Source organism: Sturnira hondurensis, unplaced genomic scaffold (assembly GCF_014824575.4).
Source record: "Sturnira hondurensis isolate 20B ecotype Veracruz unplaced genomic scaffold, ASM1482457v3 Scaffold0009935, whole genome shotgun sequence".
In the NCBI taxonomy this organism is placed as follows: domain Eukaryota; kingdom Metazoa; phylum Chordata; class Mammalia; order Chiroptera; family Phyllostomidae; genus Sturnira; species Sturnira hondurensis.
The window spans coordinates 21,308-165,486 of NW_028082566.1; the positions used below are offsets into that span (position 1 = coordinate 21,308).

The 144,179-nt window shown below is 37.1% G+C and overlaps 1 protein-coding gene across 1 annotated transcript; it reads left to right on the plus strand.

The window, feature by feature from the left end:
* Positions 1–4,573: 4,573 nt before the first annotated feature.
* On the plus strand, positions 4,574–121,507 carry LOC118995193 (A disintegrin and metalloproteinase with thrombospondin motifs 20-like). The gene is made up of 37 exons (XM_037058131.1): positions 4,574–4,631; positions 5,288–5,547; positions 12,583–12,666; positions 13,192–13,316; positions 14,686–14,726; positions 17,259–17,364; positions 19,155–19,301; positions 20,217–20,358; positions 21,772–21,876; positions 27,719–27,864; positions 29,057–29,238; positions 29,344–29,480; positions 31,506–31,623; positions 34,177–34,272; positions 36,710–36,876; positions 37,033–37,162; positions 43,387–43,513; positions 45,109–45,319; positions 45,452–45,616; positions 46,116–46,280; positions 47,419–47,538; positions 48,405–48,512; positions 49,246–49,410; positions 49,747–50,037; positions 57,171–57,332; positions 58,795–58,971; positions 85,228–85,395; positions 94,338–94,511; positions 94,587–94,757; positions 100,225–100,425; positions 101,097–101,226; positions 101,435–101,529; positions 101,616–101,710; positions 102,589–102,722; positions 106,078–106,169; positions 118,208–118,312; positions 120,742–121,507. The coding sequence occupies exons 1-37, from the start codon at positions 4,574–4,576 to the stop codon at positions 120,829–120,831; spliced, it is 5,190 nt and encodes a 1,729-aa protein (XP_036914026.1). The 3' UTR covers positions 120,832–121,507.
* The last annotated feature ends 22,672 nt before the right edge of the window (positions 121,508–144,179 follow it).

Here is a 144,179-nt window from a genome sequence, read left to right on the forward strand (position 1 = left end):
ATGTTATTTATATTAATGATACTCTAATGTTGTTTCTTTTATCCCTATTTTATTAGTATTGCTGACTTTCTTTTTTTTAAAATCATACACCTCCCCTTAACATGGAAAGTTCTGTGGGTATCTATTTTTCTTTGGTATTGTGCTTATTTTTGAGTTACATATTCACACTTATAAAAACAATTTAAAAGTAAATAGTAACTGTATACCTTTTGCACTAAGCTACGTGGCCTATGTGCCCTCCTCCCCTGCTGACATTTTTCAAAGTGATGTGCTTATTCTTACTCTCACCAGTGGTACATGAGAAGTTCAGGTGTATCACGTTATTTTACCATGCCTTGTTTTTGTCAATATTTTAAATTTTAGCCATTTGAGTAGGTGTATAATCATGTTCTATTGTTTTAATTTGCATTTTTCTGGTTCTTAGTAATGTTTTGCATTATTGTAACATTTATTGCTTTTAAGTTTTATTTTTGGTGAAGTATTCAAGTCTTGCTTATTTGTCTTTTTTCTTATCCATTTGTAATTATTAATTATATCATCTGTATATGTTCTTTGCTGTTTTTACATATATTGCAAATACCTTCTTCTCCAGTAATTTTTTTTGTTGAACACAAGTTCAGTGTCTTAATTTAGACTTTGAATAGACTTTATAATTACTACTTTGAATAGACTTTATAATTACTAGTTTTTGTGTCCTACGGAATCCTTTTTTTTAAAAAAAACAAAACAAGATCATGAAGATATTCTGTTACAACATTTTCTAAAAACCTCATGAAACAAGTTTGGGGTTGTTGCTTTCTTTTCAATTCTTTTAAGAGTATTTGAAGGAGTACTGCTTTTTAAACGTTTAGTGGTATATTTGGTGAAGAACTTTGAGATTGGATTTTTTAAGGAATAATTCACTAGGATTCATTTTTCGAGAGTTATGTAGGTATTTAGACTTCATAATTCTTTATGGGTCAGTTTTGATATACTTTTTTAAACATATTCTCGGAAACATTTCCACATTTGTTTACATCAAGTTGCTTATATCGTATTAACGTCCAAAGGATCCTAATATTGGTTATTTTTTTCCTAATTTTAGTTATTGATTAATTCCTACAGAATTGAATCTTTACATTTTAAATTTATATATTCTTTTGTTCTAGAGACTTTTTTCCTGTGCTACATTGTCTTCTTCAATGTTTTCATTCCAGTTTGGAATTCTTGTTTATTTCTTTCATTTTAGCACAGAGCCACCTATGCTAGCTTACCTTCTGTCGGTCTGACTCCTCCAAGCCCCTGTGCTTCCTTAGTTGGCTTGTGTTCCTCTTTTACTTGCTTGTGTTAGCTGGCTTCTTAGCATCCAGGCAGAACAGACTATGAGAGATTTCTTGGGCAGTGAGATATTGACAGGCTTTGGTAACCAGCCACTCTGCTTTAAATTTTACTATTTTAGATACCTCATAAGTGAAATCATACAGGATTTATGTAGTGACTGGCTTATTTTACTTAGCATAATATGTAACAAAATTTCCTCCTTTTTTGAGGCTGAACAATCCATTGCATAGATATCACATTTCATTTATCCATGTATCTGTCAGGTATTTGGGTTGCTTCCACCTTTGGGCTGTTGTGAATAATTCAGTCACCATGGGTGTAGGGATAATTTCTTCAAGGTTCTGCTTTCAATTCTTTTGGATACAGACTCAGAACTAGGGTTCCTGGATCACACAGCAGTTCTAGTCGTAATCCTATGAGACTCCTCTATGTTGTTTTTCACAGCGGTCACACTGTTTTATAGTCCCACCAACATATTGCAAGGACTGATTTTCCCACATCTTCACCAGCACTCACTTCTGGGTTCTATTTTTTTTAAGGAGCCATCCTAATGGGAGTGAAGTGATATCTGATTATAGTTTTGATTTGCATTTCTCTGATTGGAGATGATAAGCATCTTTGCATATGCTTATTAGCCATTTCTGTATTATCTGGTGAAATGTCTATTCAAGTCATTTGCCCATTTTTAATAAGGTTATTTTGTCATTTTTGTCATAGATTTATTTTTTAACTATGTTCTGGGTATTAATTCTTTACCCAACGTATAATTGCAGATATTTTCTCTCATTCAGTAACTCCCCTTTTCACTCTGTGTCCTTTGTACAGACTTTTAAAAATTTGATGTAGTCCCATTATTTTCTTTTTTCTTTTATTGCTCGTGCTTTTGTGTCATAGCCAAGAAATCATTACCAAATCCAATGGCATGAAGCTTTCCTCTGTTTCTTTTAGGAGTTTGAGTTTGGGGTCTGTCTTTTAGGTCTTTTATCCATTTTGAGTTGATTTTTATGAATGATTTAAAATAGGAGTCAAATTTCATTCTTTTGTACCTGGATAGCCAATTTTTCCAACACCATTTGTTGAAGAGACTGTTCTTCCCACATTGAATTGTTTGGGCAACAATGGTGAACATCATTTAACCATACAGATGAGGGTTTACTTCCAAACTCTGTATTCTAGTCCATTGGCTTATATGCTGTAAAAGATTCTTACACAAGTCTTTTTATGGAAACCTCGTATGTTTTCCTTCTCTTAGGTGTATATGTAAGAGTAGAATTACAAGGTCATGCAACAGATACACATCTGACTTCACTTAGAAATTGCCAGGGAGCTTTGCGACGTGGTTGTAGCAATACTTGGTCTTATAGCTCTTTTAAATTTTAGCCTTTTGGATAGGTACAGTCGTTTTGTCTCTTGGTTGAATTGTTATTGAGCACTTTAAGTTACCTGAAATTTATCCTTAAATATGTGTTCACTTATTATTTTATAGTATAAGCTTTATGAGGTGCTATTTTGTGCCTCAATTTCTAAATATTTCCTAACATATAGAAGGTACAATAAATGTTTATTCTGAATGAATGAAATAAGTGTGAATAAATTAAAGCATGAATATTTACTTTTTTCCTGAAAGTGCTGAGAGTTGTTCATAAGCATAGCTGGGATCTTTTCCAGGGTCTAATAGTTGGTCATGGATATTTTAGTGGTTTGAATTACTCCAGGAGAAAAGAATGGTAGAACAAAGTATTACAACAATACACTCAGTTTGCTGTAGGTCCAGAATCTCCCACCGAGAAAAATTTTAAAACCCAAGAGCACAGTAATATTAAATGGCAGAATGTCCTGGATATATGGATCAGTTGGTTGGAGGCCTATATGCCAAAAAGTCGTGGTTTCAATTTCTGGGCTAGGTGCATACCTCGGTTGCAGGTTCCATCCCTGGGTCAGGGTACATACCAGAGGCAACCAACTGATTCTCTGTCTCTGTCTGTCTCTGTCTGTCTGTCTGTCTCTCTCTTTCTCTTTCTCTGTCTTTCTCTGTCTCTTCCACTCCTCTCTCTCTCCCTCTCCTCCCTCTCTCTCTCTCTCTCTCTCTCTCTCTCTCACACACACACACACACACACACCCTTCCTCTCTCTAAAATCAGTGAAGATATCTTGGTTGAGGATTAAAGTAATAATAATCATAATATAAAAGGAAATATGGTGTTAGCAATTAGAAAAATGTATCTGTGGAAACAGAATTTAAGAACTTTTTTTGTACAATTGGATTTTTGCTTTAAAATGAAATAAATTATTTTTGTAAAAACATACTCTTATATTTATGTCTAATTCTTATAGTACAACTAAATATTGATTGCTTCATTATTTGGCTTATTAAGTATCCAGGACATTTTATATCTTATCTGAATATTTTGGCTCATTTTTCTGTTCAAAATATTCGGTTGGCCAAAAAGTCAGTTTACTTTTTTCCATAAAATAAGACACATTTTTCATTTTCACCAATAACTTCATTGATTTGGATATTTTGAGTATATTGGCTATCTCCTGCTATTGGCTTCTAGTGGGTGGAGGCCAGGAGTGCTGATAAACATCTTTCAATGCTTAAGGACAGCCCCACAACAAAGAGTTATTTGGCCAAAGTAACAATAGTACCAAGAAACTTCACAGACAGTTTTTGACATATCTGATCAGTCAAAGCACCCTCTCCATATATTACATAAATCTTATTTTGCACTTTGGTTGTGTTTTACCTTTCTTGAAATAATAAAGCATAAGACATGGAAATATTGCTTATTTTCTTCTATCTTAAATATTAAATGGCTACACAAAAATTCGCCAATTCTGATGTTTTTTTAATACATGCACACTGATATGACATTGTTACAATACAGCCTAACAAAATTGTTTCGAATGAGATTAAAGACAACTAAGCACTATTAGAGCCATTGTACAGAAAAAACAAATGAACTTTTTGGCCGACTCAATACTTTCACCAAACAGTTGTTAGTAAATTAGAGAAAAAGAAGAGAGGAGAGGAGAGAAGAGGAACAAACTGAAGGAAAATAGGACAAGCTCCCATTCTACCTATGAATTTTTCCATTAGTGTAAATATGCAAGAATTTAATCATATGTGGAATCTAATGAGCAAACTGAACTAACAAGCAGAATGGAGACAACTCATAGATTGCAGGATGACAGCCAAGACGGGGAGGATGGGGTGGAGGGATTGAGCAAAAAGGAAAAAGGACCCATGGACATGGACAACAGTGTGGGGATTGTGGGATGGGCAGAGAAAGGTGTCAGGGGACTAATTGGTAATGGAAAAAATACCATAACAAACATAAAAAAATTAAAAATTGTTTCTGGAAATTGCATAGGACTTACAAGTGGTTGCTGTAATAATATCCAATATTCAATCATTTCAATGTATTCATATAAGTGAACATATTAAATGGTAGAGGTATTTTATATAATTCAGTATTTCAAATTTATGTTAACATTTGATTTTCTAAGTTTGAACAGCTACCTATAGTTATACGGGTTGATTTCCTGTTGTTTTTGCTGCTCATGACATATTGTATAACACAAGTATGTTCTCTTCTATCGTTTCATCCTACAAAGTGGGATTACTCTGTAGTGAGACTAAATGGCATTTGTCAATTGAGGGCTGAGTTTATCTAATGAGAAAAACATAGGAACTCTTGATTTATTTTTATTTGCTATTCAGTGGTGAATGTTTTTGAATAGTTATAGCTGTTTACATATGACTTAGCTACATTTTGTTAGTGTAACCTGTGAAAATATGAACATTGTATTTAATATGAGTAATATTGCTCACAATGCTGTATAACATAATTTAAAATAATTTTGTCCTTTTATCATACCATATTAAATATTTTTGACTATTCTATTTTGTGTCATATTTTAGTCACATAACTTAATAATTGCACACTATATTCTTTTTCCCCAGAAAGCCAAATAAAGAAAACTACATTACAATTTCATAACTACAGCAATATGAATGAAGATCCTAATATAAAAAAGGAAATACTTTTAGGACATTCCTCAAAAAACATATCACTGGAAAATGAAAGAAGTCATTTACACTCCAGGAAAAAACGTTTTTTATCATATCCAAGATACGTGGAAGTTATGGTGACAGCTGATGCTAAAATGGTTCATCACCATGGACAGAATTTGCAGCACTATGTACTAACTCTGATATCCATTGTAAGTAAATTGAAGTCCTTTATATTTCCTAAAATGTTTGGCATAATATTTTTCTCATTTAATTTTTAAAAACTTTCCCCAGATTCTAGATGTAAACAAATTATATCTAGGTTTAAGGCAAAAAGTCATTAAGTAAACATAGTTTAGTTAGATGTATAGCAAGTATCCTGTTCTGTTACTTGGATAACTTTTTAAAACATTTAAAAATCTCTGAAGCCACTTAGGGAAAATGCTTGATTTCCTTCATCACGTGAATGGCTTCTGCCCCCTAGTGACAGGGAAGATCCTAGTAGCATTGATCTTTTGCCCTTTGAGCTTTAAAAATTTTACCCTATTTTTGCAAGGAGAGGAGAGTACATTATTTTTACTACTGCTGCATTGGTCAAATCAGAAATCGGGGTGCATGATATTTGAAGTTATAAATATATTCAGGGGGATAAAACTTAGGCTATTAAGTAGAGCTGCTTTAACAAATTTGGGTTGTAAGGTCATGAGTGCCTTCTCTGATGGTAGTCTCTGTTGTGCTGTGATGGTGCCGGTGTCCCTGGAACACAATTCTAGTGGCAGTGAGGTTGGTGGCATCACTTTATGTCATATATACACACATATGAATATATACCTACATACGCACATACATACATCTACTGTTTGGTATAGTTTTAGATCCAGGGCCTGCTGATTTGGAGCAGTTACTAAAAGCATTGCCCCCCTTTCATGTTCATAAATATCCTGGTTTAGATGATGAATTCTATGGTCACATATTTATACATGTTTATAATAGGGTATTGGAACATATCTCCTGGCTGAATATGCCAACAAAATACCTTTATTCACATACAGGAAATTCAGGCCCACTTGGTTAAAAAGACTTGTCCAAGACACATCTATAAGCCATTGTAAATTTCCCTTAGAAATCCCCAATTCTTGTTGACTTCAAGATCCTAAGACCCAGTTATTTTTTTTTTTTGCATATAATGTTTTATCTTGGATTCTTATCAGTGCTAGGTAAACATGTCTATGTTGCCTAAACACAGTATCTGTAACAAAGTGGGCACTCAAATAGTTCTTGGAAGAAAAAAACATGAATGGCTAGGCAATTAAAGTAATACTAGGTAGTTAAACTAATTCCCTAGTAGACAAAAAGAGGTAATCCAAAAATTTTCCTGAGATTTGTATAATATAGACATCTACTTGTTTTGTTTAATTGAGTTTTTAAAATGACAACAGAGCTATATGTAGAAATTTATCCCGATGACACTTTATTTTTACTTCTGAATCCGAAGTGCTTATCGAGATATGTAATTACCTGGATGTGTAATTATCTAGATGTGGGTGTGGCCTGCTCATTCTGAGGGGGGGCTTCCAATGAGGACGCTGACATGGAGATGAATTGATAGGGGGAAATGGTATCAATTATACAGAACATTGTGGGATAAACTTTGCAATTTTAAATGTTTAGAGGAATTGATACTCTTTAAGAAAACTGGGGGGTGGGTAGTGATACTGAAGAAAATATTAGGTTTTGTAAGCACAACAGGTTTTGAAGCAGATTAAATGACATATGACTCTGGTATCCGTGCTTTGGACGTGCTAACTAGATGGAATCAGAGAACACAAGGGTCACCGGGGAATAGCTACATACAGGGATAGTGGTAATGCCATCTTCCAAAAAGTTGTATTATCTATATTTACATTAAGCATCAGTTAATATAATCACTGTTTAGAAGATACTATGGCATATACCTTGAGGTAACTGAAGTTGTCCATGGGAGTTTTAAAGCCAGAGCTTTATCAAGGGCAAAAGCAGACCTTGTGGCTTCACGGACAGTATTAAATCTGCTTCTGAGATTGCTCGAAGCCACAGACCAATGCACACACACATTCTCTAGAGTTTCAGTTCATTAGGAGGGGGCCAATGGCAACTGAAAACGGACTGTTTGTAGATGCAGTCAGCTGATTTGTGTTAAGCTTGCATTCCCTGGGAGATAGCTACTGCAGCAGGATGAGGCAGACGAGAACATTCCACATACAGATGGGGCAGCAAGAACAATTGAGGAGGCGAAGTCTCTCTTTCAAAGGTAGTTTGGGGTTTGCATAAGCTTTTTTCCCTCCTCTGAGGTCCAATTTCAGATGACTTCTGAATTATCTGGATTTAGTGTGTTGTTTTTTTCCTCTTTCATTGAGATAATGTTCAAAAAAGGATATAAAAAGGCAGGTTTTTGGGTTTTGTACATAGATGGTTATTTTATTAGTGAAAAACTGCTCACAGCTAATATTTGTAGACACAAACAAGTGAAAGGTGAAAGTAAACTTGGAGAAGAAGCGACATATTCTTCCCTGGGACTCTCTTGGTTTTAGTGTTAAGTCTTCTGTCCCTGAAAACCCATCATCAGTCCTGGTCTAACTGGCACAGCTGGTCGCCCAGGACAGAAAGATTGCAAACTGTAGTCCAGCTCGTTTCACCTCCACTTGTGCAGTCTTTTCCAAATTGCCGTAGAGAGTAAGAGGAATGCTGTCTCCACGTAAGCGTCCCCAGATGTTTGTAGTTGAGGAAGGGGCCAATTCAGGTTTTCCATGTTCTGCCCTAATTTATAAGAAGGCATTAACTACATTCATTCGAACACACTCAGGATATTGATAATGTTCTCAGTCATAGTCATTTAGGGGGGAAAAACGCTAAGAAAATGTTATTTAGACTCGGAATATGAATGAGAGCCATTTATGGGAAAGTTCAAAGTGATGAAAAAGAGTTTTTGTGTGCTGAACTCCAGATACAAGGAGGGAATTGCTGAATACTTTCAGCATTGAGCTATGAGATTATAATTCAGAGAGGTCATCCATCCTTACCCATCCCGCATGTAGTAAACAATTGTGCTATCTTAAACTTTTTCTTTACTTTCAGCAGTTGAACAAATGTCTGAGAGCATTGATAGAGAAGTGATGTGTGGGACTTAATTCACTTTTTAGTGTTATACTCCTGTTGTAAAAATAGCTTAGTGATCTCTAGACAGAGGGTTTTGGAATTAACATCAAAATTAGCTGGGAAGAACACAATTGTGGTGTAGAGTATATCTAATGAAATAAGTGTGTTAAATGAGCAGTGGTGTTCAATTACTCGCTGTTCCAAAACTTCTATCCTTAGAGAATTTAGGTGACATTATCACATTAAAACGGCACTTATGTATGCATTATCAAACACCAAAAGTATGTATAAATTAAGGCAATTGCTTTCTTCAACAGATTCATGTTGATAATCAATGACTTAACTGCTTAACAAACCTTGAAAATATTTGTCAGAGACCTCCATGCTCCAAGGTGCTTATGAGGGTTTGACTTCACTATTCACCATGTTATAGATTTAATAATGTAAACTTGAGTATCATGTGATACCCGGTGAATCAGCCCTGTTTATTAAACACAGTTACTGTTATCTAGTGGCACTTATCAACTAAACACCCTCAATTGCATTACATTTCATTACACTGACTTAACATCATTGCTTTCCATTGTGTTGCTTTTACTGATGTTCTCCACGACGGGGAAATTTTCAACCACACCAAAATAAAAACTAATGACTTACTTTCATACCTCATGACCATTTATGTTACCTTTTCCTTTCTTCAACTTAGTGTAGTGCTTATTCTTTATTCTTTGTATCTATTTACTTTATACATATGGAGAATGTCATCATTTTCTAACTTAACAAAATGATCTCCCTGACAAGAGTAGTGATCTTGGTAAGCAAAATTTATTTACTTATTAAATCAGTTTCTAATAGATGACTTTGAAGGTTATAAGATAAATTACTCCTGGGGATATAAGTAAGGTACAGCAGGGTGACTATAGTTAACAATACTGTACTGTACATTCAACGTTGTTAAGGGAATAGATCTGAAAGTTCTCATAAGAAAAAAATGTGTGTGATGATAGATTTTATCTAAACTTATTTTGTAATATTATGTTGAGATGTTATGTTGAGACATATATAACAACCTAAACTAATACATCTTATGTCAATTCTCTTAATTTAAAAAAGTGGCTAAAATCATAAAAAATGAAAGCAGCCTCTAAGTATGTCCTGTATGAACATTTGTTGAAACTCCATATAGAAATTATTTCAAAATGATTTGTCAGTATAGTGATAATTTTTTCATGCTATGCATAAAGTATATTGTGCCTACAATTTTCCTGAAAATATTTGAACAAGATAATTCATATCATTTCTATACCTTTCACTAAATATCTATGAACTAACGCTTAGTATTTAAAACCTGAGTAGAGATGAAATGAACACTATATGCCGGGGAAACACACACTTAAAAAATAAAAGATTAAATACATTTTAATAAGGTCAATAAAAATTCTAATACATAGAACTCCCAAATGCAGTAACTATAGTAATAAACAATATTACATACCTTTATAGCCTTGTGATGGTTCATCTGCCTGATTCACAATTAAGCTTAGTTATTCAGTAATAGCATCTTTAAGCATTCAAATATAATAAAATACATATACTGAGTATGAGCTTATAAAATAAAGGCTAATACATAAAACAATAGGAGCATACAATTAAATGAAGATATGACTTTTTTAAAGAAACAACATTCTAATATAAAGACAAAATATCAATATCGGAGGGGTTTTGGTGGGGTGCATATATACAAAATTCTTCATATTGAACCCTCTGTGTTTGCACCTTTTACCCCGAGAAGAGCAGGTTTAAGGGTAGAGATCATGCCGTGTTCACCTCTGTATCTGTGAGCAGCGCCACACACAGTGTTTGACGGGCAGTGGGTATTTAATACATCGGCAGGAAATGATGCAACTGCTGCTCTTAGATCCTTTGCTTTACGTTTGGGTGTACTCTGATAACTAATTTGAAACACATGAACTGAAACTAGCATTGTATATAACATAGGCCCTTTATTCTGAAAAAGTTTTATAAGTTGTATTAACAATAACTAGCTTGACCCCTATGACCCAGCCCTAACGTAAATGGCTTTTGTGCACCATTTCATGGAACCCTCATGGCAGCCTGATGGGTAGATATTATCCAACAGTGTTGTTGGAACTTGAACCTGAGTCTGTTTAACTTAGAGGCTGTGCTTTATAACATTATCTGTATTGCATAATAATTATTTGAATTCTTTTTCCTTAGACTTGAGGGAAATTTTGCTGTAGTGACATGTTTTAAAATATGCTATCAGGACACAGGGAATGTGTTTCCAGATTCCAGACTGGTCACTTTTCAGTAAAGGTGCAGCATCTATTTCTACCTGGAACTGTAAATATTTTCTGGTTGTACATTATATAGCTAATATTATAACATCCAGGTTGTCATTGGTGGTAATGACACTTTTGGGGCAATGAGTCGAGAAAGAAGCCATTTCGATACTGAGAGTGCCTCGGCGTTTTCCTCTGGCATACTGTGAATGTGTGATGACCTGGGACCCAGAGGTCTTCGTGACCATCTTATCTTTAGGGGGAAAACGCCTTTATGCATACCTTTGAGAGGCACTGTTTATCTTGTAATTTGACTTCGGAAAACATCTACTTTAAAACTTACAGAATCAAAGTATAACTCTGAAGTCACAGATATGGGTGTACTTTGTTTTCTACAGTAGATATATTTATAAACGTTGCATGGAAAATAAACATTTATCAATTCAGCTATAGATTTGCACAGCTCCCATTTTAAAGGGAGCAATATTGCAGTGCTAACAGACCTGCTTGAAATCACCAGTCATTTGATCGGGTCTATCTTAACTTACTCTCAAACTCACTGGCTGACCACCACTCTTGCTAAAAATTGCTACTCCCAAGGCCAAAGGCATCATTCCAGGGAGAGGTGACAAACACAAACCTGTGTTTGTGGCTGCACTGCTAAACCAATAGGGAAGGCGCGGGACTGGGTTGGTTAACCCATGCTGACCCTGCAGAGATGTGGCCCCGGTCCTGGTAGTACTCTGTGTGGTGCTGGAAGCAGCAGGAGCAGGTATGTTATTCATCGGAGTAGATTCTGAATATTTATTAGCTAACTGAAAAAAAGTAGCACTGCATGAAGTAATTGCTCTCTTTGTTTGGGCATGGGTCCAGGAGATGGTCATCCAGGTTTCTGAAGCACTTTATCGCACAGGTAGTCCAGGTCCCTAGCATTATGTCACTAAAGGATTACAAGTCAGAGGCACTGGCCATGGAAGACACTGCTACTGCAGTTGCAACATCCGTGATAACTGCAAGAGGAGGCTATGCGTTAGTGAATTGGATAGCACCTTGACTATGAGTCACAAATGGAGCCCTTGCAGAGGGCCTCCTAGATGCAGTCTCCGATTTCTGGAGACTTAAGAACCAGGTTGTGACCCATAACTTCTTCTGTGGCTTTATATGATTCTGGATGAATCGGTCCCCACGGGTTCCAGTAGTGCTGAACATAAAAAATCATAAGCACAATCACAGTTGGAAATATGCAACCATGGCAGAAGAAATCAGGTAAAACTCTACCAGAAAAGAATAGGTGAAAGTATCTATTTATCATAGTAGTATTGTGGGCACGTAAATTGTGGATTGTGACACAGAATGAAGCAAATTTCTTGCTGAATCATCCAGGACAGTATTTTCCAAGCTCTGATGCATATTCAAATCTTACTAAAATGTAGATTTTTTGACTGACGAGTCCAGAGTGAGGCCTGAGATTTTGCCTTGTTCTACATGATATGGATGCTGCTGGTCATGGACAAACCGCAGTAGCAAAGGTTAGGATACTGGTTCTCAAAGTTGGCTCCACATTGGAATCATTAGAAAAAAATTTCTGAGGAATTTTAAAAGATATTGATGACTGAGTCTCTCAACCCTCGAGATTCTAACTTAATTGGTAAAGGATGTGGCCCGAGCTTCAGGATTTGGGGAACGCTCCCTAGGGGCTCCAATCTGCAGTTAAGTTGGAGAATTGATGCTCTTGGACTGGTTTCAATTTACTTTTGAGAAGAAATACTCATTTCAGACATCTAATCCTACATTCTTTTACCCTTGCAGGTTGCAGCAATCTACAAGGACTCAAGTATCGGAAATCTTATAAACATAGTAATTGTAAAATTAATTGTAATTCATAATGAACAGGTAAAGAAAGTTCTAAAATTAGTAATCTTAGTTGTAGTAGGCTCCTAGTATGAATATATATAGAGAGAGATGTCTACTATGAAACTTATTAGAAATGAGATACTTTCAATAAAAGTTTGTTTAAAAAAACTTGATTTGGAAAGATTTTTCTGTTGTGATAGATATGAAAGTACAGCAAGGAAGTCACAAATGTTAATAAACAATTAAAGAATGTAAACTTGAAAACATCCAGAAGTTCATTGTATAAACCTTTGGTTGAAAGATTTAAAATAGGTTAATTTTTAGAAGGTAGGTTTTTGATTCTAAATACTGGATGCTCCTATTGAGAAGTCTAACTGGATGCAGTTTTGAACACAATGCTGTAAGTATTGCTAAAATGTGTTTGTGATGCAATGGAGAGTGCCACTTCGTTTGCATATTAAAATGCTACTTGATAAACTGCATGGACCCAGACAAGCTCCAAAGGAAAAGCCAGCAGGAATGTTTTGCATAATACTGAATTGCACTTTTTTCCTTTTTGCACAGGAAGGACCAGTCATCAGTTTTAATGCAGCTACCACGTTACGCAACTTTTGTTTGTGGCAACAAACTCAGAACGTTCTTGATGATGCTCACCCTTCCCACCATGATACCGCTGTTCTTATCACTAGGTACAGTTTCGGAACTATACCACTTCTAACTGTAATTTTACTTCCACTTTTTCTCCTGTGTGAGCACTGATTCTTCTTGTACTTCAATTCTTTATCAATATTAGACAGCAGTGTTCTATGAGAAGTTGTATTACAAAACATCTTATTGAATGAAAGCGTCTTTCTATCCCTTTGGACTAGTCCACTGCTGATTCCTAGGAGATTAGCAGTGTTAGGTTGTTAAGTAATGGTATGACCTAGACAAAATAATCACCTTATTACATTTGTGGCAGAATAAGAGAACCAGGAAAATATTTCGAATTTAACTTAGGAAGCTCAGAACAGGTTTTGTTCATTTCCCCACTTGATGTTTCAGTCACTGGGAAAGAAGAGCATTTAAATTTGATTGTCCAATAAACATGGTCCTTCTACTTTAAAAAAATTTATTTTTGTTGTTTTGATGCTCAGTATATGTCTTAATTACTAGGCTGCTTTTGCTAGGGTTTTTCTCAAAGTTATTTAAGTATTTGAGAAACAGCTTCTGCTATTATAAAATGATCATCTATTTTACAAGCACCACTACACATTGTTAATTCATGCCTTTGTTTTAGCAGCATTCATGCTACCAGTATATTTAGATTCTAGGTTTGTTGGGTATATTTTGTTAGTTGTTTGAGCAAAAGAAATAAATCTATCTCACCTGGGGGTCAGACGTGGCGAAATCTCAGCTCTGTAGAATCCCAAAATGAAAACTTTTAGTTCATATGTAACTGGAGACATGTGGTCCATGTGCTTTATATGTCTTTGCAAAACTAAAGCAGAATTGCCTTAGTTTTATACACAGTATTCTATTATCAACATCCATGGTTCTGCCCTGGCTTGTAGTTAGAGGCCAAGCAACAAAGACCATAGATACAGCTTAAAGATGGGAGAGAGAATGGGTGATAAAAGGAGACCATAAGGAAAGAGACAAGGGACTGTCAAGTTAAATCACTAGTGACTAAGTAAGGAAGAAGCAAAAACTTAAGCAACTTGGTAACACCTGCGAACATCATTCATTTGCAGCAGAGGATAATCAGCGAGGCTCATAATGACGTTCAGACATTAAGAGTAAGTTATATATGCTGAGAAAGTAAAGGCAAGTAGGTGGAAAATACACTCAGAGCTTTTCAATGAACTTGGTTAAGCTTCATCTATTTACAGCAATCATTTTTATATATCACCCACTGCTTACTGATATGTACAGCTCTCAGTTTAAACTCATCGAGAGCTTATTAAGAACTGGATTTTAGAAGTCAGTTTGTGGCAATAGTTAAAGCTTCTGATCCCTGTTTTGACTTGTTGCAAAAATATTTTCTGAAAATGCTTCAAAATAAAATTTTTTTTAAAGGGAAGACATTTGTGGAGCTCGAGAGAAATGTGACACATTAGGTAAGTTATTTTGTAAATTAAATATAGCCTACATAATTGTTTACTGAATTCTTTAAGATGATGTTTAGATGATTTTACCTTTTAATCACTTTGATAAGTTATCTTAATGATTATAGTTGTCACTATTATTTGATTGTGCTTCTATAAAATTTAAAGTATAATAAGAGCTAATATGTGTCAATTACTAAATATCAACTGCTGTGCAAAGCTTGACATATTTTAAAGTGTTTTAATTTATAATACAAAACAGATTCATATAAAATAATGTTTAATAACCTACATGCAAATTAAAAGCAAAATAATAGAATGAATAGCCACAAATCCACCACCAGATGAAAGAGCTTGAATTTTATCGATACCGCTGTGGGGGGCCTGTGCTCAGTCCCTTGCTCCTCCACAAGAGGGCGCTAGTTCAGTAAATTTTGTGTGCGCCAGCTCTTCTGACTGCACACAAGATCCTCTCTTTGTTTTGGATAGGATGAAGTTTTATTAAAATTATATCTTAGTATAGAGTTCTTTCTATTTATGCTGCTTAGGAGATGTTGTGCTTCCTATTATCTATTGATTAGTATCTCCAACGTTAAAAGATTGCCATCCTCATTCATTTTTTTTGTTTGTCCTTACATTCTATCTGTTCTCTCATAGCACCCCAATTATATCTGTATTAGATCTTCTCGTCTGTATTCCATGCTTTCATTTTCTTCCTCACGATTCATCCAAGCAGCTCTAACATGCAGTTTATTATTTCTCTCTTTGGCTGCATCTAATTTGATATTTCAACCATCCTCTAAATTTTTCATTTCACGATATCTTTCCATTCAATAGAACCTGGTTGGTTCTTATTCAAAATCTGTGCTCATTTTGTTTGCATTCTTTTTATATTTGCTCATATTTGTAACTGCCTTTCATGTTTACTCAAACATTTCATTTGGAGTAATTTTATATCCACCTCTGACAGTACCTTAAATAGTTGAAAGCCAAGTATGTGGTTTCTGCTTTCTCTTGTGTTGACTTGTTTGTGTATTTGGCTATCTTTGATTGTGAGCTCATATTTACTTAATATTAGTTCATGAGATTAGGAGCGAACTGCTTAAAAAGAATGTCCTTCTTTCAGAGAAGGTTTTCTGTTTTTGTTTGTTGGGTTGTTTTGCTATTATCCAGAGGGTGTTACAGACCAGGGTCCCTGATTTAAGGTGGAAAATCACCACTGGATCCTGTACCTTGCAGCTTTCTCTAGCAAGCTCTTAGCACTGGGTCATATTGCTTTAATCAGTATTTGCTTTCAGAGTGTCTTCTCTCCTTACTCTTTATTGCTTACCCCTTAGGGTTTATCTCAGGTGTAAATGCGTGGGGGTATGCATGAATGTTGGGTGAGAGGGGGGCACGGAGAGAATGTGTGTGTTGGATTTGGGGACTTGACCACTATTGTCAAACATGTGAGGTCAGTATTCATTAAAAAGTAATTTTGTTAATCTAATTTCTTTGTGTTAAGAGGACCCTTTAGAAACTACTCTGCTACAAATGTGAAAACAGACACCTGCTACTCGTATTGCAGCAGACCCCATTCTCTCCCTGAAAACTATTCTTTGGCTTTGTTAGGTCTGTTTTATCTAACAGGAATCCATTAAACATACTTCTTGCACTAACTATGCTCGGTTGTCACACCTGTATACTAAAAGTTAAGCATGAATATGTCTGCCACATCTTCCTACTTTTTAAATCGATTTAATGCTAGACATTCTGGATTGATCATATGGAATTGGGTGGTCTCCCAGTCCACGCTCATTTTTGGAGTGTTCAGCCACCCCAATGCACGTAAATCATAGTGACATTTATAAAGAGAAATTAGGAAAATGAAATTGTTTTTATTATTCTTTGTTGAATCAAGGGTAATGAGAGCTGAAATAGTTACAAAATTAAGTGCTTGTCATAATTCTTGTCATAAGCATGTAACATACACAGGGTGGGCAAAGATGGATTTACAGTTGCATGTGAAACACGATTTGTTCTTGTGTTAATATGCACTAATTGTACTTTCCATATGAGCAACTGCAAACCTACTTTTGCCCAACCCGGTATTAATTTATTTAATTATTGTGGTAACTGAGTAATGATATTCTGCCTAGAAACTTTACAATTTAAAGAAAATTCATAGATTAATGCCCCATGTTATTTTTTTATTAGTTCTGTTACCAATTTTATTCATTGCTTTTCCTATAATCTACACAAATGTGGTCTAAAAGTTTATCCTTACTGCAACAAACATTCTTTTTCTTTTTTTAAAAGAATTATTTGCTCACCCCATATTTTGGGATTATTTTCTTTAGTAAAGGAAACCAAGAAGTCATTAAAAAGACTTCAACTGCGAACAAATCATTTTTTGTCTTTACCTTATAAAACATTTATGCAACACTAATGGCCAACTTTGCATTCATTTCTAAGTAGTAATGCCAATGCTAAATGCTTTAAAACTTAGTTCTCTACGATTTGGTATTTCCCCTTTCAATGAAATACAAATGTGAAATTTTTCAGGCTTAGCAGAATTAGGTACCTTGTGTGATCCTTCACGGAGCTGCTCTATTAGTGAAGAGAACGGGCTCAGTGCCGCCTTCACCATAGCCCACGAGCTTGGGCACGTGTAAGTACTGTCTGCCGCCTCAGTGCACGTACTCAGTACTCTTCTGTGCCCAGTACTCTACTCAGTACTCTTCTATCCGTTCTATTTAGTGTGCCTAAAATTCCGCCCTCAACAAGTAATTAGCGCCTTTATGTCTTAAAAGTATTTGTAGTGTAATTTTTATCTCTGAAATGCTAACTTGGGCTCTTTTGTGATTTATGTTAGGTCAGACAGGCTGCACAGATCAACAGCCTAAGCAAAGAACTAGAACTTGGGAATTCTTTTATTTCATTTACTGTATTGGATTACATGGCAAGCACTTGTGGCCTCTATACCTTGTTATCCTATACATGACCAGGTACTGTCTACCATCTTATGGGAGGGCCTATAGGGGCTCCTGTGTATGGGCAACTCCCAACAATATTTGTAACACCAACTTATTTCTTGCTCTTATAGCTCAGAGCCCTAGCAGAGAAGGTGGCACATGGGAATTTCTTAATAATTAAAAGATTGAAAAAGTTTTTTTCTCCCAGATCCATAGTATTTTATTGTAAAAATTTGGGATTCGTATATTTGTTCCTATATTATTAAAAGTTCTACTGGGGCCCTACGCTGTAAGGATGGAGGCCCTGATTCCCAGTGGAAGGCCAGAAACCTCTGTACAGATTCATCCTCCGTGAGGTGATTCCGACGCCCTCCCACATCTCCTGGGGTTTCTTGGTTAATGGCCAACAAGGAATTGAGTCTTGATTTGCCTCTTAGTTTAACTACATTTATTTTTCCTGGTCATGCCTTGGCATAATTAGAGTATTCCGCTCGGGTAACTCCAAGTGGAGCTCATTTCTATTAAAACCACTGCCTCTTCAGGTCCCTGTTAGTGTGGTTATAGCTCCTGAGCATGGGCAAGACGCACACTCAGATTAAGTTATTTTCTTCAAGTGGGGGGTTAGGATCAGGAGCATAGTTTAGGGCCACAGACGCACTGCGGTGACATCCAAAAAGCACTGTTTGCTGGTTTACAAGACTGTTCTTGCAGAGTGCACCATCTTAGGCATTAATTTTCTTCCTGAGAAACTCTTTAGGTGTCTTTAGACTATGGGTAAGTAGTTGAACTTAAAAGACAGACTTCAGAACACACTTCAGCCTGCCAAGTTCTTCCAACGTTCCTTTTAACTGCAAGTTTGTATTCGGGTCCTCAGAAGAATGCATAGGAGCAGTTGCCCATCAGCTACTTATTCAATATTGCTCCTGTGGTGGAGATTTGGTTGCTTTTTAGGAATGTTTTTATTACTCTAATCTATTAATCATTGCTTATTGATTATAGATAGAAACTTAGGCTGTTTCATATAAAATAGGTAGACATCAGAGAATGACATGGAATTAGTGATTAAGGAAGCCCTTTTGATACTGTACCAATAATCAGCGGTCTGGAATTTAGTGTGGTATTGCCTTCACCTAATCTTTCCACACATCTAAGATATGCATGTTGAAAACTGCCAGTATTTTTATATGAATGCTCTATTCATATTGTGATGAGGTGAGTGAGAACACAAATATTTTATTGTTTAGATTCAGATACATTATTAGACTGCTAATGATCAAAATTAGCATCTAGTGTTTCTCAGAGGTTATGTGCTTCTTATCATGAAGATAACCTAGTTGAATAATGCTTTGTGAAGAGATCAAGAATACAAATTTAGATGTAACCAGACTTACCTGCATTTTATATTATAATACAAATGTAAGAGACCTGTTAGTAATGTTGTATACATCTTTTAGTATCCTTTTTAAGTGTCTGTTTTTGTGTTTAGATTTAATGTTCCCCATGATGATAGTTTTAAATGTAAGGAAACTGGAATTAAGCATCAATATCATGTGATGGCTCCAACTTTGAATTACCACACGAGTCCCTGGACCTGGTCCAAGTGCAGTCAGAAATACATCACTGAATTCCTGGAGTAAGTCTGACTTCATGTTACTTTAGTTCAAGTACTGAATGTTGATTAGATGATAAACTTTGAAATTTGTATGTTCTCTTGCAGGGGTTCAATCTCTGTTTAGTTGTTCATTGTTTACATTTGAGCTTACATTCACTGTACAAATGGATGTTTAAAGACATGGGGAGAGAATTGTTTGCATTTCACTCCTGAAATGTTTTTGACACATTGCAGTTCAGATCTAGCATTTTCCATGCCATTTACCACTTTTAAATATAATCATGTACTCTAACATCAATTTGCAAGGTAGATATTATCACTCTTAATGTACAGATGAGGAGACTTAGGTCTCAAGGCGATTAAGTGACTTGTCTGCAGGCATGCATCCTGGGAAGTGGTGGAACCAAGAACAAAGTCCCAAAGTTGCCATCTCTGACTCTGCATCATACTCCTTTCTTGAAAACCTCTTTGAGGTAGAGATGGCATAATACTACTTTTTGAAATTCCTTTGTTTCATTGTTGTTTAAAGCTATAAATGTACTTTCTCAAATGATTTGGAAACATTTTTACATTTTGACTTTTACATGTAAGGTGTTACTATTGGATAGAAAAGTAGACCAAAAGTATAGTATGGTCACCACATGCATGCCTGTTTCATAAATTGTATTCTGATGGATTTGTCATGGGTCTTTTTAAAAAATTGTACCTTCAAGGCCGTAGTGGAGCTCAAATAAGAGCAAACATATAAGCAAACAAAAGAGGTTTTTTGTAAACCATGAGGGTTTCTTAGTGACTTTAATTTGAGTTGGGTTTTAAATTATGAAAAATATCAATATTCTCTTTGGAAGTGCAGAAGTAGAGAAAAGGTGATAAAGAATCTTATACTGGTATGCATCTACATATATTCACAATATTTTATTTTTGCCACTGGTGCAGTACTGGTCATGGGGATTGCCTCCTTGACAAACCAAACGGAAGAATCTATGATCTGTCTTCTCAACTTCCTGGATTAATGTATGATGTCAACAAGCAGTGTGAACTTATGTTTGGTCCTGGATCACAAGTGTGTCCCTATCTGGTAAAAAAATTTTTGTCCTTTTGTTTGAAAACTACCATAAAGTTGCAGTTTGAATATATTTAAAATTATGTATTTTCTTGAAAAGAAAGCAAACTAAATATAACTTAAAAAGGTTTAAGTGTTAGAAAAGTTTGGTGTTTGTCAGAAAGAGGTTAAAAAATGGCAAACTCTGGAAGGTACTGTGTTAGGTATTTAAAAATCATCTTTGTTAACTCTTACAAAATCCTGTGATGTATTCCTGTTTAGAAATAAAGCCACAGAGAGATTTTAAAAATTAAAGGGATTTAAACATTTATTTTCAATTGGTGTTATTTGGGGGATGGAGGAGAAAATTAGGTGAGACATTTTTGTATTTTGGTGATGAGTTGTACTAAGAGACAGATGACTATAAGACTGCATTTTAATTTATATAGATTTGCATCAAGAGGAATCAGATTTGGCACCTGTTGTTCAGTGTGGTTTAAACCCTAAGTTACGTTCCGAATTTTTCATAGAGTAGGTAGTGGTGGGAATGGCTGGGGCAGCAATGCAACCTTATTTATTCATTTAAATAAAGATACATCCCCAGTGTCCAGTTGAAGACCTGCCACATAAGAGGTGCCATAGAGTAAATGCTTGTTGAATGAATGAATGAATGAATGAATGAATGAAAGTTACTTAACAGTGAGGGCAGGGACACACAAAGCGTACTCCACATAGTGAATATTGTTCCTAAAATCTTAAATTTATGGTCACAAATTTTAATAAGCCTTTTAACATCCGCTAGGGAGGATGTAAGGTTCACCTTACTTATTTTCTTTACATAAGATGCATTGCTTTCTTTTTCCTACCTGAATTAGACACTACATAAACTTTGAATTTAAATTCAGAAAAAGAAAGGGATTATCTTGGGGATAGCTCCAGTGAGCTTCCATGGATTTATTTCTTGTGAAAACTTCAGAACCCTTTGTTCAAAAGTTGAAAGTCTGCATTATATTCACAAAATAGGACACCAGTATACATTATACAGTATTTCTATGCACATTATTCATACATTCCACCATTGGATCAAAGAGGGCTTTTGGAAACTCCTTGTGAATAACATTTAACAACAAAAAGACCTTTAGAAAAATGCCTTGCAAAGAGAGAAAAATGTCTCACATAATTTTGAGTATTTCCACTCCAATTCATCTCCCCCATTGTTCAATGCATAACAAAAATCTAGACTTTTTTTTAAAAAACTACTGTTATTTTATGTATTTAGAGGAAAATCAATGGCTAGACCTTACTTCGTAAAGATATTTTGCTGATTATTTCCAGCTCTGACCGTGAAACCGGGAAGTCTGTAAGGTCAATTTTTGAGCTGCATTATCTTGAACTGGTGGTCGTGGCATCCCTTTTACCCTCGCTCCCCTGCTCTGTGTTACTCTGCAGAAACAGTGCAGGCGCCTCTGGTGCACAAGCGCAGAAGGAGTTCACAAGGGCTGCCGCACGCAGCACATGCCGCTGGCAGACGGCACGAACTGTGGTCCTGGGATGGTAGGTTTTCTCCAAGGGTGAGTCTTGTATCGAGATTATCCGAGGATGTGACGCGCTGCCTTTCAGCACTCTTCATCATTTGCTGTGACCTTTTGTCCTGCTAGTCGATTTAATGTTATTGCCGTGTTTTTTGTTATGTGCTATGGTGTCTAGTGAATCGAAATGGTAACTTGACCCATTTTTCAGATCTAGCAGGTGAATATTAGTTATAGTTATCATGAAATAATTACATGTTTATATAGTTATTTAAGTATATTAGTTTTTTATTAAAAATGAGCATAGACACAAAGGTCCTAATATTTTAGCTAATTTCCCAATTCAAGGATGTTATCATTTCATACATTTTTTCCCATAAAATTCAGTTAAGTATAACTGAAAGTTCAAAGTGTCTCCTTTGGCTCTTATTCGTTCTAATCATATATTGAAATACATATTATAATGAACTGCCTACTATACTATACCATTACCATTCTAACATCATTCATGAACTTATGTAAATCTGCCAACACGATATGCCGAGTGGTAGGGCTCACCGCGATAATGGTATGTGCTGTATGTGAAGATGCAGTCACATTGTATTCGGTACTCAAGCGTGAAGGCAAGTCATTTTGGCCTTGGTACCCAATATTGCCTGTACTGAATGCATTTTAGTCTGTTAGGCTCCCCTGAGCTACCCCAGTGCAAAAGGAACACTTCTCAGCAATGGGTCAGCTAGTGCTGCCTAAGTTCCCATTAGGCAAAAGTAAGAACTTAAAGTTCAGTTCCCTAGTTGAACTTACGTCTTTACCACTTTTTGTGTTATTGAAATGTGTGTGCCAGCTACTGTCCTTCCTTGCCTCACTTTTCCTTCAAAAGGTATGTTTTCCATGGGTTTCACTCACATCACAAATTAAAGTTATATCTGGAGTTTCAGCGGTTTTTGCAGTTGCTGAAATACTCAGTGAATCAAAAATCTACTGGAATTCTTCAGTTTATGGATTTAAGATGGAACTGAATTTTATTTTTAAGATTTCACTTATTTTTAGAGAAGGGAATGGAGGGAGAAGGAGAGAGAAACATGACTGTGTGGTTGCCTCTTAAGCGTCCCCTGCTGGGAAACTGGCCCACAACTCAGGCATATGCCCTGACTGAGACTCAAACTGGCAATCCTTTGGCTTACAGTCTGGTGCTCAATCCACAGAGCCACACCAGCTGGGGCTGGAACTGAATTTTAAAATTTGAACTCATCTATGGTTTCTATTTGGAGAGAAAGAATTAATTAATCATTAAAAAGAATTTTTTCTCAATTCTTGTGACTAGTACTTGTAATTATTTATTTTGCGGGGTGGGGGGAGCTGTGGCATTTGCGAGAGTGATTGATGATCTGAGGATAAGAGAGAAAAAGACCTCTCTGAATATTAGAAAGATTTGTCCCAAAGATATTCATTCACCTGATTCAAATCTAGGATTGGGCCTGAATGCCTTAGCAAATTTTAAAGTTACTTTATCCCATGGACATTCATGCTTGATTTCATGTGGCTAAAATAATAACTGATGTATTGATAAATATTAAGAGATACACTGTGTGTAACTAATTCATTGAGCAACCTGAGTCCAGTTTGGGCATAAACATTTTTAAAAAATTGAGATATCTGAGTAAAATGCACTTCTCTTAAGTATGCAACTCGACAGGTTTTACTGAGCGTAGACGCACACACAGCCAACATCCCTGTCAAGAAAGTTCAGTCTTGACTCTTTGTTGACAATTTCCCTTCTCTCCAGAGAGAGCTCCTGTCCATGTTTCCGTCTTCATAGATTAGTCTCTCTGTTCTTGATTTTAGTGTAAAGGGAACTATATAGTATGACCTTTTGGGGAAGGGAGTAGAGTAGGTCAAGCTTCTTTTGCTCAACATAATGTTTTTAGGTTTCATCCACATTACTGTATGCATCAGTGCTTCGTTCCTTTATGATGTGGTATAATTCAACTGTACAAGTGCACCGTAATTTGTTTGCTGAGTTTTTTGTTGATGGATAGTTGGATCATTTCCAGGTTTTGGCTGTTACAAACAAAGCTGCTCTGAGCATCCTTGTATGGGTCTCCTTATGGGCATATGTTTGCGTTTCTCTTGGGTAAATACCTGGAGTCGAATTTCTGGCTCATAGGGCAGGTGTATGTTTAACTTCACAAGAGAGTGCCAGACTATTTTCCAAAATATGTGTACCATTTTAGATTCCTGCCAAATATCTGAGAGTTCCAGTTGTCCTTCATTCCTAGCCAATCTTTAATATTGTGAGTGATTTAGCAAAATTTATTCTGGGGGCTGTAACATGGAATTTCATTGTGGTTTTAATCTACATTTCCCTGATTATTACCAGTCTTAAGCATCTTTTCATGTGATTATTAGCCATTTGAATATTTCCCCAATGACATTGTGGTAGGCATGGATTTGTCAGAATTTGGGGAAATGGAACAAGTGCTGAAACCTACTTTAAAACCCACGTAGGTTGAAAGCAGTGTGGTGTTTGGGGTAACTGCAGGTGGATCATAATAGATACAAATTTCCTTTTATAATCAATTGAAAGTAGTGAGCTCTTCTATTGCATTAGCAATATCCTGTATTAAATGGATCTTTTACTCAATGGTGAACAGTATTGCATTTTATCTTTTTCATGTTCTGATTTCACACACACACTCATGAGTGCATGCAGGGATTGTTGAAATATTTCTGGAATATGCCAACAAAATTTACACGTACCTAGTACATTCTATTCTAAGAATCTGTTTTTGTTCACTCCTAATGTGGCCTTCTTATGTTTAATGATTTGTTCCAAAGAAGGGCCCAGAGCATTTTTCCTTCTAATAAACTTGTCTATGGGATTCATTCATTCAGGAAAGATTTATTAAGGGCTGCTACATGATTAATTTAGATCAACTCAAGAGATTTTGAGGGGGCAGGGTAGGAATTTGATTGTGGGCTCTACATTTGAAATGTTAACTAGACATTCAAGTGAAGATGAGGAAGCAGTTGTCCATGTAATTTGTACATCAAGAGAAAGATCTGAACTGGAAGTGATTATTGATAGAGAAGAATAGAGGGCCAGGGCCTGAGCCTGGCAACATTACAATATTTATGTGATGGAGTACTACACAGCAGTAAAAAAGAAATTCTTACATTTTGTGACAGCATGAATGGATCTGGAGAATATTATGCTAAGCAGAATAAACCTGTCAATGAAAGACAAATACTACATGGTCTAATTTATATGTGGAATCTAATGAACATAGTAAACTAATAAATAAAAATGGAAGCATAAATACATAGAAAAGACAGTGTCTAGAAGGGAGTGAGGGTGGGGCACTGGGTGAAAGATAGTGAAGGGATTAACCAAATGACACTTATGCATGACCCATGGACAAGGAAAATGATATGGGGATTGACTGAGGGAGGGAAGAATGTGGGGTGGGTGGAGGTGGGGAAAAGGGAGACAAATTGGAAACAACTGTAATTGTATAAACAATAGAAAAGATAAACAAAAAATTTGGAAAGAAGGAACAACAAAAGAAACTGTAAAGTAGTAATTATTAAAGAAGAAAGAAGACCAAGAGTATGGAGCCTTGGAAACTAAGAGAAAAATGATGAATCAAGAATAACTTAGCATTATGCTAAGTGGGAAATAAGCCAGGCAGTGAAAGACAAATACCATATGACCTCACCTATAAGTGGCACCTAATCAGCAAAACAAGCAAGCAAAATATAACCAGAGACACTGAAATTAAGAACAAACTGACAGTGACCAGAGAGGGTAGAGGAGGATAATGGGGCAAAGAAGGGGAGGGGTCATCAAGGAACATGTATAAAGGACAATGGGGAGGGAACGATTGAATGAGGGAGGCGTGGGTAGTAGCGGGGAGAGTAATGGGGGGGGGAATGGGGACAACTGTAATTGCAGAACAATAGAAAATGGAAAAAGAATAATAAATAGCTCTATCATATGTTTCTAAGTCAAGGAAAACAGACTGAGAACTGGCCATTGGTAATACACTGTGGAAGGCCACTGGAAACCTACACATGAACAGATTCATGGAGGTTAGGGTATAAAAACTGGCTATGGTGGGTTTATGAAAAGTAGGCAGAAAGTTAGACAATGGACATAAACAACCCTTTCAAGGAGAAACAGGACAGCAGCTGGGGAGGAAAGTGAGATCTAAGAAAAGTTGTTGATTTCTGGTTGGAGAAACAAGAATATGCTTATATGTTGGTGAGAATATTCTAGTGGAGTATTTTTAAACTTTATCTAGTAATGGACCAGTCTCCTTCTAAAAATTTGTTTTTTGGTATAAAATGATAAAAGTGATTAACTAGCAAAGTGAAATAAAAGAAGACATCCAAAATGTAAGCCAGATTTTCTTATAGAAACAATGGCAGTTCCTCAAAAAATTAAAAATAAAATTATCATATGACCCAACAATACCATTTCTGGGTTATATATCCAAAAGAATGGAGAACAAGGTCTTCACGAGATATTTACATGCTCATGTTCATAGCAGCATTATTTACAGTGGCCAAGAGGTGAAGCAATCCAACTGTCCATCAACAGATGAATGAGTAAACAAAATATAGTACATACATGCAAAAAATGATTTAGCCTCCTTTTAAATTTGACCTATTGGTGTGACATTGGTTAATAAGATCATATAGATCTCAGGTGTACATTTCTGTGACGCATTATTTGTGTATTGTGTGCCCACCACCTAGATTGTCTTTTTAAAAGAAGGAAATTCTGGCACATGCTCTGTGTGTGAACCTTGAAGACATTATGCAGAGTGAAATAAGCTAATCATAAGGGCAGATACAGTATGAGTTCAGTTATATGAGATATATCCAGAGTAGTCCAATTCACAGAAAGAAAGTAGACTGGTGGTTGCCAGGGGCTGGGAGGAGGGGAGGATTGGGAATTATTATTTAATGGGTACACAGTTTCAGTTTGGGAAGAAGAGGTTTCAGTTTGGACAGATGGTTGCATAACGGCGTGAATCGTACACTTGAAAGTGGTTAAGGTGGTGAACTTCATGTTAACAATGAAAATTAAAATTCAATTTAGAATAAAACAAATAGAAGCTAATCTTTAAATCATTAGTAAACATAGAATCACTCCGTAAACTCTTACAAACGTTTCTGAATGCTCATTGGGACAGTGGTGCTATAGGGCAGATGGGAATTGCTGAGTGACTTTCTGAGTAATGAGAAGGGCTGTGATTAGTGCACGGATGGGTGAAGGGGTTGACTGTGGCTAGGATCCTGGATTTTTCATGTATACGAAGAGGCAGAAAGGCTGAGTACTGGGCAAAGATGCTGACAAGTGGGTAAAATGGACATTGGAGATTGCAGCAGGTTCTTTAAGTTTCCATTTTCTTGATATAAATAAGCAAATGATTATTGAGACTTTGGGTGAAATAGACTAGAAAGTTAGCTAAGAGAGTGAGAAAATAATAGATAACTGCACAAAAACAGCAAGCATGAGTATATATTGTATTAATCTAATATTTGCTTCTTTGCAAAAAAATCTTTATCTTACTAAATTTGTTTTCATGTGTATAGGTCTTCCTTCCTCTAAAGAAACTAAAGCTCAAAGGCAAGGGAAATTTTTTAATTCTTTTTGCATCCCATAGATTTTCTTAGTGAACTCAGTGAATATGCAGTAAATATTCATAGCATGGTGCTAAATGTAATCACATCTGAAATAACATTTTGCTTTAAACTGTATACATTTTGTTCTTCTATTGACATTTATGCTGCTATTGTAGTTACTGGTGTTCTAATTAGATATACATGAATCACTTTGTTGTGTGTTATTTTTGTAGCATTGCCACCATGGCCTATGTGTAAACAAAGAAATGGAAACACGTCCCGTAGATGGTGAATGGGGACCATGGGGACCTTACAGTTCTTGTTCAAGAACATGTGGAGGTGGAATCAAAAGCACATCCAGGCTCTGTAACCGCCCCGAGTATGTCTTTTTTATGTCACTGTAAATTAAGATTATCTCAAGGCACCAGAAACTAAACATCAGTTTCATTCACTTCTAAACTGGAGGTCAGTCTGTATGTTTCTGAGATTCAGAAAACTTCAGAACACTTTAAGTCATATTACTTTATATCTGGGTAGATTCAGACCTTAAACTGAACAGATGAAAATAATCTCTAGAATCTGAGTTAAGACTCAGCCATTTTTCCCTGACTTATTGCATATTTGAGAAATAGCTATAAATGATGACAGTAATGTAATGGTATTTGTACACTTAACTGTGTTTCTATTGGAAGCTACTTTTGCCTTTTAACTATGTTTTGTCTCTCCTGGTCAAATTATGTAGTTTCAATACCAGGGTGGTTTTTTTTTTTTGTAATTTGACAAGCCATATTTTCTGTCTTTGCTTTTTCTGTTATAGATCCATCCATGTGTTTAGCATGAATAAGTACTGAAGCTTATCTCCCCTCAATGTTATTTAAAAGAATTTAGAGATTTCATAAAGAGTTTTAAATGTTTCTATTGCTATATGATATATATATATATATGTAAGCAGTAATGACATTTTACTTAAAGTCTATTAACAAGAACTTTTAATGCAGATATATGACATTCTGAATAAAATCTGAGTTCATTTGAATTTTAGAATAACTAAGTTAGGCTACAAGTCTTTATATTAAACACGCTGAGGAAAGAGTTTTTATTTTCCAGCATAAATTGAAATAGAGATGGATGAATATAGGTTGATGCCATGAAACTCTTTGAACTGAGTGATAAGTAGGATAAATATGACAAAGACACATCCATATTTCCATATTTCTTTTTTTATTTCACATGGTATTATCTCTTGGTTATCACCTTTGGCTCACTATGCCCCCCCCCCCCCCCAGAAAACGAACAAACCACTTTTTGAGTTTTTAAAATAAATTCCCACCATAGTTCCCTATTAGTTAGTCCAGGGAAGGAGCAGGTGCGGTGTCCACCCTCCGGGCCACAGGGTCCACTGAGATGGGTGTTTTTAGTTGATCAGCCATAGACTTGCTTACAAACCCTGCTGCATCTGTTCCATACGCAGCGTTAGTGGGGCTCCCTGGAAAGGAATGGAACAGTTTTGGAAGTACATGGCCGAAAGAATGTTGTACTGATGTGCTTTAAAATGTAATGAATTTGACTAGGCCAAGAAACGGAGGAAAGTACTGTGTGGGCCGCAGGATGAAATTTCGGTCATGTAACACTGATTCATGTCCAAAAGGCAAGCAAGACTTTCGAGAGAAGCAGTGCTCCGATTTTGATGGTAAACACTTCAACATCAACGGGCTTCCGCCTGACGTGAGGTGGCTGCCGAAGTACAGCGGGAGTAAGTAATCGGAATACTTTTGACGTGAATCTTGCTTGGAGACATGGGAATACACAACTGTTTCATTGCTCACCCAAAATTCGACCTTTGTGTGTGTGTGTGCAGTTGCCATCAAAGATCGCTGTAAACTCTATTGTCGGGTTGCTGGGACCACTAACTTCTACCAGCTGAAGGACAGGGTTGCCGATGGCACCCCCTGTGGAACTGAAACTAATGACATCTGCGTGCAAGGCCTGTGTCGGGTAAGTAGACTTACGTTGGAAGTGACTTTCAGAAGACGATTGCTTCCGCTGTTTCACAATACTTCCTTGTGGATTCCTCTGGTGATAGTCATACTGTCTGCAGGAGTATCGTAGGAGACTGTTTACTGGGTGATTTTCTGCCATCAAGAGTAACGCCTGAAGCATTAAGATCAGTGTGCCAGTTTTCTTTTGTGTATGGCACTCAAAAGCAAGACAATGGATGGAGTCAACTTTCTGAAAAGATGTTAGGACACAGGTGTTGTAAAACCTTTTGATCCTTTGAATGGACCTTCTGTTGTGATCTTTTCACCTGCTCTGTGTTAATAGCAGTGATATTCTCCCTCCCTCTTTCCATGATCTTCTCTTACTTCTTGGGAACCTGGATCACACATTTACTGAGTACCTACTAGATGGTTAGATAAAAGGATGGAATAGAGTACGAACCTCCAAGGAGTTCACAGATTGGTGAGAGAAATAGGCAGGTAGACAATTACAATGCAGAGCTGTTGAGTCATCGGCAAGGTGGCTGGGGTTACTGGGGAAGGAGTGTCTTATTTATGGGGAGGTGGGTAAAGGCTCTGGAGACTGCTCGTGGAGCATGTGAGGACTCAGCTGATTATTGAGGATGAGGAGGTTTTAGAAAGGCGAGGAGGTAAGGGACCCGAGTTGGAAGTAGGAGCTAGCTGGTGGTTGTTTCATGCACTTTTTCTTGAAGTCCTTGGAGGTTCTTAGAAGGATTTGGATTGAGCAAGAGATGTAATTTGATTTTCATGGTGGAATATTTGGAATGTACGGGGGTAGGAGAAGACGGGAAGTAGGTGGCCATTTAACAAGATTCTTGGTGAGCCGCTGAGACCCTGGATTAAAGCACACACATTGCACCTGGTAATCTTAAAAACTGGCGATGAATTTGAAAACTAGAGCAGTGAATGCTGTCCAAAGGATACAAATGTAATTTTATGAACTCATTCTTTTGGTTCAGTGGAATTTGCCAGGGCCAATTCTCCCAATAACCAAACACCCAATACCAGTCACCCAGGTAACAAAAGGAGTTGCCCACAAAGGACTAAGAAGATGTTCAAAGGAGCATAAAGTAACTTGCACATTGGAATGCCTTAAATACTAGAAAAAGGGTACTCAGTGGCCTGAAAAACTTGTTTCCTCTACATTAATGGCAGAAAGTCATATAAAATAATGAAAATACGATTACCTGAACATACAGATGCATACTACTTTCAGAAAATACCTGGTTGAAATTTTAATTTTGGAAATATTTGCCCTGTGTATAAAAATCCATGAGGTTTATAAAATATTTAGTTTTCTGATCACTGAGTTTGGAGGAGTAGTCTAGAGAACTCAGTTATTGCAGAAGATACCGTCTGCACTTTGTGCTTCTAGACTCCTGAAACAAACCACTTATTTTCACCTTTATGTATTTATTCTTTTCACAAACTTCATTGTAGATATTAACTTTGGAGAAATAAACTTTCTTTCAATTGTACTCAGTTCATGTCCAGAGTTCTAATGTCATGAGTTAAAAAAAAGTCATGAAAGACTTCTCTGTGGAGGTATTTTAATGTGTTATTTACATAGTCATACTATTTGTCCCTTTTGAATTAATTATACTTCTTTAACGAGTGGTTTTCAAATGACGGATATAAGCATTACTGTCAGTGTTGGTTACTCTGTGTACTCCTAGGCCTTACCTCCAAGGTTTTCATTAAGAAAATCTGGGACTCTGACTTCCTAGGCACCTCCCTGTGTGACTTTGGTGCAGGAGTTGTGTAGATAGCCCTCTGAGAAATACTGCTTTTCCAACCATGGAACAGGCAGGTGACAATATTGGTGTATGATAACACTAGTAGAGATTATGAAAAAAATCCTGCTGTCTCAAATCTCCTATTAATTGAATTGAAATAAATTAGAACCTAATTTAAGTTCTTAATAAAAAGATCGTTTTTATAAAGATCCGCATTTATCATTAGTCATTTTTATAATATTAATTCTAATTTTTGTATTTTGAAGCAAGCTGGCTGTGATCATGTGTTAAACTCCAAGGCCAGGAAAGACAAATGTGGAGTGTGTGGTGGGGATAATTCATCCTGCCGGACGATGGCAGGGGTCTTCAACAGCGCTCATTACGGTAGGCTGTGGGTGTGTTTCTAGTTTTCCCTGTATTTGATATAATAATCGTGTATACCATGAAGGTATACTAGTCAGGATTGTTATTGCTTCATGTACTCTATACCCTTAGTTAAAAATGGTTGTTAAAGAAAAATTTCCTGAATATGAAAAATTAAGTCTTATACCAGATGTGTCCTTGAATTAATGAATTCACTGGCTCAAGGCAAATCCAATTTTTAAAATATATTAGGTGCCTTTATTAGAGTATATACATGGCTATATGACAGTGATGTTTGAACAGGCCCCCCCCCCCAGTTACCATTGTGCTCTTATTGCTGTTCCTGTCACCCATCATGCATATACTTATAACGTTTCCAGGAAACTTGCTTTGAGGTATTTTTTCATCATTGGGATAAATGTTTTGGTATGGCCTGTCTTATCTTGTTTCTTAATGATGATATATTGAAAATGTTGATTGAAGATACAGGATAAAACCATTAACTTAAATGTGGATAGAAGCCCTAGTTGGTGTAGCTCAATGGATTGAGAATGGGCTGCAAACCAAAGGGTTGCCAGTTTGATTCCCAGTCAGGGCACATGGCTGGGTTGCAGGCCAGGTCCCCAGTGGGGACCATGTGAGAGGCAACCACACGTTGAGCCACACTCCCTCTCTTCCCCTCTCTCTAAAAATAAGAAAATATTTTTTTAAATGTGGACAGAGAATTATTATTACATTTGTTCTTCTAAGAAGGATCTGGATTACAGAGTTCATTGATATTTGGCCATGATTTAATTCTTCTTCAAAATTGTTAGGAGAATATAGCAGGTATTTTCCATTCTAAAATTTTCTGGGACGCATTTTTTTCTTTTCATGGTAATAAAAGCAGCTCTATAAGATTTCCCTTGAAAAATAAAAATGTATGTTTTACAGTTTTAGTGTTCAGTTTTAAATTACATTCACATGTGTTTGAGCACCATTGTTTAAGTTGGTGTGAACTGCTTCAATTCAAACAGTATAATTTAAAACAAAATTTACATTTTTATTTATATTAAAAGCCTAGTACACTTTACACTATTATGATGCTTATGAATCTCAGTTACTAGATGATTTTATGTATTTTGTTAAGATTCATTATTCTACAGGAGTCACACATATTCAATTCCGTTTTTATAACTAATGGCATACCATTAATCAAAGTCGAGTCTATATTCACTGAAAAACATTTTTTTCCTTTAGAAAACCACATGTGCCAAATTAGTATTATACATTTAACCTTGCCAAATTGTACTATGGATTAAACAGTTTGCAAATGAGAAAAGACGCTAAATTCATTTGCAGCGTCTGAATAGCATTTATCACATCACTGCCCCCTGGTGGTGGCCTTCATCTTGTCACTTTTGCCATGTCTAGGAATTCTTTTCTTGAAAAACAGTAAGACAAATAGTGAAGGTCATAGGAATATTTTATAGTTAAAAAAATCATGAATTAAAGTTATTCTTAATTATTAAAATTACTGATACCTACAAGCATATCATATAATGTATACAGAATCATCAGGCCATTTATCACCTTATATTTTAATGTGATGCTTTAAATATAAATAGACCGCTCTAAAAACATGCAAGGTAATTTCATATTGGAGTTGCAAATTTGAGCTCTTTTAAACTTCCTCTTCTTAAATTCATTCTATATTTATCTAAGTTAATGTACAAGAAAAAAATTCAACTCCTTTTATTCATCTATTAAATAGAAGGGGAAAAAGGAAAAGGAAAAACTTAGAATTAATATCGCTAGAGCAACTGAGAATATATGAACAACTGTATAACATGAGTATTTTTAGCATAGTGAAAACTTCCCATTCTTTCTTCATGTATGTTTAATGTAGTTTTCCTCTTCTTTTGAGTAGTACCAGTGTTGGTGAATTTTCATAAAACAGAAATATTATTTTCATTTCTCTCAAGTAAATGCTTTACTGTTCTCTGGAGAATTTGTTAGCAGACTTAAAACTAATGTAAAATTTTGGAGGTAGCTATAGGGATTTCTGCTTACACTAGAAACTAAAAGCTTAAGAAAAATATGTTTCTCATTAACTCACATTATTTTGCTGTTTACGAAGTCTCTGTGTACACATATAGCAGTGGCCAACTATTTTGATGTCTGCTTGATTTGTGAATAGCATTTGGATTCCTGTATTTTTTTTAAAAACCTTGAAAAAATATAAAACGTAAAAGTAATAGTCAAATGTTCAAAAAGATATGGGTATTAAATATATCAGGAACTAACAGAGTAACTTTATTCTCATTCTATATTCAGAATTTTAGAAATAAGAAAAATTAGAAAATGTGCTTTAAGGATTCCAAACTGTGTACGTTTCTAGATGACAATCACTTTTTCCTCGATTCTTAGTAATTTGTATAAAGCATTGATTTAAAAATGAATAAGCACTGGCATCACTTATCAAAGAAAAATGAAATTGTTTACACTATTGAAGTGTTTCTATCACCCAGCAGTAATAGCCTCTGGGTCCTCTGTTTTGGGGGGAAAGTTAACATGTATAAAATTGTATTGCAGGTTATAATGTTGTTGTAAAGATTCCCTCAGGAGCAACAAACATTGACATTCTTCAGCACAGCTATTCTGGAAAACCAGAAGATGACAATTACCTCGGTAAACACTTCTAGTAAACAGCACCAATACGTGGTTCGTGTGTGATTTCATGGAGGTCTGCGGCTGATGTAAATTCTTGGAGGGCAAGAAGAGGCCTTTCGGCAACGTGCAACTGCAGTGCACACTGAACTCGAGTCGTCTGACTGCCAATGCGTGTTTTCTTCTGAGCTATATTCTGTCTCCTGTTTGAAAAAGATGGAACTAAATTCTGAAAAGGGAATTTGAGTTTATTCCCATGAGAGTGTTTCAGATAACCGAAGGTTATAGTTAGTTAAAGTTGCATGTGTATTTAGAACAAATCTTCTCTCTTTTACTCTAAAATTAATTAGAGACCTCTTTCAGGTTAGATGTTTTAAAAAACTTAATTTTTTTTTACCACATAGCAAAAGTAGAGTTTTTGAAAAGATTTTTCTGTTAGAGACAGAAAAAGAACTATAGGTTCATGCTTTTAGATGTTAATGAATATAGCCGTAGAATACAGGGTAGGGCAAAGGCAGGTTTACAGTTGTGAGTATGCAAAACACAGAATTGATCTTGTATTAGTATTAATTACTGTGTTTCTCATATAAATAACGGCAAACCTACTTTTGGCCCACTTTATAATATCTTTTAGCTACTTGTAGAGTTAGAATTCATTTCTTATTTATATTTAGAAATTAACTTTTAGGTTTAAGGAATGTCTTTAAGCCTGAAGATGAAGAGAATGTTTTACAAACATCCTCATTCTACCCGAATAATACTTTAATATTGACCTATGTATAATTATCCATGCTAGAATATGTGGTATAGAGCTGAAATTAAAAGTACCTGCTTCATATTAACAAAATGCAAAATATTGGCTCAAATAATCAATGCTTATAACTGAGGGTTTGAATCTTTAATGAACAGTTCATCTCAAGGATTACATTTGGTATTATAAAGTCAAATGTGAAGGGAACAGCTGTTTAATGGACGCAGGATTTTTTTTGGGGGGGAGCAATGAAAAAGTTTTAGAACTGGATGGAAAAGGTGATTAGAAAACACTGTGAGTGCACTAAATGCCATTGAATTCTTCACTCTAAAATGGTTAATTTTGTTATGTAAATTGTACCTCCATAAAAATGCAAAGAATTCAAATTCTTAGAGAAAGTCAAATGTAAATATTTTGATTATCCTTTTACATTTCGTTAATCTGTCTTAAGTTCCAAATGTAGATATTTGTATCTTCTTAGGAACAGAAAACACATTCTGCCCAAGTTTAAAAATTAGAGATGCTCACCAGAAAAATATCAAAATACTTAGTAAGAGAACCACTATTGACAATATCAAAATTAAAATGAGCAAAATAAACATGAAATCATTAGAAGGGATTTATAAAACATATTTATGAAATTTGCTTTGGTAACTAAGAGTAGTAAAAAATATACGTTTTTTCTCCGTAAGATTGCATTTAGTTCTGTTAGTTTTAATACAACTGGTACTCCCTTAAATAGGCCTATGCACTTTTGATAAAGTGTAGATTTATGTAGAGGAATTTATCCTTTGTAGGATAAATGTAGAACTTTATTGGTCCTTCACTGAATTCAGTGTAGTAGTATATAAAGGTGGTCATAATTGTCCATACAGACATCAAACTATCAAACTAATTTGGCAGTAGTTACTTCAAGGTTGCATTTTTAAGGGGTGTAGCCATAGGTAATTTGTGTGCCCTGGGTGGGGTTCCCTTGAAGACCAAACACACACTTTCCAAACAGGTTGCTGTTCCACTGAGAAGTATAATATTAGAAAAGCAAGCAAGATGTATTTGCTTGCTTACATGCTAATAAGGGGTTTTTATTAGTGTTAAATTTAAAATACTATATATCCTCTTGAAAATTAAAAAAGCACAGTGCTTTGTAATTTATCCACAGCAATAGAATGCTTCTCCATGGAAGAGATCCAGACATTTATATAGAGAGTCATGTAGTCATCACATGCCTTTGCAAACACTGACCCTAGACGTTAACATTTTTTTATGATTTTTTGACCTTAGAATTGTAAAGCTTTGCACATTCTTTTCTAAGGTAAGTACAAATGGAATATTGCCTCAGTCTAGCTGCTCTTTCTTTCCTTGCCACTGAGGAGCAGGTCTGTTGTAGCTGATGTGTCTGCTGTGTCCATGACTTCCTCCTGTTTCCCCACTTCCTCTGTGTCTCCCAACGCTGCCGTCTTGGGAGGAAGACATCCACCTCATAGAGAAAAGTGTAGGGTGAATTTATTTTAGTATCTTTGGCTGATATCCTGAAGTTTCCCTACTTATGGGTTATATACCACATTATAGCAAAATAAAGTTTATTGTCCCAATACTAATTTACATTTACATTCTTAATATCAAAAAGGGATTTGAATCTTAAAAGTTAAAAGCTGTTTCTGTGCTGGTGACTGGTTTTCTTATTTCATGAGTCCCATTCTTTTACAGCACTATCGGACACTCGAGGGAACTTTCTTTTGAATGGAAATTTTGTCGTAAGTAAGGCAAAAAAAGAAATCAATGTACAAGGAGCTATTTTTGAATACAGTGGTTCAAACAACTCTGTTGAAAGAATTAACAGTACCGATCGGCTGGAGGAAGAACTTGTTTTGCAGGTAAGTTCTCAGTAGTTCTTAATAAGACTTAGTTTTAATTGTGTTAGTAAACTGTTATGGTTACTGGCTTTGCACTTATTATTAAATATAAAATGATATCTTGTCAGGCTATATCTTTTATGAATTAATTATATGCTCCTTTGTATTTTTATTGAGGTTTTGTGTGTGGGTAATTTATACAACCCTGATGTACGTTATTCCTTCAACGTCCCTGTGGAAGAGAAGAACGACCTGTTCACTTGGGATCCACAGGGACCCTGGCAGGACTGCACCAGAATGTGTCAAGGTAGTGTGGTGTCAAAGACTCGGAAGTTTGTGCATGCGGGTATAATTGGGGGTACTTTTCAGTCTGGCTTCCACTGTCTGGCTGTGTTCTCCTCACTGTCCACGCACATGTACACCACATACACTACACAGCTTTCCTGTCCTTTTCCCCCTTCCTCCTTTTCTCCCCCCTCATTCTTTCCCTTTCTTTATACTTAACAGCCTCATTTATCTTTACCCATTTCAACATTCTGCAGTACTGCCTCTTCCCTTTCTTCTCACACTGTCTTTCTCAACAGTCACAGAAAGTGTCTCTAACTGGGATACTGTGTCCCAGTGAAATAATGAGTCCCCTCCGCACGCTTGCCTAGCCACCCGTCTGCTCCTCCTAGTGTCGAAGGACTGAACATTCTTTCATTCTTTCATTGCCCTTCTGTGGCCACAAGAGATGCATATTTGTACTGATGGCGTGAATTACTGAAAGGCATAGTGGGAAATGAAAAGTTTACAGTAGGGAAAGAAAATGAAAAGACTGAAGTCTTTAATGACCTGTAATGATGGATATTTAATTGTATAGTACTCTTCGTTCACATCAGTAAACATTGATTGAGGGACTACTTTGCTTCAGGTTATTAATAAGGCCCCCCCATTCTGAATTCAAGTTTTAAAGTCTAGAAGATGAAACAGAGTCTGAGTAGACTACCTTAATTTTTAATGACAAATGCAGTGCTATGGGCAGACACAGAGGGGACCACCAAAAAGATGGAGGGAGCCATTTGTGAGGAGATTAAATCTGAAGATACAGGGAAGTTTGTATAGAATGGAAAGGCAGTTCCCAGGGGGGTTTGGGAATTAAGGGAGCAGTGGGTCAGAGGAGAGGATGCTACCAAGGACAGTATGGAAATGAGCTGTGAGCAGGTGGGTGGCCAGAAATAGGGACCACAGAGGATGGGAATGTGAGGGACAGTCCAACCAACTGACCTCAAGGTGCCAAGAAAACTGTGGTGTCCCATTCAGAAGAGGCACAGTCTTGGTTGTGTGGTGCTGGTATCGTGGCATCCAGAGAGGTTGTGTGGGAAGCAGGTGTTCTGTTTGGGTAAGTGTCTCAAAGGAGGGCTAGTGAGGTGGATGGTTCAAGACCAACTGGGATAAATGCTAGGCGTGGGAACAAAGGCTTTGCTCACACAGGAGGAAAAGGAATGCATGTTCACAGACAGACCCGCATGCACTTTACAGGAGAGAATGCAGGTGTGGGGAGCTGGGGCCAGCTTTGGAGGACGGAGTAGGTAAGCAGGTCTGTGGCAGTGGGTATGGAACGCTGGGAACATAACCACAGGACAGGGGAATGAAGGAACATTCTGAATGTGGAGAACATGCCAAGCAAAGAACAACAGGATCCAAAACGGAGGTTGGGACAAGACATGGTGAGATGGTTGGGAGTCTGAAGCAGGAGAGGTCTCTCAAACAACCGTGTTCACGGCAGAGGGAGCTATTAATTCTGTTGCCACATGGTGATACTGTGATTGGGCCGAGGGGAGAGGGGAGAGAATCATAGGGGAAAAGGGAATGGACTCACATGAACAAGTATAAAAGACACATGGACAATAACTAAGGGTGGGAGGTGGAAAGGGGAGGGAGGCAGGGAGCATGGGGTGGGGGGCGGGCAGGGTTGGGAATATAAGACAGAAACCTGTACTTGAGCAAGAATTAAATAAAAATTATATTTTAAAAAAAATTTAAAAAAAATATTCTCTTTGTGTGTGTAAAGTTTCTCTAGAGTTAAAGTTTCTCTAAAGTTAAAATTCCTCAGTTTTATTTGGTTATTTCTTTTCCTGTATGGAAAGTTATCATTCCTCAAACTTTTGGTGAGACCTGTGAATTTTGTCTATGGTTTAATCTGTCAGCTGAAATTTTTCTTCATCTATTGCTCCCATGGCCCTCTTTCTCTTGCTCTAATTAATGTCGCTTTTTTACGCCTGTTACATGGCTGACATCTTGTGCTTTCCTTTCATTATTACCCAAGGAAGTCTTTTCAAGTTTCTTTTCTGTTGAATTTCCTGTTTCCTAAATCTCATGAATTCCTCTTTTTTAAATTTTATTCCCCCATTGGGTGGAATATATCCCCCAATATTTTCCTGGTAAAAAAAGGTAGTTTTTTTTAGACTTTTTCTATCTGGAAATGGAATTATTCTATTTTCACACCTGATTGATAGTTTGGCTAGTATAACATTCTAAGTTAGATTATTTTGCTTTACAATTCTGAAAGCCTTGTTTTCCGATTTCCTGTGACACTTTTTGTTGTGCAAGTTTTGTGGACTGTCTCTTTAAGTCCTAGTGATGTGAAACGTCAGGACGATGTGCCTTCATGTGGGTGTATGTCTTTCTTCTGGTTTCCTAGGTTATTAGGATGCTATTCTGATTTGGAAACATCATTTGACTTGAGAAAATTTATCACATCATTTCTTTGATAATTTTTTCACATTAAATTTCTCTTCCATCTTTCCAAAATTTGTATTATTTGGATATGTGATCTCCTGGATTGATCACTTATTTTCTCATTTCTGTTCCTTATTTATGTTGTTTTCTTTCTTTCTTTTTTTCTTTCTTTAGCTTAACCCTATGCTTTTAAAAAGTTATTGTATTTTTTTTGTTACCATTTATCCTGCTTATACCCCTCACTGCCCCATAGTCATCACACCGTTGTCCATCCATGAGTCCTTTTTCCTTTTTGTTTTGTCCCTCCATCCCCAAACCACCCCCAGAGCTGTCAGCCTGCTCTCTATCTGAGTCTGTCTTTGTTTTGCATGTTAGTTCAGTTTGTTCATTAGATTCCACATATGAGTGAAAACATAGGGTATTTGTCTTTCTCTAACTGACTTATTTCACTTACTATAATGTTTTCCAGGTCCATCTATGTTGTTGCGAATGGTAATATTTTTTTATGGCCAAACAGTATTCTATTGTGTAAATGTCCCATAGTTGTTTTACCCACTCATCTACTGATGGACACTCAGGCTGCTTCCATATCTTGGTGATCATAAATAACACTGTAGTGAACATAGGCGTGCTTATGTTCTTTTGAACTAGTGTTTTGGGTTTCTTTGGATATATTCCCAGAAGTGGGATTTCTGAGTCAAAAGGCGGATCAGATCCATTTTTAATTTTCTGAGGTAACTCCATCCTGCTTTCCACAGAGGCTGCACCAGCCTGCATGCCCACCAACAACGTGAAAGGGTTTCCCTTTCTCCACATCCTCGCCAGCACACAAGAATAAGTTCAAAATGGATCAAAGACGTAAATGTTAAACCTGAAACCATAAAAATCTCAGAAGGAAACATAGGCGGTAAAATATTGCACATTGCTTGTAGAAATATTTTATTTGATATTCCTTCTGGCAAGGGAAACAAAAGAAAGTAAACAAATGAGACTACATCAAACTAAAAAGTTATTGCACTGCAAAGGAAACCATCAACCAAATAAAAAACAACCCATGGAATGGGAGAACATATTTGCCTATACATCCAATAAGGAGTGAATATCCAAAATTTATAAAGAACTTATAAAACTCATGACCAAAAAACCACACACACAAAAATACACAATAAAGAAATGGGCAAAGCACCTGAATAGACACTTCTCCCAAGAGGATATACAGATGGCCAATAGACATGTCAAAGGTTGCTCAATATCACTAATTTTCAGAGTTGCAAATTAAAACCACAGGGAGATATCACCTCATACAGGTGAGAATGGCTATCATCAATAAATCAGCTTACATTGTTAATATTCTCACAAATCTTGCTTTTGTTTCATGGTTGTAATAACTATGTCTGTGAGAGTATTAATCATAGCTTGTAAGTTGTTTTCTGCTTCCTGACATACCTGTTTCACTTTAGTTCTGTTTTGTTTTTATTTTGTCCTCTTTTGTGCTAGTAGTTTTCCTAAAATATCTGCTGATCCTTTCTCACTTTTTCATATTTATGGCTAAAATGCTGAAAATCCTGTGTGGGTCATACGAGTCAACAAGGGGCCTTATTATTGAGTAATTGGGTTGCTAGGTAGCCTTTTTCATGTGTCGAGAAGCCCCAAAGGTCATTGTTAATTGTTCTTTTCTCTTGGGCTGAAGAGACTACCAAGAGGGGAATTCTCCCATCTTCTGAAGATCATTGAGAGACCCAGGGAACCATATAAGTTGGCCTGGAGCTAGAGGGAAATGAAGAGTCCAGTGGGCCTGGATCTCGTCATTCAGTACGAAGGCTTTTACTTGAACCTCCATCTTCAGTGCAGTGCTTCCTCAGCTTCTGTGTCTGTGCCCTCAAGTTCACCTTCTGGGGAGCTATGTTAGCCTCTGGGCACACGTGGCTAGTCCACTGAAATGTGCTATCTGTGAAATGTACAATGGATTTTGAAGACTTAGTATGTAAAAAGAACATAAAATATCTCATCAATAATTTCTGATGTAAATATATTATTAACAACAATATATTGTAAAATATGTCATCAATACTGATATGTTGAAGTGATCATCTTTGGACTTTTAGGGGCAAATATAAATATATGAATTCCTCCAATATCTTTTTGCTCTATTGTTGTGAGTACTAGAAAATGTGGAATTGCTTATGTGGCTCACCTGCTGTTTGTATTGGCCGGTGCTGCTTCCAGCCAGAAGGGCGGGAGTCCAACTGTCCTCTGCAGGCGTGTTCAATCAGCTCTGCATCTTTCCAGGGCTACCCCTTCACACAGTCAGCTCCTCAGAGGAACTGGTGTGTTGGACTCCTGGGCTTTTCTTGGATCCTATCGCATGAATGGTTTGTTTTTTTTCTCACTTTCCCCCTCAACACAGGTTTAAGTTTCAGCTTTCTTGGCTTTGTTAAACAGTTGTTTCCATCTGCTTTACATATTCGGAATTTCCTTTTCTTGCCTACTGTGTTTTTGTTTGTATTTGTTGCGTTCTTTTAGGTTTATGCGTCGTTAGTATTCCCATATAGTTATTTCATGTGTTTAGGAAGGACCAGAGATGAATGTGTATGTTTACATTTAGCTGTCTGGGATTTCAACCTTGAACTTTGATAATACAGAAATTTGACCAGACCACTGACTGATGGAACTCTTTCCTGTTTCCTCATTGCAGAAAGTGTCAAGTTTAATCTGCTCTAGCTTGTTATAACCACTTGTCTTAGTTTTTGCTGGGGTTATGCAGCGTACAAACCCTGCCAGATCTCAGTGGTGTAGGACAACACAGGTGTATTTCTTGCTCATGTTATGTTTTGGTTGTCTGTGACTCTTCTTTATGTGTGACTTTATTTTTTTAGAGCAGTTTTAGACTTATAGAAAAATTGAGCAGAAAGTACAGATATTTCCTATAATCTCCTTTCTTCCACTCCCCACCCTTATCCCCATTTTTAACATCTTGGACTGTTATATAGTTGTTACAATCAATGTGTTATTATTAACTAAAATCCATTGTTTACACTAGAGTTCACTGTTTGTTGTACAGTCTAGGGCTGTGGCAAGTGTATGATGACATGTACCCACTATAACAGTACCATACAGCATTCTTTCGCTGTACAAGAAACCCCTCCATCCCCCTGGAAGCTGTGACAGCCACTGATCTTCCTGCTGTTTTTTCATGCCTTTTTCATTCATGACTCTAAGCTGAAAGATCAGTGCCTCTGGGAAAGGCTGTCTTGGAGATGGGGGAAGGGAAACAGCTGGCAGAGTCAGGCCGTGGCTTTAGGAGCTTCTGCCTGGACCTGGAATAGGTCACATGCCCCTACCAGGTTGGCATGTCAATGGGCAGGGATGTATACTCCTCCCACAGGAAGTTACCGTAATGTTGCAGCAAGCGCAGATGTGCCATTCTCTTACAGGAAACAGGGAACAAATAACGGGAGAACAATAACATAGTGTACCATACAATGTCATCGCCCACCCTGGCCACTCAGTTCTCCTCTAACGACCACTCCATCCAGCTATGATAAATGTCTGTCTACTCCATCCATACCTGTCCCACTTTTCTATGTCTCTTCACCAAGCAAACCCCTCAGTATTTCAGGATTGAGCTTATTATAGTCAGTCATTCCCGATGAGAGTAACACACTAGTCTATTCTATATGGTGCACTGGACTTTTTTGCTTTCTCAGTGGAATCCGTTAGGCTATTAGCAGACTTAAATATTCGTGGAACATCTACTTATATACGTTTTTCTTTTTTTTTTTTTTAAATTTTCATTTGACTTTGGCCAAGGTGTCCACAGAAGAAAAATTGCCTGCATACGTAAGAGTGATCTTATGGTAGTGTCCGATCAAAGATGTGACCACCTGCCACTCCCGTTGTTCATGACTGAAAGGTGCAATACCGACTGTGAACTAAGGTAAAGAGAGATCGTGTAACCAGATTAAAGTCAATAATGAGATAAGATGCAAAGCCTCCAGTGCAATGCCTGCCACAGAACGGACATGTGACTAATGTCTACCCTCTGTCCCTGCTATTAAGAAATTTCAGGCTCATGAACTTATGAAACTTGGCAGTTGGTTTCAGTTTTTGTTCATAGTATTTGCTGGATACCAGTATAGGGGCCTCAGTATTTTGAGTAGGAAATAGAAACAAAATTATATGTTAAATATATGCAGGTAAACTCTAGTCTGAAAATGTGTGATTTAAAGATCTGAAACAATAAATTTTATAGCACGATTCTGTAATTCCCATTTAACTGATGAACCAGTAAGCTTTTAAAGTTTGAGGATTAGAGAATTAATAGATAGAAACATCAACTTTATCAGCATTGTGTTCATTATACATTAAGGAACATGACCTAAATGATATCAGGGAAGCTTGCACTTCTAACTCGAATTTCTTGTCATTAGGGTTTGTGTGTGTGTGATTATTCTTAAGAGTGAAGCTAAGAACAATAACCCATCTGGCAGGTGGGTTAATTGACAACAATTGACAATTGACAATTAACCCATCTGACAATTAACATTCAAAGGTGGTCAGAACCTCCTTCAACCACAAAGGATGGAAATTTTTATATACTTGTGATGATGGTTGAAGACATATAGAGAAATGCTAGTGGTAGAACTGACTGTGTAAGTTGCATCACTGCATTGTAGTTGAATGAAGCGCAGTGAAATCCTTGAGATACTTGCGGATGGAAATAAACTCCATGAATTCTGTGCTTTGTTACACCCATACACTACTATTGCCTGATTGGTTGCTGGACTGTAAGTGGATTACTTTGGCAAAAAGTAGCTGATTTTATTTGTGGAAAAGATGTTTTCCCTGCAAATGTGTCTAAAAACAGATCACACGAATAAATAAGAAAATGTGATATGCTCTATAAAACCCTGATTTACCAATTTTTAAAAGCTTTATGTATGCAGTCAGATCCTTAGTATCCCTGATCATAACTATAGAGGGAAACACTACCTGATTATGAGTCAAATATGTTCAGACTGAATTATCCAATTATTGCCACTAGAATATCAGGTAATCTTGATCTAAACCAGCTGTTTTCAAAGGTTTTTTTTGTTTGTTTTTGTTTTTGTCTTTGGAAAAGCCTAGGGTTTCTTGAACATACCTCCAAAGCCACCACCACAGGCCAGGGTCAGTAGACACAGTGCAGGCTCCCTGACTATAGCTTTCACCAGACCAGCTACATCTTTATGTATTTGGAGATCAAGTTAGATTTACTTGGGAAAAAAGTGGTATGTCTAACAAAGTGCTTGTACCATCTGAACACACAGCCCCTCTGGGCCTCATATTCTCATCTATAAAATGAAAGTTTGGGATGTATTATACCTAAGAACTTTTTATATTTCTAATTCAGTGATATATAAAATATTTTCAGATGGCTTGTTCATCAACTCCAACACAATTTTACGAATTGAGTTGTGTGCATGAGTTCCTCTGAATCTGTCTTTTAAATTGCATTAACTGGCACACCTCAAGCATAATAATTTCCTTTAGGTGGCACATTATCGGCAAGAGTGAATGTTCATCCCACTGCGGTCAAGGACACAGGTCCTTGGACGTGCACTGCATGAGGTATTCCATTCACAAAGGGCAGACTGCTCCAGTAGATGACCACCACTGCAGCGACCAACTCAAACCTCCTACCCGAGAACCCTGCCATGGTGCCTGTGTCTTAGCAAGGTGGCATTATTCCGAATGGTCCCAGGTACAAGTGAAAAGTATTACCTAAGAAAAATTACTCCTTTTCCCTCTAATTAAATATCTGTTACTCTAAAGTATGCTTGTGTTAAGTTTATTTTGCTGTTACCACTTTTTTTTTGGTTTGTTTTTCAATAAGTGTTCCAGGAGTTGTGGAGGAGGGGAAAGGTCTCGAGAATCTTACTGTATGAATAACTTCGGCCACCGTCTTGCTGACCGAGAATGCCGAGAGCGCCCCCAAGGGACCAGAGAGAATTGCAATGAATTTCCCTGTCCCAGTTGGGCTACCAGTGAGTGGAGTGAGGTAACATTGAACACACGAGGCTTAGAAATGTCAGGATAATGTGTAGGAAAGCTTTGTGGTATAATGCTTTGTGTGCTTCAAAACTATTTAAATTTTTTAAATGCTTTGTAAATAACTCTGTTATCAGGCCAATAAAAATTAGTAAGTGGTGTGTTCTTGAAATATTTATAGTATTTGGCTAACAATGACCTTAACTTGTGTTTAACCTATAATCATTTTCGTAAGCAAACCCCACTGTGCACAATAGCCTGAAATACATACTAATTCAAAGGTAATTGTTGCACTTTTGTTTCTAGGACACACAGATGTGGCACTGGGATTCGGACAGCAGGTTGGGGTGGCTGATCTTATCCAGTGAATATCTCTGGGGGAGTGAAGGGAAAATGTCTTTAGGGATGATCTTTCATCTGTACCTTCATATGAAAATTAATCATGGTATCATTTCTTAAGGTATTGTATTGATTAACATTGAAAATAATGGTCCGTTGTGTTCTTACAGTGCCTGGTTACCTGTGGAAAAGGAGCAAAGCAGCGGCAGGTGTGGTGTGAGCTGAATGAGGATCGTTTGAATGATGGCTTCTGCGATCCGAGCACCAAGCCTGAGTCTCTGAGACCTTGTGAGCTCCACGCATGTGCTTCCTGGCAAGTAGGACCGTGGGGTTCTGTGAGTATATGATAAGGGCATTTCTGATTTAATCCATCTTTGCCAAGTAACACCAACACTGTGGTGTATTCATTCTTTTCGTGGATGCAGTTAGATGCGGATTGTTTTACCGGAAAATCACCACTGAACTAGTACACCCTATCTGCAAAATTTTCTCACTAGTGCTATCAATTTGCTCTGGTAAACATTTCAGCTTTGCGTTTGGATTTCCTTTTGTTAACGAAAATGCTACAAATTTTATGCTTTCATCAGTGTGTTTATAAATATTTTCATGTTCTGTTTCTAAATTATCTTCACTGTGTTTAGAATAGGCATTGTTTAGACGTTTTGCCCAAGGGGAGGCAGGAATCTGCAGGGTGAGCAGTGGTCAGGCTGGATGAGGGTGGGCAGTTTATTACCCTGTGCAAGGTTGCCACAGTTGATGGGAAATGTTCTCTCGTTGTCGCTTTAACTTTCTCTTCGTGCCCTTCCTACTTTATCTCTGGAATTCACTGAGCTCTGATTCCTGGTGAAGACTCTACGAATGAGTGATGTCCAGACTTCCTGTCCTCAACAGTCCTGCTCAGCTCTTTAAACTCATATCCATGGTTTCTTTCATGGAGTCAGTCCATCTCAGATTTGGTCTTCTGCTCTTTCTGCTACCTTTTCTTTTTCCCAGTATTATTCTTTTCCAAAAACCCCCCTGCTGTCTCCTGATGTGCCTAGGGTAGGACAGCTTCAGTTTTGTTATTTTGCTTCTTAGTGATACTTCAGGCTTAATTTGTTCTGGGACCCACCTGTTTCTCTTTGTGGCCAACCAGGATATTCGTAGACAGAGGTACACCAGGTGGATTTTGAAAAGTATTTAGTTCCCTAAATTCCGTTTACTCTGGCTCCAAATGTCAGGTCTCTACTGATATTTTAACATGATAATGTTATAAAGATAGGATAATAACTGTTCATTTTAACTTAAATATTTTATTAGTATTTTCATATATTTGAATAAATACATACAGCAAAAATTTACTAATATTTAGTCTGGAATCTAGTGTAAGAAAGTAATAAAAAGGTAGACTGAAAGTATGTTATTAACTATGTCTTCATTAAAAATTTATGTAATTTTAAAATAATGTGTTTGATATCTGCTCACATTCTTCAGTGCACAGCCACCTGTGGACACGGGTATCAGATGCGTGCTGTTAAATGCGTCCACGAGCTACTTAATGCGGTGTTGGATGACAGAATGTGCCATCGAGCCAGTCGCCCTAGTGACAGGCAGGTAAAGGACACATCTTTGTGGATTGCAAAAGAAAGATTTGTGATATAGGAGGATTACTGATATGTTAACATTATTTCCACATGTATTTTTCCCACTATCTACCTTAAGAACATGTGTGCATGCATGCATGTCAGAGAGCTTCTTTTGTTCACGATTTTGACCACTTTGTAGCTTTGGTAATGTAGCTTTTCATTTTTTAAATCTGTCTTTGGATCCCTCCTTAAACATATATTTCCATCCTTTGAACTGCAGAAGGACAATATCTATTATGAATATTATGAACTCTTAAAGTCTCTTGCATTATTTAAGGTAGTGTCTGTTCATTTAGAACATTTCAGTTCAGTGATATTTTTTTTAAAGATTTTATTTATCCTTAGAGGGGAAGGGAAGGAGAGAAGGAGAGAAACATCAATGTATGGTTGCCTCTCATGAGCCCCTGCTGGGAACTGGCCTGCAACCCAGGCATGTGCCCTGACTGGGAATCGAACTGCGATCGTCTGGTTCGCAGGCCCATGCTCAATCCACGGAGCTACACCAGCCAGGGCTTAGTTCAGTGATATTTTTGAAGACCTATTGCTCTTTTCCTTTTCATCCATCAGACAAATGACCCAAACGTGAAGATTCAGAGACACACTGTGATCTTCAAGCCCTTGACATTACTTTGTACTTTAGCTGGGTGGCAGCAGGGGTCTGTTGGCGGTGGGGGGCGGGGGGGGAGTGGGTAGGATGGAAGGGAGATACATTTACATTGTTTGCAACTGTTCTTGAAATAGATATGTGGACGAAGAAATGAAGTATAGGCTATAAAATACATCAGAGTGATTAGTTAATTCCTATTTTATGAGATCAATTTTTCTTTTGAATAGGACTGCATAGTGACACCTTGCCCAATTATCCCTAAAATTGGGGCCACTTCCTTACCAGCTGTTCCCATGGGAAGGCTAGCACAATGGCGATATGGTTCTTGGACTCCAGTAAGTGAGTTTATTTAAGAAGCTACAGAGGTTCTATTGTTGGAGGCTTCCAGACATCAACAAAACGCTTGCTACAAATTTGTCAAATTAATGTCTGCATTCATTCTCAGGTATTTTGATGGTGTAGAAGGAGTTTGGGGTTTAGAATTAGGTGATGTTGATACCCAAATCCTGATGTGCCATTCAAGAACTCTGTCTCTGGATAAGAAACTTAAGTTTTCTCTGTCTATTTTCAAATATACAAGAAGGGGCTACTATATCACAGGTTGTTATAAGAAGCAGATGTGATATGAGGCCGATAATAGACATTTACATGTTTTTCTAAACTGAAAGCTTTGCTTTGATCATATGTCATGTATAGTTCAAGGCTTTGCATATTCTCTGAATAGATTATGCGTTCATATCTACTAGGTCCTCAAAGATATTTTAAATATCTTAACATTCTCTTACATAAAATGCTTTCTATATCTCTAGTTTTGCAAGTAAGTAATGGGTATTCTAAGAAGTTGAGTGTTTTTTCTCATTATTGTCAATATTTGAGTCGTGAAATGTATGGTCTAAACTAAGTGGGATCTTCACTGCCCTGCCATTGACTCAGAGCGGTGCCAGGTAATGCCATTTACAATTTGATTTTTCAAGAAACTTGATGTTTTAGAAAGCTGAGCAACAGCTATGTGTAAGGGAATTAGGAGAGGTACTATATAACACCTTGGTATAAATCAATTTTTTTAAGTGCTCTGCATCTTGTGGAAGAGGTAATCAAGCCCGCTATGTAAGCTGTCGCGATGTTCACGATGGAAGAGCAGATGAATCATATTGTGCACATTCGCCGAGACCTGCTGAAATCTCTGTCTGTTTTAGCCCTTGTGGAGAGTGGCAAACAGGGAATTGGTCACCTGTAAGTATTTTTATGAAAGGAAAAAATAAAGTGAAACATCTAAATATACTTAAGTACAAATTGGCAGGTACAAAAGAGTCACAGGGGGTGTAAAATACAGCATAGGAAATTCAGTCAATAATATTGTAATAATGATCCATGGCAGCAGGTAGGTACTAGGGTAGTAGGGGGGTATCCCTTCATAAGTTATACAGATGTCTGACCACTATGTTGTTCTCCTCAAATAAGACAACACTGAATATTAATCGTAATCAAAAAATTAAAAAGTAAAAATGTTTGGTATTTCATGGTGTTGTAGTTTATTACATTACAAATGTTATCTAAATTTGTGATCAGTGTTCAGCTTCCTGTGGCCCTGGAAAAACAAATCGACAAGTTCTATGCATCAGGTACCACCAGCCAATTAATGAGAACTACTGTGACCCTGAAGTCCGCCCTTCAGCCGAGCAAGAATGTGAAGTGGCAGCCTGCCCGCCTGTGTACAGCCACTTTCCAAGCCTCTCTGAGCAGCCAAACCATTTTCCAGGCAGGAATTTTCCATTAACAAACAAACCTGAAGATGATGAAAAGTGGGGGGCCCACCCATCCATCAGAGGAAACCAATGGAGAACAGGACCATGGGGATCAGTAAGCCGTCTTTATTCCCTTACAGTAATTCTGTAATTTTGTTCTATTTTAACAGATATATATGTCATGACATTAAATGCTTTCAATGCCAGATTTATCTGGACATCAATAGTTTGAATCTTACAGGGATTAAGTAAGTTTTGATATAGGTAACTAGTCCCTAGAGTTGATATTGAATTATACACTACTTTGATATTATGCTTACAGAAGAATGCCCTTAAAAACAACCAGGTTCTAGTCTATTATAATAAAAGAAAAGAAAAAACTTATTTATTTTTTTATTTTATTTAATTCTTGTTCAAGTACAGTTTTCTATCTTATATTCCCAGCCCTGCTCCCCCTAGTGCTCCCCACCTCCCTCCCATTTCCGCCCCCCACCTTAGTTATTGTCCATGTGTCCTTTATACTTGTTCATGTGAGTCCATCCCCTTTTCCCCTATTACTGTCTCCCCTCTGGACCCTGTCAACCTATTCTGTATTTGAGTGTCGTTGGTCATATTTTGCTTGCTTGTTTTGTTGTTTAGATTCCTGTTAATGGTGATAACATATGGTATTTGTCTTTCACTGCCTGGCTTATTTTGCTCAGCATAATGCTTTCCAGTTCCATCCATGAGGTTGCAAAGGGTAGGAGTTCTTTCTTCCTTTCTGCAGCATAGGATTCCATTGTGTAAATGTACCATAGTGTTTTTTTGTTGTTTTTTGTTAAATATTTTTATTTATTTATCTTTAGAGGAGAAGGGAAGGAGAGAGGGAGAGAAATATCAATGTATGGTTGCCTCTGGTGTGTCCCCTACCGGGAACTGGCCTGCAACCCAGGCATGTGTCCTGACTGGGAGTTGAACTGCGATCATCTGGTTCGCAGGCCCGCACTCAGTCCACTGAGCTACACCAGCCAAGGCTGCACCATAGTTTTTTGATCCAGTCATTTACCGATGGGCATCTAGGTTGCTTCCAACTCTTGGCTATCGTAAATTGTGCTGCTATGAACATCAGGGTGCATAGGTTCTTTTGGATTGGTGTTTCAGGGTTTTTAGGATATACTCCTAGTAGTGGAATTGCTGGGTCAAAAGGCACGTTCAGTTTTCTTAGAAAATTCCATACTGTTTTCCATAGTTGTTGTACCAGTCTGCAATCCCACCAACAGTGAACTAGGGTCCCCTTTTCCCCACAACCTCTCCAGCACTTGTTGTTTGTTTCTTTGTTTATGATAGCCATTCTGACTGGTGTAAAGTGGTATCTCATTTTGGTTTTAATTTGCATCTCTCTGATAGCTAGAGATACTGAGCATCTTTTCATGTGTCTCTGGATCCTCTGTATGTCCTCCTTGGAGAAATGTCTGTTCAAGACCTTTGCCCATTTTTTAATTGGGTTGCTTGTCTTCTTTGAGTGGAGTCAAGTGAGTTCTTTGTATATTTTGGAGATTAAACCTTTGTCTGAGGTATCATTGGCAAATATGTTTTCCCAGACAGTTGCTTCTCTTTTTATCTTGATACAGTTTTCCTTAGCCATGCAGAAGCTTTTAATTTTGATGAGATCCCACTTGTTTATTCTTTCCTTTATGTCCCTTGCTCTAGGGGACGTATCAGTAAAAATCTTACTGCTTGGAATATCTGAAATTTTCCTGCCAATGCTCTCTTCTAGGGCTTTAATGGTTTCACGGCTTATATTTAAGTCTTTTATCCACCTTGAATTAATTTTGGTGTCTTGTGTAAGTTGGTGCTCGAGTTTCATTTTTTTGTATGTAGCTGTCCATTTCTCCCAACACCATTTGTTGAAAAGGCTATCTTTACTCCATTTTATGTTATTCCCCCTTTGTTGAATATTAATTGACTGTAGAGAGTTGGGTTTATTTCTGGGCTCTCTGTTCTATTCCATTGGTCTATGTGCCTGTTTTTATGCCAGTACCAGGCTGTTTTGATTACAGTGGCCTTGTAATACAGTTTGATATCAGGTATTGTGATCCCTCCTACTTTGTTCTTCTTTCTCAACATTGCAGCTGCTATTCAGGGTCTTTTATGGTTCCATATAAATTTTTGAAGTGTTTGTTGTATGTCTGTGAAATATGCCATTGGCACTTTAATAGGTATTGCATTAAATCTGTAAATTGCTTTGGGTAGCATGGACATTTCGATGATGTTAATTCTTCCAATCCATGAACATGGTATATGTTTCCATTTGTTTGTGTCTTCCATGATTTCTTTCTTCAGTGTTGTGTAGTTCTCTGCATACACGTCTTTTACCTCCTGGTTAGGTTTATTCCCAGATATTTTATTTTTGTTTTTATTATATCAAATGGGATTTTTTTTCTTGATTTCTGCTTCTGCTGACTCATTGTTGGTTTACAAAAATGCCTTTGATTTCTGGATATTGACTTTGTATCCTGCTGTTTTGCCAAATTCATTTATTAGTTCGATCAGTTTTTTAGTAGAGTCTATAGGATTTTCCATGTTCACTATCATGTCATCTTCAAACAATGCCAATTTTGTTTCCTCCTTTCCGATTTGGATGCCTTTTATTTCCTTTTCTTGTCTGATCACTGTGGCTAGAACTTCCAATACTATATTGAATAGAAGTGATGAAAGTGGACAACCTTGTCTTGTTCCTGAGCTTAGTGGAAAAGCTTTTAGTTTTTGTCCATTGAGTATGATGTTGGCTGTAGGTCTTTCATATATGGCCTTTATTATATTGAGGAATGCTACCCCTATTCCCATTTTTCTGAGTACCTTCATCATAAATGGGTGTTGTACCTTATCAAAAGATTTTTCCTCATCTATTGATATGATCATGTGGTTTTTGTCTTTGCTTTTGTTTATGTGATGCATTACATTTACTGATTTACGAATATTGAACCATCCTTGCATCCCTGGGATGAATCCCACTTGGTCGTGGTGTATGATCTTTTTGATGTATTGTTGGATGCAATTTGCCAATATTTTATTGAGGCAATACCGTCTATGTTCATCAGCGGTATTGGCCTGTAGTTTTCTTTCTTTGTTGTGTCTCTGTCTGGCTTTGGAATTAGAATGATGCTGGCTTCATAAAAAGAGTTGGGGAGTTTTCCCTCCTTTTGGATTTTTTGGAATAGTCTGTGAAGAATAGGGGTTAGCTCTTCCTTAAAAGCTTTGTAGAATTCTCCTGTGAAGCCATCTGCTCCAGGGATTTTCTGTGCTGGGAGTTTTTTGATTACTGCTTCAGTTTCATTTGCTGTTATTGACCTGTTCAGGTTTTCTACTTCTTTTTCATTGAGTTTTGGAAGATTATATTTTTCTAGAAATTTGTCCATTTTACCTAGTTTTTCAAATTTCTTGGCATACAGTTCTGCATAGTAATTTCATACAATCCCTTCTATTTCTGTGGTATCAGTTGTAATCTCTCCTTTTCCATTTCTGAACGTGTTTATTTGGGTCCTCTCTCTTCTTTTTTTGATGAGCCTACTTAAAGGTTTGTCTATTTTGTTTATCTTTTCAAAAAACCAACTCCTGGATTCATTGATCCTTAGAATTGTGCTTTTAGTCTTTATGTCATTTAATTCTTCTCTGATCTTGCTTATTTCCTTCCTTCTACTTGCTCTGGGCTGTCTTTGTTGTTGTTCTTTGAGTTCTTGCAGGTGTCGGGTTAGGTTGTTTGTTTGAAATGTTTCTATTTTCTTTAGGTAGGCCTGTATTGCTATGAACTTCCCTCTCAGGACCGCCTTGGCTGTGTCCCATAAGTTTTGGGTTGTTGTGAGTTCATTTTCATTTGTTTCCAGAAGCTTTTTGATTTCTTCCCTAATTTCAATCTTGACCCATTTGTTGTTTAATAGTATACCATTCAGTCTCCAGGATTTTGGGTGTTTTGGGTTTTTTCCTTTGGGATTGGTTTCCAATTTCAGTCCCTTGTGATCAGAGAAAATGCTTGGTGTGATTTCTATTTTTCTGAATTTGTTGAGACTCGTTTTATGTCCTATCATGTGGTCTATCTTTGAAAATGTTCCATGTCCATTTGAAAAGAATGTGTATTTAGCTTCTTTGGGATGAAGGGCTCTATATATATCAATTAGGTCCATTTCATCTAGAGCGTTGTTTAATGCTGCAATATCTTTGTTGATATTTTGTTTGGAAGATTTCTCCATTTTGGACAGTGGGGTGTTAAAATCCCTTACTATAATTGTGTTGCTGTCAATATCTTTCTTGAGGTCCTCTAGGATTTTCTTTATATATTTGGGTGCTCCTATGTTGGGTGTATATATATTTACGATGTTAATGTCTTCTTGGTGGATTCTTCCCTTGAGTATTATGAAGTGACCTTCTGGGTCTCTCTTTATGGCCCTTTTTTTGAAGTCTCTTTTGTCTGATATGAGAATTGCTACTCCAGCTTTGTTTTTCTTGTCCATTTGCTTGGAAAATCTGTTTCCATCCTTTCACTTTTAGTCTGTGATGGTCTTTTGACCTGAGGTGGGTCTCTTGTAGGCAGCATATGTGTGGGTTGTGCTTTCTTGTCCATTCAGCTATTCTTTGTCTTTTAATTGGTGCATTTAATCCATTTACGTTTAAGGTTATTATTGAAAGGCACTTATTCATTGCCATTTATGTACCTGTGTTCCTCTCAGTCTTTCTCTTTTCCTTCCTTTCCTTAAAGCAGCCCTTTTAGTAATTCTTGTAGAGCTGGTTTGGTGGATGTGTATTCTTTTAGACTTCTTTTGTCTTGGAAGCTCTTTATTTGACCTTCTATCTTGATTGAGAGCCTTGCTGGGTAAAGTAGCCTTGGTTGTAGGCCTCTGGTTCTCATTACCTGGAATATTTCTTGCCATTCTCTTCTTGCTTGGAATGTTTCCATTGAGAAGTCAGTAGCCAACCTTATTGGGACCCCTTGTATGTTACTTCCTTTTTCTCCCTTGCTGCCTTTAGGATTCCCTCTTTGTCTTGGAGTTTTGCCATTTTAATGATGATGTGTCTTGCAGTAGGCCTCTTTGAGTTCCACCTGCTTGGGACTCTCTGTGATTCCTGGATTTGTGTGACTTTATCTCTCCTCAGCTTAGGAAAATTTTCCGTTATTACTCTTTCAAGTAGGTTTTCTATCCCTTGTTCTTCTTCTCCTGGTATTCCTATTATTCATATATTATTACATTTCATATTATCTTGCATTTCTCTTAAATTATCCTCATTTTTTCTGATTCTCTTTTCCATTACTTGGTCCATCTGGGAGATTCTTTCTACCGTGTCTTTTATCTCGCTTATGTGATCAAAGCGATCTTCTGCCTCATCAATCCTACTCTTCATACCTTCTACTGTATTCTTCAGTTCAGAAATTGTATTCTTCATTTCCTCTTGGCCTTTGCTGATGGTTTCTATTTCCTTTTTCATGTTGGTATAGTTTGCGGAGAGTTCATTGTAGCTCCCCTGTAGTTTCTGGTAGCTTGTTGTAAGCTCTTTGAATTCCCTGATAACCGGTGCTTTGAATTCAATATCTGATAGTTGACTTGCCTCTATTTCATCTAACATTTTTTCTGAGACTTCCTCCTTTTCTTTCATTTGGGGATTGTTTCTTTGTCTTCCCATCGTTTGTGTTGCTCTTCTTGTTGGCCTCAGTTTCTTAAATTGATCTGTTCTGGTTCCCTGGATTTATGGTGTGAACTTCTGTGGTAGGATGCCTGTGAGATTCAGTGGTGCAGTCTCCTGCAGATATCTTGGTGTTCTCTGCTTCCACCTACCCCTCTTGTTGGTTTCCAGCTGATCAAACCTTTTCTTCTGGTCTCACTAGCTGCAGCAGCCTGAGGGGCTATTAGTGTGGCCTTTCTCGTGTCTCAGTGAACTCGACTGGTCTTGCCAGTGCCCTCCCAAGATCCAGACTGGCACTGTTCTCCCGTGCCCCATTGAGAGCAGGTTTTTCCCCATGCTTCCCAGCCCTATCCTGGAGTGAGGGCACGCCAGTATTTCCCAGCCAGGCTTTCCTGGTCTCGCAGGCTTGGGCGAGGACTTCTCCCAGTGCTGTGGCTGAACACACAGGGCAACTCACAATTCTCCCAAGCCGGCAACCACAGCCTAACTCCCGGGTTTTTCAGTCTGCTCCCGGCTGGGTAGGGAGGGGCTGGTGACTGACTCTCTTCCAGGGGCCTTGCTAGTAACCTGAGACTTGCAGGGTCTGTGGCAGACCCGGCTCTGACACCACGCAACTGGGAAGGCATGGGTGACTCTCAGTTCTCTCAAGCCGGCAACCACAGCCTGACTCCTCGGGTTATCAGAGCTCTCTGGTTTGCTTCCCAATGCCCACTCCTCTCTCTGCCACTACAGTCAAACCGATCTCTCCTGGTGTTTTCCAATCTGCACCCTGCCAGATAGGGAGGGTGCCAGTGACTAGTTCTCATCCAGGGTTGTTGTTGCTCACCCTCGGCTCTCAGAGACCAAGGCAGCCTGGTCTGCGGCCTCCCCTGGGCCCTGGCGTGGCCCGGTGGAGGGCCTGCAGCCTCTGAGCTGTTCCCCCCTACCTTGTTGATCTGCGTTTGTTTCCTCTCCTCAACGTCTGGTCATTCAGTGTCTGCTACACTTTCTGGAGTCCTGCCTTCCTATATGCTGGGTCCCTGTTGGGTATCTGCTGCACTCCTCTGCAGATCAGCCCGGTTTTTCTCCGGTGCGGGGGAGGGAGGGAGGGAATCCTTTGTCCTACTCTGCCACCATCTTTGAGTCAATCCCCCCCAAATTTTTTAAGACTGCAAAGGTTTATGAAAAAAATCAAACCTAGAAAGTGATAGCAATGCAGCAAGCTCGTGTAAATCATGATAAGCTACAGAGAATACAATTGTATTTCATGTTGTGCATGACACCAATGACACAAAATAAAACCTCAGGCATAAAAGTTAAGTAACAGCACTATTCCTTGCTTCATATTGAGATCTTAAAACCTTCATTCCTTGTACTTAATACTTAGGACAAAGGTGAGTTTCCTATTGCAAGCTTTAAAACATCACCTTGTCATCAACAGAGTCTAACAAGCCTCTAGTAAAACTCAAGTGTTATGACATATTTTCTCGATGCAAATTATGATTGCAATGAGGGGCATTTTAATGCGGGGAGTTTGAATTTTGAGTCAGATACGAATGTTCCTCACCCTGTGACTTCACGATGTGAAACTGTGGTCTGTGTGTTTTGTGTTTTCAGTGTTCTAGCAGTTGTGCGGGAGGTGTCCAGCGTCGAGTTGTGGTCTGCCAGGACGAAGATGGACAAAATGCTCATTACTGTGATGCAGCCACCAAACCCCCAGAGGCAAAGCACTGTGACTCAGGACCTTGTCCACGGTGGGCCTATGGAAGCTGGGGAGAAGTAAGTCAGAGTATTTCTTAAACTGGTGGAGACTGGCATCCCTGAAGACTGAAAGTTGAGCACTCCCTACTGTTAACTGGTGGATAACCTTACTTCGCTTTACTATCCAGAAAGATTTGGTTTTGTCCTCCAGTGAGTAAAACTGTATTCTTTTAATAGATGTTCTCTCGTGCTAAATATCACTCACTCAGGACAGGAAATATGTACTGTAGATATTTTTTTAAGATTTTATTTATTTATCTTTAGAGGGAAAGGGAAGGAGAGAAATATCAATGTATGGTTGCCTCTCATGAGTCCCCTGCTTGGAACTGGCCTGCAACCCAGGCCTGTGCCCTGACTGGGAATCGAACCCCGATCGTGTGGTTCGCAGGCCAGCGCTCAATCCACTGAGCTACACCAGCCAGGGCTGTACTCTAGATTTTTTAACAAATCTAATAAGGCTAGCCAATATGTCTGTGAACCTAATACCTTTCTAACATTAATATATTAATGGTTTAACTTCTCAGTAAATTGGATTGATATAGAGATAGAAAATTATATTGATATACTGCCTATGTTTATATCTTACTACTGAACCATTCATTTGATGAATCCCTTAAACAGGTAGTTGATGATTATTGAGTACTTTCTTTTTATCTTGGCATAATTCTAGTTATTTTGGATATGAAGGTAATTTTTTAAATGGTTATAATGAATACTAATCTCACCTACATTATAGATGAGAAAAAAACAAGAAAGCCATACTGTTGGGTGAATAAAATAAACCATCTAACTTAATGAGTTAAATATTTGTTGCTTAATTATTTTTAGTACATATTCTTCATGAGAAATTTAGAAATATTTTTCTAAAGATACACTTCTTACCAGGTGTTAATAAATATCAGGTAACATTTTTACTTCTGAATGTAGACATACTTACTGTGAACATTCACATAATATGAGAAATTATGTAGAGATAAGAACTTTTAACATATTGAAACATTTCCTACCAGACTTATGTTCTATGTTGGTCTAGAAATAGGGTCATATACTCATGCTGCTTTCTCACCTGCTGCTTTTAGGTAATATATACTGAACATCCTTCTATGTTTATAAATTTAGATCTGCTTTATTAGCCTTCATGGTTTCAGAATAATCTATTGATAGGATACCATCCATATTGTAGTTAATACTTATTATGTAACTCAGGTTTCTTTTTGGCCTAACCCACCAGGCCCTTAACTTACCAAGACTCTATATTATAGACACCTCGATATTTTATTGAAATATCTTATGGTACTAATTATCAAAATTTTATCTATTTTTTTAAATTACCTTTTTTCTTTTACCCAGGAAGAAATGTTGACAATTACAAAGGATAAACTTCAAACTGTAGCATTACTAATTATGTGTTGACCATTGAAGGAAGCAATATAACATTTACTTTAAAGCCACCTAGTTTGAATTTTCTTCTTATTTTTAGTGTACACAAACGTGCGGAGGGGGAATGAAATCAAGATTTGTGGTGTGTCAGTTTCCCGATGGGCAGATGTCACAGGAGCAGAACTGTGACAGCTTAGAGAAGCCCCCCAGTGTGGCGCAGTGCCACCTGCACGCCTGCCCTGGTGGTGTGTCGTGGCAGCCGGGACCGTGGAAATCGGTACGATAGTGTTCCTGTTTTGGTCACTTTTGTTTTGTCCTGTTTTACTAGGTCCCTGTTACTTTAATTTCCTCTTTTTCATAAGTTGTGATGCACACACTATATCTTATTACGTTTTAAGGAGATCATTGGGTCATCTTGGCTTGGGTTGTAAAGTTATAAATTTGGAAGGACAATCTATTCAGTTTCAAGTACTGTAATATATATAATAGTTTTATATGTATTTATTTTTTGCAAATGAATTTTGGACCATGGTGCTATTCTAGTGGAAATATTTTACTCCAGGACATTTTTGGCGTGCCCTAGAATTAATCAGAAATGTTTGCTATTTACATTTGTACCTAATGTTAACATTGTGCTTGTAACAATGGTGAACTAAGGCTGTGTCTTGTTTGAGTGTATAACTGTATGTGGCTTTCTTTGTCTGTCAGTGTCCAGTAACTGGTCCAAAAGCAAATAACGTTCGTTAAAACTTTCTTTTTATCATTGTTAAACTTAGTATTTTGTTTGGAAATGTTAAAATATTATATGAAAGTAAGGATAGAGAAATTTACATACATAAAGTAAAATAATTGTTTACAGTTTGTTACATAAATCATGAAAAGTATGATTTATATAGTAATTTATATGAATATTCATTTCTTCCACTGTGTGGAGTTACTATGTTTTGGGGCTGTTTAAATTTTTTGTTTATTTTTTTGGAGCCATAGACAAAATTCATAAATATTGTTTGTGAATGGTTTATTTCTTCTAGTATTTTTCAAGTATCCGGGCTTTGAAAATTAATTTATATATATATTAAAATTAGCATGTTGGACACTTTTGATATTTTAAATCAAGAATAACCAAGTATACTTTTTTCAAGTAAAAAATGGACTGATTTGAGTCTATAATCTATTTGTAATTACATTTATAAACCGAAACAGTTCTTCATTTGGATAATAATTGTAACTCTGGTTTTATAGCCAACTCTGATCTGCACACTTGTTTTTCTTTACAAGTCAAAGCTTTACAGTGATATGTAAACCCAAATCCCCACTTAAGCTTTTTGAAAAGTAGATCAAGTTATTATTCAGGCCAAAATTCATCTGTACAGTCAAAGTATGACTGATATGAACCAACAGAACATTTTAACTTTATAGGAGGATCTTAAAGTTAAATTGCTGTGTCGGAGAACCATCATTTCGTGGGAATTAAAAAGACACATTTTGCCATAGAAAGCATCCACATGTTTACTTCGTAAAACATTTACTGACCACCTACTACGCCCCAGGCATTGTGCTACAGAAGTAGTAAAGACGCCCCACGCCTGTGGAGTGGACAGGCTAATTGAAGAGGCTTGAAATACTAGAGCAACTCACCACAAAAATTGAAGTATTTTGTTGTTGTTTCCCATCTTAGATTGGAAATTCACTTTCTCTCTACTTATCTCTCTGTTCTATTTTCTTTCATTGGTGGTTTTAGCTTGCAAACCTACATCTGAATAATGCTATGGATTGCCTTCTTGGAATTTTGCCCCAAGTAGGAGAGCAGAGTCAGAACCACCACTCATTAGGGCTTTGACTGTAAAGGCATTTTTTTCTGAGCACAAAGGTTTTACTTTCCATACTCACTCACGACTTTATTAATTCTCAAAGCATTAAATATTTACTTAGTGTCTCCTTTATTGTGCTAGGTATTGAAGTACCTAAAATTAAGTGTCTTTGAGTCGGATTTTTTATTTAAGGAACCAGCAAACTATGGCCAATATATTGAATCCGGCCCACTGCCTATTTTTGTAAGTTTCATTGGAACACAGTCATGCACATTGTCATGTATTATCTAAGGCTGCTTTTGCAATATGAAGCAGAGTTGATTAGTTGCAATAGAGACTGAATGGCCCTTAACACTGAAATATTTACTGTTTCGCCCTTTCTGGGAAAAGTTTGCTCACTTCTCTTTTATCTAACAAACTTTATAATGCTTTTTATTTATTTTTTCCCCAATTTTTTATTTAATTATTTTTCAAGTACAGTTTTCTGTCTATTACTCTCATCCCAATAATGCTTTTTAAATTTAACATAAAATGTAATTATAGAATATTAGAATTAAAAATGTTCATTTGTGGTCAGTTTTAGATTTTTAACCCTTTGTTGAATATTTTAAAACACTTTAAAGCTTATCAAAGTTCCTACATATTCACTATGGTGTTCACACAATGTTTTCCCTGCTTTACTGAGATGTTATTGGCCTACAACATCACACAAGTTTGAGGTGAATGGCATCGTACTATGTGTACAGAGTGTTGGAGTGTATCTGATACTATTTTCCAGTATATTTGTGTCATGTGAGGTTTTGTATGTGAATGATGCCTCACTAAAAAACCTTGAATGATCAGTCAGGTCATGTGCATAGATGAATTTTTCAACTTCATAACAAAATGAACAAGAAAAACAATAATAACCACAAATTACAAAATAGTAGGACAGAAGTATGTAATTCATTTACTACATGTCTGTTCCAAAAGGAGTTCATTGAATAATTCAGTCTTTGCACTAGTGAAGAACTATAATCTTTATTTTTCTGAGAAGTTGAAGGTGAATTTTAAAAATCACAAATGTTTATATCAGAATTTTTACAAACTTATTTATTTACCTTTTATATGTATAAAGTACATATATATATCATTAGAGTCCCTGGATTTCTTTTTTTATATGAAGAATTTTACTCCTTAAATAAGCCTTTTACATTAAAAGGGTTTAAGGGATCTGAAGTTTTGATAAAGCCAGATATAATCTTTTACCTCTTCCGGCGTTGCTACATATTAGCCAGACTTCAGAATACCTCTTATTAACGTATCAGGTAAATGTCTTTCACGGATCACTTTCATTTCAACAGGTGCTGTACTAACTAGATTAGAAACTTATGGATGTGCGTATATGTGTATCCATGTACATGTATATGAATGACATGAAATTTCAGAAATGCTCTTTTCATTTTAAAGCAAAATTAAAAATAAAGTGCTAAATCACTAAAATGTAACTAAGAAGAAAGTTGTTAATGTACCTTTGAATTTTCATGTTGCAGAAAATCTTGTAATTTATAAGCATGATTAAAGGAATAAATAAATCTTAACCCATGTCTGTTAATTTAATGACTATTTTTTGTTATTGGTCAATGTGAAATTATTGTATTTTAATGATTGCTTATTAATGACGTGTGTTGTGGCTCTGTGCTTTGCATAATTCATGTGTGTTGTTGTATTTTTACTCCTTGGATTAATACGTAAAATGTTTTAAGTCACCAAACAAATCTTGTATTGTAATGAATGCCTCTTTTCTTGTGGTGGTATATTTTTCTTAAATAACAGCTGTTGTTTTCTCTTATTAAACATTTAATTGTTGAGTACTACATGTTTTTATAATATTAGTATATGTATAAGCTGCTGCTATTTTTCAGATACTTCTGTTAGAAACTAACATTGGTACTAAAAATATATGATTTGTTGTTTAGCTATCAATTTTAAAGTACTAGAAATTTTATAGTTTCTTCTTAAATATTATAAACAATAAAAGTTTATATTAAAAATAAAGTTACTTAGTATGTTAAAAATAGAGGTGCTGATGAACAAGATAGTCTTTAAAAGGTAAGTAAAGTTTTATTTTTCTTTTCTTACGTAGTTATAGTAAAGGCTGTTACATGTGACATAAACGGTTCCAACACATATTCTTTAAATAAATTTGTATTAATCTTGCTCTATTTTCCCACTAAGTCTCATTTAAGTGAGTCACTTTCCTACATTGTTTGTATTCTCCACATATAACAAAATCATATTTGGTAAGAAAAATAATGTGTATTTCAGTGTCTGGGATTGATGATAATCCAACAGAAGAAATGAGAGTATTTTTTTCCAGTAAAGATTTGTTTTGCACAAAAATGAGAAAATTATTTTTAAAAAATGAAAGCTTGATACTTGAATCCTTTTGATTCTAGCACCTTCTCCCGAAATGTCTCTTTTTAAAAGAATAGACTTCTGTAGTACTTTGTAAAATGTATATCTGTATATTAAATCTCCGTACTACACAGTATATATGTATATACTAAATGTACATACAGACTGCAACAGAAGCACTTCGAGGAATGAGTGTGTCGGTGCGGCACACACCCAGTGAGCCTGCAGTTGGTTGATTTTAGCGGCTTCGTGACAGAAGAACATCAGGGGCAGAGAAGAGGGTTAGGCTGCTCCTTCCACTCAGGGTGGAATGCACTCAGGAAGAAATCTGTAGCTCCTCCATTGCTCCTCAGGCCAGCAGCAGTCAGGAGAGCCACCGAACATGTGGGGGAGACGGTTTCAAGAAACTCTCAGTTCTTTGTAAAGTGGACTGTTCAGTAACAACATGTTAAGTAATTATTTTCTTAAATTTGGAAAAGACACATAAGCATAATCATAGGTTGGACACCTGTTTTATTCCAAATTTATTACAGAAATCTTTGATGATTAGTGTTTCTTTCAAAAAATTATTAATTTTTTTAGAGAAGGGGAAAGGGGAGAGAAAAAGAGGGAGAGAAACATCAATGTCTGGTTGCCTCTTGCATGCCCCCTACTGGGGACCTGGCCTGCAGTCTAGGCATGTGCCCTGACCAGGAATCAAACTGGCAACCCATTGGTTTGCAGGCCAGTGCTCAATCCGCTGAGCCACACCAACCAGGGCTAATGATTAATAAGTATTTCCATGGGTTTACTACCCTATCCTTCTGTTACATTCATTGATGCTCCCTCACATTATGAACATCTGCATATCGGGGTTGTGCTAGTCACTAGAGAGAAACCAGGCACAACCTCTGTATAGAAGGAGTTTGCAGTTCAGCAGCAAACATCAGTAAAGACATGGTCAGAATACAGTGTGGGATTCCACTCTCATTTCAGTACCGGCCATGTGATTTATGATATTGAAGACTCATAATATTGAGGGCTTAATAGATTACAACGATCTAAGAATTAGTAGGAAGGACTGTACTTGACAACACAATAATTCTGCCAGTGAATCCTTCTAGAAACCTGAACTAGTAGGGTATAGTCTATCATAACCTGGCACGAGATGAGTGGCGTCCCAAGTCCCTGTGCTGCAAGAAGAGATTGTCCTCTGCCTGTTTGCAGCTGCTTCCTGTTTTGCACACGTGGATTTCATGCCTCACCAACAGGGAAAATATGGGTGGATTTGTAGTTTTCCGTAGACATGGTGCTCTGAAAATAAATTTGGAGACACAAGTGGTCCTCGCAGGTTTGAAATGTGTGGCCTAAGAAAAATTTAAGTAGATGATCTAATTAGTGATAGGATCACAAATGAAGAGACTTTCTGTGAGTGTGTTGTGGTGAGTAAAGTCAGAGTACAAAGTAACTCTAAAAAACATCCCGGCATGAAATGGCGGTATGCTGTATTTTTCTTTATACTTGTATTTTATAATATACACATATACAGTGTATATTATATACAGTATAAAAACTTTATACAGTATAAGAATATCAAAACATTACCACAATTTCATGGTTTTTCTATCTTCCAATACATACTGTTTCTGAATGTTTAAGAATTTCTGGAAAATATATTTAAATATTTTAGAATGTATTCTATACTATCAATGTGCTGTATGATGAGACTGTTTATATAAGATATATAGGCACTGTTAATACTAGTGCACTTGGATATCGTAAATTTTTAAATAATTTTGTGTAGTTTGAGAAAACTATATTTTAGTTCCTGTATAATTATAAGTCAAACATTAATATTTTTAAATCTATTGCATGACATTTTCTAGACAATTGACTTTAATTTTTTGATCATGTATACCTTTATCAATAAAGTTTTAAGCATGTACCCTTATACATTTTTACATTTATACATTGCAAACATACCTGATATATAAGTATATTTTGTGATTTGTAGAACATGTACAAATAGGAATTTAAAAGTATAAGATGAACATATATTAAACATAATTTTTACTTTATGAATAACACTTTTGAATAACAACTTTATGAATAACACTTATGAGTAACAATTTTACTTTATGAATACTCAACTATTGTTATCTTGCTTTTTAAGAAGTGGTAGAATGTTTCATTAGCTTTGAAAATCTTAGATCAACCCTCTGCTAGCCATTCAAAAATCTGGTTCTTTCAATTTGATATCAATAGCTTCCTTAGGTGAATAAATTATCTTGCAAAAATACATGCTTTTACCTAGCAGAGTTTATCACTGATATTCCTTTCATATACCAGTAATTGATTTTATTTTTTTAAAGGTTTTATTTATTCATCTTTAGAAGGGAAGGGAAGGAGAGAGGGAGAGAAATATCAATGTATGGTTGCCTCTCGTGAGTCCCCTGCTGGGAACTGGCCTGCAACCCAGGCATGTGCCCTGACTGGGAATCGAACTGCAGTCATGTGGTTCGCAGGCCCGTGCTCAATCCACTGAGCTACGCCAGCCAGGGCACCAGTAATTGATTTTAAATCCATTATACTGAGTATTTAAAACTGTTGTTGAAACTTGTCTCACAAATTTTTATTTTCCCTGATGTCATTCGCTTTTTGAAAAGCACTGGAAAGAGTTATATTTTTGTATTTTAACAGACGGTATTGATACTCAACAAAACTGAAAGATTTGGAAGCAAATTGAACAGATTAGGACATTTTGCTTCAAAGTTTTAAAAATATACATTTCTGAGGGTTTTTATAGTTGGCACGTTGTCACTGAAAAGAAAATCAAGTAACACTAGAAATTAGTAGGATTTTTCAAAAGCAGAGGCTTTGTCATTCGCTCTTAAATATGTTTTTTACCTTAAAGGCTAGACGATGGGTCTAGTTTTTTAACTGTCTATTAGATATCCACTTTTATCCCTATTATAGGGAAATATGAGCAATTGTAGAACAAGCTAATTTCTGCAGTAGAAAATTAAAAAGTGATGATAATGATGAGATCGGTGAAGTTTGTGTTCAGAGAGAGTGAAAGGCTGGGGCACTGAGCCAAGAGGTTAATTTGTGAGCACTCAGATTACCAACTGCAGCTTCCAGAGCCAATTTGATGGAGCGTAATCTAATTTTATATCCATCTCATGTAAGAGAAAAAACACTTGGTTTCATCAAGAGAAAAGTAAACTTTCATTTACCAAAAAGGTTGGAGATATATTATCCGTAAACCTCCTGAAATGTTCAATATGAAGTCTATCCTAAATCTTGTAGTTGAGTGAGTTGCCGGGTTAGAATGCCTAGGTTTGCTTCAGCTGCAATTATTTAACTGAATGACCTTGGACAAGTTATTTAACATTTCTTAGAGTTATTTCTATTTTTCTCAAAATAGAAATAGTAGCAACCTAAAGAGGACTTTTTTTTAGGGTTAAACAATAGATGAAGTGTTTGGCAGGGAGCCTGCTACCTAAAAGCTCAACATATTTCGCTTGTCATTATCACTTACCCTGTACCAGATAGTCCCTAGGAATTCCTCAAGGAGCTAAACATCCAAACTCAGTATAGAGAAAGCTAGTAACACATCAAAAAATCTGAAGTGAGGTCCACCAAGGCAAGTTATGTTTAGTAAGAGAGAAATCAGTTTGAACTTGAGTTTGGTTTTTTCCTTTAAACTTTTATGGAAATATGGCATCCAGCAAAATCTGAAGTCATAAAGGTACAGGTTAATGAGTTTTCCGAAGTGAACACACCTGAGTAGCTTGCACCCAAAGCAAGAACAGCAGCAGCCCCAGAAATTCCCCCATGTGTCCCCTTCAAGTCATCCAAAAGGTAACCCCTGTCCTGAGGTCAAATACTACAGGTAAGTTGCCTGCCTTTGAACTTTATCTAAATGGAATTTAGATATTTTGCTTGTGAGAGTAACAATATTAGGCTTGTGAGATTCACTGAAATGCATGAATTTAGTTTCTCTTGGCAATTCGGTATTGTATCAGTTGAATATGATTTGTATGAATATTTTCCAGTTGACAAGCAGTTGGGGTTGCTTTTAATTTGGAACTTACAAATAGCGCTGTTATGAAGGTTTCACCTACATCTTCTGGTGAACAAGCGTACACAGATCTGTGGGATATGTATCCAGCCAGGAGCTGAATTGCAGGATATTAGTGTGTGTGTATGTTCAGGTATAGTACATTCTATCAGACAGTTTTTTTTTAACGTGGCTGTATGGGAATTCCAATTGTTCCACATCCTTGTCAATACTTGTATTATCAAACTTTTAAATCTTAGTGATTCTAGTAGATGTGTATGGTATTTTTTTGTGGTTTTAATTTGCATTCTGTGATGCCCAATTGGGTGCCTTTTCATATGTTTACTACCATAAGATTTTTTTCTGAAGTACCTATTGAATGAAGTTCTTTGCCCATCTTATACTTGAATTTTCTGCTTTATCTTGCTGATTTGTAAGAGTTACATTTTTGCTCTGAGTATAACTCCCTTGAAGAATATATGTATTGAAGAGCATTTCCTCTACATTTCAGTCGTTTTGTCATTCAGTCTCAGCATTGAGAAGTTGCAATAGTACAGGAATGTTCACTTCTTACTGTTAAGTAGGTAGATCAGAGATTCAGAAGAGAATTTATATGGATAATTACGGGGAAAACAGCGTGGATAATGGTTTGTGTCTACAGTGAATATTTATTCTTAATGACCTAATAACTTTTGAGGAGCCAAACTTGCTATTTTGCTAGTTTAATTCAGAGAAGAAAGATTAGCCAATCCCTGCCCCAGTTCTTAAAAAAAAAACCCTGATTTATAATCTTCATGAATTTCTACTCTTTATTCATTCAGTAGATATTTATACAGCAGTTACTGTGCATTTGTGATATTTACTAAGTATGGAGAATAAAACTATGAATAAATCAGAATATAAACTCATATTACAGCTGATAAAAAGGGTTTTTTAAAAAAAATAATATATTAAGACAGATGACAGGGTTTTTAAAAAAAATAATACATTAAGATGACAATCACATTATTTATGAAAAGAATGTTCTGTTTAATGAGATATTAATAATAAATACTACTCTAAACTAGTTCTAAAATATAACTAAAAACATAATTGAAAATACTGTATCAAGAAGTTGGAATTCTGTGAAGGAAAGCTTAGATGTAATAATTGAAATTGTCAGAAAAGGCTTGTCCAATGTAGAACATTTCTATTTCTAGCCTGTAATATTTTGTGTGGAGGGCTATAAACATATTCAAAAAAGTTTTCTTCTAAACAGTAGATTTCACCCTTAAACAAACCCAAATATATTTGATAGGTAGAACCAGAAAGCATTTTGTGTGACTAAGGATTAGTCATTCTGTTTGGGATGTCATTCAGTAGTGTGTGAGAATTAAAATGTACAAATGTATACTGGGTAAATGATAATGTATACTCTGTGAGAATATTCCTTTTAGGAGACTGAAAGAATGAAAGGAAACTTATACTGCTACACTAATAAAAACAGGCTCTGCTCTCCCAGCAGAGAGCGTTCAGGTCCTTTCGTCTGAGGGAAACTTCGCTGTTTGTTTGTGGCCTGAGGAGGATGTTCACATCCAGGAACGGGGAAGACAGACAGGCAGGCAGGCCCTTCCTCCACTCCTGGGCACTTCTTCAGAGTCAGAAAACAAGCTCAAAATAGTAGCTCATCTGGGTCCCTGTCTCCATGCCAGCACTTCTCTGCTAAACTTGGCAAAACCTCAGTCTTACATGGAACCTGGAGAAGGCCCTTTGGACCTCTTCAAGGCACCCCACAGAATCAGAATACCAGCAAAAATCTGAGGAAAAGAGGCTTATTACAGGGAGCTTGGCTTTCTGCGTTATTTTTTTTGTAGAACTAATCATTGGACTCTACCTCATTTGGACAAAACAGATTGCATATTTTTTTTTAAAAAATAGTTGTGCGTATATTTTTTCTACATAGCATTTATTCATTTGTCCAGTGAACACTTCTAGGTATGATTCCTGCCCTTATTGAGTTTAGAATTCTCATTTATATTCACTTCACCAACGGCAGTATGTGGGAATATTTTGGTAGAAAGTCTAGCTATTTTAATGATATACAATATACATGAAAGTCATCCTAATATCCAAATTTCTCTTGTACTAATAATGTGTTCCTTTTGTTTAGATATGGTAAAGCGGGCCACTCATGACTCTGTAGCGTGGAGTGCGTTAGACACTCGTGTGTGCGTGCTAAACGAAGGAGTAAGGCATTATCCCCAAGTTTTCTTGTCAAACTAGAAAGATTTTGTAGTTACTTTTAAAATAAAAGTATGGAGAAAAACATGTTATGAATAAGATTCTGAGAAATGTTTCCTTATTTTTTAATGCTTAAGAAAACTAGAAAACTTTTAAATGGGAAATTAGTTGAAAAAATTTAGTTAAAACATATTTCTTTTTAAAAATCTATTTTATCAGAAACTAAAACTTAAAGGTCTGAGAGTAACTTTAGGAATTCATTTAGTTACTCAATGTTGCCATGAAAGAAGCATTATAAAACAGATATGTTTGATGTTTCATAACCAAAGGGTGACGTAGTCTCCTCCTAAAAGATGTCCCATACATCAGATACTCAGAAACTTGAACTTTCTCATTTGAATGAACAACACAATTTATTTTTATAAACTCAAATATATATACACACACACACACACACACACACACACATATATATATATAAAGAGGTCAATTGTGATTCTTGAAATATTTTTAAAATACTATCTTTTTTCTTTGTGTATCATTTTTAAAATTGGGAGGGAAACTTCCAATTTTCTCTTTTATCCTACACATGCAAAACATACATTATTTCAGCAAGTTTCCTCAACTCAAGTGCACACTTTTAGTTTTTATATTTTAATTGCAGTTTACATTCAATATTGTGAGTTTCGTGTGTATAGCAAGCATAGTGTACTTTACAAAGTCACCCCCATATTTCCTGTGCTCACCTGGCACCATACATAGTTTTTACAGTATTATTGACTATATTTTCTATGCTGTGCTTTACATCCCTGTGACTGTTTTGTAACTACCGATGTATATGTCTCAATTCCTTTACCCTTTTCACCCATTTCTCCACTCCCTCTCTTCTGGCAACTATCAGTCTGTTCTCTATATTCGAGTCTTTCTGTTCTGTTCATGCTTTGGATCCAACATGTAAGTAAAATCATGTTGTATTTGTCTTGCTCTGATTGGCTGATTTCACTTACCATAATGCCATCTAGGTTCATCCATGCTGTAACAAATGGTAAGATTTCACTCACTTTTAAGGCCAAGTAATATTTTATTATAGATATGTACCATAACTTTTTAACCTACTCATTCACTGATGGGCACTTGGGTTGCTTCCATACCTTGGCTATTATAAATAAGCCTACAAAGAACATAGGGATGCATATAGTATTTCAAATTACCATTTTGGGTTTCTTTGGATATATTCCCAGAAGTGGAATTGCTAGGATATAAGGCAGTTTCTTTTTTTTTTTTTAAAGATTTTATTTATTTATTTATTTTTAGAGGGGAAGGAGAGAGGGAGAGAAACATCAATGTATGGTTGCCTTTTGTGCGTCCCCTGCTGGTAGTTAGCCTGCAAGGAACCGGCCTGCAACCCAGGCATGTGCCCTGACTGGGAATCGAACCGCGATCCTCTGGTTTGCAGGTCTAGGCTCAATCCACTGAGCTACGCCAGCCAGGCCAAGGCAGTTCCATTTTTAATTTTTTGAAGACCCCTCACACTCTTCCACCGTGGCTGAACCAATCTGCATTCCCATTAATAGTTCACGAGGGTTCACAAATATTTCCACATCCTCGCCAGCACTTGTCTATTCATTTATTGATGATGGCCATTCTGACATGTATGAGGTGGTATTTCATTGTGGCTTTAATTTGCATTTCTCTGATGATTAGTGACATTGAGCATCTTTTCACATGTCTGTTGGCCATCTGTATGTTCTCTTTGGAGATGTGTCTATTTAGGTCTTTTGCCCATTTTTTAATTGGATTGTTTTTTGGTCTTGAATTGTATAAGTTCTTTATAAATTTCAGAGGTATTATTGGTGAATATGTTCTCCCATTTAGTAGGTCATCTTTTGATTTGGTTGCCGGTTTTCTTTGCTGTGCAAAGCCTTTTAGTTTTATGTAGTCCCATTTGTTTATTTTTTGTTTCCTTTGCCTGAGAAGATACATCAGAAAAATATTACTGAGAAAAATGTGTAAGATTTTCCTGCCTATGTTCTCTTCTAGGAGTTTTTTTTTTTGTTTTGAGTCTTACATTTAAGTCTCTAAACTATTTTGAGTTTATTCTTGTTTATGGTATAAGAAGGTCAGTCTAGTTTTATTTTTTGCATGTATCTGTCTAATCTGTCCAACACCATTTGTCGAATAGGCTGTCTCTACCCCATTGTGGGTTCTTGCCTCCTTTGTCAACTATTAATTGGCCATATAAGAAAACTGGGAGACTACTAAAAACTGAAATGTGATGTAACATTGATTATATTGAGCACAGTCTTCATAACAAAGGCAGAGATAGCCTTTACAGCTATGTTCTCTACAGTTAGATCCCCCTTTTTTTGCTAAGAACAAAACTCTAGATTCCAAATTTTGAGAGGGTCATAACAAAGGAGGTTGGGGTAATTAAAGAGTTGGACTAGACATAATAATTTACCAAAAAGAAAGAGGAAACAGCTGTCTTCAAATATTTGCCCTATGAAATTTGATGCATTCTTACTTCAAGGTACAGAATGAGAATTACAGATGAGTATGTCATATGTATATGCATAAGTTTCAGCTCAAAATGAAGAACAACAATCATATAGTTTTCCTAAAAGAAACAAAAATGGGAGGTACATTTTTCCACCTGTGCAAATCTGAAAATGTGTTTAGACATCCCTCATATTAATAATTTTGCTGGTTATAGGTTTCTAGCTTGAAAGTAATTTCCCTCAGAATTTTCAGGCATAACCTTATCCCCTAGCATTCTCAGCTCTCATGAAGTCTGGAGATCTGATTCCCAGTCTGTTGTATATTCCCTTGTCTCCATGCCTGTATCACCGAACCTTTTAGTACCTTCTCCTTATTCCTATTTTTCTGATACTTCATGATGAAGTGGCTCAGTGTTTTAAAATGTAGTTTGCTAGGCATTCTGTAGATCCTTTCATTAAGGAGTCTTTTGTTGAGAAATTGGTTGTAGTATTTCTTGCATAATTTCTATGCAAATGTTTTCCTCTTTCCTGAATTCTTTCTAGTTAATTATGAGGATTCTTGGAATGACTCTAATTTTCTTGTTTTTATTCTTTTATATCTCCATCATTTGTTTAGACTTGATAGGAAACTACCAATACCTAAACCACCTACTAAGTTATTCACTTTAGTTATAATATATTTACCACAAGATTTTTCTTGCATTCTGATTGTTTTGGGGTCACAGTATTCTGTTCTTGTTTTATCTATACAACTTCTACTCAGTAATCACAGTTGTATTTTTAGTTTTTTACATTCTCTCTTGATTGCCTCTTTATCCCTCATACCCTTTCTTTAGGGTGAGGCTGAAAGTTGTTTTCTCATTTTCCCACTGAAGTTTTTCTTCAAAAGTTGATGAACCTCTGCAGCTCATTCTTAAGAGTAAAGCACTAAAGAACTAATTGAAAACTGCATTTGGATAGAGTTTAGTGACTGGTGATTTTCCCTGTAATATTATTTTCAGCTCTTTTCTTGGAGATGCAGTTTCTCAGAGAAGGGCCCCTGATGCCCTGCCTGTGAGGAAGGGTGGCATCGTGGGCAGTGAGACGAGGCATCAAGAGTTCAATGTGAGGAATTCCCTTATTTCACCCCCTGCCCGGTATCCCCAATTCACAATCAAGCAGTTTAAGTTCTCCGGGAAATAGGCCCCTAACCTGGCTAAAGAGAAGTGCAGGTGCACAGCACTGCTTGTGTCCCGAGTTGAGCTTGTTAGGGGCTCTGCTGGTACAGGTCTGCCTTGCTTTGCATTGATCTCCATTCCTTCTATTCTCTTTGCATTGTCTGAAGTTATTGAAACCTATTTTATTTACTTTTACTTTGTGGATTGAAAAAATTGCAGAGAAGAAATGACATATGGTCAGTCACTCTGCTGTTTTTAATTGAAAATTGCTTGCTTTTTTTTTTTAACTAGATATCTACTCACCTTCTATTCTACTTTCTCTACCTCACCTTCACTCTGGAAATAACTTGAAGCGTGTCTGCTGTGTTTTTCTAGGTACACAGTTTCTTCCCCAGGGAAACAGGTAGGGTCATACTGAAACTCCGCTGGGGTGTTTACCTCCTTATCTCACCGATGAATGACTGCTCAGTGTATGAGTCTTGATGAGCTAGCTCCATGGTCCATTCAGGTATTTAATAGATCTATTCCACAGGTTATATTTTCATTATCTATTTTGTACTTCGTCAGTATTTGGGAAAGGAATAAAAAAGACAAGGGACAGAGGTTTAATATGCATCTGGAATGTTGAGTGAAGCACTGTTTTAGGTTCAGTCATACGTTATCTCCTTTAATCTCACACCTACACTGAGGTACAGGTATGATTGCTGACACCCTAGGATGAGAAAACTGAACACCAGCAAGGTATGAAATATGTGTAAGTTTGCTCAGCTGCTGACTGCTGAGAATCAAATGTAAATATTCGATTCCATGCCCATTTTATTCTGTCCTCTACTCCTTAGCAATAAAAACTATAACACCCAACCTTAAATTTTAACAAATAACTAATGTTTATTTTAAGATAATTTAAAAATTAACTTACATTCACTGAAATATTAAATCAGTCTCTAAAACATTCTTGCCTCAAAACTTGTGTTGCATATTATAAATAGACATAAAAATGTGTAATGGGTATTTTAATTTTAGCTCTGACTGTTCCTTTATCAAAACATTCACAGAGCACACTTCATATTTTTCTGAGAGTTCTCTGTGCATATTCCTTTTCAGACCTTTACAACCCTACTTAAAAGCAAACTTCTTGGCTTTATTTCTGTTAACTCCCACAGCTAGTACAAAAAACATTTGTAGAAACTTGAAATGGTAAATCCTGCTATTCTGCTGGCACTTGATTTTAAGAATTTTGTAAATGTTACCATAGTTAAGTAGTGCCTTAAAAGTTAAAAAAATTTACAATGCATACTTTAGTTATTTTTCTGATCTCTACCTTTTTATGGTCTGTCCACGCTGAATAGATCTGTTTTGCTCCTCACAGGCAAGCAGACGCTCATGATTCTGCTGTTGGCTCCCAGGGGATAAGACAGGAGTGGGCTTTGCAGCCTGGAATGTGCTGCTCAGTCTTACGAGTCCCGTGTGTTGCAATTTGTTTCATAAAGACATCCAGAAAAATTAAATTCACAACAATGGCCTCAAAAGCATAGTTAAAACTAGACACAATTTATATGATTCTCATATCGACAATAACATTCCTTCCTGTTACCACATAATTATAAAGATTTGTGTCAATGAGTCAATAAAAACTCCAAACAGGAATTCTTTAGATGAGTTCTACTTGCCAAACAGACTTTATAGAGGAGTTTGAAATGTGCATTATCCCTTTGTGTATAAACTATATAATATTAGACACACAGGGAAAACAATAAATTACAAGTTTTAAATTGTTAGAAGTTTTTCTGGGTATTTCTTGCTACACATAGTGCTTAACATTCTGAATTCAAATCACATTTACTGTTGCTTGTAGCAAAATCAACCTGTGTTCAATACTGTTTACAGGTTTGTAATTTTTTTATGAAATCTTACTATTAAAACCAATCCAATAATTGAGTGGGTATGCATTAACTAGGTGATTTTTCACTCTGATTTTCTAATATTCATTTCTGTGTGGAAAATAAAATACAATAAGTGAAAATTTCTACATAAAGTACTTGCATGAGTTGTTGTAACTGTCTTCTGGGTTTTATATGTAAAAGTGAAAATAATCACAAAACTTTTCAAAAGTTTTAATTTAGATCATATTAATTATAGTGAATTATCTTTAAATACTATCTCCAGTTGAATAAGCCATATTGCACTGAGTAGCTTAACACTTTTTTAAATCTATTGCTGTGTGTACATAAATACATACATATATACACTCAAAAGTAAAATTTTAGAACATAAAATAGAAATTAATGTTACAATCATTTGTAACAGGATATGAAAGTTTAGAGAATATATTATCGAACATACATTTCTTTGCTTTTAAATTGGAATTCAGTATTTTTGAAAATATTTAAGTATCTGACTTAAATTTTAGAAAAATATCTGATGGTGCAAATTTTGCATGTAATCAGATGCAGGGCAATAGGATGATTTTAAACACCAAATGCTGCCCTGTTTTATCAAAGCTGCGTAGTCAAAGGATGTCTGTAACAGGTCGAAAGGAAATTCTGGAACGCCATTAGCTATAAAACTCTAAGTATAATCTTTCAGGAAACAGTATGAATCGGGCCCCTGTTGATGGATTTAGCGGGTCACCCCTCTGCGCCCATATGCATTGAATTAAGGGAACAGTAGCAGCAGTATTTCGCAGTTGACACTCTACTCTTAATAGGCGTATTTTGTCATTTTTTTGCTTAAACAGAAGGATGCTTTATTCTGACTATTTTACTGTACTCTAACTGCTTTAATGTTTTACTTTAATAATTGAGGAGCTCAACTTAAAAGAATGGTCCACCACTGTAGAGAATGCCCTTCATCACAAAGTAGTTGTATAAAACATATCTAAGGTTTCACAACAGTAAGGCTTCTGTCTTAGATACGTAGGTATCACTAGCTTCCTAAAGATTTCAAACACCATGCTGTTCCTAGGGTGTAGAAATAGCTTCTGTTTTAATTAAAGGGTGTTACAGGCTTCTTAAAAAATAAGAAAAAATGCATGTATACAATAGTGTTTTGTTCCACAAAATATCTAATCTCTGGTCTGTTTGGACCTGACACTTTATCATTTCCCACTTTAGTATGTCATTTCATCAACAAATCTTTTGTTTCATAATAGTATTATAAAGACACTTAACATAATCACCAAAATGTCATTTTACAAAGTCTTTAGCAAATTAGCTAGAAGTAGAATTTTCCCATTAAAAAGTTAAACTTTGCAACAGAAGCATAAACTTGCTCAGTTTTGAAAGAGATCAAGTATATATAATACATGTTCCTATACTGAGAAAGTCACTGGAACTTTTCTGAAGATTCAAGGAGTTTCCTTGAGATAAAGAAAACATAACTAATCTTCTCCAGTTATTCCCAGAGAGACACTGAATACCTAATCATGTTTTAGCTATTATCTTACGTTTGTTTTTAAATCAAAACCATTCCATTTTTATATATTGTATATTGATGCTTCTTATTCAGTTGCTTTTTAAAAAAGATTTTACTAATTTATCTTTAGAGGGTAAGGGAAGGAGAGAGGGAGAGAAATATCAATGTATGGTTGCCTCTCGTGTGTCCCCTGCTGGGAACTGTCCTGCAACCCAGGCATGTGCCCTGACTGGGAATCAAACTGGTGACCCTTTGGTTCACAGACTGGCATAGAATCCACTGAGCCACACCAGCCAGGGCCAGTTGCATTTGTTTTGGAATGGAAACTATTTCTGCTTTGTAATGAGAGGGTTTAGATTTGCACTGTGTAATAATTGCATTTCTGTGACTTTTGCTCCCAAAGCAAAAATCTTGAAAATTCTTTCATCTCTTTGCAGTAGGTTTCCCGTGGTTGTCTGAAGAAATTAGCTAATATCTGTTGTACAAGGAACAATCAGATAGATGGGACATCCAGCCACATGGCTGTGAGCTTTTACATTTTCAACAGTGACTCTGGACCTGCGACACATATCATATCTAGAAAGAGAAAATTTGCGTTTCTGCCTGTTTGATGACTTATTGGGGTTATGATTTGAAAAAGCAATCAGAAAATTCCAAGTATTTTGAAGAGCAAAGTAAAGATGATTAATAGTAATCCCTTATTTTTATTTCCTTTAGCATTTTCTTATTAGTCATTTTTGGTTTAATGGCAACATTAGAAAACTAAAATTAAGTCAAATGGCTGAGAGAAAAGTTATATTTATATCTAGTTGGAGTATTTAAGACAGGTGAGAAACTAAATGCCATAAAATTTAAGCATCCATAGAATTGTCTAAGCAATATTGAATAAACTGTTTACAATAGCATTATCACATTTTGAAATATTCTGTTTAATTGTAAGTATTTTTTATCAGGAAATAAAGAGCAATGTTAAAGGAGCAGGGTTTTTTTTGTTATAACTCTTATAGTTCTGATTAATTGACCTTGAATAAGTAACTGACCTCTGCTCATTTTATTTTTAACAATTTATGTTAAAAACTTGGCATACAATATTGTATTAGTTTCAGGTGTGCAACATAGTGATTAGGCAATTTTTTTACCTTACAAAGTGATCCCTGCACCCGCAGTATGTCTAGTACCCATCTGGCACCGTACGTAGTTACTATGATACAACTGAATGCATTCTCTGTGCTGTACTTTACATACATCCCCATGACTTATTTTATGACTGAGTTTGTTCTGCTTAATCCCCTTCACCTATTTCACCCATTTTCCTACCAGCCTTCTATCTGACAATGATCAGTTTGTTCTCTGTGAGTGTCTCTTTTGTTTATTCATTTTGTTTTAGATTCCATATATAAGTGAACTCATATATTTTACTTTCTCTGACTTAATTCACTTAGTATAATACCCTCTGGGTCTACCCATGTTGTCACAACTGGCAGAATTTCTTTCTTTTTTATGGCTGAATAACATTCTGTTGTGCATACCACATTTTCTTTGTCCATTCATCTGTTGATGGGCACTTAGGTTGTTCTGATATTTTGGCTACTGTAAATGATGTTGCAGTGAACATAGGGGTGCGTACACCTTTTCTAATTAGTGTTTTGGATTTCTCCAGACAAATGCTGAACAGTGGAATTCCTGGGTCCTATGGTCGTTCTATTTTTAATTTTTGAGGCCATTTTATACTGTTTTTCATAGTGGTTGTACCAGTTTACAGTTCCAAAACAGGACACAAGGGTTCCCTCTTTCTACATCCTCACCAACACTTGTTCTTTTTAGTCATTTTATAATACCCATTCTGACAAGTGTGAGGTGATACGTCATTGTGGTTCTGATTTGCATTTCCCTGGTGTTTAGTGATGTTAAGCATCTTATGTCTTCTTTGGAGAAATATCTGTTCAGGTTGTCAGCCTATTTTTTGTGTTTTATTTTTATTTTGTTTTATCTTCTGAGGATTTTTTTTTTCATTGCTTTTAGAGGGAGGGGAAGGGAGAGAGAGGAACATCAATGTGAGAGAGAAGCATTGATTGGTCGCCTCTCATACATTTCAGAGCTGAACCAGTGCCTTGGACCAGGGATCAAACCTGAAACCTGAGTTTGTGCCCTGATCAGGAATTGAATCCACAACCATTCCATTATGGAACCAAGCTCCAGCCAACTGAGCCATCCAGCCTGGGCTGTTGGCCTATTTTTTCATTGCACTATTAGATGTTGAGTTGTGTGAGTTACATATATATATATATATATATATATATATATATATATATATATATATATAAACATACATATACATACACACATATATATACACGCATATATACATATATATACACACACATATACATACATACATATATGTGTGTGTGTGTGTGTGTAGTTGTGGACTTCTTTTATTGTTTAATTACAGTTGCCCCCCTTGCCCCATTACTTTCCCCTGCTGATGCCCCCTACCTCCCACATTCAATACTCCTCCCACCCCTACACCCATTGTCTTTGTCCATGGGTCCTTTATACATGTTTCTATTCTTCCACATTATTTCCCTCACCCCTCCCCTCTGGTCACTGTCAGTTCTTTATTTCAATGACTCTGGTAATATTTTGCTTGCTCCTTTGTTTTGTTGATTAGGTTCCACTTATAGGTGAGACCATGTGATATTTCTTTCACCACCTGGCTTATTTAACTCAGCATAATGCTTTCCAGTTCCATCTATGCTATAGCAAAGGGTAGTAGCTCCTTCTTTCCTTCTGCCACAAAGTATTCCATTGTGTAAATGTACCACAATTTTTTTTATCCACTCATTTACTAATGGGTACTTGGGCTGTCTCCAGCACCTGGCCACTATAAGTTACACTGCCAAGAACATTGGGGTGCATAGGTTCTTTTGAATTGGTATTTCCATGTCTCTTAATATACAGTTTTAATGCAAATAAGTACTAAAATAATTAATAAATAATAATAGACGAATAAACACTTTTGGATACAACTGTAAACCTAGTTTTTCCCACACCTGTATTTTGGATAATTGCTCCTTATTGTATATATCATTTGCTAATATCTTCTATCAGAAGGTTTCCTTTTTGTTTAGTAAATGGTTTTCTTTAAAGTGTGAAAGCTTTTAGTTTGATGTAGTCCTTCATTTGTTCATTTTTACTTTGTTGTATTATAGCCTAGATGCATATCCAACAAAAATATTTCTAAGACAAATGTCAATTAGTTTATAACCAATGTTTTCTTCTACTACTTTAATCATTTCATTTAAGTCTCAGATTAAAGGGTTTAATCCATTTTGAGTTTATATTTATGTATGATGTAAAAAAAGTGGGCTAGTTTCTTTTTTGTCTTTTTTGCATTATCTCTTTAGTTTTCCATCACTATTTATTGAAGACACTGCCTTTACCCAATTGCTTCTTCTTACCTCCTTTGTCATATATGAAGTGACTACATAAGCATGGACTTATTTCTGGTCGCTCTATTTCATTCCATTGATCTATGTATATACTGTTTTGATTATAATAGATTGTAGTGTAGTTTGAAATCAGGGAGTGTTATACCTCCAACTTTGTTCTTTCTCAAGATTGTTTTGTCTAAAACAAGCAAGCAAAATATAACCAAAGACACTGAAATAGAGAACAGGCTGACAGTGACCAAAGGGGAGAGGGGAGGGAATTTTAGGGAAAAAGGGGAAAGGTTTGCAGGAACAAGTATAAAGGACACATGGACAAAAACTAAGGGGGGTGGAAATTGGAGGGAGGTGGGGAGCACTGCAGGGAGGAGGGCTGGGATGGGAGTAAAAGACAGAAAACTGTACTTGAACAACAACTAAAATAAATTTTAAAAAAGATTGCTTTGTCTATTTGGGGTATTTTGTGGTTCCATATAAATGTAGGATTATTCTAATTTTGTGAAAAATGTCATTTATATTTGATACAGATTGCATTACACCTATGTATTAATTGGCCTAAATATTAATTTTTCCAATCCATGAGCATAATATATCCTTCCAGTTATTTCTATCCTCTTCAATTTCTCTCATAATGTTGCATGGTTTTCCAGAGAACAGTTCTTTCATTTCCTTAGTTAAACTTATTCCTGGGTATATTATTCTTTCTGATGCAATGTAAGTGGGATTGTTTCTTAATTTCTCTTTCTGATCATTTGTCATTAGTGTATAAAAATGCAACAGATTTCTGAATATTCATTGGTATCCTACAACTTCACTAAATTCATTAATTAGTTATATTTGTGTTTTTTGGTGGAATCTTTAGGGTTTTCTATATATAGTATTATGTCACCTGCAAATAGGGGCAGTTTTACTTCTGTCTTTGCAATTTGGGTGTCTTTTATTTTCTTATCTGATTGCTGTTTCTAGGACTTTCAATACTATGCTCAATGGAATGGGGAGAATGAACATCCTTGTCGTTTGAGTTTTCTGAGTTTGGCCATGCTGTTTTTAAAAGTCCCTTCTTATCTTTACCTAAATATTTACATGATGTAGATATTTTGCCGATATTACATATGAAAGCTGGAGGTTCAGTGAGGTTAAATAAGTTACCTGTGGGTATCAATCTGGCTTGTAAGGTCTATGAAGGCTGTTTATGCCTGACGAAGGTGTGGTATAGTAATTGCATTTTTCAGAGCCATGACATTGTTTATTAGGGTCCATGCCAATTCTCTTGGTGTGATTCCACCACTTCCACAGAGGACAGAAAGTCATATAGGCATAATAGTTTATGAAAGCCCCGCCCCCCAACACACACATACACACAATGTTTTCTGTTTTCTGGAACTGAAGATAAATAAGTTTTATTTCCTTATTTTATTTAACAGTTTAAGTTTCCAGAGTTAACCAAGGGTATCATGAATTAAGCCTATTCAGTCACTCTTATCTAGTATTCTTATATGTAAACAAAGCAGTATCCCACATTTCAAATATCAGAAGTCATCTTATTCTGTAACTATTTAAAATAAGAATAGACTTGTTCCAAAGTGACTTGTATATTATAGTGGACTCATTGATCACAACTCTCACTGTGGTATTGAATGCACCAGCCAAACTGAATAACTGGAACATCTATTACAGTTTCGGGGCTTGCAAATTCTCAATTTGTTTCAACTGCCCTGTTTTCCTTAAATAGACATTTGTCTTCACCTAGTTTCTAGGGATGGTTAATTTAGGTTACTCATACTTAATGTTGCTACTTCTGGAGTCTATATCCACTCTTCCATAGCAGTCATACAAAAAAAAAATCTTAGAAAGAATTTAAGACTGTCAGCTAAGGATGATAGAGGTAATTTTTAAGAAAAATTCTTTTCATGAGACTGCTGTTAATAAATTTTACTGTATTAGTAAAACCTCAATGGAGTAGGATGATATCAAGGAATAAAATAGAGGGAAAAAAATTGCTAGTATACCAGAGAAAAGAACTGACATGTTGGGTATTCCTATCAAATGGGCTTTGTGTAATTTTTTTTTTTTTACAAATTTTATTATTTTTTTTAGAAGGAAAGGGTGGCAGAAAGAGAGGGAGAGAAACATCAATGCATGGTTCCCTCTCATGGACCCCTACTGGAGACCTGGCCTGCTACAAAGGCATGTGCCCTGATTGGAATCAAACCAGCAACCCCTTGGTTCGCAGGCTGGCACTCAATCCACTGAGCCACACCAGCCAGGGCTTTCTGTAAAATATTTACAACTCATAATGTGTTGTGTTTTTGAGAGGAGTAGGATAGCATTTAACTATTTTTTTACTCTAATATTGCTTCATTTCAACTAATACATAATGCTTACATGTTTTTTTCTCTCACTTAAATCCCTACATGGATTTAATCAGCCATAATAAAATAACCTTATTTTTCTTCAGATCTTGATGAAAGAGAGCTCTATTTTAGAAGGGGAATGAAGGCATAACTTATATCATAATACTTTGATTTTGTATTTTTGTCCCGTTCCTAGAGACACTTGAGTTTATTAACCTATAAATACATTTCAGGAATCTACAGTGTTTTAATAAATTATTTTATAGTTTACTAAAGACAAATGAGAATTGCTTATACCAAGGATCAGCATCAATTAATCAGCTGGTATTTATTGTACTTGCAACTTTGTGGGTGATCTCAAAGGTCCTTGACCTCTAGAAGGCAGGGTAGATAAAGCACGCGACAAAAGTAGAACATGATGAAGTGCTAAAGACAGAGTGAGCCTCAGACCGAAGAGTTCAGAGAAATGAAAGACTGATAAGTGTTTACCCTAGAAATGCAGTTGGCAGAGAGTTTTAAGGGTAAGATTTAGAAAGCACCAGGGAAAAGTGGTTTGTGGAGGTAAAAGGAAGCAATATGAATAAGGCACTGTTGTTGAGTGAATGTGTCACATTAAATAGAAGTGAGTATATTATGCCTAAGCAGAGCAAAGGTCACATGTTGAAAAGTAACAGAAAGCTCGGTTGGAAAGGTATGTTGACTAAAATTAGGTGGATCAAGAAGTCAAGGAAGAGAGCCATTGTCAGTTCTTGAGGGAAAAAAAGCAGTATGTTCAAAATTACGTTTAATAGCTTAGTTACAGATTAGAATAATGAAGAGAAAGAATCAGAGGAGGCCTCTAGTTAGAATATACAGGTTTGTGAAGAATAATCTCAACTTTGATAGTGTATTACAATGTCCAAGTTTACAGTCCATTCACAGATACTTCTTATAGAAAAAAATACACTGCTATATTCTAGAGTAGAATTTTTAATGTCTCCTCTTACATTACATATATAGTTTTGTAAATGAATCAGTTATTCTTATTAAGAGTTCATGCTTGCTGAGTGATTCTTGGATTCTTGGCACCATTCAAAGAACTCATATTTTTATAAAACAGACACATGAGCAATGTCTAGAAAAGATTTATTGAAATATAAAAAAGCATCCATTTTTGCATGTCAGCAAACCTACTTCTTCAAGACTGAGTTTAAATGTCACTTTCTCCTTTACTATTTATGAAATAGCCCAGAGAGAAATGACTAGTTTTCATGAATTTGTCAATTCCATTATAATTATTTATTGTATTATTTTAATGGTCTTTAGTGTCTTATAGCATTTTTTTCTGGTCTTTATTGGGCTTAATATTTAAGATCCGCTCTGGCATTGTTTATTTAATAGATGATATGTGTCATTCAGATTACAAGAACTTTGAGGAAAAATCAAGGGCAAAAGCAAGAAGTAGTTATTAAAGAATCTGTACCTCTGAGTGTATTGTAGAAAATATTCATAATGAATGAATAATATTTCTCTGTTTTCACAAGTACTGCTGTAGTGCTACAATGAATATTCAAAATGTTTATTACTTTTTAAAATGGGTTAACAAAGAGAGCAATGAATTTTCTTTTGTTCAGACGGTCACCATTTAAAAGTTACAAAAAAAAAAAAGTACACCTTGAGAAAACATTCTTCTATGTGTGAATATGAATGTACAATCCCTGACAGTATATGTTTGATACCTGGTGATACACAATGTTTTGAGCATAAAATATGTTATACTTTTTGAAAAACAGTGAAGTAATGAAACAGGCAAGGGAGTGGCCAGCAGAGCTGAGTGTGCACTGGTGGGCGGGTCTGAACGGACAGCCGCAGGGAAGGGCGCACACCATACAGTGGACAGAGACCTATAGAGAGACGCACAAAGTCAGGTTTGTTAAGTGGACTGTAGAGGCTGTTTGTATTAATAGGAAGGAAAGAGATCATCTCAGATATATAGCAATGAGTCTTCCTAATCAAGACACCAATTTAAATCAACTGTTTACACAAATGGGATTTAGCATGGCAGATAATATAAAAAGCTAAATTATTCCCAATTTTTTAGCAAAGTAATCTAATAATCTGTATTAGCCTAACAGTCTTTGAAAATGTACATAAAATGCACAATATATTATCTAATGTTCTGAGAAGTCATCTGTTTCTAAATGAAACCATATGGGAAAGGCCGTCTCAGAGTTCTGAGAGAGCTTGTTTGGAATGCGTGTCTTCTTTGCCTGACTTTTCCCGGGTACATATATCATGCTCACAGTTGTCCACGTCCTCTCGGGGACCATATGGAGGAAAGCAATAGAAGAGGAAGCTTACACTTACTGAGGGTGCACCACGTGGGATAGATTGTTAGACATTTCAAAGTTTTTATCTGATGTAAATCTTCATAATAAACCTGTAATGTTGGTGTTACTGTCTCCGTTTTATAAATGAAACAGGCTTGGGCAGGTGATGCCGTGTGCCTACATGACCGCGGCTCGTAGGCGTAGGTGGTGAAGCCGGTGTTCAAGGCAGAGTCCCCCGCTTTCCCTGCATCGCACTGACCTCACTCAGGACGTGGCCGCTGGCTGAGAGTGAATTCAAATCACTGTTTTACCTCTGTCTTTACAGAGATTGTAATTGTTTTTTTTTTTTTTACTAAATATATTGGACCGTTAATGGTAGATACAGCTTCCAGATGGATGCAAAAATCCAACCCACGCTGAATCGCACTTTAAAAAACTTGTGCGTTCAGCTTTCTCGATCACTGTTTCCTGCACAGAGAGATCCCTACATTTTTTTCAACATCCCATACCTACTTTGCAGTGTGAAAAATAGAAAAGGGGGTGGCCATACAAAACTGAAAGCAAGTTTTGTTGGATTATGCGGGATAAGAGGAGTTAACTTCAGAGAGTCTGTAGCTTTAAAAGATCTAAAAGCATTTATGTTCCAGAAGGGTGCTTGTTCTATCATGGACAGTATCTTTCAATAGAATGAATGGATACCTCATGATATCAACAGCAATCCAGAGCAGATTGGTAACTGTTAAGTTCTCTCCAATTAGAAATATCAAAGCATATCTTAATGAAAACATCAAAGCAATGATTTTTCAATGGCTTCATTTTATACATGTAGACACATTTAAATTATGATAAACTGAGTCAAGTGCATTAATACTTGTTTTCTAGTGTTCAGCTTCTTGTGGTCAAGGTTTAAAGTATCGTGAGGTGCTTTGTATTGACCAAGTTCAAGGGAAATTAGAAGAAAAATTTTGCAGTCATCTACAGAAACCTCGAACTCACAAAGCTTGCAGATCTGTCAGATGCCCGTCATGGAAAGCCAACAGATGGAAAGAGGTATGTGACGTATTTTAGAAATATCTTAATTCATTCTCTGTGCTTTCAATAACCTTGAATATTTTACTCCACTGAAATATGCTTTATTCTATTCTGTTATACATTTTTTCACTAATCTCTGAATTAATTCTGTACAATGTTAAAATATTTGCTAACTCTGTAGTTAACCAACTAGTCATTTAATATCTTGTGGCTGTAAAGTATATTAAAAAATGTTACTTCATACTAGGGGGGCTACGGATGGTCATATTGTTCCAGGTATTCTAACAGTGAAATACACGTGACGGTGTGTTTACTAACTGCTTTGTTTCCACACCAAAGTCTTGGGTTTGAGCTAATGTTACATCTTGGTAAAGGGACTATTAAATTCCAGAAGGAATTTTCCCTGGAGACTGAATGTTAGGCGTCAGGACTAGCTGCCCAGCCCTGACTAAGGCTGGGATGCACACACACTTGGAAGAAGTCAGCCATGATGAAGTGGATCCATAAGTGAACTCCAGGCTGAGAACTCTGCTTGTAAAAGAAGGGCTATCGATGGCTGCCCCGGCAAACTCCAGGCAGTAAGCTTGAAAATCTGCATTGGGGGAGGCATGCCTTTTAACACGGTTGTCAAGCGAAGACCAGCTTGGGAAATTTGAGAGTTGAGGCCATGAATGAAGTCAGAAACAGGTGGAAGAACTTCCCGAGGCCTGATTTCAGTGGCATTGGGCTCTCCACTCAGCCTTGTGGCAGCTCTCAGCAGGACCTTAGGGTGCTTACCTGTGTCTTAAAGGGCCTCACCCAGTGAGGGGAAAAAGAAACCTATTTTCTGCTGATGGAATTTCCTTGTCTCTGCCTGCTGTTAGAATGGTGTTTACTAGAAAAATATGGGCTCACACAAGAGAAAAAGTAGGGCTCCCCTAGACTTCTAAGTCATCACCATTTCCTCTGTGGGTTCAGAGCCTAGGGGCAGGGTGCTGGCTTTGGAGTGCCATGGGGTCAGTGTGCTATTGTCATTGAATAAAAAAGGCCCCAAATTCAGTGAACATCCCAGACTCCTTTGTAAAAGAGGCAGCCTCCGTCGGTGTTGAGGAATTGAGAGGGGGGATAACATTTGGCTGAAAAGTAGGGGCAAACGTACTCTTGAGCATTTGCTTCTATATTTAACTTTAGTATAGTAACACCACTTTTCAGAGCTTAGCAGAGTTCATGACTTAAAAGATCTCCTACTAACCTGTTTTATTTAGTGAATACCACTACTACCAAGTTGTTCAAGAAAGCAATACTGAACCAGCCTGTCTCCTTTTCCCTCAACCCCACGACGAGTTTCTCAACAGCTCCTCTCAATTCTATCAGGGTGACTCTTGAATCTTCCTACAACCACCTCTGTCCAGTTCACCATCATCCGCCCCCAGGTGCACAGAGGCCTCCTTACACATATCTTTGCCATTATTTACTTGCACGAAGTGTGAGCTCCAGAGGACTTGAACATGACTGTGTCACCTGTATCATCTATGACTTACCATTGCCTTCAGGGGCAGCCATGCTTACTAACCCATGCTTACTTCTTCGGCCTTATCCTGCGCCAGCAAAACCTTAAAGACAATGGGTATCCTGCTCTCTAAGCACTTAGCTAAGTATCTAGCTTAATATTTCCTACTTTGAATATTGTGATTTAGTTTAAAAAAAGACTTGCCAGCTCAATGCATTAATTTTTTTTTCATATTACACTTTTGCTTAAAATGAGGTTTGCCAGACTTTATCTGGACCAAGATGTGGCAGAGTGACGGCTAACAGGCTTTTCCAAGAGTGCAGCGGAGCAGTCTTCAGGCACTGGGCTCAGCCTGTGGCTGACACCTCTGAATCCTGACATCGGGCAGGAGCTGCTGGGGATGGGGGTGGAAGTGAGAGACACTTTGCACCTTCGCCCCAGCATTCCTGTTCATGTCCAGCCTTCTGTTCCTGCCGTGCAGCTGCCGCGGTCGCTATTTAGGAGGGACCTTTTTGAAGCTTGACCTTCAGCCCCACAACAGGGAGTCAGTCATCAGTGCAGCAAACTGGCCTTGGCTTACCACCAAGTATGAAATGCTATAGATTCACTAAAGGAATGGAGTTCAGGAGTTTCTAAGACACAGATATGAATATTCAAAGGCTATAAAAACACAGATGCCTTTGTACGGAGTCAGCTTTCTTCTCTTTGAATTGGTTTTCCTTGTCACAGAAATTAGCTTCTTACGCCCACACAGTCCCCCAATCTCTGCCAGAGACAAATGACCACTTGTGAAGTCGTTGGCTTTTGATTTATTCTATAAAAAGCACCCACTTGAAGTTAATTAACAATTGCAAGCTGTCATTGCACTGCATATAATAATACATTCATAGAAGTGTAATTTCAGAGGCAGTTAGGAGATAATCACTGGTTGCTGTTGAATACTTTGTCCTGACTACATAAATTGTAACATTGCTTTCATACACTCACTCACTATAAAATAACTTTATTTCATTACTATTTTACATAATGGAAACGCTCATTTGGCAGACTGTGACCACAGAGGTGCTCAAATGAGTTTTGAGGTAACACTTTCCACTTGGTACTTGGTGTCATGTCTATTTTTAATGAAAGGACTTAGGAATGCATTTTAATGGCTGCTGCTAAACAGGAATAAGTGTTGTCCTCTGGGCCCACGGGTATACCTTTAGAGGCAAATTATATACTAGAATTATTTCTTTTAGAAGTATCCCTTCCTTTCTGGAGCTAAAAAGGTCATTTTTTTTCCCACTTTACTTATTTTGGAATGCCAGTTTCACCTGTGGTGGGGGGCTCCCTCTGCAGGTCCCCCCCACCACCACCACCACCACAGATGAGAATAAGTCTACTAAGACATAATCTGCTTGGGGAGGAAAGGTGGCTGATCTCTCAAAGGAGAAGGGCCAAGAGCCTTTTTCTCAATGGGCTTTTATTGGATTCATTTTGCACAGGAATACAGGCAAAGCTCATTAATCATTGTGAGGCAGTAAGGATCAAACAATAGATAACAAAGAACTCTGAGGGCCTATTCTGAGTTAGGGTCAGATAGCTAAAGAGCTATAAAACTTTGAGGAACAAACTCACTTCTTGCTTGGATCCTTATTTAATTGGGAGCTTTCTAAACAAAGCTGGTTTCCCAGGATTTTACATATTCTTTCTTGGGCCTGATTGCCCTTGGGAACCCGCCCTTTCCAGCCCAGGGCAGCACCCACCACCAGCATTGTTTCAGGTTTCAGGCATTGTTTCAGGTTTAAGTCAGGCAGGGGTAGTAAGGCAGCCAAGAGATTAGGAGACTTCTCAAAGACAGAATGATTCAGGCTATGTCAAAGCTGAGGGGCAAGTGTCCATCACCCCCTTTTGCTATAGCCCCCCAAGTCCTTCCCTGGGGCCTCCATGTGATTGTGTCTGCCTTAGGTTGTTCCTCCCTTGGGGAATCTTACCCATCATTGGCTAATGGATCAAGCACTGGGGACCAGGCAGGGTGAAGTAAAAGCAGAAGCGGTGCCCCTGCCAGGGAGATAAGCTTTGTTTCCTTAGTGGCTTAGGGTCTGAAGGTCACTCACTCAGCCTTAGCCACTGTCGGGGGTGGGGAGATGGGGGTGGGTTACAGATCCTGAAACCAGGCAGGGCAGTTCCTAACAACCTGTAAATTAGCAAACACTCTTCCCAAGTTTTAAAGGCCAGAATGTTGCTAGATTATTCATTGTCTCATGCCTCATCTACTTAGCTCAGTGCAATCCAAAGCAATCTTTATGATTAAAAAAAGAAAAAAGTCCAGAATTCTCACTTTCCCTTGATCATGGCAAACCTGTGCACAAATTATAAAGATACTAAAAATCTCCGCAATTACCCGAAGAATACCCTGCTGAATCTAGAACCCATGGCATCAGTCACTTCCTTGGCTTCCCTATTCCGAGGCCTATCATTTTCTTTCTAGTATTTTAAGATCAAAGCTGGAATCAAAGGTGGTATGAGTTCCAACATCTCACAAATCTACTAGCCAGTGCCCCCTTTCCCAAAGCCTCTAGTTTGAAAAAGAAAGAAAGAAACTATATGCTAAGTGCTAGCATGTTGAAGTGATGTTGTATTTCGGTAATTTCATATTTTCTGTATTTCCAAAAGTAGGTAAACCTATATTTTTCAAAAATTTCTGATGTGTCCATATATAGTAAGTCCCCACAAACCCTGACCATGAACCCAGAACCTTTCCATCCATCTCTACACCCAGGTGAATGGTTGTTCACACCAGTGGAGACAGGCAGCAGCCCTCAGATGGGGAGGAAGTCTGTTCGCTCTGGGGCTGGGTGAAGTATGCTGCTTCCTCTTTTCTAGTTTGTGATAGCATTTCTATGCTACCTGTTTACTCTCTTTATCATCTTTCTTATACTTCAGATGGCCTTTCTTTGAGTCCTCTGAGAGGACGAACACTTTTTGGTTTGAGGCATGTATCAAGAAACTTTGCAAGGCAGAAATAAGTATCTTTCTCTAAGAAAAATGAAAAATGGGAATAGGAATGGAGCAGGGAGGAAGAGCCACTTCCTGACACTGTGTGAGAGGCTTCTGTATTCCCCGCAGCTGTAGGCATTACTGCTCTCATTATGCAGACAAGGAAACTACCGCTTAAGAGCTCTCGTAGATGCCGAGCCAGAAGTGGTGAGGCACAGGCACTGAAACACAGGCCTATTTGAACTTTCCTTACCGTAGCTGCTGTCAGAATTATTTCCTTATCGTCACTGCACATAGCTCATTATTTCCTTAGCAACATACTGCCCCTTTCAGAAGGATATCCAAAGTCAGTAACTGCAGATTGTTATTGCACTACATACAATAACACATTGGACAGAAATGTAACTTGTATGTTGTACTGAATTTGGTGCATGCTTATTTATGTTTTAAAAAGTCTGTTGCACAAATATCACACACATAGATGGATGCTGAAGGACCTGGGGAAATGAGGGTTTAGTTGATTATACAGGAAACACGATGTGGCTGTGCACGTCACTGGCAGCGTATTAGATAGAGTACATTGACAGAGGAGTAGCACTCAGGTTTTTGGCACCAATAATCTTGGTCAGTTTTGGAGCAGTACCTATTCTGGGACCCATGTTATAAGAAAAGTCTTAACAAATTACCAAATCCCCAGAGAGGCACAGTTAAATGGAACAACTCTTCTGGATCAGTTCTATTGACATCTGTTGCACATAGAAAGCGCCCTGATTATTTGTGTCTTAACTCAAACAAATGTATTGTCTGGGCGCTGGATGACCACTGGTTTCCAGTTTGAGTCAGCAGCTCCACAGTGTCAGCGGGAGGGGTCGGCCTGTCTGGGTTCTGCTGGGCAGTTCCTAACAGTCATAAAATAGCTGTCACAGTTCCAGGTCTAACCTTCATACTTTTTCATGTGAAAGTAAATATGTATTTGTTCTAGGTTGGTAAGGAGGAAAGATTCTGGATGGTAGGTAAAAGTTTAAGGCATATTTCAGCTCAATATAAGAAAGTGTTTGCTAACTTAGAATGATCCAAAAATGGAATAACAGCTTTCATGACACCATGCACATACTGAGACTGCAGTTATACATGTATGATGGGCTTCATGGCCATATATTCACTATTAATATAAAAGGGATTTCAGAATTAAAGAGGAATTGGGATAAGGCATTCCTAAACTCTTTTTTAACTCAAAATTCTCTACTGCTATATTAATATACTGCTATATTATTGATTCATATGAAATAAACCTTTGGTTTTATCATAGTTACAAATAAGGAACTATAATAAAACCAAAACCTTACTCCACTAATAAGAAGTTATAAGTGATGAATCGAGAGGAGATATCACTATTTGCATTTTATTTTAATTGATTTTAAATAGAGAGGAAGTCAGGAGTCGGGAGAGAAGGAGACAGACAGACATTGATGTGTGAGAGAGAAACAGCTGGTCGCTTCCCATGCATACCCCAACCACGGAGGGAACCTGCAACCTAGGCAGGTGCCCTGACCGGAAATTGAACCAACAACCATTTGGTTCATGGAACAGTGCTCCAACCAACTGAGCCATGCAGTCAGGGCACTACTTATATTTGAAATAATTGTTTATTAAATAGCAGAGTAAGTAAGCTTTGATGAAACTATTTTTGTAACGCATGTTCTAATATTTGTTTCTCTCTCTTCTGCAATATAGTTACATTGACTGTAGTAACTATGGATTGGCTAAAATTAACCTTCTCCACTTCCACTGTCAAGTCCTTCAAGTGCCAGTCTTTGCAGTGTTATGGTATACTTATGTACAAATAGGACATTTAGCTGATTTTTCCTATCTGAATTGAATCATACAGTGTTGGTGAGTTAGTGCATTTCCATCAAGCATTTGTGTTATACTTGTAACTATAATCCCACACAGAATGCTTATAAATATGTAGTACTATCAAGCTGTTAAATAAGGATGCATATTTTGGAGTAAGATGTACGTTGGGAAGTTCTTTTAGCAGGTCACTGGACTAAGTGGGTGACCATCTCTTCCCAGCATGACCATGGGAGGAATGGGCTGTGCAAGGGCAATACGTTCTGCTTTGGAGATGTTGGATTTCAAACACCTTTGACATATGCATGCAGAAAACACATGAACATTCTGATAAAGACATGAAAATGTGAATGTAGAACTCAGAATTATGGTAGGGCTGGAGTGAACTGATTTAGAAATAGGTGCACAGAAGAAATTGCTCAGAGAGCTCACAGAGTGTGCAAAGAGAAGCAAGTTGTAAATGGAGCCCTGCCATAGGCTAAGGTTTCAAAGCTGAACAGAGGAAAGAGAGTCAGTTGAGAACTTGGAGGAGGTGCAATCTCAGAAAAGGGGAGAGCTCTGGAGCCAGAGGGACTTCAGTCCTGGAAACCAGAAAGGCTCTACAGGAGGTGATCAGCCTCGCTGCCTGTGTCAGTGGGATTCAGAAAAGACCTAAAAAGTTTTCACTGGCAGTTAGGGCTATCAATGAGATCAGACTAAGAAATATTTCATTAATCATAAATTATCTGTTCAAATCTAAAATTGCATCCATTCACTCTTTTATACTCTGATCTCTAAGAAACTAAAAAACAAATGTTACTTGTTTTTTCCAGGCAGTAGTCCATGTTGTTTGCTCTCAGGGAAGGGGTCCCAGTAGCATCACCCGTGGTCTCGGCTCCACACACACACTGTGATCACAGCAGCAGTAAGCCGGGGTTGGTTTATCAAATTGTAGGAAAGTATATTGTCTGATAGAATGTCTCGCTAAACTGTATTTTGTGAGGTTTTTTCCCCAGGTTTACAGGCAGGAAGTTTTCCAAATGTAATTTATATTTCTGAAATTATACCCATAAAATGTTTGCAGGACCCTTATTCTGTAGGTTAAACATCTTCACCAGAGGTTCAGATGAGCTAAATAACACAGATATTTTCTTGTACTTAATATAGTGCCCTGCACAAAACATACATGATGTTATTGTCAACATGGTAAGGAGCAGTATGTTTTATTTATTAGTTTATGTATTTATTTATGAAAACCTTCAGTGGGCTGGCACAAATCAACTGTTCAAACATAAAACAAATATAAGCTAGGCACATATGCATAATGTTCCTCATAGGTTACATGAAAGTTATCTTTGGAGTTCGTTTCTGCTTATACACACAAGAGAAAACAATTTTAATGTGCCTTTAGAATAAAAATGCTGCAACCACCCATGAAAGGAATTGGAATCTTCCAGATGAACTAAATTCTTAGCTTTTGTGGGATTTTAGTTGTCATTCAGGGTAAAACCATATTCTGCAGATAAATACTTACTGCTGTGGGAAAAGAAACAACTTACTCTGGAAGTCCCACAGAAATGGACAACTTAACAAAGAACCTGGTTTTACCCTTATTACATCACAGTTGGCAACGGTGACCAGTCTCCCAAATAGCACTCGATGGGACTTTCTATCCCTTCTGGAATAAGAAAGAGCATTAAAAAAACTCACAAATTAAATATATCACTGGATGTTCTCCACACTTTGTTAATGCTGGCACCACAACTTCGGTGTGGTCAAGCTCTGCTGTGGTACGGACCGCCATTCTAGAGCTGAGAGAGCCCTGAGGGGTTGCCAAGTCCTCCCCACCACCCCTGGGAGCAGCCCAGGCAGAGCCTGCAGTCTGGACTCAGAGAGACCGAGCTTCTACCTGCTTCCCCGCTAACTAGAGGCAGCAGCTCAGGCACGGGACTTCTCATCTCTGCGTCCTGGTCCTCAGCCCCTGCACCTCCACTGTAGAGCTGTTGCCGGGACTGGGAAGTGTTCTACGAGATTTTACAAAAACACAAAACCTACACGGTCCAGATAAGAAAAATGAGGCCTGGAGAGGTTAAGACAAGTTTGTTTAAGTTTATGTTTACACAACCAGCTTCCCAAAACGTGTCCATTGGAATGTAATCATGAACCAACAAATTAGCAAATAATTGGATCCCCAAACTATAGTAGGTACTGCAGGTATGAAGATGAACATAAGATAATCTTGGAAATTATTATTTCTTTGAAAGAGATTATGCATACAGGTTAAGGATTTAAGTGGTGTTTAAAAACAATGTACCACAGCTTTTGTGCTGTGGTTTTATAGACATTGCATACCTCTAAGTCAGAAGACAGTGTTGTTAACGGGCTGGAGTGCCTGTTATAACGCGTCATATAGCCTGCCACAGTTTCCAGAAGACTGGAACAGGTTTTTCAAAATAAAATCGATTTGCATATTTGTATAGATGCTTCACACCAGACAATCTTGAAAACAAGTATTCCATGTGCTGTCTAATGTATGACATATCAAGCTATGTCACACTTCTTGAAACCAGAAGTTATGCCGTGACGCTCCCTTGCTGTCTTTACGTAGTTGGATGTTTGTCGGCGAATTGTTCAAATCTCTTGGGCTTCTTTGTAGTGCCCCGTGACCTGTGGCCCTGGGATTCAGCAGAGAGACGTGTACTGCAGGCTGAGAGGCGCTGGCCGGGTGGCTGAGGAGATGTGCAACCCGTCCTCCAGGCCTTCTTCGCAGAGGCAGTGCTGGCGCCAGGCCTGCACACAGTACCAGTGGGTGGCAGGAGCGTGGTCGGATGTGAGTATCGAAAAGTCAACTTCCGAAGCCACTGCACAAAGGCGTGTGTTACTCATTCCGTCATTGCATTTCTAGTGTTTAACATCATGTAAGAAGAGAGAGACACAACGGCAAGTGCGGTGCACGGATGCACAAAGCGCTCAAGTGAATGAAAGTTTCTGTGACCCTTCAACCAGACCTCTTTCAATCAAAAAGTGCCAGAACCTTCCCTGCAAGTATATTGTGGTAACTGGAGAGTCATCTCAGGTAAGGCAAGGAAAGGGAGTGGAGAATTTTTGCCTCTGGAAAAAAAAAAAATACCTGCATCTAAAATTTGATGCAGTAGCAACTGAGTAAATTTGACAATGGGGGCAGATAACAGTGTGTGTATTAAGCTAAGGAATAAAACCACTGGCAGTTGCAGGGTGCACATAGAATAACAGCAACGTGGATGTCAAACTATGTGGGTCTGAAGTGTCAGTCAGTGCCAACTGTGAAATCAGCCCCTGGAAACAGGTTGGTGAACTGGCTCTGCAGAGGTGCCCACTTTTGCAAAACAGCTACATTGAGGTGTGACTGACAAACAGTAAGCTGCATAAATGTAATATGTACAGCTTGAGAAGTTTTGACATATGGGTACACTCATAAAGCCATTGCCATAAGTAAAGAGCATCTCTATCGTCCCTCTAAATTTTCTTACATTCCTTGGTATTCCTCCCTCCTCTCCCCCATCTCACAGGTAAGCTGATCTGTTTTTATTTTAGTGATCTGTTGCTGTTCATTTACGTTCTTTTTTATATAAATGGAATCACACAGTATATACTACTTTTGTCTGTCTCATAGTATTTTGAGATTTAGTCAACTTGTATGTATCAATAACTTATTAAATAACATTTCACTTTTTTATCCTTTCTTCTATATCCAGTCTATTTTTCACTTCAGGTGTGTAATCTTCAGGTTTAGAAATTTGACACTTTTTAAAAATTGTTTTACTGTTGTTCAAGTACAGTTGTCTGCATTTCCCCCCCCCCTCCATCCCAGCCAAACTCACTTCCCTCTCCTGATTTTACCCCTCCTTGGTTTTGTCCATGTGTCCTTTATAGTTGTTCCTGAAAACCCTTCCCCCCTTCTCTCCATCATGCCCTACCACCTCCCCTCTGATCACTGTCAGATTGTTCTTCATTTTAACGTCTCTGGCTATATTTTGTTAGCTTGTTTGTTTCATTGACTAGGTTCGCCTTAAAGGTGAGATCATATGCTATTTGTCTTTCCCTGCCTGGCTTATTTCACTTAGCATAATGCTCTCCAGACACTTTTTTTGCATCTTCCATGTCTCTACTTAACTTTTTTTAAAAAAGATTTTATTCATCTAGTTTTAGAGAGATGGGAGAGGAGGGAGAGAGAGGGGGAGAGAAACATCAGTGTGTGGTTGCCTCTCATGCGCCCCCTACTGGGGACTTGGCCCAAAACCTGGGCATGTGCCACGACTGGCAACAGAACTCGTGACTCTCGGGTTCACAGGCCGGCACTCAGTCCACTGAGCCACACCCATCAGAGCTTAACTTTCTCAACATACTAGAGTTACTAATAACTTTTTAATGTCCTTCTCTGCTAATGTGAACATCCATGTGTGTGCACTTACAACTTAGGGAATTTTAGTATAATCACAAGTTTGGGCAACATCACCATGATCTCATGCTAGAACATTTTATTACCCCTAAAAGAAATACCCATTAGCAGTCACTCCACACATTTTCTCCTTCCTCAACCCCAAACAACCATTTTTTTTTGTTTTCGCTTCTATGGATTTGCCTGTTCTGGACATTTAGTATAAACGGAATCATACAATATGTGACCTTTTGTACCTGCCTTTTTTCACTTACCATGATATTCTTAAGGTTCCTCCTTAGTACAGCATATATCAATAATTCACTCCTTTTTATGACTAGAGTAATCTTCCATAGTAGGTAGGGCTATGATACAGTGGCTCATTCATTCAGCGGTTGAGGGACATTTGGGTCTGTTTACTTTTTGACTACAATGACTAACGCTGTTAAGAACGTCTGTGTACAAGTTTGTGTATGGCTATGTTTTCAATTCTAGAGCTTATAGATAGTAGAATTGCTGAATATTATAATTCTATTGTTTAAGTAAATTTCAAACTGTTTTTCACAATTGCTGCATCATTTTGCATTCTCACTAGAAATGTACAAGAATTCTGCATCTCCATATCCTCACCAACACTTGCTATAGTCTGTCCTTTTGCATATACCCATCCAAGTGGTTATGAAGGGTGTCACATTGCCTGTCTGAACTTCATTTCTCTACTGATAATGTTGAGCATCATTTTATGGTCTTTAGTTGTTTGCACATCTTCTTTGGAGAAATATGTATTCAAATTATTTGCCTGTGTTTAAATTGGGTGATTCATCTTTTTATGGTCAAGCAGTAATTCTTCATAAATTTGGGGTCCCAAGTTTTATCATTTATATGATTTGCAAGTATTTTCTCCCATTCTGTGGATTGCCTTTCACTTTATACTGTTTTTAGATGCACAAACTTTCTCAATTTTGATGAAGTCAAATTTACCTACTGTTTTGGTTGCTTGTACTTTAGGTATTATATCTGAGGAACTATTGACTATCCAAGGTCACAATTCACACCTACATTTTATTCCAAGAATTTTACAATTTTAGCTCTTACATTTAGGTCTTTGACACATTTCAAATAGAATTGTTGGATATGATGTGAGGAGCTGGGATCCACCGTAATCCTTTTCATGTGGCTTCCCAGTTGTCTCAGACTGATGTGTGGAGAAGACTGCTATTTCCTCATTGAATTATCTTGCCATTCTTGTCAAAAGTTATTGGTCACAATGTATTTCTGAACTCAGTTCTATCCCAAGATCTATGTATCTTATCCTTATGTCAGGTCCACAGACTTGGTTACTATAGCTTTATAGTAAGTTTGAAATCAGGAAGTGTGATGGAACCAAGTTTTCTTTTTCTTTTTTCAAGAGTATTTGGTCATTCTGTGTCCCCTACATTTCCTTATGAATTTTAGTACCAGCTTGTCCCCTTCTGTGGAAAAGCCCACTGGGATTCTTGCGGAGATTGCACTGAATCCTGATGAGTCTGAGGAATACTGCTGTGCTGACCAGTCTTCCAACCCACGGACATGTGTTGTCTTTCCATTTATTTGGGTCTCATTAGTTTCTTTTAAATATGTTTTATAATTTGAAATGTACAAGTGAATTTCCACTTTTTTGCTAAATTTATTCCTAAATATTTTATTAAATTTTATGCTTCTGTAAGTGGAATTGCACTCTTAATTTCATTTTCTGATTGTCCGTTGCTAATGCATAGAAATAGAACTAATTTTTGTAAGTTGAACACATATGTTAGCTATAGATTTTTTTTATTGGAGATTCCCTTTACCAGTACCCTTCTATTCCTGCTTTTGCTTAGTGTTTATATCATGAAATGTGTTGTATTTTGTCAAATGCTTTTCCTTCATTTCTTGAGATTTTTATGTGGTTTTCGTCTATAAGTAGATGTGTTCCACTAATTCATTTTCATATATTTAAATGATCTTACATTCTTATGTTAAACCTCACTTGGTCATGGTATATAATCCTTTTTATATGTTATTGAACATTTTTGCTAGTATTCTGTTGAGGATTTTTGCATCTACATTTATAAGATATATTGGTCTGAGTTTTTTTGTGATGCCTGTGTCTGGTTTTGGTATGAGGAAAATACTGGCCTCATCAGATGGATTAAGAAGTGTTCCTTACTCTTCTTTCCTTTGGAAGAGTTTTAGAAAAGATGAGGCTCATCCTTCTTTAAACATCTGGTGGACTTCACCGGTGAAGCCTCTTGTCCTGGGCTTTTCAACTGTGTGAAATATTTTGATTATTAATTCAATATCTTTATTTTTTATCAGTCTATTCAGATTCTTCCTCCTTCCCAGGGTTTATTGTTGTTACTGTTTGCTTGTTGAGTAACTTTCCCAAACTCAATGCAAAGTCTGCATCCTTTGTCACATCTAGTCGCTGAAGTCACTGATTGATTAGTTTAGTTGTGAATGATTGATTGGACAGCGATTCTCTTAGACCCTGGAACCAATAATCTCCAGCTTTTGCCAGGGGCTCCTGTGTGCCTGTGTGGGCACCTTTAACACTCGGGCAGGCAGCTGACAACTCTTAACCATGAGATCCTGCTCCTACAGAGCCTTGATGGCCACCAGAGGTGGGAGTGCAGGCCCTTTTCAGATGCTTCCTGAACATGTGTGCAGCTCCGTGCAGTCCATGACCTTCTAGAGTCCTATGAATATACTGAAACTTTTCAAAGCCCATATGAACATCTCATTACCCAGCTTTTCCTTTTAAATTTCTTTTGGCACGCCTATTGTTTATGCCAACTGTGATCTCTGCACAGTTAAACAATGGCCTTTAATTCAATAATTCAACAATTGCCCCTGGAGGGAAAAGTCTTTTAGCACTGGGTAAGCTTTAGTTAAATAAAGAGAGCCTTGCAAGTAGATTCTTCTAGAAAACCACCAAACAGTTCAAACAATAAGTCTCTGCAATGGAATCTTTGAAAGACAGCCAACCCTGTCCTGACCCTTTGGTTCCACCATGTTTGCAGGGCTATTGATTTCCAAGGCTGCTGTGGAGCTGGGGAGGCGTGTATAGGGATGGGGCAAGTTAAAACAGCACAAAACTCCCCCTTCTGAGACTTATTGAATAAATGCTTCCTGAATTGCTGCAAGCCTTTGGTTCACTTCCAGAGTTCTGAAAAAGTCAATGCTGATAACTTTTGCCAGTTTTTTCATGGCTTTTATGAGAGAGGGAATTCTTGGAGACCCATCCTCAGCCATTTTTACTCACCCCTCTGGTCTGTTTCGATAGATGAATTTTTTTTGCCATGATGGGCTATGTTTTCTTGCTGCTTTGCATGCCAGTTAACTTTCTGGCCAGACATGACTTTTACCTTTTTTGGCTACTGGATATTTTTTATCCCTATTTATCTATTTTGACCTTCATTCTTGAATGTAGTTATCTGTAGGGAGACAGTTTGATACTTTCTTGTCTTACTCTTAAACTTTGTTAGCTCAGGCTACTGCGTTGTTTAGTCTAGGGTTAATCAATTCCCTTCGGAGTGTTCCATATATTGTAGAATATGGGGATATAAGGGTTGCCAGTCTGTGAGTGCCAGGGAAGGTAATCTCTGTGTCTTTTGATCGGTTCATTTCTCAGCCTCAGTGGGTGTCCTCACATGTACGTACACACTGGTCAGTCTGCTGTTCCCTAATAAATATCCTTTATTTTAGATAGTCACTTTCACATATGTTTTATTTCCCCAAAGCTGTGCCTACTTGGAACATAAATTTTTACTCAGTTAAGATAGTCTTAGTAGTGTAATGCAAAAAAAAAAAAAAGTGAAACAAAAAAACCACAGTACAAATAATTAATTTAGCCTGGATAATGCATCCTTTCCATTTATTGGTACAGCCCCGAGAAATTTGCCAAATATCTCTTAACCTTTGTTCACTCATCTATAAATGAAGCTAATGAATAGTATTATTATGGGGATAATACTGCATAATGTATGTTTATATTTATGTACATATTTATATGTACATAGATGCACATAAATGTATATATATATAAAGGTGAATATTAGGCCCTGGTTATTAAGGATATTGTTTCTCTCTTGTAAATATTTTTCAGTGTTCCGGTAACTGTGGCTTTAGTTACCCACGAAGGATTATGTATTGCATTAGAATTCGATCTAATGAGATAGATAAGCTCAATCAGCTTTGGCCTATAGACTACCCAGAATGCCCTGTGCTGCCTTCGCCTCAGGTTTACAACTGCAATTTTAGCAGCTGTTTGCACATGGCCACTTGGAAAGTTGGAAAATGGAGCAAGGTCAGTATGTGATTATGAGTTTGAAACCTTCTGAATGAGACTTTCTAAGTGTAGGATACTGGATGCCGGTGCATCTGCATGGCTAACTAGATCCCAGAATTATCTCATACTGCTGTTGTCTAAAAATCACTTTAGCAGTTAATTGTACAAATATCTTACCTCTTTTTCTATGCTTACTATAACCAACTTATAGCTATTGCTCAGAGAGCCTCACACAGTGGCTTGCATTTTGAGCAGTTACTTAAACACTTATTGGTTAAGTGAAGAAGTAAATAAATCTAATCTGTGAGTAATAAAAGTTATTTGCACTATATTCCTTTTCCAGTGTAATGGATAGAAAAACAGTAAATGCTGCTTTACAAACAGCAAATAACAATGAGAAAAATCTAAATAGTCTTAAGCACCAACATGAATTAATGTTTTAAAGTAATTAGAATGTGCTGTTGAAATAACTATACAAAAGAAATGACAAGAAGCCAGTAACTGAGAAATAAGAGATTCAGGCCCATGTGCAAGAATTCCAGTCTCCAGGCTATTCCTGCATCCGCAGTTGGTCTAGCTACCATTGATCATTAGTGTGTCCCAAAAGGACCTAACCTGGAAAAGAAAAGGATTTACTGGCTTTGTGATACATTATATACTTTACCTTCAAACTTTTACTCTGTTTGCAGTGCTCAGTGACTTGTGGAGCTGGGATAATGGAGAGAAGAGTAGAATGTATGGCTGAAAATGGTCGGTCCAGTGACTTATGTTTAAAGCCTTTGAAGCCAGATGCTCAAAAGAAATGTTATGTCAATGACTGTAAGTAATAGACTTAAAAGTCTACCTACTACCTAAGTGTTCCTAAAATTTTTTCATTAAAATTTGAAAATAAATAGTTGTAGTAGTCGTATGCTACATAAAATGAAGTGCCTATTTTTTAATCACACTATTTGTATGACTGAATTAAATTCATGCTCTCTTGGTAATTTGGTCATTGTTGGTAAATTGTCTTCACTTATCTTTGAAGGTAAAACATTTACCAGCTGCAAAGAAATCCAAGGGAAAAACAATGTTACCAAGGATGGTGACTACTACCTTAACATCAAGGGAAGAATAATAAAGGTATTAAGAAAACAGTTCCTGTTTGATTTTAACACTGACCTTTGACCCTGAAAAACCTTTTCTGGATGTTTGCATTCTCCCTTTAGGTCTACTGTGCAGGAATGCACTTGGAGAACCCCAAGGAGTATATCTCATTGGTCAAAGGAGAAGAAGACAACTTTTCTGAAGTGTATGGTTTTAGGTATGAGATGTCTTTGGGCTAAATAGTGCCTTTTTTAATGTTTCTTCAAGAAAATCAGAAGGTCCAGCATTCAGAGTGATACTTAAATAGCTTGCAAGTGGAACCATTCATTTATTTTTTCATTTAATCTTTATTGCATTTTTTCCATTTCCACTACCATTTAGTCCCCTCACCTCCCAGCAATCACCACACTGTTGTCCATGTGCATGAGTCCTTTTTTCCTTGATCCATCCACAAGCAATCAGAAGCAGGTGGACACGGGAGGACTTAAGTTAGATGTTGCCCATGCCTGTTCAATCGTAAAGACTTGTGTAATAATATGTACTCGTGGAGAAATGGACTAAGAACGATACTGTGGGTGAGCAGCAGGAGAACAGAGAAGGGGAGAATTTAAGACATATGTGTATTTTTGTAGAAATCATATTAATTCCAGTAACAAAAGCTGGGAGAACTGAGGCTGAATTATTTTTCCATTGGTCTCGAATTTCCCATTGATAATTTCATATGTTCACCTTGACTGATTTTTCTTTCTCATTTAATAACTTGTAGACATAGTTACCTATATTGAGGATGGATCTTTTACCTTCCCATTTCCAAAGTTTTTTTTAAAGAGTTTATTTATTTATTTATTTTTAGAGGGGAAGGAGAAACATTAATGTACGGTTGCCTTTCGTGCATCCCCTGCTGGCAGTTGGCCTGCAGGGAACCAGCCTGCAACCCAGGCATGTGCCCTGACTGGGAATCAAACCTCGATCCTCTGGTTCGCAGGCCCGCACTCAATCCACTGAGCTACACCAGCCAGGGCCCATTTCCAAAGTTTACCTGCATTGTAGGTTGACAGCTCACCTAATACTAAAAATACTCTAATGTTGTTACAGACTACGAAATCCATATGAATGCCCTTTTAATGGAAGCAGGAGGCAAGACTGTGAATGTACAAATGACTACCTGGCTGCTGGACACACTGTTTTCAGCAAAATACGAATTGATCTCACATCTATGCAAATTAAAAGTAAGTATTGAGCCTCTCTTTTGCTAATGTAAGTCCAACAATACACTGGTATATATAATAGCTAATAGCCAAGACTTGAACATTGGGCAATACATTTTTTTAAAGTTATTAGCTACATACTCCCTCTGCAATGACATGGACCTCAGGGACCCTTAATAAAAATGGAGTGGTAATGATAGTGATAAAAACACATAGTGCCCTTCCAAGATATGGGCTTCAAGTCCCCAATTACATTAAGAATAAAGTTAACATCTCAACACAACTGTTGAGGTTAATAAACTATTTCAGGGCTTAAGGTAATTTCAGATCACAACTTGTCAAGTATTTTCCCATACATTTTCTGCTTTGATCTTGTTAACAATTAGTTGAGGCAAATTGCATCATATTATCGTTAAGTGACGCAATTAAGACGCACTTAGGGAAGTTCAGTGACTTGCCCGAATTCATCCGGTTGGTAACTGGGATTGCGAGGAGATCAAGTCTTGTTCGCAGACCCCAGACTATGGACCCACTGCCTTTTAGGAAGCAACTTAAAATACAATATGGTCAAAACATACTTATAAAACCTAAAATGTGAGGTGTGTCCAGGAAGTACCCAGTCACAGACTATGAAAAATAGGGATATTTATTGAAGAAGATACCAGATACATTACATATAGGACAATGACACCCTGTCCCCTTCAAAGAAGGCACCTTGGGATCTCATACAGTTCTCCCAAACACCATCACCTGCTCTACTGTATTTTCCTGAATCTCACTGCTGGTCAGAAATCTCTTCCCTTTCAAAGGTGATTTTAGTTTGGGGAAAATCCAGAAATCACAGGGCACCAAATCTGGGCTGTAGTGGGGCTCGGTCACCTGGGTGATTTGATATTTCACCAAAAAATTCTGCATGAGACATGATGCAAGAGTGGGTACATTGTCGTGATGAAGCTGCCAATTACCAGTGGCCAAAAACCGTGGCTTTCTGAATCACTAGAATAGTTTCCATGGAGGAATGTTCAAGCCTAATGCAAAATTTAATGCAGATTTATTGGTCTATTCAGTCATTTTGGGTGTGATGGTCACACAGTACACATGCTCACTCAATGATGTCTGCTGCCCCCACTGACCTGTACAGTGACATCATCATTGTTCATGCATGTGCTTTCCAGTCCACTCTTCTTGGCTGCAAGGTTACATCAATTTTTTAAGATTATTCTATTGTGGTTCAATTTCAGGTATCTGCATTTATCTCCCACCACCCCCTTCCCAGCCATCTCCACCTTCCACCCTTGCTTCCAGCTCCTCTTGATTGTGTCCATGTGTCCTTTAGAGTAGTTCCTATAAACCCTCCCCCACATTATCTCCTCCCAGGTTACATCAATGTTGGGTAAGCCTTTCTCATTAACGGCGGTTGGACTTTTTCCAGACAGACCTCATTCACTGAGCAGCCTCCCATCCTGGAGGTCACATATCTATAGGAAGAGGCAAAGAAGTTAGTTTTAGAAGTACAAACTCTAAATCACTAATGAATCCCCAATGCCTAGCAGAGTGCATAAGCCATAAAAAGAAATAAGAAATCTTTTTGAGACAGTGAATGCATGAATACATAATCTGTTTTAGTCCTATGATAATGACTATTAGTAGTAATAATGGCTACCATTTACTGAAACCCCACCATTACTTCAGTGGGGAAGCATTACACTATTAGTCATGATCATGAACTCGAGGTAAACTGGGTGAAAATTCTCTGTGTCCATCTGCCAGTTATGTGACCTTGGACATATCTCTTTAAGCTTAAATTCTCTTACGTGTAAAATGAGAAAAAAACCTCCCATTTTTTTTCTTTTCACTTTTCCCTCCTCTGTCCCCTGCTTTTTTTGAGGGGAAGATAGTAAGGATTAAGAAATAATACTTGTAAAATAGCTAGTAAATACCTTGCATACAGTAAATGCTCTATAAATAATAATTATTATTTAATAATGTATGTGTGTCAGGTAATTTGCTGAGCACATAATGGGCACGCAGTAATTTCCTTGCTATTTATTAAGGTGTTGGTGTTCATTAATTTATCAAAAAAAAAAAAGAAGGAAAGAAACCTGACATTTTGCCAGGAATTGGGGCTGGGACCTGAGGATACAATGTTTAACATTTTCAACTTTCTGGATGCTCATTTCCTTCTTCAAACTTGTGGGACAAAAACCCAGCCTCAATTAAACTTTTCACCTGCTCTGCAGTTGCACCATGAATTTCCGTGATAAACAGCGCACTGCCCTTATGACTGATCTCCCTTTAAATGTGTAACTACTGGGCTTACACCGACCCTCGTGCTCCTGTGTAATCCTGTTGCACTTCCCTCCCCAACTCTCCTAAATGTCTAACTTTCATCTTCTCTTCTAGCTTCAAATTTCTAATGCTCACTTATGTCAGTCCCTGCTAATGATCTTTTTTTTTCATTGTTTTATTGTTGTTCAAGTACAGTTGTCTGCAATGACCTTCTTATTTCACTGAGAAAATAAGAGCCAGGAGGGAACTCCCACCAACCTACCTCCATGCTCACTATAGACGTTGCCTTCTGACAGGTTGCTGTGGGTGAGTCGTTCCTGCTCTCATGGAAGGCCACCCTTGCTAGGCTCATCACTTGCTACCTATACAAGAACATTATTTCAGCGAACTTTCCTTCCTCTCTTGTATCACCAATTCTTCCTTCATTTCTCTAAATCCAATGACAAATTCTTGGTTTTCATCTAACTGGATCCATCGGCAGCATTCGGCTTTCAGGACCCCACACTAATTGTTTTGTTCCTTCCTTGGCCACTCTTTCTCCTGTCTTTGTTAGTGTTTCTCAACTTGGCTAATTACTCTTCACCTTCCACAACACTGAATGCTAAAGAATTTCAGGCTCCATCAGTCCCTTAAGGATCTCACTCAATTTGTAGATTTCAAATACCACCTCTGACAGGACAGACCCAAATGTTTATCTCCAACTTGGCCTGTTAGCCTGAAATTATGTGTTGCTTCGTAATAATTTATTTACCTTTAAATGTTGTTTTCCCTGTGATTTTGCACCTGACCTCACTTTATTTTAGATGTTCATTATGATAAGAAATATAATAAAGCACTTAGTTCATTAAAAATATTTGTCTTGCAGATGTGCCTGCCATTTTATAGGGCAATTTATGAGATTAACATTTTTGTACTAAAGAAAAATTAAGAGCTTCATCTATGCTATGTACTATTATTATACAGCATTTTTGCTTTAAATATTGAATTATATAAATGTGTTTAAGAATATAATATGCACATCATGTTTTGCAAAGACACTTGGAAAAGAATACCTCAGTGCTAAAGAGTGCTGTGTGTTACATTCTAGCTACAGACCTCCTGTTTGCTCAGACAACGTACGGAAAAGCAGTTCCATTCGCCACAGCGGGAGACTGCTACAGCGCTGCTAGATGCCCACAGGTAGTTCATGTTTGCTTATGACTCCCTAACCAGGAAAAAATGGATACTGTTTCCCTTCATTCGCTTCCTTGGTCATAGTATTGCAAGAAACCTGTAAATGGAGAATACGAACTTTGTACATGAACTTTATTTCAAAAGTTGTAGTAAGCTTTGGAGGAAAAACATTTTTTTTGTGTGTGACAATACTGGGTTTGTTTGAAAGGTATAGTAACAAGAATTTTATATTCTTCAGATTCTACTTCTCCTTCCAGGATGCTTTATTTTTTTTTTAAATCTTTCCACTTGGCCCATGGAAACAGACAGACATGTTCTATAAGGAATGGATCACAAGCATGGGACACTCTGCACCGCAGCCACCGTCAGTTATGCTAGTGACCTGGGTCTGTGACACTCCCAGAATAACCTGTATCACCTGTGAAATACTGCAATACATTTCCAAGTCTTTATTCTTGTTTTAATCCTTTATTTCTGCACCTGTTTGTTCTCTACACGCACCCTTGTATGGTGTCTGTGATGTCCAGAACAGAGTGTGCTTTTCTTACACAACATGGTACTAACTCATTTTTTAAAAGAGATTTTTGTAAGTCCATCTTTATGATAAAGGGGGGAGAGGTATGGCTTACATGAGTCTATCATCACTAGGTAGACTCCTAGCCGATTTTGAAAGCCATCACAAGTGGCAGTAATTATAATATTGATATCATTTTGAATACAAGTAGCTAGTGGCTTGTCATAGCACTCTGCTCTTGGAATTTTCCAGTCCCAGTTTCCATCAGGTTACACTGGAGGCATGCTCATGGTAGGAAGAAAGGGCGTTTTCTGTATTAGAGAAGAAGACTTGAGATAAAAAGACACTACAGCTATGGGATGAACCAAATACAGAAAATGTAATTGGAATAAACATATAAATCTTAGGCCCAGAAATGCCAACAGAACTTAGCAATGTTTGAAAAGACTTAGGTGTTTTCTTCACGTACCATGAGTTAGTTCATTTTAACTCATGTTGAGCAGGGGTCATTTCTATACAATCTAATGCAATCATACAGTACCACAGAGTCACACTGAGACCAAAAGAGTTATTTACATTTACTTTTAATTTCTATTAGGAAAATATTTTTTATGTCATCTAGAAGTAGGAGGTGGCAACCAAGGGGGAAAAAGGAGGGTGTAAATCATGTCACTTACAGAAACCGAAAAGGGTGGCCAGGAAACGAGTAGAGGGCTGGAAGTAACTTTAAATAATTAAAGAGCAAACAGGAGTGAGGTCAGTGTGTGTTATGTCAAGAAGTATTAATAGGGCAGCAGGTTACAGCTGAAGACAAAGAAGGAGACACTCCCAAATCAGAGGCACAAATGATTCACTAATGTTTACCTGTATTTTTATAAACTGATCTGGTCTCCTACAACCTTGCAGAACTCATTTGTTAGGGTTAGTAGTATTTTAAATGGACTCCTTGGGGTTCTTCTATATACTTGATGATGTTACCTACAAAGGAGGATAGTTTTACGTTTCCTTCTGCAATCCAGATACCTTCTACTTCTCTGCCTTGCCCAATGTCCTAGGTACCACTTCCAGTGCAGTGTTGAATAGAAGTGGTGAGAGTGGACAGTCCTATCCTGTTTATAATTTTAGGGGGAGAGCATTTAGTCCTTCATCATAAAGTCTGTTAACTGAGAGTGTTTTGTAAACGTCTTTGACTGGGTTGAGAAACTGCCCTTGTTTCTAATTTAAGTGGTTTTATCATGAAAGAGCATTGCATTTTGTCAGAGGCCTCTTCTGCATCCATTGGGATGACCCCTGGTTCTTGGCCTTGCCTACGGTAACGTGGTATATCACACTAGTTGAATAACAACCCCACATTCCTGAGGAAAATCTCTCATGGTCATGGTATACAATTCCTTTTACATATTGCTAGATTTGGTTTGTTTTGCCAAAATTTTTCATCTATATTCATGTGATAGTGGTCTCCCATTTTCTTTTGGGAGAAACTGCAGCTGTGACTGTTAATTGTCGGTTGCTCACTTCGGTATTATTGCTTTATTTACTTCGTCTCTGATTCATTTACTTTGGAGTTTTGTTGTACATGGTGGCATGCTCCCCATTGCCATGGTTTTCTGATATAGTTCCCACTTATCGTAAAATGTTCCTCTTTCACGGTAGTCATGTTTTTCTCTTAAAATCTAATTTATCTGATAGGAGAATGGCCACTCAAAGTTGCTGATAGTACGTATGTTTTCACTCCATTTACTTTAACTATTTGTATCTTTGGGTAGAATTCGTACCTGTCTCCTGCAGGGCCCACTTTCCTGAATCTCTCCCTTTTGACTGCATTGTTGCCTGTTGTTACTGGTATCTCTAGATTTACATTTGCCATTTCAATTCCAGTTTCCCGTATGTCTTATGTTGGTTTTGCTCCTCTCTTCCTTCCTTCATTACTGTTTTCGTTTTTATTCAGTGAATGACTTCTAGTGTAACATTTCAATTTCCTTAACTTTTCTGTATTTTTTGGATTGTTTTCTTAACAGTTGCTCAAGGGCTTATAATATATGTCTTATCAGAATCTACTTCAGATTCATACTATATAAATCTGATATTTATACTTATTAATATAGTAGTATAGTATTTATACTACAGTGTTTATACTTATAAATAGTACTAATATTTATATTTATACTATATAAATCTGATATTTTAGTGAAGCATTAGTCCTAAATAGGCTCTATTTCCTCTTCCATTTTCTGTGTTATATCTGTTAAACATATACCACCTACATATGTAATAAATTGAATAAATTTATTTTTATAATATTACTCTATTTATGAATTTATGTTTTTTAGAGAATGTGGGAGAAGATGTGGAAAAAAAAATGTCCATTTTTTAGTCCGTAGTTTTTTAATGAATCTTTTAAAACAATTTTGCTTCTATTTCTTCCTGTATATTTGATATCAGCTGGTATCACTTTCTTACTCTAAAACAACTTAGTTTTTACCTGCCTCATTCTTGACACTATGATCAAATATATTACATTCATATACACTACAGGTCAATAATATAATTATGTATATATTGGTTTATATAGTTCCTTTTTAAGTCAGTTAAGAGAAAAAATGCAGTTGTAGTATATCTTATCTTTATCAGGACTCCGGGGCTGTTTTGTGTTGATCAGTATTAATGGCTGGTGGCATCTGCTTACCACCTTAAAATTTTCCTTTCCTATGTCTTGTAAGACAGGTCTCTTAGTAACAAATCCTCTCACTTTTGTTTATCTGGAAATGTCTTTCTTTTGCCTTCATTTCCTAAAGATTTTCTCATTATAAAATTGCTGGTTTACAGTTTTTATTTCTCAGCACTTTAAATATGTCAGCCACTATCCTCTGGCTTATAGATAAACAATAGAAGTCAACTATTTATCTTATCAGGGTTGTTATTTATGTGGTCACTTTTCTCTTGATGCTTTCAGGTATTTCTTCCAACATCGTTACTGGGACATATTTGGGTGTGGATCTCTGTGTCTACAACCTGGAGTCTAATGAGCTTCTTGGATATGTAGATTAGTGCATTTCACCAAATTTGGGGAGATTTTAGCCATTATTTCTTCAACTATACTTTCCTCCTCTCCTCTCGGTCTGGCACTCCCATGATGCCTATGTTGGTGCACTTTGTGATGTCTCTTTCTGAGTTTATTTTTCTTAAAATAGTCACTATTGGTACTTTTTTGTTTGCGGATTCTTTCTCCTGCCAACTCCAATCTACTGTTGGCTCTAGTGAAATTTTCATTTTGGTTATTGTACTTTTCAAGTTCAGAATTGTGCTTGGGTGGCTCTTGTAAGTGTAACTTCTATCTCTTCACTGATATTTTCTTTTTGATGAGACGGTATCTTACCTTCCTTCACTTTTTTAAACATCTTGCTGAGGTGGGAAGGAGAGGACACGTTATTGTTCAGATGTCACAGAGGCTAACTGTTCTTACCTAGAGTTCATAAATTTTATTTGCATAAATATTTCTCCATTTGCTATGTAACCTTAGGACAATTTCCAGAGACTTTAAATTATTGTATCTTATTCTTGTTCCCAGTTATGGTTGTTTAACTGGCTATATTCTTAAAGGTAGCTAACTTTTCAGAGGAATCTCACTCAGTTTTTGAGGCTAGTTAGCTCTATTCATGTCCATTTTTCTTCTTTCCTACTCCAGTCATATTGGTCTACCAGAAGATTGACATTCTGATGGTGACTCTCTCATCTACACCTTCTATTCAGTTCCCTTCCCAGCATTGTCCTTCCCCCTCTAAACTCCCCTTCCTGAAGTCTTATACTATGTGTCTCTTTGGACACCTGTTATAAAGTCAAGGATGAGCAGTATAAAACTTTCAGCATTCTAAACGATCGTTTTCCTCATGTATGGGTTTCTAAATGGAATAACACTATCCTTCTGACCCTCTTAAATAGAGAATATTCATTCTCTAAAGACCAACCCATGTCAAGGGTGGTCAACTTGATCCAACATCTTATCCTCCTCCTAACTTATGCCTTTTGGTCATTCACCTGATGTAATTAGAAATAAATTGAGAATGCCACCTAGGGGTGTGAAGAGTCTGCTACAAGGTCACATGGATGTCATTACTTTGGAAATTTCATCAAGTTCTGAGACTCGGGTCCTTTTCGTTACATTGAGTAATGGTTGAATCCAGTGAGGTCTGGTCAATGAGACTTGAGCAAAAATGACGGAAAACTGACATAGAAGTAAGTCACATAACTGCCAAGTGGAATCAAGATTTCTTTTATCCCATTAGTGAACTTGCCTTAAAAGAATATCTTAAGAGAAAGCTAATTATTATAAACAGAATATTTCTCCATGAACAGGGAATCAGAATAAGACATATTAGTACAATCAGGTTTTAAAAAGATGGCAGCTATTTCCACTAATGTCTAACTCCTTTTCCTCAATTTCCATAGGACTGCCTTTTACCCTACAATATCTTGAGAAAGTCACACTGTTGTAACCTGTGTGATTCTAGTTGCTAGTTGGAAAAACAGACTCTCCATGTTAACGACTTTGTCCAAGACCCTTGAGAAAGTTAGAAGCAGAACCAGTAAGGTGAGAGGCCTCCTTCCCTTTGTTCTCTGGACATTTTTGAAACACAAAGCTCTGTTTAAATTAGATGGTATCGGGCTTAGGTGTACATTGCCAAAAGGAGCTATGCTCATTCAGTCTATGTTCAACTGCCTAAGGTTAGTGTTACAAAAAATACACACTTGCCATGTATTCTAAGAGATGTTCTGTCAAATATATAAACCAGAGTCTGTGTTAAGTTACACAACATTTGCATGAATACTCTCCAGATGTTTGATGTCAGAGAAAGAACTTATTCTGCTGTTTGGGATTCATCAAAACCACATCCTCTGTGTTTGCATATGACAGGGCACCCCAGGACATGAATGCTAAAAGGAGAAGGGACACATATGGCACTCTTTAGGGAAAATAAACTTTGCCACATTGCAACATAAGATGAAGTTTAAGGAGTGTGATGTGAATGTAGAATACATATATCAAAAGTGAAGTCAAGTATCTGGTACTTTCTACAGAGCCACAAAGATAAAAACAATGTATCTTTTTAGCCATTTCGTAATTAATATTGATTACATAAGAGCAAGAGAAATAACCTCATTCATCCAGTGCCAGTGGCTCATGGCCAGCATTCATTCTGAGTACCCAGAGCCTGTTGTTAAGTATTTAGAATGGGTGTTCTTTATGATCTACCCTTTTCATTATTTCAATCATCTTTCTTATTTTTGCCCACTTGATCTGTCTTGTTACTAAAAGTGATATGTTAAAATTTCCCCTTATTAAGGTGTTTCTATAGCCTTTTTGAATCACTTTGTCTCTATCACGTAGTGTGGAGTTAGGTTTTGGTCTACAAACCAATTGGAAAATATTTGTCTTTAATAGATATCATAGCTATTCACATTAAATGCATTTTTTCAAAATAGTACAATTGCCTTTTCTTGGTATACAGTTTTAACATAGGTACAGATTCACATTACCTTCACCACGATCAGAGTAGGGGGCCACCCCTCCTGTTCCCCACTAGGGTCAATTCTTCCTCCCGACACACTCCCAGCGAGCACTGGCCTGTTCTCCACGGCTACAGCTTTCCCTTTTCTGGAATGTCAAACGAATGCCATAGAAATAGAATTATACAGTAGGGAACCTTCTGGGATTGGCATCTTTCTCTCAATGTGATGCCTTTGAGATCCATCTGTGTTGCTGTATGTATCAATAATTTGTTCTTTTTTAACTGCTGAGAATAATCCTGTCCTCTGGGTGTGGTATGGTTATCCTGCAGTTTGTCCATTCATCCATTGAAAGAAAATGCGTTGTTTACAGATTTTGGAGACTAGGAATAGAGCTGACAGGCACATTTGTGTACAGGTTCTTGTATGAATGTGCATTTTCACTTTTCTGAGATACACCCCTATGAGTAGGGGTGTAGGGTTGTGTGGTATATGTATGTTGAACTCGGTAAGAAACTGCAATAGTGTTTTTATAGAGTGGCTACACTGTTGTGTATTCCCACCAGCAAACATTGAAGTTCCAGCTGCTTTGCTTCCTTGTTAGTATTGCCAAGTTTTTGTCTGTCTCCCCATCTTCAGTGATATCTCATTGTGGTTTTAATTTGCATTGCACTGCAAATTAATGGTGTTGAGCATATTTCTTGTGTTTATTGTCATCCCCGAATTCTCTCCATGCAGGGTATGTTCACATGTTTTGCCCATTAAAAAAATCAGGTTGTTTCCTTACGGTTTCATTCCAAGAAGATTTTATCATTCTGGATACAAGTCTTTTGCTGGATATGACATTTATAAATATTTATCTGGTCTGAACCTTACTTTTTATTTCTCTTTAGTGTCTTTCAAAAAGGAAAACTTTTTAAATTTTAATGAAATCAGATTATTTAGTATATATTTAAGAACGCTTTGACTAACTCAAAAGTTACGAAGTTTTTTCCTATGTTTTCTTCAAGAACTTTTATAGTTTTGTTTTATACTTAGACCTATGATTGACTTTGAAGTCTGAGGGAGTTTTTGCCTATAGACATCCAATTGTCCTAACACCATTTGTTCAAAACACAATATTTTCCCCACTTAATTGCCTTCCACTTTTGTCAAAAATCAATTGTCATATATAGGTGGACCTACTTCTGGACTCTATTATCTTACTTTGATCTACGTATCTCTGTTCTTACCAACACAGCATTCTCTTGGTTATGTATCTTTATGATGAGTGTTAAAGTAAGTATTGGCTTCTTTATTACTTTGAATTGGCTATTAGAATTTTACTTTTTAATTTTTTAATTACAGTTGATGTATTGGGTTGGCCAAAAAATCTATGTTTTTCACTATAAAATAAAAGACATTTTTCATTTTCACCAATAACTATTGATGTGGATATTTTGAGTATGTCAGCTGTCCCCTGCATGGTAAAACATTGATTGTTCTCAATCAATGTCTCTATTTGATCGTTATCAACTTCACCTGGTCTACCTGAGCATGGAGCATCGTCCAGTGAGAAATCTCCAGCATGAAACTTCACAAACCACTTTTGACATGTTCGATCAGTCACAGCACCTTCTCCATACACTGCACAAATCTTTGTGTGTTTCAGTTGTTTTTACCTTTCTTGAAATAATAAAGCATCACATGCCAAAAATGTGTATTTTCTTCCATCTTCAATATCAAAATGGCTACACAAGAAAATGCACTGATTTTGATGCAATTTTTAATGCATGCTGATATGACAGCTTTACAATACAATCTAACAAAATTGTTTGACTGAGGTTAAAGACAACCAAGCACTACTAGAGCCATCGTATGGAGAAAACTAAATGGACTTTCTGGCCAACCCAATGTTATACAATATTATATTAGTTTCAGGTATACAACATAGTGATTAGATGTTTTTATAACTTTCATTGTGATCATGGGTAAGTCTAGTTCTCATCTGAAACCACACTAGTATTTAAAGTATTACTGACTATATTCCTGATGCTATACTTCACATCCCTGTGACTGTTTTCATAACTGCCAATTTATACTTATTAATTCCTTCATCTATCCTTCCAACAACACCCTCCCATCTGGGAACCATCAATTTGTTCTGTGTTCTATAAGTTTATTTTGTTTCTTGAATTCCACATGTAAGTGAACTCATATGGTATTTGTTTTTCTCTGTCTCCACTTATTTGTCTACATCCATCCACATTATTGCAAATGACAAGATTTCCTTTCTCGTGGCTGAGTAATATTCCAACTCTTCTTTATCTATTCATCTATCAATGGACACTTAGGTTGCTTCCATATCTTGACTATTGCAAATATGTGCACCCCTATGTTCACTGATGCATTATCTTTTTGAATTAGTATTTTGGATTCATTTAGATAAATCCCCAGAGGGGAACTGCTAAGTCACATGGTAGTTCCTAAGTCATCCAGTAGTTCCATAATGGCTGCAACAGTTTACAGTCCTGCTGAGTGCGCGCATCCTCAGGAGCACTTCTCTGTTGATGGCAGCCATTCTGACAGGTATCAGGTGACATTTCATTGTGGTTTTAATTTGCATTTGCCTGATGGTTAGTCATGTTGAGCATCTTTTCACATGTTGTTGGCCATCTGTATGGCCTCTTTGGAGAAGTGTCTGTTCAGGTCCTCTGCCATTTTTTAATTGCATTGTTTTTTTTTTTTTTGGTTTTGGGTTGTTCAAGTTCCTTACTTTGGATGTTTACCACTTATCAGATGTATCATTGGTGAATGTCTTCTCTCATTCAGTAGATTTTTTATGTTTTGTTAATTTTTTCCTTCAGCATGAGAAACTTTTTAGTTTGATGTAGTCCCAGCCTTTTATTTTTTTTCTTGACTAAGAAGACATAGCATAAGAGATATTGCTGGGAGAAAGGACAACACATTTACTGCCTATGTTTTCTTCTAGGAGTTTTATGGTTTGGGGTCTTACATGTAAGTCTTTTATTGATTTTGAGTTTATTCTTGTATATGTTGCAAGAAAATGATCCAGTTTCATTCTTGAGCATGTATCAGGCCAGTTTTCCCAATACCATGTATTAAAGAGAATGTTTTATCCCATTGTATATTCTTGCCTCCTATGTCATAGATTAATTGAACATATAGGTGTGAGTTCATTTTTGGACACTTCTGTTCCATTGATCTGTGTGTCTGTTTTTATGCCACTACCATGCTGTTTTGATTACTGTATTCTTGGAGTATAGTTTGATATCAGGTAGTTGGAGGTGTGATACCTTTAACTTTTTCTGTTTCAAGATTGTTGTGGCTATTCAGGGTCTTTTGTAGTTTCATATAAATTTTAGGTTTATTCTTATTCTGTGAAAAACACCATTGGTATTTTGATAGAGACTGCATTGAGTCTGTAAATTGCTTTGGGTAGAATGGACATTTTAACAATGTTAAGAATTTTACCTCTTATAGTGGCCTCTTCTAAAAAAGCATCAAGAGTAGAGGAGGAGGTGAACTTCATACTATTTTTTAAGCAGCTCCTATGTCAAAGTAATTTTTCAAGGTGAAGATTAGGTTTAAGGAGGTTTACATTTTAATCTTAAATGGAGTCTTTGGAATGGAAGTAATTAATACATTTATTTAATCACTTATTCAGTCCCCTAGAAGTATACCAGTAACTTCATGGCACCTGTTATTCTCTACGTTGCATTACATTTATTTACACACACATGCTGTTTTACTGATTTATTTTTCTCCAGTTTTACTGAACTATAACTGTTATGACATTTTGTTAGCTTAAGGCATACAACATGATGATTTGATTATATGTATATTGTAAAATGACTACCACAATAAGCTTAGTTAACATTTACCGCCTCATATAGATACAACATATTTTTTCTCATGATAAGAACTTTTAAGAGCTATTTACTTTGAAACTTTCAAATATACAATACAGTATTGTTAACTACAGTCATCATACTGAACATGATATCCCCAGAATTTATCTCATAACTGCAAGTTTGTCTCTCAACCACCCTGGCCCATTTCTCCCACCCCGCTCCTGGCAACAACCAGTCTGTGTCCACTATCAAGTTCACAGTGAGACCTGTCTCTGCTCCCACAGCACTTGAAACTGTGTCTGCCACTCAGAGAATTCGGAATTAGTGAAAGGCATTTTTATCTCTAGCAGTATCATTCCAAATTTTAGATGAATGTCTTCACCATTTCTTTGAGATTGTATTATATTGCTTTTTAGCAAGGGCCTAAGTAAATTTCATGAAAATTAGCCCAGAGAAGTGGAAAGACAGCTACCTCTAGACCCAATGATTGTATTACTGATGACCTCAGTCTCTCAGTAGCTACTTGGCTTTTTTTCCTTACACTTCCAGTCTATATATACATGAATGCTTCCAAGCAACTTTGAGCCTTGAGCAGGGGGTAGAGAATAAACAATATTTGGTTTTGAAAACACCACATGGTCCAACTGGGACATTCAGTAAATGGCTGGTGATAGGAAACCCACACCACAGAATATATTTCCATTTTTAAGAAGTATTATTTGGTGAGAATTCTACTTATTAGTTAACATCAAATGGAAGTCTACAGTGCAAAACCTGTCTCGCTTAACTAAGTATCAAATAGTAGAATGTATCCTCAGTTTGTTTTTCTCATTCAAGTATTTACCAACATAAAATATCAATGTGTCTAGTGCTACTGTCACTCATTACGGAGTATGAATGGTTTAGGTGTGAATGAATGTATTTTTCTAATGCTGCCCTCAATTCATTCATTCAGAAACACTGAGTTTCTGAACCTGGTCCCTATTCTGGGCTCCATGAAAACAACAATAAAACAATCATACAGGTCAGAAACTAAATTTCATAACCGTATGATATACGTAGTAGGACATTTTCTTTGGAATTTATCTAAAACAAATTATCTGTTATGGGGAAAATTCTCCATATATTATCATTGTATTAAAATGTATTTGAATCTCTATTTTGGTTTTAAATAAGTATGTCAAATTGCTCAGAAATCTAAATTAAAATACTAAATTGATATGTAATTGTTTTAGCAATAGTAATAATTTGTATTATAAATATATTAAATATATTTACCCTTTGCTTTCCTGACTAGGTAATATCTTCATTTACATAATATGACCCTTAGTGTTTTATCTGTCTTGTTCAAGAATCATTGAGTCTTAGCCATGGGGTACGTGATGTGATCAAAGAATGCCTTACCTTTTCAATGTTTAATTTTATATGGCAAGATCATGTAAGTGCGACACAAAATTTACCCATTTTATTCGTGCATTTTCTCAGTTAAGATATTTAAAGTTTAAATTTTGATATAGTCTGAAATATTTTGACTTAAATGACTGTGTCTTAAAAAAGAATTAGACCATAAAGCCACTAGGGGGCTCACACACCATGCATGTAAATCATGGGGCATCACCTCCACACACACTTCAGGACATTAATACCACCTTCATTTGTTTGGTTCGGTAGGTTAGGAGCTAATATTCTTAACACAAGAGGCACAGTAACAGAAAATTCTAGAAAATTCATTAAACAAGTGTAACTGATCAGGGAAGTTAGCAACGAGGGCCAAAAACTGAAACTGGAGAAATGTCCAAGACTGGTCTTAGTCCCTGGGAACAGCCCTTCCATCAGGGCCTGCCTACTGCTGCTGGGACAGGGGCCTCGCTGTCCTGTCTGAGTCCTCAGGTTGTACCAAATTAATGTTACACACTGAATTAGGTGGCATTAATTCTCTCATCTCTTGTATGACAAGACTTATTTGTAACCAATGAGAACCTTTTTTTAGCTGGTTCATTTTCTTTAGAGCAAGGTTGTATCAATATTCTTTCATTTTATAACAGAAGACGCTTAAAAAAAAACACTGAGCCCTTTCTTATATAATTCACATTCAGGTGTTTCCAGCTGGAGCACATTCTTATATATTTTAGAAATCCATCTATTTTTTTTTTGTCTCGCTTACCATCCAGGGACAATTCAGCATTAACCTGGCTGGCACCGGGATGAAGATATCCAACACAGCCAAGTGGCTTGCTCAGGGGAGCTACGCCTCGGTCATCATACACAGATCCCAGGTAAGTCCAGTCGGACCAAAACCTGTTCAAAATACTTCTGTTCTGTGAACTAGTCTTAAAGGTCCTCTGCCTTACATTTACTTATCAGGTTCATGACTAATGAGTTATTGCACAGAATGAGGTATAGCGTTAATTTATGAAATTTTGGGTATGGGCTTTTGTTTATGTGCAGATGATGGTTTTAAACACATACAAATTCTTGCACGGGCTACAGGTATCTAAACATGAAATACCAAGTGCCAGGGCATTTAAATTTTATCTCGCTCAAGTTTGGGGCTAATGACTTAAAGGGCAGGTACTTCAGAAAGAGGTAGTGCTTTTAGCTGCACTTGGGGTATTAGAGGTTTGTAGGTTTTAACATTTCAGAGTAAAATTTGGTTCATTTACCTCACTGCTTTGATTTACTAATGGGATGGCACGAAAGCCATTTGTCATTTAACAAAATACAAGTGGCAAAGTGGTTTTTTTATAGTTTTTTAAAATTTCTATTTTATTTAATTCTTGTTCAAGTACAGTTTTCTGTCTTATATTCCCAGCCCTTATAGTTAGTTTCTTTAACAGTAATTAGAACTATTTACAGTTTCACATATTTTTCTGTATCTGGAAAACAACATTATTTGGTTTTGCCTTTCACACATCCAGGGTGGGGCAAAAGCAGGTTTGTAGTTGTTCTAATGGAAAAACAAGAGTAAACTCTTCCGTGTACTCACAAGCATAAAATCTACTTTTACCTCACCTTGTATATTATGTAAAACAGAATCTGTTTAGTTTTGCTGCTTGTGTGGCTTAGTAGTGCATACATTTTAGATGACTCTTATTAGAGTAACCATGTCTTAGCATGACTATATTATAAAAAATCAGAATCTGTTGTAACTGTTCTCATCTGTACATAAACCAATACCATCAATAACAGCTGCCCACTCTGTTTTATGGTTGCTTTCCTTTGATAAAAATGACTTCTGCTATGCTCATATTTGTAAATAAGTCAATTTTCTGATGTCATAGTGTTTAAAACATTGTATTTCTGAAGACAAACTATTAAAACAATTTCATTTTTTTGTTCTGTATATGGGTAAGCAGTAGGCTTTTCAAACAAATGACCCTTTATTTTAAAATATTTATTTGACATATTTAGGTCCAATCTATTTTTCTAGAAGAATGGAAATAAATTATTTACTTACTTTTCTGAGCAGGTATAAATGCAGAGAGCTCAATGAAATATTCTGACCTTATTTACCCAGCTTTTAGATATCTTTAGGTTAAATGTAAAGACTGAACTCTGGCTAAAGTCACCAGTAGATATGAATATCTCATACAGTCATTCCTTTGATATATATCTCATACAGTCATTCCTTTGATATATATTTAAGTCCTAGTTTAAGGATGAATTAAGTAGCAGAGAAATAATTAATCAAAATGTTGTATATGAAAATCTTTCCTGAAGTTTGATAGCTGGTAAAAAACAGAAACACAAGTATACTCCTGGAAAAGCGAACATATTTTCATTTGCCAGTAAATTTAATCATTGTTATTTTTTTAAGTTAAACAATCTGGGGTAGGAATGTATGTAAATTAGAAGTTTTACTGACATTCCCTTCTTTCCTGCATACTCAGATTTTTGAGAGTTAAAAAAAAATACAAACTTCTAAAAGAAAAGTCAACTTCAAAAGCCCCTAATATCAAAACATTGGTCCTCAAATGTTCCAGGAACCCTTCCTCTTTAGGTTAAAAGAAAAACCACAAAAACAACAACAGAATAACCTTTCCAAAAACTAAAGGAGTTCAAACTGCTTTTGCCTTGTCCTATCAAAACGTTTTCAGTCTTCTGACTTTTGGACCTAAAGATGGAAAGTAATCTGGAAAGGACGTCTTGCCTGACCGGTCCCTTCACCCACCTCTGACCATCTGTTCCTGGGTGAATGTGCTCTGCTTTTCAAAAAGAAAAAAAAATCCCCCTTTTTAGTTCTAATTATAATTACTGCTTTCAGTCCAATTTTGCCCTTCCAGACATCTCTTCAGGCCGTGTTTCTAACATTCCAATGGGATGTGTGAGGTTAATGGGGTGGAATATGACCTGCATACAGTTAAAATCAAGTTTGTATAATATCTTTTATTTAGTCGATGAAAATCTTTAAAAAAACTAAAGCAAATAGATACCTGGATGAAAAATGTGGACTGAAATGAACTGTCTAAATTATGGTATGGTTTATATCATCAAGAAGTTAATATGAATCTTAGGTATTCTAATTACCATAACCATAAATTTCAACCAATACTGACATGGTATGATCTCTGATCTCAAATGTAATCATTGTACGAGATCCTGGCTAATAATTTCAGCCACCTGATTCAAAGCATTTGCTCTTTCTGCCTTGTGCCTGCAGACACCAGCCTGTCTCAGATTCTCCTATGTCTCTGCCTTTTTCCAGGATGGAACTAAAGTCTACGGCAGATGTGGGGGGTTTTGTGGAAAGTGTGTTCCTCACCTGACTACTGGCCTCCCGATTCAAGTCACATGAACAGTCAGCAGTGAGGACACTGTGTTCCAGAGAGGAACCTGCAAACAACTGGTGCTCATTTCTTCACTCTTTCCTTCCTGAGATGTTCAAGTCCAAAATGTCTGTGCCTTTTTTTCCAAGGGCTCATCTGGGAGTCAAATCCCTGCTTGATTTTTTTCAGGGCCTTCAAAATAAACTTAACGACTGTAATCAAGATCTGTTTTTCTTAAAGGATATAATTTATGGCAGAATATACAGGTATGTTTGAATGAATTATACCAAGATAATGTTGCAGTTAATAGCTTGAACTGGACCGCAGTTACTCCTATAAACACACCTGTAAATCTCTACTTGGTATCCTATTTTACAATGAGATGTTTATTCTACTTGTTAAATCGGAGCAAGTAAGAATGAGGAGAATGCACTTATTTAAAACTACCACAAACATTATTTAATGTCAGGTGAATAGTAAATACAGTTACTTCAAAAAAGCACATAGCCATTATACTTACTGATACAGTATAGATACCTTGTTTTATATTTCCTTTTATTTTTAATTGTGAATTATGGTGCTTCAAATTTAAAAGTTCTAAAAACATGGTATATAATTTTATATTAGAAATGTGTGTTTGGGTTAAATACTAAATAAGAACTTTTGTGGGTATATTACAGAAGATATAACATAGTGTATTTGACTTAAAACACCTACCTCTAATTGTACTTATAAGAGCAATACATTGTTTTATAACTCTTACATATGTATATATATCTACTCCTAAAAATCTATTTTCTCAAAGGTTTGTACTGTATTTAATTAATCAAATAGAGAAATGAGAATTATTGAAATTTTAAGCGTGTGCAAAATTTTTATTACAGATGTTCAAGTTATTTTATATCCTAGGTTTCTTGAAGCCAGAACCTAAGAGGTAGTAAAGTTAACTATTCACAAACAAATTCTCAGGTATCAAGGGTTTTTTTTTTTTTCAGGTGAATATTTGTGTATTATATAGAATGTGGTACTAAATTAATCAGACAAATAATATTTTTCTGTAAACCAAAATTCAATCTATTGAGTTTTGCCAGTAAATAATAGCATATTCATTTTACCCACAAAGTTTTTTCCCAAACATTTATTAGGAGTATATTGTACCATATAGGGTACTAAAGCAATTTTGTGCCAATGTGGTTAAACATTTAGGGATCTCTGTATCAGAAATGAAGTATTTTGCACTATGTGCCTTAAATCCTTTCTAAACATTAATATCAAGTGTGTAATGTTCTCTAGAAATATTTTAATTTGTAATTAAAATCTTTAAATTTATAAACATTTAAATAATAAATGGGTTAATATCACACAAATATATTTGTTTCCATTTTCCTTCCTTAAAAAAGGTGTAACTCTACAATTACTTCAGGAATTTTGTATTAAAGTTATTGCAGCTGCCTGGTGTTCACCCTTCTGAAAGGCAAGGGGAGCATGGGCGGGAGGCTGACAAAACTCACAGTGCCTTTAGAAGCTTCTGTTCATACAAGGATGTAGGTTACCAATGTCTACTCATGTGAGTTAAGTTAATTAATTGGCCAAATCGAATCACAGGACCAAATCTTAGTGGGGCAGGACAATATACTAAATTAAATTATACACCCATATATATATACACACACACACACACCATATATACAAGGTTTGTCCAGAAGGTATCCAGCCATGTAATATGAAAGAGACATTTATAGAAGATCCAGGAAACATTGTACATAGGACAATGATTCCTCGGTCCCCTTCAAAGTAGGCACCTTGGGACCTCACACAGCTCTCCCAGTCACTATCAGCTACCCTGTGGTATTTTCCCGAATCTCACTGACAGTTTGAAATCTCTTCCCTTTCAAAGGTCATTTTGATTTTAATTTTGGGAAAAGCCAGAAGTCACAGGGCACCAAATCTGGGCTGTAGGGGGACTGAGTCACCTGGGTGATTTGATGTTTCGCCAAAAAACTCTGCACAAGACATGATACATGAGCAGGCCCATTGTCATGATGAAGCTTGAAGCTGCCAAACATCAGCTGCCCATAGCTGCAGGCTTCTGAGTCATCCAAATTGTGTTCTTGGAGGAATGTTCAAGCTTAATCCAAATTTGATGCAGATTTGTTGTTCTACTTTCACAGTAATTTTTTATGTTATAATAGGATATCTTTTATTAGAATATATACTAGAATTAGGTCAGAGCTTTTATAAGTATATATACTAAGGACTATACATTTTGATTGTTTACTGACCTAAAAAGATCATTAAAGACTGCTGCATATCTCTCCATTTCTCCTCAAACCTGAAAGGCAGTTTCAGGTCTATAATCTGGTGGTTCATAATTTGCTTCATTTAGTGGCCTCAGTCTCTTTTTCATTATCCTCTTCCTGTCCCCTTTGCCCCACTTCAGATGAGGCCAAAGTCAGTCCTAGATGACTCGGACAGCCTACAAGTCGCTGCTTTTTAATGTGATGGCCACACAGTACAAATGCTGACCCAATGGCACCTACCGCCCCCACTGACCAGTACAGTGAAGCTGTCATTGTTCACGCATGTGCATCCCAGTCCACTCTCCTTGGCTGACAGGTTACATTGATGTTGTGCAAACCACTCTCATATTAACAATGGCTGGACGTTTTCTGGACAGATCACACGCACACAATGCATAGTTCTTGTTTGCATTAGGGATTCCAATCTATATTTACGTCCTTAACCTATCACAATCTACATCAAATGTTATAAACTCCAAATACATTTTCATCTAGTTTTGTTTGTCAAGTATCTTTTACAGCAAGGCCTGGCCTGTGTGGCCCCATAACTGAGAGGTTGCTCCCAGTCAGGGCAAAAGCCTGGGTTGTGGATTTGATCCCCAGTTCCAGCCTGTATGGGAGGCAACCACCAATTAGGGTTTCTCTCTCCTGCTCTCCCTTCCTCTTTTTCTAAAAGAAATGATAAAATGTCCTTGGGTAAAGACAGAATAATATATCCCTTATATATACCCACATATTTATAATTTCCTGCTCTCCTTAGTCTTTGTTATAGATTTGAATTTCCATAATTTCTAGCTTGAAGAGCTTTATTGTTTCTTATAGCATTAGTCTTTTTCCCCCAATCCAGCTTTCATTTATCAGAATGTTTTTAATTCACCTTCATACTTTTAAACTTTATAAATGCTGACATAATTTCAAAAATCGCAGGAACAAGTAGATACCCAATTTCCTTTAGCTAGAATCACAAATTTTCAGCATTTCATTGCATTTGCTCTGTCACTCTCCCTGCCTGTTTCTGATGTATATATAGATTCGTGTATCCCTGGAGAGTCTAATCATGCCCCGGAGTGCAATTTGTGAGGTCAGACTAGGCATAAACAATAGCCACAATGCATATTTTTCTCAAGGAGTTAGTTTTGTAGGTCTACTTTAATTTGCATGTTTTCAGTTATTTTAAAAAGGCTCAACAGCTGCAAACATTGATGAGACTAGAAGATAGAAACAAACTTTGCAGTGACAACTTACTCATAATTGAGTACAGCTGTGATAAATACAGAAGTTTTATGTTGTCCCATAAGTTGCCACAGTAATTTAAAAAGAACAATTGATTTTTATTCATCCTTGAGGCTATTCATCAGAGTAGGAGATATTTTGTGATTGAATACAGCTTTTACTCAACATTCTATTTTGTGAACATTATTTTCAAACATAGATGACTCTGTCTTGTTAATTTGTTCTAATAATTTAGTTTGTCTTTAGTTGCCAACTATCTAATTAAACATTTTGCTTAAAGGTAAAAAGATCCAAGTGTGCATTAGTTTGGTCACTTATTTTAAGATGACATGATTATTTTTGTTACCCTTGCCACATGTTTTCTGTAATGACTCACCTTTATTTAAAACAGGAAAAATGATTAATGACTGACAACAGTGGCATCTGCTGGCCACTCTTAACTATTCCTCAGTAGGATAAAGAAAAAAGTGAAAATAACTTTTCTCCACAATTTTCTAAAGAACATGAAAAGCAAACTGCTTGCGATGCAACAGGCAATCTGTGTTCGAGTTTGCCTTGACCCGACTGAAAACACAAACTCCGATATCATCATATCAGTATCTATTTCACTGTCACACACACACAGAGGTGGTCTTTTCACTACTTCAATCTGAGAACATTCTTGACTATATAAAACCTTCCTTGGTCTCCAGGACCAAATAGAGCAGTTGTTTTAGCGCAATAATTTTGGGGGAATAATCTTTATGCTACAAATAGAGGAAATGTGGATTAGGAGCAAGTACTTGTGGACAAGTACCAGCTTTTTAGACAAAACACTATTAAATGGTGTAATATTAAACTCCAGGTTTGTTTCCTCCGCTGCAAAATTAGAGATTTGAAAAAAAAAAAAACTTCTAAGATCTAAAAGTTTATATGTATAATTTGTGTCTGGTGCAGACATATTCCCACATATTTTGCAGTTAGTATTATCTAAACAAAGCTATTCAGTGTTCAATATAAACAGGTCTTGGTGGGTGCAGATCACCATCTACTCTTTCCAATTTTACTACCTAGTGTTTCATAGTTGACACAACTTGAGACCTGTGGGCTCTCATAACGAAACACACAGTCTGAACCTCAACACAGTAAATGTTAAAATGGATAGAATAAAAATTGCCCTGCTTACCTTCCTAAAATAAAATTAATGATAAATGAATTATTGTTTGTGAAAATGTTCTGATTAGTAGAAAGTGCCAGATTAGCTATGTTACCTTATTTTAAATATAGAAAATCTCTTTCAAAACACTATAGGCAGAAGGCAGGTTTTAGGAGTCTAGACTCCAGCTCTATCACTTATGTAAGCTTTGTGGCCTTGGAAACATCATTTAATTTTTCTGAGAAGCAAAAGCAAAAGTAGTTCTTCGCCACTGAAACAATGTACAAGAAATGTTAAAGGGCCTTCTTTATGAAGGAAAGAAGTGGCCATAAGGAGAAAACAGTACAAGAAAGAAAAATCTTATAGGTAAGGTCAAATACAGAATTAATACAATAAGTCAGCAACTGAAAAAGCTAAGATGAGGTTAAAAGACAAATAGCAAAATTAACTATAACTATAGTTATGGATAGGAAGAATTAACATCATTTAAATGTCTATACTACCCAAAGCAATCTATAGAGTCCATGCAATTCTTATCAAGACACCAATGGTATATTTAACAGAACTAGAACAAATATTTCAAAATTTATAAGGAACCACAAAAGACCCTGAATAAGCCAGAGCAATCCTGAGAAAGAACAAATTTGGAGGAATCATGCTACCTGGAATCAAACTATACTACAAGGCCACAGTAATCTAAGCAACAGGGTACTGGCATAAACACACACACACAGATCAGTGGAATGGAATAGGGAGCCCAGAAATAAATCCAGGCATTTATAGTCAACTAATAGTTGACAAAGGAGGCAAAAACATACAAAAAAGTAAAGATAGTCTATTCAATAAATAGTTTCAGGAACACTGGACAGATATGTGCAATAAATTCAATGAAAAATAAACTTTAAAAAGTAAAATATTATATATTGTTTATGGATGAATGCATACATAAGTATAAAATCTTGCATGGGAAGCTATACACAAATTTAGATAGGGATTTCCTCCAAGGAAGTGAGGAACAGGACTGAGGAAAATTAGAAATTTCATCTGTATTAATAATGTTTTATTTCTTGAAAAACCCTGAAAAATCTTTTGTAACTATCTTAGACGGGTGTTAACTAAACATATTGTAGTAACCACTTGGATATAAGTGTGTGTAAAGTCATTAGGCAGTACGTTAAATGTATAGAGATGCATGTCAATTATATTTCAGTAAAACAGAAAAAATTGTTAAATAAAAATAATATCTTGCTTTTAAAATTAAAGTGCAGACAACAATGAACTTGAAAGTGGTAGGAAGGTGATTTGAGACTGAAGCTTTCTGAAGACCTCATTTTGTATGGGGAGAAAATAGACAAAATATAGACTTAGTTATGTAGACATGTTTAAAATGTGAGGGCAACTACAAAAGTCCTAACTTCTAAATTAAGAGGAAAAATAGAGTAAACAAAACTTCATCAAAAGGGAAGGGGGAAAATAAAGGAAACAAAGATAAAAACAAAACAGATGATAAAACTGAATCTATATATATCACTAATGGTAGTAATTTAACTGATCTTAAATGAACATTGAATAGAAATAGCTCTCTGGTCAAACAAACAAACAAAAAAAGACTCCAGCTTATAAACTTCAAAAAAGATGCATCTAAAATACAGTGACTGAAAAAAGTTCAAATAAGAGCTTGAGAAAAGTTATAACAGCTAAATATTAACCAAAACAAAGTTGGGTACCATGGTTAAAGTTAGGCAAAATATCTTTTAAGCAGAAAGTATTTTAAGAGGTAAAGACAGTTATTACAAATAACACAAAATATTTATCACAAAGATATTACAACTCGGAGAATATGCGAGGAAGATGGCGGTGGAGTAGGACAAAGGATTTCGCTTCCCTCCGCTCGCCGGAGAAAAACGGGCTGATCAGTGGAGAAGTGCAGCGGATACCCAACAGGGACCCAGCATATAGGAAGTCAGGACTCCAGAAAGTGTAGCGGGCACTGAATGACCAGAGGTTGAGGAGAGGAAACAAATGCAGATCAACAAGGTAGGAGGGAACAGCACAGAGGCTGCAGGCCCTCTGCCGAGCCACGCCACGGCCCTGGCTGGGTCGCCCTGGTCTCTGAGAGCCGAGGGCGGGCAGCAACAACCCTGGGAGAGAACCAGTCACCCCGGCATCCTCCCTAATCAGCAGGGCACAGATTGGAAAACACCAGGAGAGATTGGTTTGCCTGTAGTGGTAGAGAAAGGAGTAGGCATTGGGAAGCAAACCAGAGAGCTCTGATAACCCGTGGAGTCAGGCTGTGGTTGCCGGCTTGGGGAACTGAGAGTCACCCAGGCATTCCCAGTAGCGTGGGACATGAGTCAGTGCTCCCACAATCTTGGGGAGTCTCGGGCTACTGGCAGGGCCCCTGGAGGAGCGTCAGTCGCCAGCCCCCTCCCTACCCAGCCTAGCACAGACTGAGAAGCAACAGAAGTCAGGCTGTGACTGCCGGCTGGGGAGAATTGTGAGTTGCCCTGTGTGTTCAGCCACAGCACTGGGAAAGGTCCAAGCCCAAGCCTTCGAGACCAGGAAAGCCTGGCTGGGAGTCCCTGACCTCATGCCAGGCCAGGGCTGGGAAGCCTGGGGAAAAACCTGCTCTCAGTGGGGCACGGGAGAACAGTGCCAGTCTGGATTTTGAGAGGGCACTGGCAAGAGCAGTCGAGTTCACCAAGACACGAGAAAGGCCACACTAATAGCCCCTCAGGCTGCTGCAGCTAGTGAGACCAGAAGAAAAGGTTTGATCAGCTGGAAACCAACAAGAGGAGTAGGTGGAAGCAGAGAACACCAAGACATCTGCAGGAGACTGCACCACTGAATCTCACAGGCATCCTACCACAGAAGTTCACACCATAAACCCAGGGAAACCAGAACAGATCAATTTAAGAAGCTGAGGCCAACAAGAAGAGCAACACAAACGATGGGAAGACAAAGAAACAATCCCCAAATGAAAGAAAAGGAAGAAGTCTCAGGAAGAATGTTAGATGAAATAGAGGCAAGACAACTATCAGATATTGAATTCAAAGCACTGGTTATCAGGGAATTCAAAGAGCTTACAACGAGCTACCAGAAACTACAGGGGAGCTACAATGAACTCTCTGCAAACTATACCAACATGAAAAAGGAAATAGAAACCATCAGCAAAGGCCAAGAGGAAATGAAGAATACAATTTCTGAACTGAAGAACACAGTAGAAGGTATGAAGAGTAGGACTGATGAGGCGGAAGACCGCATAAGCGAGATCAAAGACAGGGTAGAAAGAATCTCCCAGACGGATCAAGTAATAGAAAAGAGAATCAGAAAAAATGCGGATAATTTAAGAGAAATGCAAGACAATATGAAATGTAATAATATCTGAAGAATAGGAATACCAGAAGGAGAAGAAGAAGAACAAGGGATAGAAAACCTACTTGAAAGAGAAATAACGGAAACTTTTTCTAAGTTGAGGAGAGATAAGGTCACACGAATCCAGGAATCACAGAGAGTCTCAAGCAGGTGGAACCCAAAGAGGCCCACTGCAAGACACATCATCATTAAAATGGCAAAACTCCAAGACAAAGAGAGAATCCTAAAGGCAGCAAGGGAGAAAAAGGAAGTAACATGCAAGGAGGTCCCAATAAGGTTGGTTACTGACTTCTCAATGGAAACATTCCAAGCAAGAAGAGAATGGCAGGAAATATTCCAAGTAATGAGAAACAGAGGACTACAACCAAGACTACTTTACCCAGCAAGGCTCTCAATCAAGATAGAAAGCCAAATAAAGAGCTTCCAAGACAAAGAAGTCTAAAAGAATACGCCTCCACCAAACCAGCTCTACAAGAATTACTTAAAGGACTGCTTTAAGGAAAGGAAGGAAAAGAGAGAGACTGAGAGGAACATAGGTACATAAATGTCAATGAATAAGTACCTTTCAATAATAACCTTAAACATAAATGGATTAAATGCACCAAATAAAGACATAGAATAGGTGAATGGATAAGAAAGCATGACTCACACATATGCTGCCTACAGGAGACCCACCTCAGGTTAAAAGACCATCACAGACTAAAAGTGAAAGGATGGAAACAAATTTTCCAAGCAAATGGACAAGAAAAAAAAAGCCGGGGTAGCAATTCTCATATCAGACAAAATAGACTTCAAAAACAGGGCCATAAAGAGAGACCCAGAAGGTCACTTCATAATACTCAAGGGAAGAATCCACCAAGAAGACATTAACATCGTAAATATATATACACCCAACATAGGAGCACCCAGATATATAAAGAAAATCCTAGAGGACCTCAAGAAAGATATTGACAGCAACACAATTATAGCAGAGGATTTTAACACCCCACTGTGAAAAATGGACAGATCTTCCAAACAAAATATCAACAAAGATATAGCAGCATTAAACAACACTCTAGAAGAAATGGACCTAATTGATATATATACAGCCCTGCATCCCAAAGAACTCCTTGTGTTCTGAAAGCAGCCAAACAAGCCATCGCAGGGTCCCACCAGCAAATGACTCTCCCCAACTTCCTTTCTAAAAAGGCCTAGGAGACAGCTCCAAAATCAAGCACTAACGTGCACAAACGCACCACATGCAAGAAGCAGAGGTAATACAGAGTGAGCGTAAGGCCAAATGTAGACGGATTTGCCCAGGAGGAGGAGGGGGGGAGAAAACTAGGTCGAGTGCATAAACCTGCCACGAAGCGGGAACAGGGGCCCTTTTCCCACCCCCCGACAGGAGAGCCACGTTTCCAGAGTGGAGGCGCGCTCAATAGAGTTTCGGGCAAGAGAGAAGTTAAGGTTCCCGAAAGCAGTCCCACGGGGCTTTGGTGGAGCTGGNGAAGAACAAAGTAGGAGGGATCACAATACCTGATATCAAACTGTATTACAAGGCCACTGTAATCAAAACAGCCTGGTACTGGCACAAAAACAGGCACATAGACCAATGGAATAGAACAGAGAGCCCAGAAATAAACCCAACTCTCTACAGTCAATTAATATTCGACAAAGGGGGCAATAACATAAAATGGAGTAAAGACAGCCTTTTCAACAAATGGTGTTGGGAGAACTGGACAGCTACATGCAAAAAAATGAAACTTGAGCACCAACTTACACCATACACCAAAATAAATTCAAGGTGGATAAAAGACTTAAATATAAGCCATGAAACCATTAAAGCCCTAGAGGAGAACATTGGCAGGAAAATCTCAGATATTCCATGCAGAAAGATTTTTACTGATACGTCCCCTAGAGCAAGGGACATAAAGGAAAGAATACACAAATGTGATCTCATCAAAATTAAAAGCTTCTACATGGCTAAGGAAAACTGTATCAAGATAAAAAGAGAAGCAACTGTCTGGGAAAACATATTTGCCAATGATACCTCAGACAAAGGTTTAATCTCCAAAATATACAGAGAACTCACTTGACTCCACTCAAAGAAGACAAGCAACCCAATGAAAAAATGGGCAAAGAACTTAGATATTTCTCCAAGGAGGACATACAGAGGATCCAGAGACACATGAAGAGATGCTCAATATCACTAGCTATCAGAGAGATGCAAATTAAAACCACAATGAGATACCACTTAACACCAGTCAGATTGGCTATCATAAACAAAGAAACAAACAACAAGTGCTGGAGAGGTTGTGGGGAAAAGGGGACCCTAGTTCACTGTTGGTGGGATTGCAGACTGGTACAACCACTATGGAAAACAATATGGAATTTTCTAAGAAAACTAAAAATGAACATGCCTTTTGACCCAGCAATTCCACTACTAGGAGTATATCCTAAGAACCCTGAAACACCAATCCAAAAGAACCTATGCACCCTGATGTTCATAGCAGCACAGTTTACGATAGCCAAGAGTTGGAAGCAACCTAGATGCCCATCGGTAAATGAGTGGATGGAAAAACTATGGCACATCTACACAATGGAATTCTATGCTTCAGAAACGAAGATGGAGCTCCTACCCTTTGCAACATCATGGATGGAACTGGAAAGCTTTATGCTGAGCAAAATAAGCTAGGCGGTGAAAGACAAATACCATATGATATCACCATTAACAGGAATCTAAACAACAAAACAAATAAGCAAGCAAAATGTGACCAAAGACACTGAAATACAGAATGTGCTGACAGGATCCAGAGAGGAGAGGGGAGAGAATCACAGGGGAAAAGAGGATGGACTCACATGAACAAGTATAAAGGCCACATGGACAATAACTAAGGGTGGGGGGTGGAAATGGGAGCAACGTGGGGAGCACTGGGGGGGCAGGGCTGGGAATATAAGACAGAAAACTGTACTTGAACAAGAATTAAATTTAAAAATTTTTTTAAAAATATATTACAACTCTGAAACTTAGCATCAAACCTCGCAGCTTCAAAATACAGGGTCCGGCAGAAGTAAGGCCTGCTTGAGTGTGGATAATACAGGTTTAATAATTTATAGTTCTAAATTGAACAATTTGCATAAAATATCATATGGTGTGCTTAAATGTGACATTGTTATGTTACAGAATTACATGCTTATGATTTTGTAATAAAAGATTCTGTAATAAAACAGGGGATGTTATTTGTGCCAGATCCTGTATAAAGAGCAACAACTGACAAGAAATATGAAGATCTGTAATGGTGGCTAGAAATTTAACACACTTTCTTCAGAAACCAATTGAGCTGCCATAAAAATTATATTAGTAAAATAGGACTGCACATTAGCAAATTTAAGCTAATAAAGTATGTACTCAACAATTAGAGAATATACATTCTTTCGCAGCATACACTAACCATTTATCAATATTTACCACATATTCACCAAAAACCAAGTCTCAACAAATGTTCAATGATCAATATCTTAGAATCATTTTCTCTGACCACAATGTATTTCAATTAGAAATCAATGATTTAAAAATGAGCAAAAGCCTGAAACCATAAAACTAGAATAAACCATAGGCAGTAAACTCTTTAATACTGCTCTTTGTGATATCTTTTTGGGTATGTCTCCTCAAGCAAGGGAAACAAAAGAAAAAAACTAATGGGACGACATCAAACTAAAAAGTTTTTCACCTCAAAGGAAACCATCAACAAAATGAAAGACAACCCACTGAATTAAAGAAGGTGTTAGCCAATGATACATCCGATAAAGGGTTACCACCAAAAATATATACGGAACTTACACAGCTCAACATTTAAAACAAACAGAACAAAAAAAAACCTCCCAAACAATCCAATTAAAACATGTGCAGAGAACCTGAATAGATATTTCTTCCAAGTGGACACACAGATGGCCTAGAGATATGTAAAAAGACAATCAATGTCACTCATCATTGGAGAAATACAAATCAAATCCTTAAGGAAATATCACCTCACACCTGTCAGAATGGCTATCGTCAATAAATCAACACACAATTGCTGGCAAGGATGTGGAGAAAAGGGAGCCCTGGTGCACTGCTGGTGGAAATGCAGACTGGTGCAGCCACTGTGGAAAGCGGTATGGAGGTTCCTCAAAAAATTAAAAATAGAACTGCCTTACAATCCAGCAAATCAACTTCTGGGTCTCTGTGTGAAGAAAACAGAACACTAACTCAAAAAGATATATGTATCCCTATGTTCACTATTTGGCACTACTATTTGTTCACTACTTGGCAGCACTATTTACCAAGATACAGAGGCAACCTAAGTGTCTACCAATAAAGTTCTGATGTTATCTGTGGGCTTACCATATACTGCCCTAAACATGTTGAGATAAGTTTCTTCTATACATACAGTTATCATGAAAGTGTTGAATTTTGTGAAATGATATTTCTGTATTTATTGAAATGATCAATAAATCATTCCTGTGCTGTTATATGGTGTATTGCATTGATAGCTTTGTATATGTTAAACCACTCTTGCATCCCATGGACAAATCCCACTTAATTGTTGTGTATGATCCTTTTAATGTGCTGTTGAATTTGGTTAGCTAATATTTTCTTGAGGATTTTTGCAAATACGTTCATCAGGGATATCAGCCTGTAGTTTTGTGATTCTTTCTCTGGATGTGATACTGGCCTCATAAAATGTTTGAGGTTTCCTCTCTTTTATTTTTTGGAAGAGTGTAAGAGGGATTAATATTAATGCATCTTTAATGCTTGGTAGAACTCACCAGTGAAGACACAGGGTTCACTGCAGCATTATTTACAATAGCCAAGACTTGAAAGCAATCTAAAGGTCCACTGATAGATGAATGCATAAAGAAAATGTGATACATACATACATACAATGGGATATTAATTCAGCCTTTAAAAAGAAGGAAATTCTGCCCTTTGCAACAACGTGGATGAACCTGGAGAACATTATGTTAAGTATCAGGTTGGCCACAAAGTCCATATGTTTTTTAATAAAATAAAAGACACATTTTTCATTTTCACCAATAACTATTAATTTGGATATTTTGAACATGTTGGCTATCTCTCACGTGGGATAACACTGATGGTTCTCAGTTAATGTTTTGATTTGACCACTATCGACTTCAACTTGTCTACCTGACCCTAGAGCATCGTCCAGCAAGAAATCTCCAGCATGAAATTTTGCAAATCACTTTTGACAGGTTCGACCAGTCACAGCACCTTCTCCATACACTGCACAAATCTTTTGTCTGCATGTCAGTTGTTTACTTTTCTTTAAATAATAAAGCACAATATGGTAAAAAGATTGTATATTTTCTCCCATCTTCAATATTAAAATGGCTACACAAAAACACCAATTTGGATGTTTTTTTCAATGCACACTGATATGACAGCTGTCACAACACAAGCTAACAAAATTGTTTTGAATGAAGTGAAAGACAACTATGCACTAGAGCTTCCTTACGGAAAAAAAACAACCACCAAAAACAAAAAAAGGAACCTTTTGGCCAACCCAATAAAGGAAGACCGACACAGAAGGAGAAAATACTGCCTGATACCACTCTTGAAGAATCTACAATAATCATACTCACAGAAGCAGTATCATGGTGGTGGCTGGGGGCTTCGAGTGGGGGGAACAGGGTGGCATTAATCAAAGGGCACAAAGTCACTCTCACAAGACGAGAAAGCCCTAGAGAGCTGCCACACAGCTCAGAGCCCATAGTTAACAACACTGCGTTGTATACTTCAGAATTTGCTAAGAGGATAGATCTTAAGAGGGTAGATCTTATGTTAAGTATTCTTATCACAAATAATAACAATAAATAAAAGAGGCAGAAAGGAACTCTTGGATATGAAGGATATGTTTATGGAATAAATTGTGATGATGTTTTCATACTCCCAAGTTCATCAAGATGTATACATTAAATATGTATAATGTTAAAATTAGTTTAAACACAAGTGTTTCCTTTTTTATTTCCAAAGAGCATAAAATAAGGAAATAAAAAGCACTGATGAGTGCATTCCAGGAGCATCCAAACCTCATTCAAACACTTCGGTGAGCTGGCGCCCCTTTGACACTATGAGCCACAGTCAGCAGAGGACGCTGCTGCATCTTTTATGAAACGTCTTTTCCAAGGCTTTCCAGGGCTCTGACCCTCTTGTGAGGGCAAGAAGGGAAAATGAAAGTGAGCTGCAGAGATGGGGCTGCCTGGCGAAATGATTCACCCAATTTGACTTCCCGTTGAGCAAAACAGCAAGGACTGAAGAGCTATAAAAATGCAAGGGAAATTATAAGCAGATGGAGGCTTTGGTGCCAAAACTGTCCTGGGAGTACTACTCTAAGATGATTTTAAAGACAAGGAAAGATGTCTGTCCCCTTCAATATATGATACAGTCATTATAAGAGTTGACCATTCCTGGATTTCTGGAAGTTTAATCTTAATTAAACAGCGTTGCCCTAACATGGGGTATGGCTTAGGACAACTTTTGATTTACTCCATTGCTTTTGGACATTTGACAAGGTTAAGTGCATATGCTATGGCTTGACGAATTTTTCCTATTGGCTCAGATTGTGCATTTCTCTCATTTACACATAGAGATGTGTTGGAATATGTTTGCAAAACATAATAGGTCGTCAACACAGACATTTGAATAGAGCCAGAAAATCCTGAAGGTGGCGCAATTACATGGTCACAGAAAAGTTCAGAAGCAGGCGACTACTAGCCAGTTCTACCCTTCCTCTAGCTGGCGATGTGAATTTGAACAAGCTGTTTCATCTTGCCGAACCCCACTTTCTTTATAAATTATTTGCCACAATTGCTTACGTCTAGTAAACCCTCAATATGTGTTAGCTATTATTTGTAAATGCTTTATCTTGTTTCATTTGATTTTCACAACAGTTATGAGGTGAGTGAACAAAGTATTTTCTTCCCCCTTTAGAGATCATGTTAAAGAGATCTGAAGAGCTTCAACTTCAGGCTGACATTCCCATGCCTAACCAATAAGAAAGAGGGATTCCCATCCAGCTTTGCCTGCAGTCAAAAGTCACGCTCTTTATCTGTAACTGACATCAGAGTTTCTGGTGTGTTCATGAATGGGCATGAGGATCATCCATGGATCCTGATGAAATGTTCCTTCCAACTCGGTGGGACTACTGTGAGGCCTGCGGTTCTGCATTTCAAACCTGCTCTGACATGGCCAGCGGGCCAGCAGCATTTGCTGGGACCTAATTAGACCCCAGATCCAATCAATCTGAATTTGCATGTTAACAAGTTCCTGGAAGGTGACTTTGTTAAAGCTGAAAAAGTACTGATCTAGAAAAGGAATCAGTAAACTTTTCCTATGCATGGCCAGATAGTAAGGATTTGACATTAGGATCTGCACTCTCTGGTGATCCCTTTGCACATTAAAGTCTTAACAAGCTCAGGTTTAATCCACACTTTTCTCTTCCATGAAAGCAGAGCAGTGCCTGAGGAATTAAGGTCTCACTGGGGACACAGGAGCACTTTTTCCCTGGACAAGCTCCATAAACATCAAGGTTCTCAATTTTTGCCCGAAAACAGGACACCTTCTAATGGAAAATCACCCATGTCTGTTGCAACAGAAATTCCAGCTGAGTGGAAATATCTGACTCCATGTGAGATCTACCCACCACTTTATGATGCCTCTTCTTAAACTCTAAGTGCACCACAAACATACTCAAACAAGAAACCTAAACGGCGGTGTTCAGAGGAACAACGTGGGACCCTTAACAGAAGGCAGATGGGATCTACCTAGAAAGATCACTGGAAGGTCTGTGTAAGGCCCAAGAGTTTTCCTTTCCACCCTACAGGTGACTCTGAAGCAGGAAGCCCAGGGGGGCACCTTGGGAGACCTGGCCCAAGCCAATCCAGCTGAAATGGGATTTAGCACCTCTTACAGAAGGGCTTGAGTGAAGTCTCCAAAAGAATTGAGAGTGGAATGAATGTCAAATGATGTCTTGGTAAAACTGACTAAATCAAAATCGTTGGATGTATCCACGAGAGGTCATGATCGAGTCTCTATCAAGGTCAAATTATTATTAAAGCAATCGTTCTCGGAGCTTTTGGTTCCAGGATCTCTTTAAATTCCTAAAAATTAATGAAGTCCCCCAAAGAACTTTTGTTTAGAGGAGTTATATCCACTGAGAGCTAGAGACGGACGGGTACAGAATTGTACAGCAGAAGGCACTGCTGGGTATCCAGTTGTATCCATGTGAAACGGAGTTTATTTTTGTATTATTAATTATTTTATGATTTGTTTGTATTATTTGCCTTATTATGTTATTATTTTGTATCCTTACTTATGATTTATCTTTAAGGTAATCATGGCTGGTAATTTAATCTACTTTTGCCCACTGCTGTATGATAGTATATATAGTATTAAAAATAAAATTGAGAACTTCTAAACATATTTATCAATTTACTGTGAAATAACTATAACTATTACATATTACTATAAATAACACATTTTCTGAAAATAATTATTCTCCAAAAACATTGTTGTTGAACAGAATGGCATCTGTTTATGTTTTTATAAAGTCTCCTTAATGTCTAGCTTAGGAGAAGACACCTGGCTCCTCGCATCGCTTCTGCAGTCCATCTTTTGTTAGATCTCTCATCGTGGAAAATGCCACTTTATGTCTTAGTGTTACTGTGAAGCCGTTCTGATCTCAGGGACTCTCTGAAAGCCTCGTGGTGGCCTCCAGGGTTTCCCAGACCACCCTTTGAGGACCACTGCTTAGAACAACATTGAAGATGTCCTTATAGTCACTTCAGCATAAATTTTAATTTCCTTCTGCTACACTGAAAGTTCTTCGAGAATGCCTCTGTATAGCAAGTATGTTTGCACAGGATTTTTCTTTTTGAATGTGACCGTTAGTCCTGTCTGAATAAGTTAAACTTTTTTCTTGATGTTTTTATATGCCGATGATGCTTGCTACTTATTTTAAATGAGGTTTCCAGAAGAAGAGTCAACATTTTATACAATTTCTTTAAAACATTAGAATTTCAAAAATTAGAGGGAATGAATCATGTGATATGAATAAGTTTATAATACAAAGAACCAAAGCTGATAATTCATTACTTAAAATGTTACCTAGTTCTTAAGATTACATTCATCCTAAGGTAAAGGTAATGAGTTAAAAAGTGGAACTAAATTCAACTGGGCCTTAGCAGAAATTTGGAAACATCTTTAATAAAAAATTTTATACAGAAATGATCATGATTTTAGGTAAATATTTTATAACCTACCAGCTCATTTGGAAATAGTACACATAGACAAACTATATAGTTTATAATGGCCTTTTTATTCAAATCATATAGCCAACATGTTTCCAGCCAATTTCATGTGTTTCTGAGTACTTCTCTCCCGTGCTTGGGGAGACCTGCACAGCGTATCTTTGCCTGGGTTACCCCCATCGGGCTGTCAGTCTGAAACGTGGCAGTTCTGAATGCAGAATATTGGAAACTAAAATGTTTGCATCGTTTGAGCTCTTTTACCCTGGCTAAACTACAAGAAAGTAACAGGATCCACCCTAAATGTTCACTCAATCTCGCTAAACTTCCTTTAAAATGTCCACATTGTAATTTTCTCGTAGAGTGGAGAAGATTTTGACATTCAACAGACCAGCATTTCAAGCTCAGCCTTGAATTTTTGGCAAGTTAGTACACATTTCTGAAGTTCTGGGTTCTCGCTAGCTTAAAACAAACAAACAAACAAAAAAGATAGTAATATTTAGCTTAAAAAATTTTGATCACTTGTTCAAGTGATAATAATTATGACTTGCGGGGCATTTTATATGCATTATCTTACTCAATCCATACAACAAATATATTAATAACTACTGTGATTTTCCCTTCTTATAGGAATACTGATTTTGAAGCAATTTTTATTGAAATACAATTTATATAAAATTTACAGATCTTAAGTGTTCAATTAAATGGAATTTGATGAAAGAATATGCCCAGTAACCAATGTCCCAATTAAAGTAAGTGATATAGAGAAATCTTGATTTTAATTAACTTGCTAATTTTTGACCTGGGTTATTAGAACCTAGGTAGCCTGTATGAAGTCCTCGCCCTCGACCCTGCTCAACCCTCAGCTGCTTTTCAGTTTAATCTTGGAGTTTGGAGCTAGCGTGTGTTTTAAAATTATGCACACCACAACATACATGGTGTGTTCATTACACTGTTTCCATGCAGTGAATATAGGCTGAGGAGCTTCTACAACCTGGTAATTTATCCATTTTTAAACCAGACTTATTTTATTAAGTAGTTTTATTTGTTTCTTATATGGATATAACCCAAATAGTTTATATCGGATTATCCAATGATAGTAGAGATTCCGCCTTCCATAATCTCTTTCAACCATTTTACGAGTCGGTTCAAGCTTGGGCACCTTGCACGTGTTTCCCCCAGCTCCACGTCCACACGGCCGACAATGGGTGGTGGTAAGTGTGTGCTGGAAATTCACGCCTCACAGAGTCTTCCAGGGCGTGATCATTGCTAATTTGCAGATGATGGAGGAAGGAGTTAACTGACACACAAATAAACGTCGTTCTGCATCATTTACCGAGTTTCTCATTGATGCTCTTTTGTTCCAACTTGGGTTTAACAGATCATTTTACCCAGTTACATCATGTATTTGTTTTTACTCTAAAATGAAGGATCTTCACTTTGAACTGTTTTAGTTAGGGTAGGACTGTTTCTGGGAAGGATTTGTAGAAATGCAAAGTATCCAACTACATGAGTAACACACATGATCTCATAAACCAAGCAGCCGGAGATAACAACATAATGGCACTTCGAAAGTGTTTGAATTATATTTTTCTTCCAAGGGGCTGCAAGCACTCTATAGACAAATACTGCATTTCTAAACTTCAAAATGGACTTGTAAAGAACAAACAAATATACTATGCTGCTTAGAGCAATATTTTGTCCAAGTCACGTCTCTACACAATGGCTTTGAAGGAGATCAGGCTGACACAGAGAAGACAAGAAGGAGGTTCACGCTGATCTGAGCACACAGGACAGGCAGGTCATCTAAAGGCTCCCCGTCCAGTACTGCAGAAACGGGATGGAAAACAAAGTGGGGAAGGGAGAGACCAGGTGGCTGCACTAGAGAATCTCTCCCTACAACTGAACATCTGCGTATGTTTGATCCCTTATGTGACTCACTCTTTTGTTCATATGAAAATATTCATACTTTGTTGTGAGAAATGTGCTCAATAAATGTATACTTTACCAGACAGGACACATAGGCACCTGACCTCAAAATTTTACATTTTTAGTAGTGGATATACACACAAAAAATACAAGTTTGGATAGAATTCAGTAAGCTCCAAAAGACATGTTAAAACTATGTAAGAGGAAGAGGTAGGCAAAATTATGAGATTTGTTGGAGCATGAATGAAGTTTTCGTGGAAGAGGCAGCATTTAAATGGTGACTTGAATCATGGGTAGCATTTCTACAAGCAGCTGTCTAAAGGGAAAACGATTAAATATAAGGTGTCAAGCAGAGGAAGCAGTGTGGACAACAGCGCAGACTGGCAATCTGTGAAGTGAGTTAAAGCAGCACTAAATAGCCCTGTGCAGGTGAAGCATAAGCAATAAGAATCATAAAACAAGAGATATCTTGGGACAAAATTTGATATTAAACTGTGGCAAACAGCCGCAGAAAAGTTCTAGCTGGAACCTAGTATGATAAGAACTGTGCTTAATAATGGTGAGTCCACAGAGGGGTCTCATGGGGTGTGCCAGAGAGAGACAGGTGTGATTGTCCTTGTCCTGGAAAAACCAAACCACAGTGGTGGACAGTGGCCATGGGAGGAGGAGCACAGGACGAGATCCAAGCAGCCTTGTGGAGACAGTCCGCCAAGGGACTTGGCCGCTGAATGGGTGAGGACAGAGAGGAATAGAGGGAGGACTAATAGGTAACAAAGACTTCCACTCTGAGTGGGGAATAGGAGGTCACAGCAAACCGACACTCCTATTGTCAGAACTAGAAAAGCTGGGTAATTTTTACAATCCTAGTTTAAAGGTGTCAGATGGCTCTATGAGTAAGAATTATTAGAACAACTAAAATTTCAGAGGAAGAAACTTCCTGAAGGGAGCTGATGATCTTTAGTTATTTTCCTTGTTTCTGCTAGCCGATTTTGCTGATGCTGAGCCCGGCCATAGGCAAACTTAGGGCTAACCCAAGCACAGAGCATCTTCGCTGAGCTCCGCTCTGTTGGGAGGCCAGGAGCTAGGCTTATAGACTTTCAAGGCAGAATGAATGCACTGCAGCATCTTAGTACTCAGGAAACAGAGACCTGCTTTCAACCATTGCAAAGGCTTCCCCCTCAAGACAGCGGACAGATGCTGAAGCTGCTTTGGGCAGGGGGCACCCAACTCTGAACAGCAGAGCTGGATCTCTAACATCAGGGTTGAAGCGACAGAGACCTGTGGGGCTTCCATCACAAGCCGACTGTTAGGAATACAGGAAACCCAGTGGTAGATTGTATGGGCAGAAGGAGGAGTTGAAATTAGGCCCAGTACATTCTCTGCTAACCTGGCAGGGAACTGGGGAGCAGGTACCAGCATTACGGTTATCTTGTGGGCGGGTTTGTAGAACTTGCTCAGTGAGCAGATGCATGCTGCCCTAGAAAAATCGGACAGACATGGGGTGCACTTGCTCCCTGAATTTGAAGCAGAGCCTGATGGAGCTGAGCAGGAGGCTGTCTGCTGGACACACTCCCTACGGCAGGGCAGGGAGTCCTTTCTTGAAGGTCTGGGAAATACGTGTATGTGTCTATCACTAAATGGGCTAAGTAGTTCAAGTAAAAGTATAAGATTGTCAGACTGAATAAAGATCCAAAGAATAATTACATCAGACTGCAAGAGCCCTCTTAAATATAAGCACACAGAAAGTTCAAAAAGATAACCACGGGGAAAAAATTATAACACCAACACTACCCAAAAAAGCTGACGTTACTATACTCAGAAAATGAAGACTTTAAGGCACAAAGCATTTTTGAAGATTAAGAAGAACATTTTGTAAGGACATCTTACAGCAGAAAGCATGCAACAATGTAGTTTCAAAATATAGACAAATTTGCAAACTCAGTGGGAGGTTGTAATGCACCTTCCTCAATTAGGTGTGGAAGGTAAAGAAGAGGTAGTTGATACACACAGAGGACGACATCTAACAACAACACAATCACACTTCCTTCAAGTATACGACATGGTGCATTTGTCAATTGCAAAATCAAAGGGAAATGCTAGGGATACAAAGCATGATAAGAGAAAAAAGAAGGGTGGTCCGAGGACACCCAGTGGTAGACTCGACGAGCTGAGGACAGCATTAGGGAACTTGAAGGTAGGTCAAGAGACATTATCCAAACTGCTACCCAACAAGAAAAAGGACTGAAAAGAATAGATCGAGGCATGTAAAGGCTGTGTGGCACTTTAGTCAGTCTAATGAACACAGAATCACTGTCAGAAGGAGAGAGAACNCAATTGCAAAATCAAAGGGAAATGCTAGGGATACAAAGCATGACAAGAGAAAAGAAGGGTGGTCCGAGGACACCCAGCGGTAGACTTGACGAGCTGAGGACAGCATTAGGGAACTTGAAGGTAGGTCAAGAGACATTATCCAAACTGCTACCCAACAAGAAAAAGGACTGAAAAGAATAGATCGAGGCATGTAAAGGCTGTGTGGCACTTTAGTCAGTCTAATGAACACAGAATCACTGTCAGAAGGAGAGAGAACTGAACTAACACTGTATTTCTTAACAAGCTGTTCTTGGTTAAGAAATGTTATTTTTTTGAGTTACTAATCAGATGTTTAAAAGGAATACTTTACAATTTTTGCTCCGTATTAAAACATGACATGGGCCTATAGTTTTCTCTCTCCCTCTCTTCTCTCAAGTCTCTATTTCCATCACTCTCAGAGACTTTCTGTCTCTTTCTTCGCCATTTTTGGTACTGTATCAGGTTTGGTATTAAGAAGTCTGAATTGATAAAGTAAACAAAGAAGCTTTACATTCTTTTACTGTAAAACCTTAGCTGTAAAGCCTTCTTGCTTTTGTGCCTTTTATGATAGAAGAACTTTAATAATGTTGCTAAGTATTTGCTTTTATTGCTTGAATAACAAACCAACCTCCTACTTAGAGACTCAAAATTCTTTTATTCTCCCTCATAAGCCTGCAGACCATTAGGGGCAGTTCTGCTTATCTCAGTTGACCTTGTTTATTTGTCTGCTCATCTGTGGGGACCGCTGATGTCTGCTGGCTCAGCTGGCCCCTCTGCATCGCATCTCCTCCATCCTTCTCAGAGGGTGGCTAGCCAGCGTGCATGATTTTCATGGTTGTGTCAGAGGCCAAGAGAGGAGCAAAGGCACACCTGAAGGCTGTGAAAGGCTAGGTTTAGGATGTCACACTCTCCCTTCGCCCATGTGTTACTGGTTAAAGAGTCTATGGCTAAGCTCAAGTCAAGAGGAAAAGTGTATCACCAGGGTGTGGGTACACGCAGCATGAAGAACTTGCACATCGCATTTATATTTTTTTTCTTTTGGAATCTGTTTATGCAAGCATTCTACTCCTTGGGCAAATATTTATATTTTGCAAAGAAATCATCAATTTTCTCTGGGTCTTAAGAATGCCAACCATAAATTATAGATGGCATTTTTACATATTTCTTATGTTACCAACTGCATCATATCTTCTCATTTCTAAACTTCTATCTTTTTTTCTTGTATTTTTTCCCTAATCAAGCTTGCTAGGATTTGTTGTTTTCTTACTGGCCTTTCAAATAATGCAACTTGGGAATATTTCTACTATCTTGAATATTTTGTTTCCATCTCTCTTTCTCCAAAACTGTTATTAATTTTGTGTATGTAGTTTCCTTTGGTTAACTTTGCTGGTATTTTTCTCATATTCACATTGTATTCCTTCTTTAAATTTGAAGGTTTTCCAGCTTTAGCTATATCACAGGTGTTGGTATAATGCCTTCTCTTCTACTGAATACAGCTTTACAATTTTAGTGTTTAGGTTGTGATTGAAATTTCTTTAGAAAGATTATTAATTTCTAAGTAGTTCATAATTATTTTCCCATTACCTTTTTATATTTTATTGATTTATGATCAGAAATTGGAACCTGTGAAAGCTCTATTTTGATTTTATCTAGGCTTCCTTTGTGGAAAATAAATGGATTTGGTGTCTGTACCAGTAAAATGTAAAAACTAAATTGTCTCATATCAGGAAGCAATATTCTCTCTCTCCACACACACACACGCGCACACACA

Coding starts and splice junctions, on each gene's coding strand:
- LOC118995193 (XM_037058131.1), top strand. CDS start 4,574: ATGGACAACAGTGTGGGGATTGTGGGATGGGCAGAGAAAGGTGTCAGG. Junction 13,317..14,685: donor ACCGCTGTTCTTATCACTAG/GTACAGTTTCGG, acceptor TTTTTTTTAAAG/GGAAGACATTTGTGGAGCTC. Junction 47,539..48,404: donor GTCGCCCTAGTGACAGGCAG/GTAAAGGACACA, acceptor TCTTTTGAATAG/GACTGCATAGTGACACCTTG.